Genomic DNA, 144,179 nt, shown 5'->3' on the forward strand with positions numbered 1-144,179 from the left:
AGATTCACCGAGAACCCGCTTATTGTTACAGTAAATTAAAAAAAAAAATCATTGTTACTTTAAATGTGTTTAAAAAATGAATATATTTTTACAGCAACTTGTTGATGAAACATAATATTACATTTAATTGACAAAAATTCACTGATTATTATGAACGACTCGCTAAACATTCACTGACCCTCAGTTCATTACAATCCGTCGGCGAGAAAAAAATCGATTTTATACATGATCGGCGAGGGGGGGGGAATCGATTTCATGATCGATTATAAAAAAATGCAGGGTTTGAAATAGCTGAATCGATTTTAGAGTGTAAAACAAAATTCAGGTTATTAATTAAGTGGCTTGAAGTGGTATAGTAATATTTTTTTTTCTTTGTGCAAAACTGTCCTGTCCTTCACAATAACAATCATATCACAAGCATGTAAACCTGTCCATACAATTATCCGAACCATATGCTAACGGCATTCCTATGAATGAGAAGCTGTTGTTAAAATTTCACCTTCGTCTCGAAGGTCGCGAGCGGTATTCTAAATGTAACGAGGCAGAACATTACAATGACTCGTATTGTTCATGTAAAAAAAACAAAATTTCATTGTTACGTGTGACATTTTGTTTTCCCCCGCCAGGGAACTGCTTTCTGTGTGAGCAAGTGAGTTTTTTAAGTTTACCAAACATCGTGACGTGGCTGTTCGAACAAGTATAGACTTTCATTGGTTACGCTATCGAATCTAAGGATCGGTCACACACTGTCATTTCTATCATTGGAGGGATTTATTTCCCTGTAAATCCATCTGGAAATCTCTAATATATATATTTAATATATTATATGTTAGTATTTTTATAATCATGTATAAAATTAAATATTAATATTGATTGTATGTGATATATTAAATTATATATTACAATACATATTAAATATATAAATTAATACATATTAAATAATATAAGTATACAATTTCTCAACTATCTAGTAACCAGTGGCGAGCCTAGACTTTTGGGACCCCAATATTTTCAAAATGGGCCTAACTTAAGGGAGTGGCGTCGCCGCCTACGCATTCTCCTCCTCTACCGGTTCCCCCACCACGTACCAATATATTCCCCTCATGCGATCGGAATTTTCGTAACGCTCTAAAAAAAATTGCCCCCCCCCCCCCTAGCAAAAAACTTAACCCCCCCCCCCCCCCTTCACATCCGCACGTTATTCGTGAGTATCGGCCAATTTTTGAAGTGAAAACTTCTATGGGAAGGTTTGGATGGGGAGTAAATTCATGTAAGTCGTTATCGACATGGTCACGTGACGTGTTAACGATAACACTTTATATGTTCCTATTAGTGTTCAAATTGTGTTTTAGTTCAATTTTTATTTTAAATCTTAAGTATACGATTACTGTGCAGTAAAAAGTGAGTATAAAATACATTAATATTCACATATAGATATATAGTTTGAATAACGAAGTAAACGGAGTCTTTGTAGCAATATAACCTAAAAATTTAAGAACATCATTATTTATTTTTGTAATACCTACAATTACTATGCGATGCGTATTTTATAGTAATTTAAGAGTTATTTTACTAACGTGATGAAACAAATTTTTTGTGTGATAATATTTTTCGTAAAGGTTTTCACTTCTGTCGGCAGTCCTCATGACTGCTTTGAATATTTTTTTTTTTTCGTGTCACGAGTGCACCAAAGACATAAACGCACGGAACTGCCAGAGATACCACACTCTGTTTTCGGGCGACGCCGCTTGACTCATGAGAGGTCCCACAACAGCTCCCCTAGCGGCGAAAACTGGTACTACAAGTACACGATGCGCAACGTTGAGATTCCTGTTATTTCTGTATTTTTTTTTTCTTATGGTAATGTTCACCTGTATGATGCCCACCTCAACTTCACGCAGAAATATTACGTAACTGTAAACTACGGAGTGCATATATTTAAGTTAAAAACCTAATTATATTTGTTATGACTAATTTCTTAAGCCCGCTGGAAATACTAAACAGCGAAAACTCTAGGGAAAAATTAAAAACTTTTTTCCTTGAAAACTTTTAAAACTGCTAAATTACTAATCAGTTTGGCGACATACAGTATAAAACAGTTTTAAAGTGATATTCTACAGTGTTTCAATATTTTGATTGCATGTTTTAACGGGTTTTTTTAGAAGTACAATGGATTGAGCTATCGTCTAGTCAACATCGAGGTGATTAGAGACAATCAGATGATAACGGAGCAATGACGGAATTAGAGAGAGAGAGAGAGAGAGAGAGAGAGATAGAGAGAGAGAGAGAGAAGTACGCTGATAAAACCGAACGGTTCAGGAAACAGCCAACCATGTTCCTCCGATTGCGATACATTTGGGACTCTTTCCCGTGCTATGAATCGAACCCAAAACTAATTGGAACAAAAAAAATAGATGTAAGAGACACATAAAAATTAAGTAAATCATTTTCACTAATTTAAAACACACATTACGAAACGTTATCCGTACTTCAATACTGATGGTAAAAATCGTTCGTGGAATAACGTCTGTACATTGACGTAATATTCTTAAACAAAAAAGCTATATGAAACGGCTACTTGCATTGTTAGCAAGTGAAATAAAGTGTTTTTTTAAAAAAATTATTTTTTCTTTGAAAACTTGGCGGACGTTTCTTTTCTGCACCTCCACCCTCCATTGCGTTGAACCGTCTCAAATTACCTCGCTGCATAGGTCTCACCGAAAGTTTAAAACAATTTGAAGTACAATTATAACTATATGTTGGTATTCTTGTAAAATTTACTTGCTTTCAAATATATATTATTAATATATTACAAAAAAATATAATTTTCAATTTTGAATAATCTTTCTTAAAATGTTAGTAATTATTCTTAATAGTTAAACTTCTGCTACAAATCGAAGTCAAAATTATTTAAAAACTTCATAAAAGTAAAAATTAAAAATTATTTGTTTAAATTAATGGTGTTTTGAAACATTATTGTAATATGGGAAAATCTGAATTTAGTAAAAATATAATTTTCGCAAGTATGGTTATTTAATAGACAGTAGCAGTTAGTAAATAAAGCTGAGTAAACGAATATAAATTCAATATTTACTATTACATTTTTTTTATAAAATCGGTCATAAATATGTTAAATTGCATTGAATTGTAATTTTTAAAATATTTACTGTAGTTAGAAACTAATTTCTACCGGAACTTGTGTACCGAAAATAATCATCTTAAATATACTAAAAATCTTCAATTTCGATGGGACCTGTATGTTTCTCAGACGATCTGGAATTAAATTTAGAATACGTTCTCGTTAAAAGAGGACCAAATTGTTTTAAAGTTCTGTATTTCATGTACTAATAATGCAAATGGCCGTTTACTGTATGTTTATTTTCGCAATGCCGTTCAGTGTACGAGCGAACGATTTTATCATTAGTAGTGAAGTATGGCTAAAGTTTCGTTAGATGTATAATAAATTAGTGAAAATTATTGAATTGAAAACATCTTTAGCAGCGTTGAGCGATTTTTGGTAGAGGCAAAACTTATGGGTTCGCATCACCGACATGCTAGTGACGTGTTGCGCCAGACTGGCGAATCGCAGCGGCCTGTGTACATGTACACGCATATATACACTAATACATTGAATATACTCGATTGTATCATGTGCGTGTTGGACTCTTTTTTGGATGGTTATAATCTTGTGAGTTCGCATCACCGACATGTTGTAGTAGCAGTAAGTGAAGTTAATTTGACCACGTGAATACATGACCTAGGTCTGACATCACTGGTAAGTCATTTTTACGTAATTTTTTTACATACCACTGACATCTGTTGCGACTAAAAAATGATGTAAGTATAAATTATATCATGCTGACATCGTACTGATATAATACCAAAATCATTTTCTTACGTACATTTGACGTAGAAATGATGTTATATTACACATTTAAAAACAAAGTGTTAAGTTTTTACTTTTGCTGACAGTCCGCATGACTGTTTTTTTTATATACGTTTGATTCCTCAGAATCTTTTTTTTGACAGTGAGTACGTAGTTCTATTTGCGGCGCCGGTGGCGAGTAAGTAGAAGTATATATCGTGACCAGGGCCAGTTTGCGATAAGCCGAGAGTCATTCGAGCTTGTAAATCGCTTTGGAGCTCTGAGGGGGGCGAAAGAACTGCTTTTTCTCAGCTCGCGAAGTTTAATTATCTCCTGCTAAATGGCGGTTTCGTAGGATGTTTGGCCGTTAAAGTGGGTGAGGGAGGGGGAAGGAGGAAGGTCAATCGTCACGTGACATGGAAGTGTGGTGATTTTCGTGATTGCTTTTGTTAATCACAGATTCGCGTATTCGATTTATGTAACCTCCTTGGAAATCTCCCAGCAAACCCAGTGTCGGTGTTCAATCGGTCGGGTCTCCGCCATCTTGGATTTCCTTTTTTCACGTGATAACGTCTTGTAAATCGATGAACTCCGGCTGCACGCACGAAAAATTGTCACGTTCCGTCTGAGCCGAGCGTGCAAGAACCAGCCAACCACCGTGCGAGAAAATCTTCTATAATATCAAACAGGTTAAGGCGGGCTTTTTAACTAATTGCTCGTGATTATATTTAACAAATTATTTAAATTCAATTTGCAAAAACTGTAAATAATATTTGAAAATTAAAAAGTATGCAATTCTTCATCAATGTTTTCTAATGACGTTATCACGTAAAATTATCATCCGTAAACTGACTTTACAGACAAACCCCCCCCCCCCCCTATATTTTTTTAAAATATTTCGTTACAACTGGCAATAAATCATCAAATACGCAAGGAACGTAACGACGCAACAACGCAAGACGCAACCAACACAAGAAGATTACAATCGTAAATAAAGTTCGTAAGAAGTGGCAACACGTCAGCAACGCTACAACTTGAAATCGTAAAACGGCAGGAAAATTTTTTTTCCCCGCCGGCCTTATGTTGTTATTAAACAATTTGATTTAAAATTTTTTTTTTCCTTTCACTATGCAAAAGTTTTAACAAGTAAAAGCTCCGTATATGATAATAAAATATACAACATCATAGCCTTCTATGCAAATAACGTCTGCGTTTCTAAAAGTATTTGGCACACTCTACTTTAAATATGGGAAGGCGTAAACGCAAGCCGAAAAGCAAGAAATTGAAAGTTGGGCGATGCTTGAATTGTAATTTTGCGTTGCGTGGTTTATGAACTAGTATTTTAAAACTTAGTAATTGAACGTTTTACGATTTGCTTTTCTTGCGGTGTTACGTTTCTTGTAGTATTACGTTGCTTGCGGCGTTACGTTTATTGCTGTATTACTTTTCTTGCGGTATTAGATTTATTGAGGTATTATGTTTCTTGTGTTATTGGGTTTCTTGCGTGGTTCATAAACCTAGCCTTAAACTTACTTCTCTCTCTCTCTCTCTCTCTCTCTCTCTCTCTTTCTCGACAGGGCAAATCACTTAGCTTGGTACACTTGGGCATAACTTGTTTTTGTATTGGCACCCAGCCGTCGCTGTAGAAAGGATGTCCACGGAGAGATGATACTGTAATGGTTCTCAATTGCCTTTCGAAATGTAAAGGGACAGCTAAAATACTTCAAGTCCCAAAAAATCCAGGAAGGAAATTTTTTGCAAGTGAATCAAGACTAGTGTGCAGGTCCCGTCAAAACTTCAATAACATTAATTCTAACATAAAAATATTAAGTTTTAAATTGCTGGTAATAATTGCTTCATAACCACGATGAATCTTATAAAAACTAATATTTAATGGCTTTCGACGACTGGCTAGCAAATTTTTATCAACAGCAAGATAAAGGCGTTAACAATTTTTTTTCCACTGGACTGCTATCCGTTTAGTTAACGTAACGATTTTAAAACAAATTACGGTATTCTTGTGAGAAGTATTTTTTTTTTTTTTTTTTTACTAAATAGAGGCTTTTCCAAATATACAAAAATGTATATAAACATAATTATTTGGAGAAAAAAAACTTTTGCATTAAGAAATCTCTAGAACTCTAAGTTTGGTTTTGTTTCAAGAATAATTTCGTAACTATGATTAATTGGATTAGTTATTTATTAAAGTATTAATTGAGAATTCTAAGAGCTATTAAAGTCAATACATTGTTTCTACCAGGGGTTTATAACGCAAATATTATCACCTTAAGCCTTCTAAAAGGCATAAAACGAATATTTGTTTTGTTTTTTTGTTTGTTTTTTTAATTATCTACTCGGTCTCAAACGCTATATTGATTTTTTCTTCATTTTATCATTACCTACTATTATTTAAGAGCTATTTCTGAAATTTAAAAACATTACCGTACTTTCATTATTTGTTGTTCTATCACCGATATTTGCCACATATATTCATTCAGTGTAATATATTGGGTGTAAAAGGTCGCTCAAGTGTTCCGTAATTATTGTAAACTAGCTAATGTCCGACATGCGTTTTCTATGCCTCTTCCAATTTTTTTTTTAATTTGTTTGGAGTAGGTACACACATACAAAGCATCTCTCTCCCTCATTTATATATATATATATATATATATATGTCCATCAATGAATTTCGCTATAAGTATTTCTCTACATATCCCTCTCAGTATATCTACCTCTCTATATATCTATATAACTCAGTATCACTCTATATCTCTCTATGTATCAATGTTTCTATATATAGTTCCCTATCTATATCTCTTTACATCTCTTTATATTTTTATATATATCTACATATATTTCTATCTCTTTATGTCTATATCTTCCTATATTTATCTTTACAAAACATAAGATGAACACACACACATTCATTGTTATATATATCTCACTCTTTTAACCTGTCACAGGTGGGAAATAGGTATATATAAACACACGCTTATACGAATGCAACGTTGTCAAAATTTCAAGGCAATCGGTAAAGAACTTTCGGAGAACTTTCACCTATTTTGTACGAACGAACAGTTAAATTTCTGTTTATGCATATTGTGCGACTCTTTACACCCAATATGTTACATTCAATAAATATCCGTTGAAAATATTGGTGATAGAAAATTAATTGCAAGGGAGGTGTCGTGCTAGGATTTCAGAAAGATCCCTTAAATGACGATAAAATAAAAATAAAAAAATCAACATGGCGGTTGAGTCGGAGATTTATTTTGAAGTTAGGTAGGTTTTAAAAAAATTACTTTTACTGTTTAAAGTTAGTAATTGTGGCAATCAGGTATTTTAATCGCACCATACGTAAGCAGGTGTTTCTTTCGGCCTTCATTGAGGAACAGCCTAACCTGCTGTAAGGAACATTTTAAACCTCCGTAAATACCCAATCGAATAAATTAATCTAATTGGATAAGGTGACGTGCTGAAAAGACATTCAAAAACACACTTTATCAAATTGAACCTGACTCTTTCTTAGAACATGAAAAGTAAAACAAGCTTGTAAAATCATAATTAAATATCGACCATAAGTATTTCACACCAAATATTTATGATCATAACAATATAATAATATAATTATTTTTTAAATATTTGTGTTCTTAATTCATATTGTATATGTTTGAACATTTAAAGACATAAAATACATTCTAATTTACAGCATACAAATATTGGTTTTATTAATTTATATGACCACCTATTAAAAAAAATTATCTAGAGTTTAAATTCAGTATGACCAAAAGTAAACACAAATTTACTATTTTAAATGGCTATTCACAAGCGCTTACCGGGTCAGTGTTTGGTAAACTTGAGAATCTTGTCGTACTAGTGTTAATTGGCTTGCTGTAATGGTGCGGAGTAAAACTGTATGTGCTATGTTGTATACTTCAGTGTAGATTTTGTAACATTGTAATAAAAGAAAGCTACAAAAAATGTCTTGTCTCGGTGCATTTGTGTCCCTGCCATGATTGATTTCCGGAGAATATTCCTTAACGAATATGTTTTTGAGTAGAAACGATAGCTCCATAGGTGCGGCTGGATTTCATGTAATAAGCGCGCTCACACACACACATACAACAATACACACAACAATACACACAACAATACACACACACAACAATACACACACAACAATACACACAATACACGCACAACAATACACACACAACAATACACACACAACAATACACACACAATACACACACAACAATACACACACAGCAATACACACACAACAATACACACACAACAATACACACACAACAATACACACACAACAATACACACGCAACAATACACACACAACAATACACACACACAACAATACACACACAACAACAATTCACACACGACAATTTACACACAATACAAACACAACAATATACACACAACAATATACACACGACAATATACACACGACAATATAGACACGACAATATAATACAACAATATACACAGGCAACAAAATACACACAACAATATACACACACAACAATACTCACAACAATAAGCTCACCTACACACATACACACAACTATAAGCTCACCTACACACACATACACACAACTATACGCTCACCTACATACACACCTACACACACCTATACACTCACCTACACACACCTACACTCACACACGCACGCACTTAACTGACTAAATAGCGTGAACATGACACAACATGAATTTAGCAACTATGTTATTGGCATACCAATGCTGGCTTATCATGTATGTCATAGAAAAAACTCAATGATGGACAACAGAGAAGAAAACGCACGCCAAAATCAGCTGATGTCGAATGTTAATTGCCTAGACAGCACCGAGAATTACGTGGAAGGAATTTATTCAGAAAAATGTCAGCGAGTCTTTCAATACTCGTCAGTGATGTATAAACATCTAACGTCGGTAAACGTGCAAATTCATGTGTTCTCATGTTGCTAATGTTGTAAATGAAGAAAAAAAGTGTATGGTTAGAATTGTTAACTAAAAAGTTTATATTACCCTTATTTATATGTTGGAAAAACTATGCTCTCAAATTGCTGGTAAAATGTCGCGGAATAATCATTTGGCAGTTAATATACTAGTTACTTACACTGCCAACAGATGTCGGATGCATCGCGAAATTTCATTGGCTGAAATTTACGGTAATATTTGACTTGAGAACCGACTTCGCACAGGTTATGTAAACAGTCGTTTTCATGGCTTTTTTTTTTTTAAATTACGAACCTAGTCTTACTTGCTCGTCTGTGATATAGTTGTTGTGTTGTCCAGAATATATATCCAGTTTCATATCTTTGAAACGTTTGTGTGTCGCTGTGTATAATGTGCTGTCCTGTATCATCGTTAAGTTCGTCCTTGCCAAAGACGTCAATGGTAAGTACCCGAGTTTTAACTTTTTTTTTTTTGTAGATTCTCTTTTACGTCAGCAAGTCAGGCCAATGTAGGAACGGGCAAAGTAGCAACCTGTTATTGTTTACTGGCACCGATCCCTATACCAGTAAGTAACTGCTCCCTGATGATGGCGACTGCCATGTTGACGGAAACGTCGGTGAATTATTCGCCAAGGACGCGGCTGCAACCCGGAAGCCAAGCTACTTCATAATTTAACAGTTTGCTATGTATTCCATTGACCATTTACGAGAGCAAGTAGAACCCCTGCAGACCTAGCATTAACAGGTATAGTCTCTGTGGGAATATTGCGTGCCATGTATCTCAGGCCCGTTCCACAAGGCACGGAAACGTTAGTAAGTAAAATAATAAAAAAAATCCAAAGAGATGTATCTCTCTATTATTAGAGTTAATTTGTTTAGAAAAAAAGTATGTATGAGAACATAAAACAATACGTAATAACATACATCATAAAAATAAACCAGAATGCAATGAGAGGATACTACATGTTAAACTTGAAAAAGGTTTAAACATTTTTAAAACGCATAAAAAAATGGTTGTCTGTAAAGTCGGTTTACGGACGATAGTGGAACGTGACAACGTCATAACAAAACATTGATGAAATCATTGCATACTTTTATGAATAAACTTGAATCTTTTTTATTGAATTATCACTATTTTGTATGGATACAAAGAAGGAGTGAAATGAAATCTACAATTTAAATGATAAATTTACTTTTATTTGCACTGAATTCAAATATGTTTATTACTTTAACGAAGAGATTATTTTAACTATAACTTTTATACATGTTTGCTATTTAACTTCTTCCAATCTGTGTTATTCTTTTAAGGATAGGACGATGATAGGAAAAGTAGGAAACGAATGGGAGTGTTTCAAGTTTAATGTGCCTCGGAAAAGTCAAATCGATGGTTGTTCCAATCGAGTGGAAGAGAGATGGATGCAGCGTAAGCGTACAATGAGCATAACGGGACACATCGTAACGGGACAATGTGCGTTACGGGACACTTTATCGTGCGTGCAGCCGGCGTTCATCGATTTATTAGACGTTGTCACGTCAAAAATGAATTTTTAATATTTCATGTGTATAAAATTATAATGTTTGTTATCTTAATTTTTTTCAATGAGTACTTTAAGCGCCTTACAACTAACTAGTATCTAAGTGTTAACGTTTCGGCAACGCCTCGTTGCAGCCATCTTCAATTGAAATTACAAGGCATAACCCAGGAGTCAAGAAGTACCTAGTTGATGAATGAAACATTTTGCTTTTTCTGAGTCGGGTCATTCCTTCTATTGCCGTCTTGTTTCTCATCGTTTCACAAAACAGCACGTACCTCCCTCTAGCACTTAAGGCCCCCTACTACCCGGGCACACACACGGTGCGCAGAGCTTCAGGAAAAACAACGCAATTTCAAAACTGCTCAAGATATTTGGATGGGGTCTGTTTACAAAAGGCATTTAAGAGTTCGCTGAGGGTCGAAAAGTGCTTTTGATTTCGGTTTAACTTTTTGAACTGTATTTTTAGAAGAATTAAAATGACTAAAACGCGTGTTTTCAAATTAATTTTTGGGCAGAAAACTTCCCGGTACAGATTCTTGAAAGCACATGAGGGACTTGCATTACACCCTTATCTTCATTTCTCCGCCATATGTTACGGTCACCGCTCAAATTTCACAGTTTTCCTGTGACGACGAGAAGACTACGCGACAGTTCAGAGCCTTGAACTTAGAGACTATACCGCGTTTGAAACACCAGCAGCATCGCACTTATCATCCCGCCTCACTAACACAGATACACCCCTGACGAGGTGGGCCCCTTGATTGCTTGAGTACCAAACATAGGTAGTAGGTACCTACATTGTAGGGTGTCTTATTGTGTTACATCACACCCTAACGTATGTATCACGAATTTTTGAACAACCTGTATATTTTACGTTCAGATATGCACAGAGGGTGAGCGATAATATAAGATTCAATGGTCGTCGTTTATCTATGTAAAAATGATATTTTCAAATATTTTTTCTTCGTTGATCTAGCAGTATTCAGGGCTGTTGCTAGGATTTAGTGAATGAGCTGTAAAATATTACCATTATATAATATTTATATTAATATATTTTATATGTAACTAGATTTTAAAATAAAGTTGATTGTCACACTCATTTCAGGAAAAAGTAAGCCGGAATTACAATAGTCCGTCGCCCCTGTCAGTCACGTGACCTGTAGCCAATAATATAGCTAGAATAATTCGACATTTGTTACGTTTCTGTGCAATGTGGAAGTAGCAGACCCGACATTCAAATGCCTGTGCCATTGCAGAAATGGCTTTACTGGAATTGCTACTCAGAATTTAACCCGATATTGAACTCTGTTACATCATCACCAGTGTGTAAAAATAGATCAACCAGGAGCTGATAACAGGGAAAGAGCTCGAGAGAAAAAATTAGGCTCAGAAAATTTCGTAATTTATTTTTACACATAATGGACACGTATGAAAACAAATTCCTGGTACTTTTTTTCCTGATGAACAAATTCGTTTCATGTCATTGGAAGACTGTTATAAAGTTTAACTTAATTGCAGCAAACATTTGCTCTCGCTGGATTTTTTTTTTTTTTTTTTACCGTTTTGTTAATGATGGTAATAAATGAAATGTTGTGTTTGTGTTTCATACATTATATTAAATTAATCTAAATATGAAATAAAATGAACGGGAAGAATCTTATATAATATGTAATTGCAGATTTTTTGTAAATGATAATAATTATAATAAATATACCAATGTTTAATGTGGTTTGAGTTTTTCCGAAAACGGAAAATAGGGATGTGCGATAAGTATTGATTTAGTGTGATTTACTGACAGTAGGTCGCACTGGCGTTCCAACCACTCTGCGCTCTCGTGACAGAGTCACGTACTTCAAATTCGTGAAGCCATTTTTAGATGTAATAAATACGCGTTGCACTAAGCGCGATAAGAATTTGCGGTAGTTTTTTCCGACTCGATCCGCTGGGAATTACGCGTTTTTTTTTCTTTTTCCGATGTACCCACGTCGCTTTTTTGTTCTCGAAACTCCGGACAGGAGAATTTCGCGCCATTAAATCGAAAATGGAAGAGGAACCAACATCGGAAACGGTCGTGATGACGGACATCACCGAACCCCTTACGAACGAATCCGAGGAACATGGGGGTCTCGCTTCGGAGACGCATTCTTCTGTTAACCCTGTCGCGGTACCGGTCGCCTCGGTGCCTGTTTCCCTGCCTGTTGGGTCCCTAATCGGCGTCACCTCGAGCGGTACCACCTTCAATGTCATTACTCCAGAGCAGCTGCAGGTACTGGCATTTGCAACTTGATAACGATCGATGTACGCTTTTATGTATCGCGTAGTTGTGTATTAACAAGTACCCCGCTGTGTTTACGTTGTGAAAAAGGGCTCAAATACAACCTCGACGTTGATACTTTTTTTTTTTTGGCCGTTTTAACCTCAAGATAAGCTATATGCGTCCACGGTGTGTGTGCTATCGAACATTTGTATGGCCGTTCTTCATACTTTAAACGTGCGGATGTCAATCACAATCGTTTGTTTTGGTGTGAAAATAGTATTTCAAGTGTGGGACTGTTATCACGTGGTGCTAATTTTTGCCGTCCAAACTATTCTAACTTCTTTGTCACTTCACTTGCTTTGCTAGGCCGAACTATAAAGATAGGGGATGTCTTATTTGCCTGTGAGAACTTGCCCAAGTTATCATCACGATTAAAATTAGGTTATGTGTGAACCCCTTCGTACCAAAGTGTACTCAAGAAACAGAGTTCAAAAGCAAACATAAGAAGTCTAATTTTCTAACTAAAGGCATACATTAAGTAACGGCTTTTTTTTTTTTTTTTTTTTAATTTTTCTAGATTTTTCTGTATTTTTTAAGTTGCATTGGGGCACCATATAATGTTTTCTGGAGCATGATTGAAAAAATCTTATATTACACACCCAACCATCTGTAGCATTTTATCCTGTGTGTTAAATAATTCATTAGCAATTAAAAAGGATGCTCAAGGAATAAAATGCTGCATGTCGACAGGTTTGTTTTCTATGCTTCCACTCTGTGCAACAGGAGTGGCTTGGATTTGTGAGAGAAAAACCAGTTTATATATATATATATATATATATATATATATATAAAAAATAAAGTTTTGTGTGATAATCAACAAACATTAGCATCAAAAATTAGGGAAACACATTTGCGAGTCATAATTCACCGCTCATACTTCAAGGTTGAATCATGAGTGACTGCTAGTATGGCTATAAGCTGATTCTATTAAATTATTTAGTTTTAAGGATTAACAAATTGTTATATTTTAATGGGTAGTGCCATATAAGTGGGCTTGCACTTAAAAAATTCTAAAAATGTAATTACTTTCTGTAGTTAGTGGTAACTATTCCATGAAGGGTATTGTGATACTTCAAGTAATTTACGATTTTAATTAAATATGTTTGGTAAGATACATCAAAAATAGTGCAGAATCATAAGGGTCATGCCATGGGAAATCACCCAATTTCAATTAATTTGGTTGCTGACTCATGTTAGAAAAAAATTTGAAATTTTGTCACAAAAAAAGTACATATTCCAACAGTTTAAACCTGAAGGTACTGATTTTTATTTACTACCATTTTGATTTTACAGACCAAAATGGCTACTGCCGTGTGTCAAAATTTACATTTCCACTTCAATTCAGGCAGGAGCATGTCATGTCACCATCTCGGATTTGCTTTAAAAAAATTACAGCAGTTACAACCAGTGGAGACAAGAAGTTTGCTAAAAGGATTTCGCCCCAAAATTTTTTTTACCCATGCCTTTTGAAGTTGGTTTAAAATCAAAAAAACACGTTTTTCAAATGAGCGGCATTTCAAAACTATTTAACGGATTCCATTGATTTTTTTTTAAATTATTTTGTAGCTATTATACTGAACTACAGAATGGCATAGTTCCAATTAGCCCCATGACAATATCTTTAAGGGGGGGAAACTCAAAAATAAAAAATATGTATATTTTAATATTTTTGGATTTTCAAAAACATTTTCTACATTAAATAATTAATTTTCATAAAAAGGAATTCTGGCAATATGTAGACCTATTATATTATTAGAAAAAAATGTTTTTAATTCTATGATACACAGAATTATTAACGTTTAACTTTAAATTTTGCAAAATTTGACAAAAGTGCCATTTATTTGTCCAACCTCGTCCTTTGTCTTCCTAAAAAACTTCACCAATCTTTTTTTTACTTTCTTCTGTCTGTGTAGTGTATGTGCAACAGTCCCCTGTTATACCGAACAGTCCCCTGCAAACATTTCCCAGAAAATGCTAATATCTGGGAAAGCAGCTATAAATTAAATGAGCTTTTTAATAATGATCATTAAACTGTTACAATTCTAGTCCGTGGTAGATTTTTTTTTTTTTAGGAAGAATATTAAAATGACCGGACAACTATGTACGGGCCGAAAACTTCGTTAGCTACAATCAGTTATATTGCAGCTCGCTGAACCTAACCAACTTATTTTACTCTGTATTGTAATAAATGTAGGTACTTAACAAACTGTTAAAAATGTGAACTACATCATAATGCCCCTTCACAGTATAGTTACTAGTGACTAAAAGTAATACCCTTTTGAGTTATTTAGAAACTTATATACATACCACATAGACCCTCTTATGTTATATAGCATTACCACAAAAAAGTGTTTTTTTATTATTATTCTTGAACATAGAGCCAATTTTTGAAAGAAAAAAAAAATCTAATTTGGTAAACGGTAGTTAGGTATGAGTAAGTACTAGGCCCTATTATTTATGCTTCAGATTATTATCTAAAATGGCACTGAAAACAAGAATGTATTGAAGTTTAAATTTATTACAGGTACTGTAAGATTTGACGGCAGTTTTAATGTTGGTCTATCAGTATTTAACTTACTAGTATTTTTTTTTTTTTTTTTTTTTTTTTTTTGGCTAAGCCACATGTCTTTCTTTGACTTAAAGTTTTTTTTAAGGTCCTGTCACACTGTCAAACTTTCGCTTCCAACACCTTCCCAGTGTGTGTGGTCAAATACTTTTAAGACGGTCATGAGGTCAACGAAAACTTCACTGGCGCAGCCGTGATTGTTCGACAAGTTCGATGATTTGAGTTTCCGTGGAATATTTTGCTTATAGGTCAAGTTGTGAAATATTTTTTGGACGATGGATGGAATACGCCAATCAGAATCATACCCCGTGAAGATGGAAGTGGTGTCCGATTCCGTCGTGATGGATCGTAAAATTGGCGAGGAACACGTGGGTGAATAAAGAAGTTATTTGAATGAAAATCGACATGCAGCGTTCCCGCCTGAGGCACGGTCCGCATGGATGGAGCAGGGCTGAACTCGCAGGAGCCGGCTGTCCTACCAGAGGGACAGACCTGTCGATCCTGCCAGGCTGGAGAATGCGTGAGGTGAGGTGAGATTGGAGTGTGTAGCAGCGACGGAATGAACTGGCGGGGGAGACTGGAGCACCCAGAGAAAACCCAGCAGGTTCACGGCAACGTCTTGTCACTTTCCCCCCCACTTGCGCAGAAATCCGATAAAATTGTCGGAAGCCGAATTCCATCCAATGTTAACCCCTCCGACTCTCTTTGTCGGATGTAGTTGGAGACAAAAATATATTTGGCAGTGTGGCAGGGTCTTTGGTAACTGCCAAGTTTTGCATATTCCAAACTGAATAAAATAAAACACCAATTTGCAAGAATTAATTCATTTTAACAATTTTAGAATAGTATAAATGTTGCTGACTAGACCTAACCTAACCTAACCTAACCTAACCCAACCCAACCCAACCCAACCAACCAACCAACCTTTCTCTTTACTAGTTATTAGACATGTAATACCTATCCTCTAGGGGAAAAAATAATAATTATGAAAATCTGCAAAAATATAACCGTTTTAACGATTTTACCGATTATTGATGTAATTTATCTAACCTAGCCAATGTTCAATTTAATTATGATCATCTAAGTTAGTGAAAACCTCCAAAAAAAAATACTTGTGAGAATTTAACTATTTCAACAATTTGTAAAATCAATTTCAAATGCACCTGTGCCTATCATGAGCTATCTCAGAAGCATTAAAAGATTAAATTAATTCTCAAATGTCTACAAAAGATCAATTTAACTGTATATGTTCTAATCATAGTAATTTAAACGTATCAAATTTAGCAACATGAATCAACTTAATAAAAGAATGAACTCCATCAAAATAACCATATACAGAAATATTTTAAACACTTCAAATATTTCACGGCAAAACACATATGGTAATAAAGACATAAGGATTTATGAGCATTATTTTATTGGCTTTGAATTTCTGAATAATTATTTATAACACTTTATGAACAATGGACCACAATTTATTCCTTGTTCCCACGAGACAAATGTCAGGACATGAATGTCATCTACCGTACACAGCATGGTGCTGATGGTATACACTATAAAACAAATTGCACTGAAAAATTCAAATTGTGTGCAGGTAATGAACTTAATTCCAATATCTCAATGCCTCTTAGGATTATCAGCTTAGTTAGTAGTACTCGTAAATACCGTTTTGGGAGTTGCATGTTCAAAAAAATAAGCTTTTTTCAACCATGACCACAGGTTTTTTTTTTTTTTTTTTTTTTAGGGAAAAAAATGTTACTTTTGTAAAAGTGTGTTTTCGTAGTAATGTATATTGTAGTTAATATGTTATCTTCCCTGTTGAAACCAATGAGTCAGGGGGGAAAGTGTTAGGTGGAACAGAGAAAATGGAAAAATTTAGGAATCTGTCTGAAGTAAAGATTTTTGGGAACCCTGCTTTTCTGCTACAGGTGATAAAAGTAGGCTAATCGGTTTGTGCAGCTGCAAGACCGCAAGTGTTAATATCGCGGGGGAGCAGAGATTTGCCCGTCGGTGACGAGCGAAGCGGGGGAGTTCCCTAGTTGTCATGCCCGCGTTCACGACCAAAGTGGAGGTAATGTCCGTAGATTGGCTTGTCTTTCTTTCTCCCCCTCCTTCGGGTGGTATCTCTTCTGAAAACAACTGTGCACGTTTTACACGTGGGACCTATCGGAAGTCTGGAAGTTCTTGTGATCGGCCGTTCGAACCTGGTGGCGAAACGCGGTCTCGCCTCGGTTAAACATTTATTTCTTTTTTTCTCCCGCACCCCTTTTCGCTACTATCACCTTCTCTTTGAACTTGTTTCACTCTCTCCCAGGAGGGTCAAGCACAGAGGGAAAATCGGGAAAACCTGGAAAACACAGGGAATTGTAAATGTCGTCAAAACTTGGGGGGGGGGGGGGGGGGGGGAAAGAAATCAACAGTCATGGGGACTGCAGACAGAAGTGAAAACTTAAAACTTTGCGATAACTGTGTTCTAGTTTTGAATTTTTTAAATTATAGTCTGAATAATTATTTCGCACGTTTATTTACATCAGATACTGTTGCAACATTAATGATATAATGATGATGTTAGTCTGACATCGTTATGATCTCCCTTAAGTGGAATTTACATACCGAAGACATAGTAATGAACCTCAGTTTTATTGATTAAACCAGGCATCAAATCCTAATAATATAAACAATATTTTAAAATTCCTAGCGATTCAGGTTCAAACCCACTTGGATCCTTTATTTATTTTATAAAATAAAATAATAATAAACTAAAAAAAAATACTTGATTATGATGATGATTGTTTGGTAAATCATAATTGTTATTAAATTATAAATATATAATAAAATATTCACTGTCACTCAAATACAAAAAAAAAAAGACATAAATCACAATACTCGGGATACGAACCTAGTACCTTACGCTCGCCTGTCTTATGCGCTATCCGCAATGCTTTGCAACAGATTTACTTCCAGGCATTATAGTAAGTTCATATAAGCTAGTTGTAAATCACACCTCTACAGATGACAATGCATTCTGTCTAATATTTAAGGGAGAAGGGATAAAAGGTCACTACCACATGTAAATTTATTATGAACACAGTTGGCAATTATATAAAAGTTGGACTCTTATCGGCTATATAATATGTGTATATATATATATATATATATATATATATATATATATATATATATATATATATATTTTCTTGTTTTACTTTTTGGAAGATTATTGTATACAATTACTTGTAAATTAAGAAATTTTGAAATTCTTGATTTCTATTTCATCGGGAGAGGGTTTCAGAAGATTTTATACTGATTTTCTCTGCTCTCTATACCTCGAGATCTGTAAATAGCAGTATGATGTCAGCATGATATTATTTATCCTTGCATCATTTTTTTAGTCACAACAGATGTCAGTGGTACGTCAAAATTACGTAAAAATTCATTACCTAGCTATGGCTTACCAGTGATGTCATACCTAGGTCATGTGTACCAGCAAAGTCCTGCATGTGCCACATTATCGGAAGTTTAAATATTAATGAAATGTCTAATTCCGCTCTAATAACACAATAGCAACAGTTTGTTCATTAATGTCTCTTGTGATACAGGAACAAACAATTATATACCAATCAAGATCGTATCACAAATTATACCCAGCTAAATACTCCACTAAAATTAAATTAATTAATAAATTTTTAGTCAAAATTGTAAAACAAGAGAGAATAAATAAATTTACTATTTAAAAAATCCTGTTTTGTGGGAAATCCCCGACTACTGCAAACACCCATTCTGTGGAGAATCCTTCTCTTGTGGGGGAATTTTTTTCCTGTGGTTAGGTCCCAGTCAGATGTGTAGATTTGCTGGACTTCAGTTCTTTGACGTTATAACTTTTCTGGTTCAACGTGAGTGGCAGAAAGCGGGATATTGTATAGATTTCATTTGAACATGCTGAGACTCAACTAATGTAATCAAAAAACCCATTCCAAACCAAATATAACCAGGTTGTTTGGTTTTTTTCTCCAATCTTGCTTCAAGATATTTACAGGGTGGCCACCAAAATGGGAAAAAGATCAGGGAAACTGTCGAGAATTCAAAAGGACCAGGGAAAAACCGGGAAATTGTCTGGAATTTAACTTTTTGGGAAAATGCTGCATGTGGAATCTGCAAAAAAAAATTTATATTAGATATTGCAGCATAAGAAAATAATGGGGCGAGGGGGCAGTGCACATGTACCTACAGTTTGGTGTTGGCAGAGACTGGAGTAAGGTGAGTGTTGCCTTAATACAAAGACAAAGAAATGTGAAACACATAATAATGTAAAACGTATGGGGAAAATATGTTTTTTGTAAACTGTCATCATATTTTATGTTATCACTTTTGTTTCATATTTAGTTACTATAAATTTCCTGTTTGTTTAAAGTTTTCCATTGTATTATCATAATTATCATATTTTACAAAAAAAAAAAAAAAAAAACTTCTTACTCTATTGCAAAACCTGGAAAATCTTGAAAAAACTGGAATTTTGCTTTGTATTTATTTGAAGTCCTTCAATGTAACTAAAATCCCTTTGCTGTATCATATAACATTCCAACTCAATATCCATGAAACTTTGCTACACCTTTTCTGTGCTAAATTACAGGGTCAAACAAAATGATTGATAAGTCCAAGTAGGATGAGGTAAATAAATATCTAAAATAGCTTTAAAAAAAATCATCAAACTCCGTACGAGAAACTGTACCGGTATTTATTTCAGACAGACTTTACACCTCTTGTTACGGACATCTATTAACATCACCTAAAGTTCCTGGGTAGCCGTGTCACTAATGTGTCACACTTAATGTGACAACGGTCGCATGTTCAATCCAACAGACTGCATGATGCAAATTTCTAAGCTCTGAGCTGGTACCTAAGTGGTTTCGAGCCTACTATACGTAATCTTAGAAGTCCCGTTGTCTTAACAGCTTACTTACCTAAATTATTCTGCTTCTGTTTATTATTTCATGCTGTTGCACATGATTTAAATTAAATTTGTAATATAACAATATTTAATTTTTTATAAAAGATTTTTTTCCAAAAAAATAAGTCCTTATTTAATGGTTTTTATGAACTTGATGACATATTTATATGTTAGTCCTAGTACATACAGAAAGCATTAAATCATGTGGTATAAAGTTTTGGATAAACTGTGTGTGTAGCCTTCGTTTTGAAACATTTTGTTTATTAAACCATAGAAATGTGAGTTAGAGTTTTGGGAAAACTTCATTTTTTTTTAGATTTAAATAACATTTTCTAAGTACAGTTTTAAGACGAATTCTACACTCGCAGTTGAGCTAAAACTTTGTACCACATGGTTTCGTGCTTTCAGTATGTGCTAGGACAGAAATAAAAATTTGTTATGAAGCTTATAAAAACCATTGAATAACAACTGGTTTGATAGGGAAAAAAAAGCCTTATAAACAATTTGATATTTCTATATTATGAATTTTTGAAAATCATATTCTTAGACAGAAAATTATAAAAGAAAAATAATTTATGATACTATCTTCTTGCCGTCTGCCCGGGCACACATACGGTGTGCAGAGCTTCAGGAAAAACAACGCGATTTCAAAACTTTTCAAGATATCCGAGTGGGGTCTGTTTACGAAAAGCATTCAAGAATTCGCCGAGGGCTGAAAAGTGCTTTGGATTTCGGTTTAAGTTTTTAAACTGTATTTTTAGAAGATTTAAGATGGCTGAAATGCATGTTTTCGGAGTAATTTTTAGCAATAAAACAACCTGTGCAGATTCCTGATAGCACTTGAAAGGGACTTGCATTACGCCTTTACCTTCATTTCTATGCCCTATAATGTTATATGGTCACGTTCAAATTTCGCAGTTGTCATATGATGAGAAGACTGCGCACCAGTTCAGAGCCCTGCTCTTAGAGGTGATACTGTGATAGAAACACCAGCGAACCTCACCCATACACATACACCCTGACCAGACAGGTCCCTTAACACAGTTTAAGGTTAGTTCATTCGCGTCAGTTCTTCTGCGAAAGTTCGGTTCGGGTTCTAAATATTTCATGACCTGGTGACGTTGCTAGTTTGAGAGGTTGTGTGTAGTGCATAATAGTCTTTTTTTGGGTTGGTTGTAGTTAAGGGTTAGTGTAGATACTGGGTTTTGTTGGTTGGTGGAATGCATTTCGAGGATGGGTTTAGTTGTGTAAACAGAGTGGTGACAGAGTTTGAAGTGTAACTTCCATTAGTGTGTTGCTTGGTGGCAATGAATAAACCTTACATTTGTGGTAGCACAGTCATTAAATTGCATGCTTTGACAGAGGATTCGTTATGGAATTTTAAATATCGTGCTTTTGTCTTGGTGATTATTTTATTTGAAGCAAACCTGTTCTTTTTAATCAAAGTAATAATATTACAATGGTTTTACTGTGTACTGAAATTTATTTAATGTGACAAAGACTTAATTTATACTCATCTTATGCACAACTTTTATGTATTTTATTTTGTGTCATATTGTAATAAGATAGACAAAATTTTTTCCATAATTTTTGTTTTAAATTTATTTTTGTTTATATTGCTGCGTAAATTGTTAAAGGAAATTCATTCGGAAACCAACCCTGCTAAATTATTGGCATGAACAGTAACGTGCAAATCTGAATTTCTTGTACCATTGAATATTGTAATGTATAGAAGTCGCTAGGAGATACAATTTACTCTGCCAGTTTTGGATTCAAAACTGAGGTAGTTGCAAGCTCTCCCAGCAGATATCACTCCTTTGGAAAATAAGGTAACTTGTGGTTCTAAGCTCCCACACTTGAACGCTATAGCATCACTTGTCTCAAGGTCTCGCGCTATATTCTCTCATTCTATTGGATATATATTTTTCTAATAGTGGAGGGCAGCTCATTGACAAGGATGGTTATTTATACAAGTGAAGCTTGTCAAAATGATGCATGAATATTTAAAACACCAAATATATTTTTTGAATAAAGAGCCAAAAATGAAAAGGTAAAAATTATATATTTTTTAAAATATTTAAACAATTCCTCAATAACAGCCAACATACAAAACATTATTCAATGGTACAAGATTTCCACTAGTGATATAATTCTCTATTTTTTATTTTTTATTTGTGCATTTTACATTACAACCAATCCAACCTCTCGTACAGAAAGTTTCCAATGGGGTGGGCTGAAATTTCAGATTCACTCTTGACTTAGCAAATGGCTCAGTAGTTGTCATTTTGCATAGGTAGCGCTGATTGTGTGGAAACAACAAAGCGGTACTCGCGTATGCGCTTATCTAAAAAAAAAAAAAAAAAAAACCTTTCGAGTTACTCTTCAATTGTGATTTCGAACTGAAACTTTACAGATACTATTACAATTTTTAACTGGGGTGTTATCTTATGGAAGTACTGTGTATTGTAGACAAATGTTTTGACAGTGTGACCAGGGTCCTCTGCTCTCATTGGCAGCTTCTGAACCCATGCCGTGATCTCGACGAGTTGATGTCGTGTGTTTGTGTGTGTGTTTCCGCAGCTGCAGGGCTCGACGCAGTTCAAGCCCGTCCTGTGCGTGGACAACAGCTTCATATGCGAGTCGCGTCAGGACAAAGACAACGACCCCCTGCGCACATGGGTGAGGGCGCAGGTGAGCGATTCTTCACTTCGCTCGACTGGAGTCGTTACCACAACGCCGAATGCCAAAATTGACCACAACACCGACAGCTAGAAAACTGCTGTGTACCACAACGCCGAAATAACAACTGAATGAATTTGTGTGTGTTTCTTAACTGTACCTTAACGCCGAAATACCACAATGAAACCTAACCTTACATAACCTAACGTAACCTAGCGTAATATAACCTAACCTAACTTAACCTAGCCTATCCTAGCCTAACCTAACCTAACCTTTGTGGCAGTCCTGCAATGACCAGGGTGTCTACTGACCCTGGAAAACCTGGAAATATCAGGGAATTTTGTAATCAGGGAAAAATCAGGGAATTTTTGTTTGGTAGGTTGTAGTTGGCAATACGTTTTTTGTTTATTGATCAGCTTGCATTGGCGTGGCATCATGTGTATCCCCTCCCATTTTTATTTTTGAATGGCAAATAACGAACAATTCCCACGTCCAAATTCTTTTATTTACCATCGGATTCGGAAGGCATCAAATCACGTGATACAAACTGGTTCAAGATGGTCTGTTATCCTGCTGACGTGACGTGCTGCAGCATGTGCTTCCCACGTTCAGATTATACCGACAGGTGCATTTCATTTTAAGTATCTATGGATGCCCTCAACGTAAACTGGACATTTTTGTTAGCATTGAAAATACATATCACAGACAATTTTGGTGAAGATTCACCATCTTTGCTAGAAATTGGTAGCTGTGGGCTTCATACGGTCCATGGTGCTTTCAAAACTGGAATTTCTGTTACACAATGAGACGTTTTTAGTTTTTTGAGGCACAGTTACTATTTGTTTAAGCACATATCTGCAAGGAGGGCAGATTACATTAGAATAACTGGATCAGAGCTTTTTCCCAAGAAATTTTGTGCAATCATATGGAATACTGCAGTTGCTGAGCGTGCCATGAAAACGTTACCCCACCTAAAGAAATTGGTTAGTGAAGTTTCTATTTCATCTCTCTCTTTCAGTGTAGTGAAATGTGCTCTTGAAGATAATCTTCTAAAAGTAAAATTGACATTCTTTCTTTTTTTGGCATCACAGCTGGAATTGTTTCTCACAATGTTCCAAAGTGTAGCACCCATGGCACCTTTTCTCTATGATTCACTGGTTTTATTAGCTTTGGCAGGACAATTTTGAAACCAGAAGTACTGAAGAGCTTAAGGGAGAAACGCAATGTATCTCCATTGGATGTAGATAACCAGGAAAATCTATTGACTGCTAACAATATCAAGTTGGGTTATGCAGTACGCCATGCCATCAGGAAAGAGAAAGTACCAGAAAAGTCTGTCCTGTTACAGAAAAATGATAGGACTTGTCTAAAGGTTATGGTAAAAAAACTTCAAGACAAAAGTCCCCTGAAGTACAATCTTACCAAGGGAATTTCCTGCTTATGTCCGTCTGTGGCTTTAAATTCGGGTGTGAGGAAACAGCGTGTGAAGTACAGTTTAGAATGTTGTCTTCAAAACAGGTGGCTATCAGGACAAGAAGCTGATAACATTGAGTGATCATATCAGTTGGTATGTTCCTTGCAAGATTCTGCAGCACTGTTCTCGTCTTTTTCTCGAGAATGCTGGCGCCTTGATCACTTGTGGATGCTCATTCTTAAGGCACATACAATAGCTGCCAAAACAGGCCTTCTAAAGTTTGTGAGGATGGTGTTGGTACTTTCCCATGGAAATGCATAATTGGAAAGAGGATTTTCAGTGAATTCTAATCAGCTGACTGAAAACTTGCAGGAAGAAATACTGATCGCACAAAGACAGATGTATGACTTTGTTCAACGTTCTGGAGGTATAGAGCAGTATGTAAGAAATGCTAGTTGTAGGCGTAAGGAAGCCCTGCAAACAAAACAAAAAGAAAAGGAAGCTACAGACAAGAAGGCAGAAAAAAGAAGAGTTGAAGAGGAGATCAAGGCATTGCAGTTGAAGAAGGCTCGAATGTTGGATTTGGCTCTTTCTGAAGTAAGTGCAATAGACGCAAAAGTTGAGTCACTGCGAAATTGATGGGAGCTTCCTTTTACTAATTTTTTTTTTGCAAAAGGAAGTGTGTGAAATATTTGTAGCAGCATCTTTTATTTGCCATCAATTGAGTCACTTTGGCCACGTTTGGAAGAAGGTAATTTTTTTACTAATTTAAGTAAGTTGAAATACTTTGAAACCCGTCAATGTAATATTATGCAATTTTTTTCAGTTTCTTGGAATGTCGTAATTGTGTTAAAGAAAACCTGGAAAAATTCAGTTTTAGACCTGGAAAACCTGGAAAAATCAGGGACTTTAATTTACTAGATCTGGTAGACACCCTGAATGACATTTTTCGGTGTTAGTGTATTTCGGCGTTGTGGTAATTGGGCGTTTAGGTACACAGCAGTTTTCTAGCTGTCGGTGTTGTGGTGAATTTGGCATTTCGGCGTTGTGGTATTTCGGTGTTGTGGTGAGTCCCCGCTCGACTGTACGTGTACAAATTCACAGCACTGCGAACAGGTCACTGCTGACCACTCGCCACCATACCACGTCAGTGATTTTGCCGGCATGTCTGTCGATATGGTTTTTTAACGCGAACATTGAGTTAGAAGATGTGAAAAGTAATCCGTTAAAAAAAAAAGTCTTTACTTCTGTACGTGCGCTAGAAGTTATACTTATTTTTGATTCAAGACACCCCGGACTTTTTTAAATTTACTGTAGAAAAAAATGAATTAAATAAAGACTCGGTATTCAATGATAATATAAAACAATTGTATGGAATTAATTGTTTAATAAGAAGTGTTCCAGTATTTTAAGGGCCTTTTATGGAAGCAGAGATTGTAATAGTTACTTAAGTAACTCCTTTAACTGCAACACATTTTCCTTTCTTTTACAAAGAAAATATTTTATTGTTCAGTTCCTGTTTTAGTATTTTATCTTTTTAATGAGTCGAGTGTAAGATAATGCTTCTCTTTCCAGACACGGCACTTCTAGATACCTCGTGCCTTTGTTCCGAACACCCCGTATCTTTTGTTTCCTACTCTCTACCCCTCCCCCCCTCCTCCCTCTTGTTGACACACAAGTTTTAAGTGCTTCCGTGCTTATAGAACTGTCTGTTGCTTCCAGCCTATATGTATATTTTTTCTCATCATGTTTATTTTTTTTTTCTTTCATTTTCTCGTCATTGCTGTCACTGAAGGGCTGTTTCTGTCAATTTGACACTATATCTCGCTTTCATTTGTTGTTCTGTTACAAATATTTTCAAGAGATATTCATTAAGTGTGATATAATTTTTGTTAAGTTGTGCAAGTTAAATACTTTCACAATCTGTTACTCCCATTATATAACAATAACAATTAGTAAATATGTTGGAAATTTTTTGGCAGAACAACAGATTCTAGAAATTTATAGTGTTAAATTTACAGAAACAGTGCTTAATTGTTAGTGGGCACAAGATTATATGTGGTGAATTGTGATAAAACAGAAATAACACAGAAAAGAAAGTCAATAAATACAAATTATTACACCATAAAGCACCAAATGCAACTAAAATCATGAAATTACTCAGCATTATTCATCAAAATGTAACTCGAATTATGAATACATAATTTTTGAATATATTAAATTTAATAACTGTAATTAACTTAGAAGTTTGTACCAAAGTGTATGGACTAAATAGATTGGAAAAAATTGTACTTCTTTTTATCTTGCAACTGATATTATGTAGCAAGACATATTTACTTAGGTTAATTTTTTTAAACACACAAATACTTGCAGATTTATTTTTATTGTTCGTAGTAGTTATTATATTGTGAAAATGCATCATGTTATCAGTCTGAATGACACTATTTTTTTTGGTGAGATATATTATGTAACATTTGATGTCATATTTGTTTAATGATATCCTATCTTTATGAATAAACAATAGAAACAACACAGATATATCTTGTTTTAAAAATGTATTTGGTCTAAATTATAACCATTATTATTGTCTCTAACTATTAGTAATGACAAGAAAATGAAACAAATGAACATGACATCTGAGACTCCACCTTATGGGCGATTTCTAGTCTTAAGTGAATGTGTGTTAGTGAGGCGGGATGATAAGCGCGACAATCACTGGTATTTATAGCGCGGTATCGCCTCTAAGCGCAAGGCTCTGAACTGGCACGCAGTATTCTCATCACAGGAAAACTGTTAAGTTTGAGCGGTGACCGTAACATATGGTGGAGAATTGAAGATTAAGGTGCAATGCAAGTCCCTTAAGAGGCCGTGTCAGTAAATGTTTATTTCCAATATTCTGCTCTAGAAGTTCTCTCTTTTAACAGTGAGATTTAGTGGCTTTTTCAACCGAAGGAACTGTAGCCGCAGCGCGTGATAAAGCTACTATACCCTTATCACAGGATTAGTGGGAAGGTTGACAGCTCGAGTTTACTCGACGAAAAATGTATCTGGTTCCTCGACAATCTGAGAGGATGACAATCTGACCGGCGGCTCACTAGGAAATTGCGGATGTAGGGATTCAGAATCAAGAAACCTCACTTATACAACTATGGTATGAGTCGAATCTAAAAATTTTAATACTTTAAACGTATCGGAATACAATTAATCTTCAAACATGTGGTAATTATTCTTTATCTGGATGTAATAGTCCGTGATAAATAATGTTAGTTGACATTAAAAAGTATACGAAATTCATCATGTAACATTTTAAAAGGATAATAACATAAATGCATATGCTTAGATATTGCATATGCATCACACACAATCTAAATACAATCTCACTTAAGTCAGACTACCTAATTTTTTACAATGCACCATCATACAGTTTAACAGAGGTAGGTGAACCTCTTATCGACGTTGTTTCAAAGAATTTAAATTTACAAATATTATACTATTTATCTTAATACGATATGTAGCCTACCTTTATGAATACGAACTTACAAAAAAATTATTGAATTTATCACATTACACTTTAACATTACACAAGACTAAAACACTAACAAAACTTAATTTTATACATTGCTGTAGCATATTAGAAGACGAAATAACTCACAAGACTAACATTAAGAGGGCTGCATTACAAATTTACTTTACAGAGAAGAAAATATCCTTTCAAGATATTTCATTACCTCATTCATTACATAATACTGCCGTTGATGTGATCGTAGATATAAAGTATTTAAAAAATATATTCCATTATGTTTATGTAAATATTTTGAAAACGTTATTGCTTAAAGATGCTCATTATTTAAATAATAACGAATCTTTTACTTTTATGTACTGAACAAACAAAATACTTATAAGTTAATAAGAATAAGCTTAGTTGAGTAACATCTTCAATTTGTATTGAATTCAATGTACATATCGAAAATGATGTACAATGAATGCAACAGATTGAATTCAATAAATATTTGATCTTGTGAAACGGCCATAATATTGATGTAGATTAGGGACCGGAAAAATTCGCGGTTTCGACGGCCTTCAGGATAGACTGCACATTCCCCTGTACACTCGGGCAAATAACGGCAGCAGTGGCGTAGCGTGGGTGGGGTGGAGGGGGCGGCCCGCCCCAGGCGGCAGCCCGCGGGGGCGGGTCGCCGGTGAAGCGGGTTGAGATCTGATCTATGATTCATTCATTACATGTGTCAGACACACTATAATGTTCCATTTTTATCTAGAATTTTGCGCACCAACTATTTTTTAATATTTATTTAAAAGAAAAACTGTGAAATCACTGACAGAGCTCTTTATAACGTTTGTTTGTTTACATACGAACAGCAACATCGCATCACACCGCGCCGCCCGGCGCGCGCGAGCCGAGTTGAGCGGCACTCCTTATTGTGTTAATTACTCATACAAAATCTTTTGTTTCACGCGTCGGCCCGTGTCGATGCCTCTCTTTCGCACTCATTGAATTTAGTACTACGCATTGTACAGTAAAGTTTGACCTTAACCCAGGGCAAACCAAACAACTTCCGCAAACCGGGACACAGTAAAACTCATATATTGCCCCGTACCGCGAGCGCAGGTAAACCCAAAAAAATATTAAAACCCAAACTAATAGCAGGCTTAAAAAATACTAATAAGGTTGCGAACAGTGAGAGGAGGCAGCAAGTTAAAAAGACACAAAATTTATATGACAACATTTTATATATATATATATATATATATATATATATATATATATATATATATATATATATATATATATATATATATATATATATATATATATATATATATATATATATATATATATATATATATATCATAAAATCGTTTCATCACAAATCGGTGCATCCATCATAAAATACATACCCTATTACTACTTATAAAAATAGCTATATAATAATACTAAAAAAATACTTTAACAATTCCCCCGAAAAATTATAATTTGATCATATACTTCGGAGCTCCGAAAATTAAATATAATTACCAAAAAGGCGTTAAAAATATATAAGAACATAACTCCGATAGACTATCAAACTTGACTATATTGTCGATTGAACAAGAATTGGCTGCTAATATTGATTTTGACAAAGTTATTTCTGACTTCGCTGCTCATAAGGCCCGTAGAATCCGCTTGTAAAACCGCTCATCCTATTTTAACTTCAATAAAAGGTACCTCATTGCATGTGAAATTTAATTTTAATTAAGCACCTATAGAATGGGGGCGGCAAAATGGGTTTCCCGCCCCAGGCGCCGAGATGGCACGCTACGCCACTGAACGGCAGTTCATTTGCTGCTGACTTGTTAGTCGTCTCAGCTTGTTTGTCTGTGATTCGATCCTTCTTTGGTTGGTGTTTTATAATTGGTTGAGATTCGTCCAGATGAACAGTAAGCCAATAGCAAAATCTTCTAAAAGGTATATGTATTTGACTTCTAGCCTATCGCCGAATGAATCCGCGAATTTTTCCGGTCTCTATTAATTATAGATGCTCACATGCATCGTGAGAGTCCGTATAAAGCCTATTACAATTCTATAAGTATACATTAAAATGCTTTTAAAATATACATGTGTAATATAATTAAAACTTGTTTAAGTAAGATCATCACAAAAAAAATGAAAATCCTTCAACAGTAAGTGATGTTTTATAAGATTTTAACAAAACACACTTACAATAAGAGAATACTAATCATACCACATAATTCAACACAAAATATACATTCCAGTAGGCGCTACGTAAAAACAACTTCTATTTTTATGCTGATAACTCTGCATTGTTTTATATATATCATTATTTCTAACTTTTAATATTCTCTACACATTAACTGAAATTACTTATTTACAGAGTCTTAGCTAATGTTGGTCTGTACCACATACAGTACGTACGATATCTCTACGCAAAACACATACAGTTCATTATTAGTAATATCAATTATATTTCATGAACATAATGAAATTAGTATAGGCCCTAGGTTGTTCACTGTTAATTGAGTACTTCTGAAGTATTTTCATTGTGAGTTAACATACATACCAAATGCCATTCTTCCAGTAAAGTTACAAAGAAGACAAGAAGATAATATAAATATGTATGTAGTACCATATTTTAAACCCCTATTAAATGAATAATAACTCAATCTCTATTCTGGACTATTAAGTAATAATTTTTATTAATGTTATTTATAACTTAAATAAAATGACAACTAACAAATTAGTAAAAAAATATAATTACGTGCGATATAGTGTGACATTTGTACTTGGACGGCAAACGAATATAATAAAATGTCTATGACAATGTTAACTTTACTCATTATTATGGAAAGAAACAAAATGGGCAGATAAGCATATTCTACGCTGACATTTAAAAATGCTCAATTTAAAATGAACATTCCAAGAAAATTTATTTTATATCACCACAAAAAATCAAACTGCGGCGTCATTTTCCCGATGACAAACAAAAAAGTTGTATGGTCGCGAATAATACATTCGTATGGCGTCACATCAGCGGAATATTCCCTTGGCATAAATGTGTGAATTCTGTGGCACTAATGGAGAAGTAAACCTTCGCTCGAACACAAAAACAAATGAACGAACAGCTTTTTTTTTTTTTTGATAAGATGTGTAATCGGAGACCCCTGGGGTGGTTGAAGAGTGTCAGGTCGGTCGCCAGACCAGATAGTAAAAGCTCAGGGGCTGAGGATAGAAAAGGCATATCTCCAAATTATTAAGTATAAATGTTGTCATGTAATAGTTAAAGACTTGATTACACCCAGGTTTATAAACCCATCATGATCATGAAGACACTGATCGGAAGGTAATGTGCAATACATTTCAATGGCGTTTTCAGTTTTTGCTAAATAATTATAAATATAAGCAAAATTTCAATGTATCTGGACAAATCAAAATATTGATAATATTATTTTCATCACAGAAATAATATATGATATGATAAATAAATTTGAAAAAAGCGGTTATGTTAAATGTATTGTATACTTTCAGTAGGCAAAATTTCCGGCCCCTACCTCTTATAGACTTTGAGAAAAACTGCCTTTTAAAATAACATTGATATAGATAGGAGCTCAAATTTGTGACACGGCCTCTTAAGTGCTTTCAGGAATCTGTACTGGTTGTTTTATGCCTAAAAATTACTTTGAAAAAATCACCTTTCAGCCATGATTTTCACTCTTCTAAAAACCGTTTTAAAACTTAATCCGAAATCAATAGTACTTTTCAGCCCTTGGCGAATTCTTAAATGCTTTTCGTTAAGTGTTACGCCTCTCCTTAGTGCGCTAATTACTATTAAGTAATTTCTTAGAGAAACTTCTAAGATACAAAAATTTGGAAACGTACTGGAAAGATAAACTTATAATAAAAAGATATGTCAATAATACTTCAGAGGGGCACTAAGGAGGGTGAACAATAATTTATTCCCGCTCCTATGGGCTTACAAATGACGGAGAGGATCGTAAGGCTTATAAATGAGAATTCGAGGTTTCGTTGGCGAGCTATTCGATTTATTCTGATTAAAAATTGATTTTATATTTTATTTTGACAGTGCTTTCATAATTTTTCTATGGTTTGCATATTACAAATGTAAGACGACATTATTAAAAAAAAGGTGAAAAACAATTGACTATCGACTCTGGCCTCAACAGGGTTACTTATGAAAGTTAACATATAATTACACAAAATTGTTTCGTTGCATTGGCTAGCACTTGAAATTATAAATTAACAGTTCTGAAATATGAAATAAAACAATAAAATAAATAAATTAAAATAACGTCTACAAACTGGCACGGGTGGTAGGTAGACTTGATATATGTTGGCGGTCAAGCATAGTGAGTCGCAGGCAACGAGAAGATAGAGATAGCAAAATGACGAAGGCGTTTCACCGACTGTTGTGAAACTGCTGAGCCAAAATCTTGATGTGGGATGTTCTAGGACGAACTGGGTTCCAGGGGTGCTCTTGAACCCGCACTGCAACAAAGGCCATTCGTAGAGACCGGAAAAATTTGCGGATTCATTCCACGATATGCTAGAATCCAAACAACAGTACCTTTATATTGCTTCTGTGATTGGCTTACAGTTTATCTGAAGGACTTGGAGCCAATGGAAAACCTTCAACCAAAAAAGTATCGAATCGAAAGTGTCGCAGTTGACAGGTGTCACGAGTCAGTAGCCAATGAGCAGATGGCATTTGCCTGAGTATGTAGGGGGTTGTGGAGTCTTATCAAAGAGGTCATCGAAAGCGCGAATTTTTTCGGTCTCTAGCCATTCGGTACGAATTACCTCAGATGCAGGCGTTAGGTAGGGTGGCGGAATGCGCCACCGGGATTGGTGGAAATGGGGTAAAAACATTAAAAAACTCACCACTGCGGGGAGAATTCAGCTGCCTGGCTGCCGCCTCCTAGTCCGACACGGTAGCACACGGTTAGCTTTGGAAACCATTATGGATACGAAGAAAGTTGGAAGAAGAAACAAAAAAATAAAATTTAACTTGCGACTACTTAGGGCAGACTAAAGGCTAAAAATAGTAAATCGGCACTTGAGGCCTCAACTGTAGTAGACTACATTCCAATTGATTGATCGGCGGTCTTCTAATTCTCGCGCAAGTCAGGAGAGTCGCGGACCGGAGACGTTCGCGGTTGGCTGCCCTAAGAAAAGTGACCTCAGGGCGCGGTTGGTTAGTGTTCCTTTTGTAGACTTAACCAGTTTTTGGATGTTTTGTTAATATTCCAAGATAATTATCCTGTATTCATGTTCTAACTTAGTGAACTCAGCGTCCTTAAATTTACGAAGGTAACGGTAAATTTTCTATGCGTTATTCGTAAATTTAAGGTGAAGATTTTTAAAAGCGTATATACGCCCATGGTACTTAATGCCTATACAATAACAATACGTATATAAATTTTATGACCAAGAAATCATACTTCTAGCATTAGGAGGGGATATTAACTTTAGTTTGATATCCCATTGAAATGGTATCTAGTCTGGTTTTTTTTTTTGACACGTCCTGTTAGAGCATATAAATCCCAAATGGTTAGCATTTGAAATTGGATATGTTAAATTGACGGAGGCCAAGTCTCCCTTGAAAGAGGTTGGGGGGGGGGGGGGGGGGGTTACCTTCGGTATTCGTCGGCGTTCGTCGCCATAGGCACCCGAAGTTGGCATCCTTGGCCAGCGCGCTCTGGACGGAGAAGTGGGGAACTCAACTCGCCCGGCGAGCGGTCAGGTGGAGGGTCGATTCAACTGGAACATTGTTCTTATGGGCGCGATAGTGCTGCCCTCAGCCGTCGATCCATCATATATTGCCAACCGGGGCAATTAGTGCATGCGAGACCAGAAACCAAAGTTTCTATAACTCGCTTAGTGCATTGTAAATTCAGTTGCACCCCACACTTTTGTAAAATCACTTGGATCAACGGGCGGGGGGTAGCGTGTCTTTGTGGGATAGGTTTGGCACACGGGCCTGTGTGTGCGCTGGTAGGTGGTGTGATGCTATAAAAAGTTACGTGTGCCTGTCATCGGCGGGGGATTGAAGCTCCCCACCAGTTAGATCGGCTAACTGGCGTGGTGTAATGTCATGTCATGTTGATGTGGCTGCCCTCAGGTGGACAGCCAGGATGGTAGGGAGGGGTTAGTGTCTCTCGCTTCCGCCAGATGGATCGCGGATACGTCTTTCGGCAGTCCGGCGCGTCTTGGTTCCTCCCGTCGCCGGCAGGGTGTGCGGACGAGAGAGTGAGAGCGGCTGTTGGTTTTGACCCCCGTGGACCAGAGAGGAGGAGGGGGAGGTTTTGACCGGTGACTGATACGGCCTGGGTTCTGGACGAGGGGGACTTGGCGAGTGCGGGGGAGATTCTGCAAGGTTCGTGAGAACCGAGGTGACGAAACACCGCGACTTGTCTGCCGCGCCGAGGATTCGACCAGGCTGGTTGTCCAAGCTTGCCGATTGCGAGACTTCGGGGGGAAGTCACCGGGGGCCGAATGTCTGCTCGCCCCTCGCAAGTCTGGTCACGAAACGGCTTCGTGTGACGAGACTTAGTACATGACAGCAAGCGGGGGTTATGGGACCGGGGTGCTTCAAGCAGCATTCCAAGTCGCAACCAAGCATTGGCGAAGCTGTGAACCGGACGGGGGGGGGGGGGGAACACGCTGAAAAAGAATTGGCCCGGCCGTACACTGGGCTGAATAAAATGGCAGGCAGCAAAGAATTCAAGTAATAAAAAATTTAAAAACTCAATTATTTTAAAATTAAAAAAAAAAAAAGGTGCCTATAATGCACATGATTGGCACAACAGGCCCCACTCGGTTATCTTGAGTAGTTTTAATTTACATTTTTCCCAAAGCTCTGCGCACACCATGTGTGTGTGTGCCCGGGCAGATATCACCCTTAAGTTTTGGTCTTGCATACAAAAAAAAAACTTCAAATAATAGTAACATGTCATATGAAGTCCTAAACTGGAGTATTCCCTGATTGATTGTGATTTAATGTTACAGTTTGCTGAAAATGTTAGTGGTACGTAGGAGTTGCCTTCGTGCAATTAATTATGTATCCAAACGAATTATGTGCCATCAAGTATTGGAACTTATGTACTTACAGTATTTCTGGGTGGTTGTTACAAAAAAATAAAGTAAATTAAAAATTGCAAATACTGATAGATAATAAAAATTGCAAATACTGATAGATAACCTTTGATATTTACAATGTCAGCTTTTATTCTTCATACCTATTTAAGCATGTTGTTATATAAATAAAATAAAATTTATTTTTTATTCTAGTAACTTGATAATGAATAAAAAACCATACTAATAGTTTTTTTTCCTTGTACGTTATTTTGTACACTTTGACACCTAGATTTGGATTTGAGGGGTGTATTGGAAGTACATTTTTAGGATTTGTACTCGAGAAAATTGGGATTTGACTCATCACTAAATATTTTCTTTGGTGGCTTGTTTGAATTAAGTCTAAAGCGCAGATTATATATGTGTGTGTATGTATGTGTATGTATGTGTGTGTATTTATATGTGTGCGTATGTATGTATGTATGTGTATTTATGTGTGCATATGTGTATGTATGTATATGTGTGTATGTGTATGTATGTGTGTGTATGTATATGTATGTGTGTATATGTATGTATTTTGACCCATCACTAAATATTTTCTTTGGTGGCTTGTTTGAATTAAGTCTAAAGCGCAGATTATATATGTGTGTGTGTGTATATGTATATTTAATTGTTTAATTGCTTAATTGCTTGTTTTCCAGGGTTCCCCGACGGTTAATGACCGGCAAGCCCCGATCCAGCACTATGTGTTGGGAGGACCAGTCGTGAGTAGCTTCTCTTCTAAGTTAACTTGAATGTGTGCATTTGTGCGTTTCAAAACTCACAAGTTGTCGCTGCAACAATTTAGCGTTATTATTCCCTGAAGTGATTGCTTTTTGGAAGTACGAGGTGCATTCCTAAAGTAATGAGAAAGTGATCTTGGTACCGTCCACTAAGCCTTGGGGCTGGTCCCATCAAGGGTGCATGGAAAGGGGGGGGGGGGAAGAGTCCGGTCATCCTTCAGTAGCTTTGTGACCTATAGTCAAGTGAGTTTCAGTTATTCGTGTGTGTGTGTGTGCGCGTTGTTTCGTGGCCGTCACGAGACAAGAAGCAGGCGTTCCCTCGGACAGATTCATGCAGTTAAAATACTTGCTCGTAAAAAATGTACCGACGCTCCCCTAGTCGTGCTGCAGTCTAGATCCGGCTCCCTGCAATTTTATTTTCCCCGAGCTGAAATTGTGTCTCAAAAAAATTATCGTTATTTAAAGAGTATTGGCGCAACACCCACAGGCACACACAAACACAAACACACACACACAGCAATCTGAAAACAGACTGACAACTGCCGGTTTGGTGCGCAGACTTGATCTCTTTCAGTAGCGTAGCCAGGATTTGTATGGGGAGGGTTAAGAAGCATGGCTCCCCCGTATTAAAGCGGGGGGGTGGGGGGGGAGTTTGTCCTCCCCCGGTATAATTTGGATTTTAAGGTGTAAAATAGTGCTATTTGAGCATTTTTTGGTACTTAACTTTAAATATTGTAATGGTAAAAATATTATTAATATTTTAATAAAAAAATTGTTTGATGAAGTAAGAAATTAATTAAAGATATTTTAATCAATCCAAGTGCCTTGTCCACGTCCCACTCAAAATCATAAATCATGCTCAAAGCTCGACAATACAAAAAAAAAAGGAATAAAAATTGTTGGGTTTCGGCAGAACTGGACTATTCCTGGAAACAATTAGCTTTAGCTTGAAGAGTTACCCGGTCACCACCTGCTTATAATTACCGCGCTGGTTAAACACAGTAGGTGTAATATATTTGAAAGCTTGGGACCCGTCACGGCGTCACAACCTTATAGCTTCTGCTCGTGACAGTGGTAGGGGAAGGGAAGGAGAGAATCGGTAGGGCTCACTTACTCTTCCCCTCCAGTGCAGTGGCCGGTGATAGCAGTAAGACACCCTGGCTTTTAGCTATCCTGCTTTCAGATAAGAAAAAAAATAATGGCTTGGTGGGGGGGGAGGGGTTTGAACCCCTAAACCCTCCCCCCCACCCCCCGGCAATGTCACTGCTCTCTTTGCCCCTCCTGCATCCATTGTCTCGCCAGGGGAGAGTATCAAATGAAAGTAACATTAGCGCACAATAAAAACTAAATTTTTTGCTTATGCTGTAAATTTTGAGTAACGAAAGAACCGGGAATTTTTTTTTTTTAAATTCCAGGTTTTTTTATTATATCAAAAGTACTGGTATTTCCCAGTTCTGAACTCTAGGAGGGACACACTACCCTCCCCTACTCCCATTTTAAGGTAAGACAGTAAGCTTTGGCTCTGTTATATTGCTTACATATTCTTATTGCTAACGTTATGAAAATAGGCAATATTTATGTGTTAAAAGTACATTTCCTAATGCAGATGGAATTGTGAGATTGAGCATGTTTTCCATGTGCTGAAAATTTCACTCCACTTATCAAATTTCCTTGCCTCCCTGCCTCCTCATCCTCTTCCATGTTAACCCTTTGAACTCCTTTGTGTAGCCAGGTCCACGCATGTTTAATTTTCCTATTCCGATCATCTGTGGAGTCTGGCTCCGATTTCTGCAATTACGGTGCGTAGGACAATGTCATGTGATTCATCAAGGGACTCGACGAACAATGTCACACGATTCATCAAGGGACTCGACGAACAATGTCACACGATTCATCAAGGGACCCGACGAACAATGTCACACGATTCATCAAGGGACCCGACAAACAATGTCACACGATTCATCAAGGGACTCGACGAACAATGTCACACGATTCATCAAGGGACTCGACGAACAATGTCACACGATTCATCAAGGGACTCGACGAACAATGTCACACGATTCATCAATGGACTCGACGAACAATGTCACACGATTCATCAAGGGACTCGACGAACAATGTCACACGATTCATCAAGGGACCCGACGAACAATGTCACACGATTCATCAAGGGACCCGACGAACAATGTCACACGATTCATCAAGGGACTCGACGAACAATGTCACACGATTCATCAAGGGACTCGACGAACAATGTCACACGATTCATCAAGGGACTCGACGAACAATGTCACACGATTCATCAAGGGACTCGACGAACAATGTCACACGATTCATCAAGGGACTCGACGAACAATGTCACACGATTCATCAAGGGACTCGACGAACAATGTCACACGATTCATCAAGGGACTCGACGAACAATGTCACACGATTCATCAAGGGACTCGACGAACAATGTCACACGATTCATCAAGGGACTCGACGAACAATGTCAAACGATTCATCAAGGGACTCGACGAACAATGTCAAACGATTCATCAAGGGACTCGACGAACAATGTCAAACGATTCATCAAGGGACTCGACGAACAATGTCACACGATTCATCAAGGGACTCGACGAACAATGTCACACGATTCATCAAGGGACTCGACGAACAATGTCACACGATTCATCAAGGGACTCGACGAACAATGTCACACGATTCATCAAGGGACTCGACGAACAATGTCAAACGATTCATCAAGGGACTCGACGAACAATGTCACACGATTCATCAAGGGACTCGACGAACAATGTCACACGATTCATCAAGGGACTCGACGAACAATGTCACACGATTCATCAAGGGACTCGACGAACAATGTCACACGATTCATCAAGGGACTCGACGAACAATGTCACACGATTCATCAAGGGACTCGACAAAGGTCCGAAAGGGGAACCTGTGGTCGGCACGCCTGGATGGGAGTGGGAGCTCGGAGTGTCGGATCTCGGGGGGGGGGGAGCATTGCTGCGTGCGACGCCGTTGTGAGTGAGTGCGTGTGTGTGTGTGCGTGCCCGCAGAACGGGGACCTCAAGGGCGCGCACATCGTGATCCAGAGCGAGGACGGGGCCCAGTCCTCCCAGGGGGCCTCCCCCGGGGTCCGCGAGCAGAACCACGGGTCGTGGACAGAGTTCGCCAACCTGGCAGTCCTGCCCGTCAGGTGCAAGGTAGGGCAGCGCACGGACGCCGTCTCGCGTTCAGCAGTCCGTCACCTTTGAATATATATATTTTTTATATTTTATTTATTTTATTTTTTTTTTATTTTATCAATTTGTTACATGCCTGCCAATGGCCTGAGGCCATGGGTGGTAGGCACGATAAACATAAAAAAATACATATACAAAACAAAAACATGATACAAAATGAATAACATTGAGGACAATACTATAATAACACATACACAAGACAATACAGCAAGCAACTAACAGATAAACCAAGAACAAGTTTCATAATTCTATAACAACAGTAATAATAATCCAGAACCTGATTATAAAAAAAAATTAATAACGGTAGCATCATTAACCTTAAACATATTCAAATTAAATTAAGATAAGAAAAATTGTTTTATATTTAAATTATTTTTTGATAGAGAGACATAGCATCCATGTTTATTAAAATTTGATATAATTCTGTATAATATATCATTTGATTTGCCTAAGGAGCATATACTGTATAGAAGTCGCCAGCCCAGGTTAAAATTTCTAATACGGTTTTGAGGTAGTCGGTTAATTCACCGCCGCAATCGCCACCATCTCTTAGGGCATCGACTTGTGGTGGTCCCTAGCGGACAAGTGTCGAACTCTTCAAACACCCCTTCCCCCTCCCGTTGAACGACCTTGAGCTGCGGTGAATGATTGGCGGGGGGTGCGCGGGGGAATGACAGCGGGTGTCAGTGCTGCGCTCTAACGTGTAAATAACAACTAAGACGATACAGGGCGTTACGGCAGCGCACTGCAGCGGTGAAGTTCCCAAGCTGCTCATCATACGCTCCTGAAAAACGTAGAGTAAATCCTATCCACTCGCGACTTCTATACAGTATATATATTCAAAGCCGTCGCCGCGCCAGAATAATCACTTGTTGTGTGATTAGAGCCCGTCTACAATAGTCCGAGCCTGTGCGTGGTCCGTGTCCTTATCTGAATGTGAGTGACGTCACATTGTCTCACCGAAAACTGCCCTGTCCACAATTGCGATGTCTGATGTCCGAATGTATTGATTTCTAAAGTTGTCACCAGAGCGCAGTAAATGTGCCAAACCAAATGTTTTTTTTTTTTTATTGTTTTGATGCTTTTTAGTTTGAGATTGAACTTATGAAAGTTATAAGTGACTTACAACACCTTCCATTTCCTCCAATAACAAAAATAAACACCACGTTTTCAAACGGGAACCGGAAATTCAAATATCGTGAGTGTTCTGTTCTTTTTCTGTGTCCGAAGTACACAGGTTGAGACAAAAAGTTCAAATTGACGAATGTCTTCGGACCGGGTAGGTTCGGACCTTCGCCCACTTGACGCATGACGTCAGAGGGTCACGTGGACCAATCAGCGACGAGTGTCCTTCGGACACAGTTTAGGACATTGCTATTGTAGACGGGCCATTACTCCCGAATAAATTTGTTACATCTTGAAAACCATGATGTTTGTACAGCGTCCAGTTCATTGTATCTGATTGCTACGTGGTTATGGAGGCGAATTTGGAGAAATAATTTATTGCGTGTAGTTTCTTTGGAAGATTTTCCTGAGTTTTGGACCAGGAAACGTCTGGTCCGTAGTTTAAAAAAAAAAAAAACGATCTCACGCATCAGGCAATTTCGTCTCAAACTTTGACAGTTCGCAAAAGTAGTACCAATGTGATACTTTTTTTCCTTTTATTTTTTTTGCTATTACTTTCTTTTATTTAAGGACTATTTCAGTAGCTCTCTGACAGTTTGTTTTCTGAACAATTTTTACCACAAGATATTCATTCAAATTAATTACAAGCTTAAAAATTTCATGCATATAACATTGTTATGAATACACATGTGTGATTTTTTTACTGCTATTAGATAACACTCAATAAATACAAAAATTGTGATCAAACATAAAATGGAAGAATAACAAATTAGGTATATCTTGATAAATTTGCAGAGATTGCCCTTACATAATAGTAGTAACGAGAAATTGAAATTATGATGGTGGTTTTGTTAAACTTTTCAAAATAAACTGAACAAATTAATAAATAGGGATAAGATTATATGGTGAATTGCGATAAAACCGAAATAACACTTAAAGCATGCCAAAACACATCATGACAGCAAAATGCAAGTTAATACACAATTTTGCACTGAAATTCAAGTTACAGAATTTTATTGCATAATCGTATTACATTTCATATTGAAATCAAGTTTTCTAAGTAAGCATTTGATTTTTATGTGAAGGAAAAAAAAAAGCATTTTTGTTAAGATCAAGTTATTTATAAAAATAAAACCGGTTCATGGAAAGTACATTTATTTAAAAAGTAGAGTATAAAAAACACACCAAACAATTTAAACGAATAAGTTGTGCAAAAAACATTTTTATAAAAAATAAATATAAAAAAGAAAACTATGACCCAAACGTGAGCTGGAACTAACACATATAACTATCGTCTTAGTAGACACTAACCGCAAAAGAGGCGGGCTATTAATTGAATTTTATCCAGCACTATAAAGAGCATGTGCGTTACATGCAATCGGCGAGCTATCAATATCAGACTACGAGCATGCACTCTATACTGCATCATCGTAACCAAACATAGATGATGCCAACTAGTGCAGGCTATATTTTTAAAAGAGATACACAGATGTGACGAGGATGAACGGATAAAGGTTATAACGTTTAGAAAATTTACGTATCAGACAACTTTGTATTTCTGTTTATTAAATAAGTAAGCAGTATAATATTCTAATGAAAATATTCAAATTTAAAATACATCGTTTTGTACGTAAAAAAAGAAGTTTATTTGCAACATATTGTATGAAAAAATAAGGTACATATATCATACCGAGAAAATGGCGGAACCAAAACATTTGACCATATTGGACGGGAAATCGTATTGTGCAAGTTTATCTTAAACGTGTATTGTAATTATTGTATTTTCCCTTTATAACTAACAAACTGCCTGACAGAAACATGAAAACTATGCTTTAACTTGTCATGTTTACTACCTACACAAAGCGCTCTGACTCTTACCATAATGCGAGGTATATGCAAAAAAAAATTTTCTTCCAAATTTTGACTCTCCAAAATAATAGTGCGAGGATTATGCGATAAAAGATAAAACACTGTAATCGAGGAGTTAGTTAGCATTTAACCTAAACTCAGTTCTAATCATAAAAGGGTAATCTTTTAAATTTTAAAATTAAAGAAATGTCTTTTCCAGACAATAAAATAAAAACAATAACACCGAATTCTTCTGTTTTAAAAAACAAATTTGGGCTAAAAAATAGAACCATAAAATCTTGTCTCTACTAGTATATGTAATTTCACATTCTCTAGCGATTTTGAGTATGTCTTTGTAAGTTACAGTCGTGATGAGCATGTCTTTGTAAGTCACAGTCGTGATGAGCATGTCTTTGTAAGTCACAGTCGTGATGAGCATGTCTTTGTAAGTCACAGTCGTGATGAGCATGACTTTGTAAGTCTCAGTCGTGATGAGCATGTCTTTGTAAGTCACAGTCGTGATTAGCATGTCTTTGTAAGTCACAGTCGTGATGAGCATGTCTTTGTAAGTCACAGTCGTGATGAGCATGTCTTTGTAAGTCACAGTCGTGATGAGCATGACTTTGTAAGTCACAGTCGTGATGAGCATGTCTTTGTAAGTCACAGTCGTGATGAGCATGTCTTTGTAAGTCACAGTCGTGATGAGCATGTCTTTGTAAGTCACAGTCGTGATGAGCATGTCTTTGTAAGTCACAGTCGTGATGAGCATGTCTTTGTAAGTCACAGTCGTGATGAGCATGTTTTTGTAAGTCACAGTCGTGATGAGCATGTCTTTGTAAGTCACAGTCGTGATGAGCATGTCTTTGTAAGTCACAGTCGTGATGAGCATGTCTTTGTGAGTCACAGTCGTGAGGAGCATGTCTTTGTGAGTCACAGTCGTGACGAGCATGTCTTTGTGAGTTACAGTCGTGACGAGCATGTCTTTGTGAGGTACAGTCGTGACGAGCATGTCTTTGTGAGGTACAGTCGTGTCGAGCATGTCTTTGTGAGGTACAGTCGTGACGAGCATGTTTTTGTAAGGTACAGTCGTGACGAGCATGTTTTTGTAAGGTACAGTCGTGACGAGCATGTCTTTGTAAGTTGCAGTCGTGACGGGCTGTGGTCTCGTGCTCTCGCCCGCACCGGTGCAATTGTGTGTTGTCACAGAACACGAACGCGGAGCTCCACAAGTGCCGTTTCGGCTCGGGCGGCCGGGGGCGCTGCATCAAGCTGGTGGACCACTGGTACACGCCCAGCGAGTTCGAGGCCCTGTGCGGCCGCGCCTCCAGCAAGGACTGGAAGAGGAGCATCAGGTGAGTCTGCCTCCGTCTGTGAAGTCTGTTTACGGACGATAACGTCACGAGAAAACATTGATGGAAAATTGCAAACTCTTTTTAATTTTCAAATCTTATTTACAGTTTTTTTTTTTTTTTTTTTTTTTTTGCAATTTTTATTTAAATAATTTGTTTGAATATAATCACGAACAATTAAGTTAAAAAGCCCGCCTTAACCTGTTCAATATTATAGAACATTTTCTCGCGGGGTGGTTGGCCCGGTTCTTGCACGCTCTTCTCAGGTGGAACATGACTAATTTTTTGTGCGTGCAGCCGGCGTTCCATCGATTTTATAAAGACTTTATCACGTCGAAAACCAGTGCCAATACATTTCTTCAACAGATCTGATAACCGTCACAAAAACCGATTCAATGCTTTTTTGTAAACAATCACAATGCAAGTCTCCAGAAATGTGATATTTGCAAGTATTAAGAGGCCGTGTCAGTAAATTTTTATTTCCAATATTCTGGTCTAGAAGTTCTCTCTTTTAACAGTGAGATTTAGTGGCTTATTCAACCGAAGTAACTGTAACCGCAGCGCGTGATAAAGCTACTATACCGCCAGATTACTCGACGAAAAATGTATCTGGTTCCTCGACAATCTGAGAGGATGACAATCTGACCGGCGGCTCACTAGGAAATTGCGGATGCAGGGATTCAGAATCAAGAAATCTCACATTTACAACTGTAGTATGAGTCGTATCTAAAAATTTTAATACTTTAAATGTATCGGAATACAATTAATCTTCAAACATGTGGTAATTATTCTTTATCTGGATGTAATATTCCGTGAAAAATAATGTTAGTTGACATTAAAAAGTATACGAAATTCATAGTGTAACGTTTTAAAAGGATAATAACATAAATTCTTATGCTTAGATATTGCATATGCATTACACACAATCTAAATACAATCTCACTTAAGTCAGACTACCTAATTTTTTACAATGCGCCATCATACAGTTTAACAGAGGTAGGAGAACCTCTTATCGATGTTGTTTCAAAGAATCTAAATTTACAAATATTACTATTTATCTTATTATGATATGTATCTTTATGAATAAGAATTTACAAAAAAAAATGAATTGATTACATTACACTTTAACATTACAAAAGACTAAAACACTAACAAAACTTAGTTTTATATATTGCTGTAGCATATTAGAAGACGAAATAACTCACTAGACTAACATTAAGAGGGCTGTATCACAAATTTACTTTACAGAGGAGAAAATATCTTTTAAAGATATTTCATTACCTCATTGATTACATAATACTGCCGTTGATGTGATCGTAGATATAAAGTATTGAAAAATTAGATTTCATTATGTTTATGTAAATATTTAGAAAACGTTATTGCTTATAGATGCTCATTATTTAAATAATAAAGAATCTTTTACTTTTATGTACTGGACAAACAAAATACTTATTAGTTAATAATCTTAGTTGAATAACATCTTCAATTTGTATTGAATTCAATGTACAAATTGAAAATCATGTACAATGAATGCAACTGATTGAATTCAATAAATATTTGATCTTGTGAAACGGCCATAATGGTGATGTAGATAATTATAGATACTCACATGCATTTTGAGAGTCCGTATAAAGCCTATTACAATTCTATAAGTATACATTAAAATGCTTTTAAAATAGACATGTGTAATATAATTAAAACTTGTTTAAATAAGATCATAACAAAAAAAATAAATGAAAATCCTTCAACAGTAAGTTATGTTTTATAAGATTTTAACAAAACACACATACCATAAGAGAATATTAATCATGCCACATAATTCAACACAAAATATTCATTCCAATAGGCGCTACGTAAAAATAACTTCTATTTTTATGCTGATAACTTTGCATTGTTTTATATATATCATTATTTCTAACTTTTAATATTCTCCACACATTAACTGAAATTAAGTATTTTCAGAGCCTTAGCAAATGTTGGTCTGTACCACATACAGTTCCTACGATATCTCTACTTGAAACACATACAGTTCATTATTAGTAATTTCAATTATATTTCCATGAACATAATGAAATTAGTATAGGGCCTAGGTTGTTCACTGTTGAGTACTTCTGAAGTATTTTCATTGTGAGTTAACATACATACCAAATGCCATTCTTCCAGTAAAGTTACAAAGAAGACAACAAGATAATATATGTATAATATATATAATATGTATGTAGTACCATATTTTAAACCCCTATTAAATGAATAATAACTCAATCTCTTTTCTGGACTATTAAGTAATAGTTTTTGATTACTGTTATTTGTAACTTAAATAAAATGACAACTAACAAATTAGTAAAATACATAATTACGTGCGATATAGTGTGACAGTTTTACTTGCACGGCAAATGAATATAATATAATGTCTTATGACAATGTTAACTTTACTCATTATTATGGAAAGAAACAAAATGGGCAGATAAGCATATTCTACGCTGACATTTAAAAATGCTCAATTCAAAATGAACATTTCTTCCCGATGACAAACAAAAAAGTTGTATGGTCGCGAATAATACATTCGTATGGCGTCACATCAGCGGAATATTCCCTTGGCATAAATGTGTGAAGTCTGTGACACAAAAACAAATGAACGAACAGCTTTTTTTTTATCGGATGTGCAATCGGAGACCCTTGGGGTGGTTGAAGAGTGTCAGGTCGGTCGCCAGACCAGATAGTAAAAGCTCAGGGGCTTAGGATAGAAAAGGCCTATCTCCAAATTATTAAGTATAAATGTTGTCATGAAATAGTTAAAGACTTGATTACAACCAGGTTTTTAAACCCATCATGATCATGAAGACACTGATCGTAAGGTAATGTACAATACATTTCAATGGCCTTTTCAGTTTTTGCTAAATAATTATAAATATAAGCAAAATTTCACTGTATCTGGACAAATCAAAATATTGATTATATTTTTTTCATCACAGAAATAATATATGATATGATAACTAAATTTGAAAAAAGCTGTTATGTTAAATGTATTGTATACTTTCAGTAGGCAAAATTTCTGGCCCCTACCTCTTATAGACTTTGAGAAAAACTGCCTTTTAAAATAACATTGATATAGATAGGAGCGCAAATTTGTGACACGGCCTCTTAAGTAGATACACGTATTTGTGTTTTTATTTTAGACCACAAAGTGGTCTTTTTTTTTTTTTTGCAAGTTCTTTGGAAATTTAAGTCAATTCTGACCCAAATTTTTACAACTTTTTTCCTTCGAAATATCAATAGAATCATGTTCATACAGCACTACAGCTTATCACTAGTATCAGCAGTATGAAGTAACGCACGCACAGAGAAATTATATTTTAGTATAAATTGCTATGATAACAATTTAAAAATGGCATAATTTGCTAAAGAATGTAAAATGTTGATTTTTTTTTAGGAGATTTTATTTGGTAGGAGGCAAACTTAACCATTTGAGAAGGAACTAAATACATAATTTTAAAGCTGTTAACAATGTTATTGAGTTACAAAATACATATCTTGTTACTGGAGGCTTAGTGTACAAGTAAAACCTCAAGCCCACCGCTCTCCATTTCCTAGGCCTCTGCAATAGATACATTAAAATTAAATATAAGTATAACTTGTAATTTATGTACATATCGCATGATCGTCGCACTTTTTATACTAAAATAAAGTTTGAAAAGAAGGGGTGTGAGTATGTGAAAGAATTTTTTTTTTGTTTGGTAAAGTTATTCATAAAAACAAAACCTATTCATGGAACGTATATTTATTTAAAATGTAGAGTATACAAAACCACGCTAAACAATTTTAATTAATAAGCCAAGCAACAAATATATTTTGTTCAACTTTAAATAGAAAAATAAAATCCATGACCGGAACGCAAGCCAGAAATAACGCTTCACCATCATTGTAGTACACACTTAACCATGAAAAAGTGTTGGCTATCAAATGTAGTTAACTCGGCACTAGAGATAGGGCGCGCATTGCATGCAATCGGCGAGCTATCGATGTTGATATTTGACGATATGCGTGAGCTCTATTTGGGAATCAATGTAAACCAAATATGAATGATGACAACTGGCGCTTGCTAAATTTTTACAAGCGGTACACAGCGGTGACAAAACAGCAGATAAAGGTTATAACGTTTGAAAAGTCTTTAAAAGAAACTTTACACATAAGAAAACTTTGTATTTATGTTATCCAAATGAATATTAGTTTTCAACTTTAAAATACATCCGCTTATACGGGCAAACTACCCACACAAAGCACTAAGAATCTTAACGGCAAGGCCAAAAACAAGTGGCGTTTATCCGAGAATTTTTTTTCCCAGCCAGGTTTGGTTTTTATAGACGACTCATTGGCTCAAACCAAATCTGCTTTAGACGAAGCTGACGACATTCACATAATAGATTCAGAATTTCCTTGCTTCGATTTGCAATACATTGAATGGATCGAGTTCCGAAATAATAATTTTTGTCTCCATATTTTGACTATATAAAGTAACGGTGCAATTATTGTGCGTGTGTGGTGATCATGCGATGAAACACAGTACACACACAATTCCAGTCTGGATGAACTGTATGTCCGGATGAGCGGGTTCCGAACTGGCGGGAATCTAGTGCAGGGTTGCCGTTTTTACGGACTTTATCCGTTTTCACAGATATTTTGGAGTTATGCCGGATTAACGGATAAGCACTTTGAATCACGGCTATTTTAATTGACGAACGTATGATCATAAATATTTACTTACTGCTCCCGCTCCACTTCATAGATAACATGTCATCAAGAGACACTTCACTTTGCTACATCGTTTCAGTTTTTCTAAGATGATGACAATTCATGCTCTACCTTTTATGTCTGGAAGCATTTTTTTTATCTCACTGATGAAATATACCATGCATCGTAATATCTATGACAGTTGTTGTAGACACTGTGTTCTGTTTCTCTCTTCTGCGCGATGGTGCGTTCGTGCATGTAACGGAACACGCCCAGTAATATTTGTGCGAAGTGATATCTGTGACTGTGTTTTTACAGTCTGTGTTGTTATGCCATGCAATCACGATTTCTATGATGGATTGACGGAGTGTTTACAGTTTGTTGTTAATTTTAAAGTAATTGTTACGTACAAAAAATTCGGCTTGCATCTTTATGGAGATTGTAATTGAAAGAAATGGAAATAAAATGCAAGGCATCTCCAGATCGAACGTTGTATAAACAACAATATAAACGTGAGTGGGAAGTAGAATTAAAGTGGCTGAAACCCGGTAAAACGGTCGCTGTTGTTTAGAAATGCCAATGTTGAATGCATTGTTGCACTGCCACAACCGGACCAAAAATTTTGGGGCTAGAATTCAAACCTACTGATGAGCTAAGAAAAAAAGCTAGGAACCTGAGGAAGTGAAGCAGTTGGAGTGTTCAGGCAAGAAATGCCTGCAAAATACGTCATAGTCTGTGTGTGTATATTTTTAAAGTGATTTTTGTGAGAAGCTCATACTGGTACTTAACTCTTTACATGTAAACTTATCAGTTTTTTTAATCTACATTCATTATTAGGCCTATGCAACTGGAATGAAGGAAAAGCTGATTTTTGAATAAATATGCTGGTTTTCTCCTGTGTCTTAGCTGTAAAAAAAAAGTTGGTGCGAATGAAAAACCTGTTTACAGAAATTTTTTTCTTACAGGATTTTTTATGGTCTAATACAGGATTTTATAACCATTGTTGGTGGCATCCCTGCTCTAGTGTGTGGAATGGTGTTGGTTGACGTGCTCGGTGCTCTGCCGGAAATTAGGGATTCAGGCACGTTTTATTTAAAATTTTGTAATAATAAATATTTTGGTAATTTTTTTTTTTTACTCATCTTATATTTTTACGATCAGGCCCTCAGCCTCTGTTCTCAGAGGCGAGCTAATTTTTTTTTCCCCCAGCCCAATGCTAGGTTAGCAGTCTGGCTGATATTTCTCCCGCCTTATAGGCACGTCGGAGGCCGGTACCTTAATTTCTCCGCATGACTAATTTTGCCTGCAGCGGCTCGTGGAGCAGTGCTGAGCCCTGGATAACTCTGTCACGAATCTGTATAAGGTGGGACGGTGTCGGTTGACGTGCGCTGTGCTCGGTGCCTCGCCCGCAGGTTCGGGGGCCGCAGCCTCCAGACGCTGATCGACGAGGGCATCCTCACCCCGCACGCCACCAGCTGCACCTGCGCCGCCTGCTGCGACGACGAGAGTGCCGTGAGTGTCGTCTGCCCGGGCTCGCCCCCCTTCGTTGAGGGGCAGAGGGCAGCGTCTTCGTGCTGTGTCGTTCCCTGGAAAAGTCATGGGAACTCCACGGTGATAGTATTTTGAGGGGGGGGGGGGGGGGGATCCTGCTTTAGTCTGCCATCACTCGAACGAGAGTGCCGTGAGTGTCGTCTGCCGGGCTCTCCCCCTTCGATTGGGCCGAGGGCAGCGTCTTGCTGTTCGAAAATAACTTGTGCTGTGGCGTTCGCCTCCGTCGTTTTAACGGCAGGCGGGGCGTCTGCACGTCTTGGCAAGTCGGGGAAGTTTACGAGAAATCCTTGAAAAGTCATGGGAACTCCACAGTGATAGTATTTCGAGGGGGGGTAAAATCTTGCTTTAGTCTGCCATCACTTGAACTGTAAAAAGCATTTTTTTTTCCCCTGATCGTTAACAAACTTTTATGTATAATTATTGCAGCTGACTTAACCTAATCAACCTTTTGCTTCGGTACTATTTGTCGAGTGTTTTCCCAGAAGCCACTCTGCAGTACCAATTCTTATCTTTCCCTATGGTTTTATTACATAAAGTGGGGGGAAAAAAATTTCTGTGGGAATCTTTAGTTCTCATTCTTAATATTTGAATTCAATATTCATATTCGAGAATGATTTTGTATTAGTATTTGTTTTTGATTGAATCTAAAAAAAAACTGATATTCGCTCAGCCTAGTTTTAGTGAACAGTCACATTCACTATAAAATGACGTTTGAAAGGTCCTGTTCGAACTAGGCCAGCAATGGTGATGGTGGATGCTGAATTGAATTTATTCATTTTGGAAAATTTCAAAATATGTTAATACTACAAAAAAATTATGGTTATTTAAAATTTTGCTTGTTGAAAGTCAGGGAAATAGCAGGGAATTTTTTTTACCCCAGGTTTGTGTGGTTACCTTAGTAGGGATGGACCATTGTAATCCTAAAATACAATCAAATCATTATTTGGTTTCTAAATTTGATATTTAAGGAAAAAATTGAAAGAAAAATAATTGAAGTTTAATCCAGAAATTCTGAAAGTAGCACCAGTTTAATGTGAAACTTAAATTTCTATGGTTTTGCTTGTTGTGTTGTTTTATTAGGTATGTTAAGAAATTAATTTTAGATTCAGATTTGACAAAAGTTGGATCTGACCTTCACTAATTAGATGTGCAGAATGGATGAAAATTCAAACAAAAAGGGTCTTATAACGTTATAAGCCATTCTTTTATGAATTCTATGACTATAAATACGGAAATTCTCTTGGAAATATTTCTTCAAACAGTGAAAGAACTGCTTCCAGTACATTACAAAAAAAAAGTACCGAAATCAGCATTTTATAGTAACCTGAATAAACAAATGTACGGTTGTTTCTTTACAACTGTGTACAATAAAGTTTTCAGTCCATATTTTTGTGTGTTATGTAAGAGATGAAGCAATCTGTGAAATTATTAAATGTTTTGTATTATATATCAGTATTTTTATATATTTTTTTGAAATCCATTTAGGTACAACTTAAGTGAGTGGGAAATGTCATTTTTTCCAGTCAGTAATAATCAAGAATTATATCGTAGGAGTGCACGGGTACTTGAAATTTTGAGTCGAGTTGAGGTTTAAGTACTTGAAAATTCTCGAAAAATTTGGTCTAAGAAAATAACACCACTAATGAAAAATCACTGATACAAACCTGGAATATAATACGTAGGATTATGTGCCTAGTAATTGTGAAGTTCGTACAACGCAGTTCATTAGGAAACGTGATTAGTTATAACGAACTGATAAAAAAGGTATTTGCTGCAATTTAAGTACTTCAGCATTTAAGTACTTCAGGCATTTGAAGACACCTAGGTTAATGGTCTTTTCAGACTGGTCCAGTTCGTTTGTTCACCCCGTACAAGCGGCGGAAGAGGAAAGAAACTTCTGCTTCGGACGGCGAAGGAACGTCGAATTCGAAAACCAGGTGTCTGGCGTCCAAAGAAGAGAGTTGTGGGGACGCGGAGGACAGCGAGGGTGAGTTGTTGGTCATCGTTGGAGTCCCGGATATTTCGCGGATTCCTCTGGCCTCAGGATAGAATTCAAAGTTATAGGCGTGCTCGACCCATGTTTTTTCTTTCCCATTGGTTGATTTCTTAGCGAGAACATTTTTTATCCTTGTTATTTGGCACTACCTGACACGCTCACTTCTCTCCTGGCTGGACATCGTTGGTTCACGGTCGTAGAGGGGCGTGTCCAGACAACTGCGTGCCAATCACGGACACAGTGCGACAGTGTGTAGGTTTGCATTCTAGCTTGCGACTAAATGAATGTGCGAAAATTCCGTGGCTCTAGTCATCGTGGACAGTGTTTTTTTTTTTTTTTTTTTTTTTAATGTATTTTTGTTTTGCGGCCTGGTCGGGGGCTATGGGAACGTGTCGAACACTTGGCAAATGAAAAAAAGGGGGGTGGGGCTCCTAATGGGTTTACCTCAGAGACAACAATAATGACACTGCTTGATCGGGAGGTGGGGCCTCCTGTGATTGGCCACGCACCGGGCCGTCTGGTCGGCCTCTCTGCCTCGTCTCTACTAGTACCTTGCAACATTACGAATTCATTTACGATGAGAAAAAACCATGAAATTAATGGAAGTAAAATAATTTTGGATGCTACCTCCTTAAGAAGTTTCTAGAGAGTAATATTTTAATGGTAAGGGAAGATTTTTTTTTATGTATCTTGAGGTCCAGTGCTAAATATTTTTAACTTATTATGCAATGGAATTTCTCGTGGTGAGGGGGGGGGGTTTCTTCTTTTCCCTGTACACTCAGTTTTTACTACTACTTTACATTTATTTACATTTTGTACTAGTTAGGTTTTCTGTTACAGTTTTTACATGTGTTTTTTTCATTCCTTTTAAGCTTGCACAGAGTGTCTACCTGCCACAAAAGTCAAGAAAGTCACAAAAAAAATATTCCTATACTGAAGGACAGGTCACAAAAGTGGCAAAAAAAAAATCCAGTCATAAATGGTAACTGAAAGAAACAAAACTTAAATTTTCAGCATCTTTTTGCTAGCCTGAATATTTTGTTTTTTTGAAGTGTCTCTTCAGTTTAAGTGCTCACATTAAATATTAATATTTGTAGACTATCCGCTTTAATCAAATGGAAACTATCTCTAAACATTAATATCTGCTAGTTATTGCAAACGATAGAATTTTCTATTACATAAAAAAAATATAGCCTGTTATATAAATAAGTTGTAAATTTTTTTTTGAAAGGTTTGTATAAAGTCTTGGAATCAGGTCACTGTTTAAATCTTAAGGTCAAGATTGTACAGTGAATTGCGATAAAGCGCAATACCACAGAAAAGAATTTCAATACAACATTCAACACGGGAATAAAATTTAACACACCATAAAGCACCAAAATACAACAAAAACACCATGAAATTAATCAGCCTATGTAATGAAATCTCGACTCAGATTTTAAAAAAATTTAACCTTTTAATATATGAAGTTCTAAATGTAATTTATTTAGCATGGTGTTAATACCAAAATGTTTATACTAAATAGATTTGGAAAATATTTTTGCTCTTTTTGATAATGCAAATTTTACATGAAGACATTAATACATTTTTTCAAATTCAAATATACTTGCTGATTTAGTTTTATTGATCCCAATAGTTAGACATGCTAATTACAAATTCTTAAATTGTAAAAGTGCATCATCAATCAGTCAAAATTACACAGTTTTGGTGAATTTATTGTCACTGAACAAGTGAGTATTCATATTTGTTGTAAGATTGTGCTGTCGTTACTAATGAGAGTTCATAGAATTGGAAACCGTAACTCCGAAATCTCTTGATAATGTTCGCTGTCTTCGCTGCCGTTGTCTGAAGTAGCTTGGCTTCTGGGTTTGTAGCCGCGTCCTTGGCGAATAATTCACAGTCGTTTTCGGTCGACATTTCAGTCGCCATCATCAGGGAGCAGTTATACTCTCTGGTTTTTAAAAACGAAATTGGCCTGATGATAAAACCATTATATTATTGTCTGTACAGTTGAAGGCAGACTACTTGACTGTATAGTTGAAGGCAGACTGCTTGACTGTGTAGTTGAAGGCAGACTGCTTGACTGTGTAGTTGAAGGCAGACTGCTGTACTGTGTAGTTGAAGGCAGACTGCTTTACTGTGTAGTTGAAGGCAGACTGCTTGACTGTGTAGTTGAAGGCAGACTGCTTGACTGTGTAGTTGAAGGCAGACTGCTTGACTGTGTAGTTGAAGGCAGACTGCTTGACTGTGTAGTTGAAGGCAGACTACTTGACTGTGTAGTTGAAGGCAGACTGCTTGACTGTGTAGTTGAAGGCAGACTACTTGACTATGTAGTTGAAGGCAGACTGCTTGACTGTGTAGTTGAAGGCAGACTGCTTGACTGTGTAGTTGAAGGCAGACTGCTTTACTGTTTAGTTGAAGGCAGACTGCTTGACTGTGTAGTTGAAGGCAGACTGCTTTACTGTTTAGTTGAAGGCAGACTGCTTGACTGTGTAGTTGAAGGCAGACTGCTTTACTGTGTAGTTGAAGGCAGACTGCTTGACTGTGTAGTTGAAGGCAGACTACTTGACTATGTAGTTGAAGGCAGACTGCTTGACTGTGTAGTTGAAGGCAGACTGCTTGACTGTGTAGTTGAAGGCAGACTGCTTGACTGTGTAGTTGAAGGCAGACTACTTGACTGTATAGTTGAAGGCAGACTGCTTTACTGTGTAGTTGAAGGCAGACTGCTTTACTGTGTAGTTGAAGGCAGACTGCTTTACTGTGTAGTTGAAGGCAGACTGCTTGACTGTGTAGTTGAAGGCAGACTGCTTGACTGTATAGTTGAAGGCAGACTGCTTTACTGTGTAGTTGAAGGCAGACTGCTTGACTGTGTAGTTGAAGGCAGACTACTTGACTGTGTAGTTGAAGGCAGACTGCTTGACTGTGTAGTTGAAGGCAGACTACTTGACTATGTAGTTGAAGGCAGACTGCTTGACTGTGTAGTTGAAGGCAGACTGCTTGACTGTGTAGTTGAAGGCAGACTGCTTTACTGTGTAGTTGAAGGCAGACTGCTTTACTGTGTAGTTGAAGGCAGACTGCTTGACTGTGTAGTTGAAGGCAGACTGCTTGACTGTGTAGTTGAAGGCAGACTGCTTGACTGTGTAGTTGAAGGCAGACTGCTTGACTGTGTAGTTGAAGGCAGACTGCCCGACCGTGTAGTCGAAGGCAGACTGCCCGACCGTGTAGTCGAAGACACCCTGCTATTCTCCATAGTTGACGACACCCTGCTATTCTCCATAGTTGACGACACCCTGCTATTCTCCATAGTTGACGACACCCTGCTATTCTCCATAGTTGACGACACCCTGCTATTCTCCATAGTTGACGACACCCTGCTATTCTCCATAGTTGACGACACCCTGCTATTCTCCATAGTTGACGACACCCTGCTATTCTCCATAGTTGACGACACCCTGCTATTCTCCATAGTTGACGACACCCTGCTATTCTCCATAGTTGACGACACCCTGCTATTCTCCATAGTTGACGACACCCTGCTATTCTCCATAGTTGACGACACCCTGCTATTCTCCATAGTTGACGACACCCTGCTATTCTCCATAGTTGACGACACCCTGCTATTCTCCATAGTTGACGACACCCTGCTATTCTCCATAGTTGACGACACCCTGCTATTCTCCATAGTTGACGACACCCTGCTATTCTCCATAGTTGACGACACCCTGCTATTCTCCATAGTTGAAGGCGGACTGCTAGACTGTATAGTCGAAGGCGGACTGCCGGACCTGGTCTCGCCAGTTGTCGGCAGTATGGAAGCGCACCGAGCCAGGGAGAGGTGTGTGCGTGCCCAGGCAACAGCATGGGGGAGGAGCAGTGGCAGAACGGGGAGAACTCGTGCGGGCAGGCGCGCCTCACGGAGGAGGGGATGGTGGTGGAGTGCTCGCCGCCCGCCCACGCCCCGGAGACCGTCCAGGTGGAGACTCTCCCACGAGGCCCCAGCGACTGCGCCCGCGCCTTCAAGAAGCTCGACGAGGTGAGTGCCTGCCACGGGTACTTCTGTGTCACCGTGTTTCATCGCTTAATCATCGCACATTTAATACTAATGTTAAGTTTAAAAATCAGGGGTGCGATTTGTATGCGAAAAATAAATAGTTTTTTTTTTTTTTTAGGTAAAGTTCATAAAAAAAACCTATCCATGAAAACTAAATTTATTTAATAAGTATAGTATACAAAAGCATGCCAAACACATAATCATTGCACGTTTTATACTATGATTAAATTTAAAAAATTAAGGGTGTGATTTTTATTTACAAAAAAAAAAGGGGCATTTTGTTTTTTAAGGTTAAGTTCATTAAAAAAAACCTGTCCATAAAAAGTAAGTTTATTTAAAAAGTTGATTATACAAAAGCATGCCAAACACATTTGAACGGCATGTACGAACTTCTTTTCCTGCAGAATAGAGTGTTCAACATCAAGCGGCACTGCAGGATTGTTCGTGTGTGAGAGGTAGGTCGGGAAAAATTTTTTCAATTCAGGGTCTGGAAAATTTGGTAAAGTTAGTGAATTTTTTTTTTGGTGTCCCAAGCTTGTAGCAACCATGTTTTCCTTCGAAATCTTAAATCAATTTTGACACGACGTTGCATTCGAATACGTGCACGTCACATCTGTGACAGGTAAAAAGATAGATAAAAATATAGATAGGTTAAAACATAGATTTTTAATACATTCATTGCTAAAGTATGACATATAGATATTAGAGAGAGGTACGGATATAGGTATTCAGAGGTGAGAGATAGAGGTATTTAAATGTAGATAGATGGATTGATAGGAACACCTGTATTTCGCGAATACATTTCGTGTCAAGGTATTTCACAAAATACTGTAGCTTTTCTCCTGTGGTTATTGGCTGAGGTCGGTAAGAGGTGTCGTCCCGCTCTTGACGGGGCCAATTAGAATGTGGTCTGTACTGCTGCACCCTCACAATTTGCCGTGACTCTTAGAAACAGCTACAGTGTTTTGTGAAATACCTTGATGTGAAATGAAGTCGCGAAATACAGGTGTCCCTATGGATTGAGAATTAGAGAGAGAGAGAGAGAGATGTTTTGTATATGTGTACCTACTACAAATAAATTATTTAAAAAAAAATCAATTGAGGGATTGCAATGCATGCGGGGAATGGAATACTGTCTGGGAACACTCGCAGACCCCTGGTGCCTGTAGCGGCTGTGTGCGGGCGTGCCGGCAGATGGCGGCCAAGATGTGCAAGCTGGCGTACCAGTTCCGGCGCTGCATCGAGGAGGCCCGGGAGCGGTGCCAACACGACAAGGAGCAGACGCTGCTGTCGGGGCACGTGGAGGAGGTCGCCTGCACCAGGTCCGTGTCTCTGAAGCCTCGCGTCTCGTGTCGAGCCTTGTAATCGTTGGAAGGCCTAAGGTCCGCTCAAGAAAATATATAGTTTCTTTTTGACGTGACAACGTCTAATAAATCGATGAACGCCGGCTGCACCAACGAAAGAAGTGTCCCGTTACGATGTGTCCCGTTACGCTCATTGTACGCTTGCGCCGCATCTATCCCAACAACCATAGAATTTGACTTTTTCGAGGCACATTAAACTTGAAACACTCCCATTCGTTTCCTACTTTTCCTTTCATTGTCTCCTATCCTCAACAGAATAACACAGATTGGAAGAAGTTAAATGGCAAACATATGTAAAAGTTGTAGTTAAAATAATCTCTGCGTTGAAGTAATAAACATATTTGAATTAATGAGTGCAAACGAAAGTAAATACAGTAGAATCTCGTTATAGCGAGCACGGTAATAGCGAGAACACGGCTATAACGAGGTATTTTTGAGGAATTTACGGCGTGATCGCTTGAAGCGCACTTTTGTTATTTGTCTGCTTTATCTCCACCCCTCTCGCTCGCCACTAGACATCTTGCCGTTGACGCCTGTCACATTCATCAGCCTTGCAGTCGCCACCTAAGTGCGTGGCTTTAAAAATAGAATCCCATCCTCTCTTTCTTTTATCAAACTTCCGTTAGGTTATCTGTGCCGTGTGTAGACAAAGTTTGAGATTGGAACAGAAACAACGTAAGAAAGTATTTTTTACAAATTAGAAATTTGTATGTTTTTGTTTTTATAATCGTGTATTTTCACGTTTTTTGTTGTTATCTTAAAAGAGATAATACTATTAAAAAGCCGCTTTAATGAGATTTAATTGTTTCTTGGTTAACAAAAACTATTAATTATCAAATATTGTTAATTATTTATATTCTATTTATTATTATTTACGCGACGTCATACTGTACGCGTACGCAATACGACTGGATTCGTTGCTGCAACATAACATAGCATGTTATGCGGTATCAGAAGTAACGAGTAACGTAAGGATAGTAACGAGTACTAATTGTTATAGTAACGAATACATACGGGTACACATTTTTTCGTTACTTTTACACCTCCAGTCGGCACTACCGTATTTATTTCCTAATCGCTAGGACAGTTTTCTTGTAACTTTTGTTTCGGTCAGTTGTTGGAGTATCTGTCCGGGAAAGGGGTGGTGATGGTTTGAGTTTAATCCCAAATTTATTTTCTAAAAAAGTTGACAGGTTTCTTTAAAAGAAAAAAGTATAGTTTTCCAGCGACTATTTTGTTTGAGGCATACGTGCGTTGCCGCAGTCGCACTCCTGCTTTTTTGTAAGGAATTAAATCGTCACGCTACACTAGCACCACCTGTTAGCAACATCCCGAACCAACATGGCCGCCAGCAGACAGCCCGCGTCGACAATAGATAGCAGGACAATGCTGCGTCGGCCGCGGGCTGAGATGCTATACGTACGTCGCGTGGTAGGGTATTCTGGTTATTTTGACGCAATCGGTGATTGCATCCGTACTTATGGGGTATCGTTTTAAAGAGAATTCACACATCTGCTCACAGAAATTAAGTTTTCGTTAATATAACCTGTTATTTTCCAATTATACAGGTTTAAACACAATTTTTATGCTATTTTCGGTTAATTTTTATTTTTTGGGGGCCAAAATTTGTCCAATTCTGTTATAGCGAGGACACGGTTATAGCGAGGATCAAACCCGGAACCGTGACACCTCGCTATAACGGGACTCTAGTGTATATCAATTAAATTGTAGATTTCATTTCACTCCTTCGTTTTATCCATACAAAATAGTGATAATTCAATAAAAATGATTCAATTTTATTCATAAAAGTATGCAATAATTTCATCAATGTTTTGTTATGACGTTGTCACGTTAAACTATCGTCCGTAAACCGACTTTACAGATAACCAATTTTTTTTTTTTTTTTTTTATAATTTAAATTTTCCTTGCATAAAGTTTTTTAATTAAAAAAAAATCAAAAAAGTGGCACTCAGTTTGCATTCGTGAATGCTCAATATTAGTAGTGCGCATGGTTATTTTACAATTTTTTTAGGGATGTGTGAATCCTTGATTTTCAGTTCGGTTCGAATCCAATTCGAATCCCTGGCAATATTTGAGATATGAATCCGATTCCGAACATTAAGCACATAATAATTTCAAAATAACAGATTAATTTAAAAATAATGTGTGTTCTCTTTTTTCTAACTGTAACTACTGGCAATTATTTATTACACTGAGATTGAAATGTTTTAAACTAGCAAAATTGTAATCTAAAGTGTAAATTAGCAAAGAAAGAAAACAAACAGTCTATAGCAAGATGCTAATTTTTTTCGGCCCGTAACTAAAATCAGTAAACGATGTAGACGTAATTTGAGACTGTTGTAGTATGTGGTATATTTGTTGTGCATTATCTTGTCATAGTATGTAGATGGTTGTTACAAGGAGCAGTTAATTGTGAGATGTGTAGCTTGTATACATGGAGGTGTACTCATCGAGTTGTGTTTTGGCAGGACTGTCTACGGAGATGGTCTCCCAGTCCATGTTGTGGACCCAATTGACTCCGTTGGACTGCAGCCTGCCTCTGATGGCTCAGAGACCAAAAAGGTACAAGTCCAAGTTGGGAAAAAAACCAGGTTGTTGTTGTTGTTGTTGTGTTTTTTTTTTTTTTTTTTTAAAGTTTAAACCAATTTTTTTTATTACGTTGGTTATTTTGGTTCTCAGCATGTTCAAATGAAAGCCATAAAAAATCCACCTTTTCTGCCACTCACGTTGAACTCATGTTGACCCACAGAGAAGGGTATTTCCCCGCGGGAGAAGGATTCTCCATAGAAAGGGGATTTACAGTACACCTATCCCTCACTTAGCACGTCTTCAGATTGCGCGAATTCATTTAGCGCAATGTTGATTTTACTGCCCCAGTCTTGAGTAGCACGTCTGTAAGTTTCAGTAGCAGTTGTTTTACTTGGTATGTACCTATTTTTATATAAATTTAATTGTTAATGATGATAAAGTTGAAATCCACTTTTTAAAATTATGAAATTTGCATGTTTATAACGCATTTAAATCTTGGCTCTGCCTATTTAGCGCAACTTTGACTGTGCTGCTGGTTTCGTTACTTCTCCTTGGTTTGTTCCGTGCGTGCTGTCGGGACATAAGTTTTTCTACTTCATTTTACTTAATTAAGTACGTTTGGGTGGAAATCATTTCATTTGTATTGTTTCGAGTGATTTGTTCTGATGTATGAGTTTTATGACTGTGCTGCTGGTTCTGTTACTTCTCCTTGGTTTGCTCCGTGCGTGCTGTCGAGACATAAGTTTTGTTTTTAATGACGATAAAGATGAAATCCACTATTTTTAATTTATGAAATTTGCATTTTTATAACAATGAAATCTTGATCTGCCTTTTTAGTGCTACTTTGACTGTGCTGCTGGTTTCGTTGCTTCTCCCTGGTTTGCTCCATGCGTGCTATCGGGACAGTGGGCGGGCGAGTGGAAATCCACTTTTCAAAATTATGAAATTTGCATTTTTATTACACAATGAAATCTTGGGCTCTGCCTATTTAGCGCAACTTTGACTGTGCTGCTGGTTTCGTTACTTCTCCTTGGTTTGCTCCGTGCGTGCTGTCGAGACATAAGTTTTGTTTTTAATGACGATAAAGATGAAATCCACTATTTTTAATTTATGAAATTTGCATTTTTATAACAATGAAATCTTGATCTGCCTTTTTAGTGCTACTTTGACTGTGCTGCTGGTTTCGTTGCTTCTCCCTGGTTTGCTCCATGCGTGCTATCGGGACAGTGGGCGGGCGAGTGGAAATCCACTTTTCAAAATTATGAAATTTGCATTTTTATTACACAATGAAATCTTGGGCTCTGCCTATTTAGCGCAACTTTGACTGTGCTGCTGGTTTCGTTACTTCTCCTTGGTTTGCTCCGTGCGTGCTGTCGAGACATAAGTTTTGTTTTTAATGACGATAAAGATGAAATCCACTATTTTTAATTTATGAAATTTGCATTTTTATAACAATGAAATCTTGATCTGCCTTTTTAGTGCTACTTTGACTGTGCTGCTGGTTTCGTTGCTTCTCCCTGGTTTGCTCCATGCGTGCTATCGGGACAGTGGGCGGGCGAGTGGAAATCCACTTTTCAAAATTATGAAATTTGCATTTTTATTACACAATGAAATCTTGGGCTCTGCCTATTTAGCGCAACTTTGACTGTGCTGCTGGTTTCGTTACTTCTCCTTGGTTTGCTCCGTGCGTGCTGTCGAGACATAAGTTTTGTTTTTAATGACGATAAAGATGAAATCCACTATTTTTAATTTATGAAATTTGCATTTTTATAACAATGAAATCTTGATCTGCCTTTTTAGTGCTACTTTGACTGTGCTGCTGGTTTCGTTGCTTCTCCCTGGTTTGCTCCATGCGTGCTATCGGGACAGTGGGCGGGCGAGTGGAAATCCACTTTTCAAAATTATGAAATTTGCATTTTTATTACACAATGAAATCTTGGGCTCTGCCTATTTAGCGCAACTTTGACTGTGCTGCTGGTTTCGTTACTTCTCCTTGGTTTGCTCCGTGCGTGCTGTCGAGACATAAGTTTTGTTTTGAAATTTAGATTTTTATCACGCAATAAAATCTTGGCTCTGCCTATTTAGTGCTACTCTGACTGTGCTGCTGGTTGTTACTTCTTGGCTTGCCTCCGAGCGTGCTGTCGGGACGGGCGCCCGTGTGTGCGTTGCAGTGCGCCAACTGCAACCGGGACGCGTTCGCGGAGTGCTCGCTGTGCCGCCGCATCCCCTACTGCTCCACCTTCTGCCAGCGCAAGGACTGGGAGGGCCACCAGGTGGAGTGCGTGCGGTCGGCCGCCGACGCCTCCGCCATCACCGCCTCGTCGGGCCAGATGCTGCTCATCGTGGAGAGCTCGGAGCAGGTGCTCCCACACGAGGGCTGATGCCGCCGCCCCCTTTGCGGTCCACCCCCCTTCTCGTCGCGAGGGACCCGCGGGTAGGCCCGCCCGTTGCAGGGACGGTGCGAGAGTTGGTGTTCCGCGTTCGTGAACGGTTTGGTATTCACGACCGGTGGCCCGACTTGACGGCACATCCGGACATTTCAAGATTGAATAATTTCTTTTTAAAATTTACGTTTCACCAGTAAATACGCCAAGTGGTACTAATCAATCCGAAGTATGCTTAACATTTGCAACGTAAACGAAGGTTAAGATTCATAGAGAGTTTTTGGATGTTTCTTTTTCCTGCAACATTTTACATAATATTTTTTTTTATATGTGACAAGTAATAGTATGTGATAATGATTTTAAAAATTTTGTTAACTGTTTTTTTTTTTTTGTGTAATCTGTTGGATCAATGAAATTAATTTCATACTTAAAATTTTTATTGTATTTGAAGCCAAGTATTTTTTTTTCGACACCTCTCTATTATTGTTCTATGTTTATTTCTCAATTTTTCTTAGACTCCTTTGAAATATGGAGAGAAAAAAGTTTCACTATATGTTTAAAATTATGTTTGAAGAATATTAATTTGGTATCTATGAATACCTAATGTGATATTAGAATCGAAATTCAATTTGAAGTAACTGTTCATCTGTTAAATTATTCAGTTGGGACCCAAGCAATTTTTGAAATAAAAAAAGTTGGTGAATAAAACTGTGTATGCAGGCCTACTTAAAAGCTTTTTGGGTGAAATGAGTCTGTGGTTAACTTTGTGCATACTACCTTGCACCTGTTGTGCACGCCTTTGTGGACGATTGTACCTGAAAATATATGTTGGGTTGGCGGTATTGAAAGGGTATGTGCACACGTCGTCCTCTTGTTTAGGCTTCCGGGTTGACGGTATAAGAATCTTGCACTGTTAGGCAAAAAAAAAGTGCCATCTTTGCTGGTGTAGGCTGTCGAACGCAACTTTCAACCCTAGGCCTCCCACGTAATTCTTTGCGAAGTGATCCGCGACGACAGGGTCTTCAGCATACTTTTTTCATTGCGACAAGAGTAATGAATGGCAGGAAGAAATTTCAAATTTTTCAGTAAATGCTTGTTTTTTTTTTCTTCTTTCTACGTGGCATTTTGAAAATGTTTGGTGCATGTCTGCTATGCGTAGACACAAGATTTTGTGTTTTTATTTTTAGTCCAGTTTCATTTTTCGAAGCAGAAGATTTTGGTGTTATTATTTTTATGTGTATAATAGCTGTTTTTAATACTTATTCCACCTAAGTAGTGATAAAATTTATATTCTGCATTTTTACGGAAAAAAAAAATTGTAATAAATTGGTCTAAAACAGATACATTCTGAACAATAAAAATTAATAAGTGAGCAGTGTGTGGTTTCTAAGTGATTCCATAAGAGATGAACAATGAAACAAATTAAATTAATTTGTCTATTCCGTGCATTTTGGTACAGATTTGTCCGGAAATAACAGTACTTGAATTTTAAACATTAAAAGATAACTTTTTTTTATGATTTGAATTAAGTTTTGGTTCAATTCTACTTAACTCCATGGTATAATGTGAATTTTGGTGCTACATGGTGTTAACTTGCATTTTGGTGTTATCTTAATTCACCATATAATTTTGTCTCTGACTAGCGTTCTAGAACTGAAATTTTACACTTCAGTAACCCACTGAAGCAGTTGAACAAAATATTCAATAATTCATTTCAATGATAAAACCAAACAATAAAGTTAAAAAAATGGTCGCTTTTGTTGTAAACATGGCATCGAAAACCCTGCGAAAACTCTTTACACTAATCTGTCTTGTTAATTTATTGTTTCTCCTTCCGCCTCTGCAATCAGGCACCCCATTCGTGTGTGTTGCGCTTTTCGTTACGCTCTAGTGAGTCGTCACCTGGACTCAACGCTACCGGCTGTAAAGAAGTTTGTTTTGAATAAATAAATAACAATTCTTTATAATAGCTTTCAGAACAATTAGAATACAAACTCCGGAAAACAATCCCGTACCACCGAGTGGTTTGCTTTTCATTTTTTCTCGAGGAAACCGGAATGAGACATTGTTTCTTGCTAATTACCATTAAAACAATTGTACATATGTACAAATTTGGTTACACGTTAGTCTTAACTAGTATAGTGTACAAAGAAGAAAATTATTTTTGCATTTAATTCTTTCTGGGAGACGAGAAGCTCTGATGTGACATGAGATTTTTGTTGTTTTAAACAATCCTTTTTGGCTGCTAAAACGACGATTTCTCGACAGTAAGGTTTTTGTCTGTTTGTTGTTTTTTTTGTGTGAATATGGTTCATACTGTCCTTTCAAAGTGCTTGAATTACCAAGATTGGAATGGATATGTTAAGTATTTGTGTTTTGTTTTGTATTGGTTGTACATCAGGAATGTAATATAATTGTTGTCAGTGTATCCTTTGTGGACTTTTTTTTTTTTTATGATTGAACTGTGGGGGTCAGCTGTGTAGAGAAAAAAAACCATACACTAGAAATTAATTTTGTTTGCATATTACTAGTGATGGTTCGAATCCCAATTTTCTTGAATCCAAATCTCGAAAAGTGCCTTGACTCAGAATCTAGGTCTCAAGGGTTAAATTAAAGCTTAAATAATGTTTTATGAAATATAAAATGTTAACTTACGTAAATTGCTTCGTCACAGTGATTATTGGTTGGTGAGGTTAGCTACATTTTAAATTGTTAATTCCTAATAATTTTTCAGTATTTTAAATGTAAGTAACGTAAACCAACCAACCCATTTCACAAAATCATTGTATTATATTTATATTTTATAATTAACTAGTTCTGGGCGAAGTTCGAAAATTTCGGGTTCAAAACCTCTTAAATTATATTCGAAAAACCGAACGTTCGTTAAAAAAAAATTACGTTTTTCTAACCCCCATTTCAGACCGTTCACAAAACAGCACAACAAAATTCCATTACTTGCAATATTCCGACTTTTATCGCATAATCGTCGCCTCAACAGTTTCAAGCGCAGACAAAATAATAAAAAAAAATTATTAATCGTCGCATAACTCTCATAGCATTTTTTCATAAAGGCGCGCTTTGTTTTTTTGTTTACTTTAGAGAATTTTGTATGCATTTCTCGTACTACGTAATATAAACTATTGTATAAATGCCAAAGGTATTGTATATTATACCTTTAACTATAGTGCATGTACGAGAAGTGTTGTAAAATCACCAAAAATTGCGTACCCCATACGTTAAACTAAAGCGCATGTACGAGAACTCTCGTATTTCGGCAAAACTAACGTGATCAAGTTAACACAAGACAAATGCGGTAGGAAATGATTACGTAAATTACGTATTTTAAATTACTGGAATGTATTTATTTTCTTTGGCCTTTTTGGTTATACCAGTCAGGTACTGACAATATTAATTTAATCTTGTTTATTAAAAGTACTGGTCCAGTAAATTTTACAGTACGGTACTAAGTTGACTAGCGTAGTTGCGGCAGCCATCATTATTTCTCGTGTTTTCTTTTTTCCGACGCTAACCACACTTCTTACGTTAAGTTTACAATATTATTGTTCTTGAGGTGATTTGCGATGAGCAGGCTTACGTCGTTTAAGTTTTCCAAATGGAGAAAAGATAATGACGGCCCAGATGACCCAGAACCACCCCAAAAATTGTCTAAAGTTTCTTCTGACGAGCAGCATTCTTCCAAGAAAACAGCAACTGCAGTCAGCAGGTTTTGTAATGTAGATAGGTAACTTAATACACATTCGACTTTTTTTTAATGTCCTATTAAAAAGTTTTACTTTTTAAAAATGTTAGGTTATGTCTACCACAAAAATTAAAAATGTTAGGTTATGTCTACCACAAAAATATGTTATGTGGCCTTATGCTGAATGTCATCTTTATAATAATATATTTTTTTTTAAAATGAAGGTTAGTGTACACTGAAAAAGAAAGGTAGTCTTTTTGAAATTTAGATGGAACTTCTTCATGAATTGAAAGTATATATATATATATATATATATATATATATATATATATATATATATATATATATATATATATATATATATATATATATATATATAAAGAAATTAAATGCGAAATGATTTTCTCTAAACTGTTTTCTTTCCTTCATTATTTATTGCATAAACTTTATTTATAAAATGTTTTGCAATGTTTTAATAAAGCTAAGCTATATATTGTTTTAATTTTACATACATATGGCTGGAGAACCTTTCTTTCTCACCATTCAGTTAGACCAAAATGCTGGTCGTCGGTTCATTTTAATTCAAAACAATTATTTCTGTATGAGGTTCGGTTCGGCTCGGTTAGAAATTTTTTTGCTATGGTTCGATTCGGTTCGGTTTGAAACCAGAGAACTGAGGTTCGCCCAGCTCTATAATTAACTTAAACATTCGATAAAATGGTAAACTACTTAGTATCACAATGCCTCCTTACAGAATGACTGAAAAACATGCTAGAACGTTAATAAAAATTTCAAAGTATTTTCCCCCACTTCAGAATCAATATTTTTTTTTATTATGTATAAACAGTTTAGGGTTTCAGAAACTATCTCAGAAAATATACTTAAGATCATTTCTGATAACTTTCATAAATTCAACCAAAAAACTAAAATAACTTAACTATTGAATTATTAATATCTGTGGTGGGTACTAAATAAAGCAATACACCACACACATTGCAACATGTTTGTCCTTCACGTACCACTAACATTTATTTCTTGGCGTAGTTCATAAAATATCTAGAATGTTACATGTGAGCAAATGAGAAAATAGTTTGTGTTTTACCCATGTTATTTTTCAGAAGTTTACTGGGAAACAAAGTTTTTCTCCACTTGAAAAATGAAACTTTGTGTCGCATCAAGTGATAAAATAAAAGTCAAGTAAAACTAGGAATAAATATAAAATGTGGAGAAGCTACTTCTGCGAACAAAGCCATCATTCATTTTGATTAAATTACGAAAGACATGAAGATAAAGTTGCATAACTTTGTGTCCTACGCACAGCACGAAGACCAATTTATCGCGTTTGTGGCATTCTTAAATAAAACCAATAGGTGCTTAAATGAAGAAAAAAAATACTACGTTTGAGGCATATCAAAATACTTGTTATTGAAATCTTTTTCATGTGTTTAACATCTATGACCTTCACATGACGTTTTCAGAAATGGCGTCAATGACTTCTCAGAAACAGCTGAGTTCTGCGCCAAACTGAGTATTTCCTCAAAATTGTTGATAAATTTCACGAAAAACTTTAAAAAGAACTGTATTTCATCATTTTTGGCAAATTTCACACTTCGCCATATTTTGGGATCCCTGAATGTTGGAACTATGCATCTATATAAGATCTTTAATTTTATTTAAGTGAAGGCCAACTTCAGACATGACACAAATGTTTACTAGTGTTAAATCGAAAAACATGGATTTTGATACTTGCAACTTCACTTCCTTGACTTTGATAATAATCAATAATCATCTGCCTTTGTTCTGTGTGTAAATTATACTTTACATCTGCTGTGAATGAGAACTGTAATTTTACCGATACGATAAAGCTAAGTTATTTGTACGTACTTAAATTCTTTCACAAACTAAATTACATGCCCAATTTGGAGAAAAAAGTGGAGGGGGGGGGGGGGGGGTTAAGGTTACATGTTAATGTTAAATCCATTATTGTGAATTATAATTTGTTCATTAAATTTTCAAATTTTTGTAATTGGCCTTCATTATTTTAAAGGTTGATTTATGCTTTTTCCATTGTCAAAATGTCTACAGGTTGCAAAAGAAATGTTTGACAGTCTCAGAAGACATGAAACTTCAATTTCCAGGAGAATTTTTCAAACTTGCGGTTTTGATTTTTCGATGTCTCAATAGTAGATACTGTCCACTTAAAATCAGATGAAACCATGTCTGAAAAATTTTCCGCATTTAAGCATTTAACACATTCGTGCGAATAGTAGATCCGTTTTGTATTGTGTTTGATTCTGCTTGTGTATAAAAAAATGAATCTGTGATATATAAAAAAAAAAAAGTGTAGGTAAAATATATATATATTTTTTAAGGTCTTGGAAAAGTCTTGAAATTGATTCACGTGGTTGGTGCTGCCAGCAGTAAAGGAAATAAGCACTTATTATTAAAAGATTGAGGGTATCTACAATGGAGGGTATGTGAACCTTTCGATTGTTCTCATGTTGGGTTGAGGGGGGGGGAGGGGGGGGGGGGAAATGACTCTGCACAGGTGCAATGCGCTTGCAGTACAGATATGCAGCGTGACGGGAAAAGCCTTAATTTCACAGACGAGAGAGCCACACCTGAAGTTCACACAATTTCACAGTATCTTTAATGTAGCTATCCTAACCAAATCAACCGTCCGCGATGTTTTAAAGTATTTATATAATGTGGCTAACCTAACCTAATTGAACCACTAGTATCCTTTTATCGACACCGCCGTACTTATTATTTACAATAAACAAACAAAAAAAAAATAACCGAAGATGCACGATCGGGCGTTTGGGCTCTTCTCGTCTGTGAAGAGAAGGCTTCCCGCGGCGTGACTTAGCACCACGCCATCGCTGCCGCCTGCTGGCCGGCCGTGCTACTCTGCGAGTAGCACCACCAGCCGTGCTACTCCGAGGAGCGCCGAAGACCGTGCTACTCCGAGTAGCGCCGCCGGCCGGAACGAGCGCTGCTACTCCCGGTCGTCACGTGACCTCCGCAGCTGGAGCGGAGTCTGCTCTGGAGGTAAGGCACGAAGAGCCACCGACACCCAGGGACGCAACTAGGGTCTCTGGCACCCGGGGCATGAATGGATTCATAAGTATATTTAGAGCAGTGGTTCCCAAACTTTTTCAGCTGGCGACCCACCTTTCCTCATAGGAAATACCTCCACGGTCCATCGGTCCATGGTGGACTAAAAAAGACCTTATTTGTATCGTATCCCTTCCTTATGTATATTTAATCTACTATCAAATTAATATATGCTTTTTTTTTAAGATACCGATTGATTATTGATAAACAATTTGTGTTCTGATTGGAAAATTGTTGACAAAATAAATGTAAGCACTTTGTAGCAAAACAGTTATTTCTTTAACAATAGATATGTAGTTCCACACAATTCGATTTGTTTCGATTTTTCTTATGTTTTCTGGTGGTTTATTCGATGGTTTCTGATAGTTTTAGGATAGAGTCGCGACCCACCTGTAACCCTTCCGTGACCCACCGTTTGGGAACCGCTGATTTAGAGTAAATTAGCTTGATCGCATCATCTAAGGATTGAACCGAGGACTAAAATATCAAATCAATCAATATATTAATAGGTTGTTTTGGTTTTTATGATTTTTGTAATTCTTTCAGAATTTTTATATTAATAATTACTGATTTTAAATATGGTTGGCCAAGATGGGTTCGACAAAATGGTGGATTCCACGACGGGGGGGGTCCGGGGGCCCTCCTACGGAAAAATGGTGCTATTTAAGTATTTTCCGTACCTACACGTAACAGTTTCTGTGCTACTGTACCTTCCATGCATGAACCCACTATGTCCATAAAGTAGTGCGTATGATCACTAGAATTGTTCATTAAATATGTTGAGACGTTACATTGTAAATCAGATTAGACATTCCTGGCGTGCAAGTTAAAAAACTTTTTACCAGTTACCAGTTGTAGTAGGAATTACAATGCAAGCGATTTCGGCGCCCCCACAGCTTTGCGTCCGGGGCGTATGCCCCGCTTACCCCCCCCCCCCCCCTACCCCCTAGTTGCGGCCCTGCATACACCTTCTACATTTTCACAGCTGTTGGTCTGTCTGGACTCGTCTTCAATTCATCTTAAGAGTCTAAAAGTTTCTTTCGTCAGACATATCCCACCTTAAAACTTTCAAAGCACACGTTTATCAATTCCTAGTACTTTGTACTCTAACTAGACTTTTTTTTCTTTTCCACATATGATACAAACTTATTAAATGTATTTACTATATAACAATTTTGTGGTTTTAGTGTTTGTGTAATTTTATTGTTGTTATTGTCTTTATTTTTTTATTTATGTCATCTTTTTATCCATTTATGGTAGAAGGGTTGTGTTGGATCTGTCTGTGTGCACATTCCTGGTTTTAGGATGGTTTGTGTGCATGTCGCAGTTTTATAAATAAATAAATTTAATATGTAAAATATCAATAAAATTTAGGTCATAGAGGATGAGACAAACATGCTTAAGTTTTTGTAAATTCACTTGATTATTGAAATCTAAATTCTTTTTTTACACTGGGCAAACATACAAAACAAGATTGGTTCAATTATGTGGGCAGTTTTTACATTGTACGTCTTGGCTGACCGTCATCTAATCAGCGAGTGGTATTTTAGTCTCGGTGAGCTTGTACGTAACTTTTTTTTTCATGTCGGAAAAGATGCTAATGTACTTACTTGCTCTCTTGACCCAGCAGTAAACAGTCTTTTGCCAGTACGTGTGAATAGTGTTAATATTTTAGTTTATGATTTTGTAAGTACTTTTCAAATATGTACATCAATTGTACTGGAGGCAAACCAGATAAAAGAAATAATGGGTAAACTAAGCACTGATTACTAAGCTTTCCAAGTACGTACAAGCAAATATTTGAAATCTCGATCCTGCTTGAAATAATGTTTTTCACAGTCTACCAACCTTAGTTTGCTGAAAATTATCAAAAAGTCATAAAATAAATCAAAATAGGTAATAACAGCTTATACATACTACAGTAATAAGTTTTTTGTGTTTGCAGGACTACTTTTATGCCAAAAACAGTATTGCTATTTCAATGTGCTATGCTTCATCGTACTGATTTGTCTTGCAAACTCTGTGGGCAGATTTTGATGATTTATTCTTGTCACATGTTTGTGCTTGAGGGATAACTGGTATAAATTTAATCCACATGTTTTAATGATAGTAATTTGGATTTTTTTAAATGCCATGTTACTTTTTAATGATTTTCTCACCAGATGTGTACTAAATTATATTTTCGACTTAATCATATTTAATTCAAGTGGTCATGGTTTGAACATTTAAGCAATTTTTTTTTAAAATTGTTAAACTGCAAAAGAGAGCTATCATGATAAGTTCATAGGAAAAGTCCTTGAGAAATAAAAAGTTGAAAGAAAAAAAAAATTAACCAACATTGCATGTGGGGCAGAGACTTAAGTTTAATGCAAAATGCAATTTCTTTTTTAAATAGTATTTTATGAAGGTATTTTTGGTATTATTCTGGCTTGTCTGGTATCTTTTTAGTATGGAAACTTTTAAAATTGTGTGAATTAATAATGGCTTGTGTGTAATTATGGTAACTTATATGATGAGGGTTGACATGTGAATGGGGTTTCAGAAACAAGAATACCCTGAGAGTCCGCTGGCTGTTGAATTCCCACGAGAAATACTAATGAAACATCGACCAATAAGGTAGGATGATTTAAACAAATAATAAGTTTGATTTCTGGCATTCGTCTTGCATTAAACTCATTATAAACTGTGGTTTGTTAAAGGGGCAGACATTGATTGGGTTTTACTTGATGTACCAATTTTTTTGTTTTACATGTGTTAACCATTTCGACTGTAAGAACGTTTATTTCGTAATTAACTTTTGTTAAACAGCTTATGTAAATGTAATTAATTAATTTCTTTACATAATTTCTTTTTTAACTCCCATGTTTTGAACTGAGTAAAGTTTGTGGTTTTTTTTTATATGATTGTAATATTGGAGCATCTTCATTGATGCATTTTTTAATGGTTATTTTATTATTCCTGGTCATAATACATTAGAATTTCTTACAATGCAGCCCTTACAACCCTTATTTTAGTAATTTTTGTCCTTTTATGAGTATTCATGGTGGGTTAGCTTAGGGTTTAGAGATAGGTATTGGAAGAAGAGAAGGGTATATAGATATATAGTGTTGTGTTTTAGATAAGGGTTGGTTAGGTCAGTGAGTTGAACAATACTTAAATTAATTGTGAAAGTATTTAAATTTTTGAGCAAAAATTACTGCTTAATTTTTATAATAATTTCTCCCCACCTTTAGGAGACCGTATATTAAATGTAGAGATAGACAAGTCTGTAAATTTTTGCAAATTCTGAGCATTAATATCATCTTGAGGGTTGGGTCGAGTCCACGTTTGATTATTCTTCAGTCTAGTAGTTGCAGAAATTGTTAAGAGCAATTTTATGTACCACGAGCATCATAATGAAGTCTGTACATGTCGTCTACATGATGAATATTTTGTAAATCTAATAGGTGTATTACAATTATCCTCGCTGAATACTGGAAAATTCAATATTTTTGAAGCTTGAATTTTTAAAAAAAAAATTGTGTGGTTTAGTGTATTAAAAATGAGAAAATACAGAAGTTAACATTTCTTCCCCTTTTAAATTATTTTACTCTCGCAATTTCCGTAAAAATAATTCTGAATGAGATTAAAAAAAATTATTTTATTTTTTAACAGGAAATTCTGATTTTAGTAGTTATACATTTTTTTTAATGAGTAGTGAGGTACATTAAATTTATTTTTAGAAAATTGTGAAAATTTAGAAACGAGATTATGTTGTGAAGTTTTTGTAAAATAATGGTATGTGATTTGGTGCTCTTTGCACGTGTCATATGTGTATCAAGTTTTAAGAAAAATACTGTCTTTTATAATGAACTCAAATTTTTAGTCTATTCAAGCTGCAGTTACTCGTTTGACACATATAGAGTTTTTGGATGTCATCTCATCTCTGTTACTTTGATGACGTCAGCAACATTTAAAATCCAAATTATTTTTTTTTGTTCAAATCACAAAGTTGCACATAGGGTCAGCAAACTGTGGTTATGTTCGTAAAGGTTGACTCCATGTGGGTAATTCTTGGACTTACCAGTTAGGTCGATCAAACCCTTGAGTGATGCATACAATAGCAAATACAGTAGAACCCTGTTATAATGTTTTTCAAGGGAGCACAAGAACTAAACATTATAAGCAGGAAAACGTTATAAGCAGGAAATCTCAATTTAGCACTTAACAAATTTCGAGCTTCGTACCAATGGACTCACCAAGCTATGTAAACAACATTAATGTTAAAACCAAAGATAGTATACTTGATACATGAATTTTCTGAAACAAGTCAACAATTTTTCAACTTCGTCTTGTTCCCTGGTTAAATTTTGTTTGTCTTTAAAGATACACTGCCACATTTTTTGTAAAATTGTCACACGATTCATGATGACAACATTAAGAGTGAGAACATCTACTCCTTCGCCACCTGAAAATGTTTAATTTTGGGATTCCTATGTATGAATGAAAAAAAAAAATTATTTGTAAGAAATAGAAAACCCTTTTAGTTATGCCCTCTCTCAATGGTTGGCAACTTAAATATCGTAGGACTATGTACGTGCATCTGAATACCCACTGGAATGGCAAGGAAGAGAAGAGTTGACTAAGGGTGCCAACTGACACGTAACTATGAACATTGTGTACCTTCAGTATATTGCATAAAATTGTATTTTAACAAAACTTCATGTATTGTATGGCAGTGATTGTAAACATAAACATACATAAAGGAAACTTTTTATCGTAAATGTTGGAATAATTTGGGTTTAAAACATTTTTTCCCCATTTATTGAATGTTAGAAAGCAAACATTATAAGCAGGAAATTACACTATTTATGAACGTTATATGCAGGAAATAAATACATTGTCCTTATGGGGGAAATATTGGGACTTTAAAAATATGACATTATAAGCAGGAAAACATTATATGCAGGAACATTATAACGGGGTTCTACTGTACATACATGGTTAATATCTGAATAGCATTGCATTTTGACGAGGATTGTTTCAGCATTTTTCAGTGATAAAGTAACGGGCCGTGACTTGGTTTGCCACGTTTTTTTGCCTTGCATGTCTGTTAAATATAGTTCAAGTTGTTGTTGGCCTCCCAACTTGCAAATATGAATCTTCCAAACACTGTTTGTGTAAATTTGCCAGCGCTTATAATATGATTTAAATTGATTGCGAATAGATGTTGAGGCACATTTGATTTGTAGCATGCTTATGTGGTTCCAAACTCTTATTTAATTGAGCATCTTAATACTTAATGTTTGCCATCCTATTGTATATTAAATTGAATCCACAGCAAGTTTACTGAATTACCAGAGACAATTAACATGCAGTGTAAAAACAAATAAAAAAAATTCTTTTTGTATCATTTTGTATGTATTTGCACTATAATAAAATTAATAGAATTTTTTGATAAATATTTCATGTATATTAAATTAGTGTTTGTTGTATTCATCATAATTTTCAACGGGCACTGTACAACTAACTATTGCTTTTTCTTCTTCTTCTTCCCGTTGTTGCAGAGCGGCCTTTGCATCGGAACGGCCAACCATCAGCCAACTGTGTCAAGCCCGTGTTCCAGAAAATGCAGTGTTCAGTGAAGAGAATATAATGTTTTTATGTGCAACTGACTGGTCCCAAGCAAGTTATGAGCTGTTCTTCGGTTGGTAGGACGACTAGTTGTTGAGTACTACTAGGGGCAAGATTATATGGTGAATAGTGATAAAAAACAAAATGCAATGAAATTAAAACAATACGTACTTGATACCACACAAATGAGGCTAAATGCTTACAGAGGAAAAAAAAAGGAACTTTCATCATTGCATGTGGGTTTTTTATTCATACTACATACCTATTAGTATTGTAATTAAAATCTGATAAAATGTAAAATTTAAATTGGACATTATCCATTGTTAATATGTGGGTTTTTAGCCCCTGTAACAAAGTTAACTTCTTTTTTTTTCTCCCATAAATGAAATGTTATATGTAATTTTATATATTAATGCACAATACTAGTGACATGTGTAAAACATTCAAAAAAATCAAAATGACAGAGACATAATTATAAATATGAAGCCATTATATCTTGCCCCTCTAGTACTAATGAAACAAAAGAATGTACCTGTGGATATGTGAAGTTTGTCCTTATGTATGCTGCTAAGTAGCAATGTCCAAGCCTATAACGGACTTAAATGTTGCATGTGACAAGCTGAAACATGTCAACTTCATTATTTCATGTTATTGTCATTCTTGTTGATTAATTGGGATCTTTTGCATTTATTGTGCTACAAATTTTCTAACCAGATACTCTGATAAAAAATTTTTTTCAAGCTGTAAAATGTCATGCTATTGAACCCTGTTACAAATCTTTCCAAGGGGGCACAAGGAAAAAAATATATATATAAGTAGGAAATAAGTACGTACATCTGATAAAACACTGGAATAGCACTGAACTCTTTTTTTTCCCCAAGCAAGGGTGCCAACACACGTAACTGAGAATTTTTTTTACTTTTGATTTATTGAATACGCCATGTTTGCCAGCACTTATTTGTAGCTCTAGTATTCTGGGAAGCCTACGATTCACGCCGAGTATTTGACATGCCCGAAGATTACCGAATACCTGACTTCGGGCGACTTAGGAATTCTTTTGTTTAGGTGAAAAAACAAATTTTTTTTTATTTTGCCTTGTGTTCATGAATGCCTAATTAATTAAAATGGTCGATTAGGTCAGGTCAGTTACATTATAAATACTTCAAACTGAGAGGACATTAAAAATAATATGAATTATTTTTAATGGATGTTTAGTTTTAAAGTATTTATAATGTAACTGACCTCACTAAACACACCGGGACAAAGGATGAACAGTAGGAACGTAATTTTTTTTCTTATTACTTGCGCAACAATATCCAAACAAACAAATCTTAAGTTAATTACATCGCATTTTAATTTGATGACATTGCAAGAAGAATGTAAAAGATAAGAATGTTCTTAGATTTACTCAAATATTAGTCTTGGTTTTAATGGCTTAATTTGTATTATTGTTATGAAACTTCCTACCTTTATTTGTTCATGTCCGGCATTTAAAACATAAGTTTTTTTTCACCTAAACAAAAGAATTCCGAAGACACCCGAAGGTTGTAAACAAAAATGTGTGTAAACGTATTAACATGTTACACTTGCCTGTAGCATAGTTAGATTTTAAAACTTTTTTATTTTTGAATTTGTTGTATACTGGAAAGTTATCAAGCAGGCAATGAACCATTCGGCTGCATATGTGAAACGTAATTTATACATTGTCCTCGTGGGGACTTCAATAATATCATAGAAGAAGGAAAAATAAGCAGGAATATTGTAACAGGGTTCTACTGTAATTATCACAAAGCTGTAAAAAATGATGTAAGTGTATACTGGTAAAGCAGTTTTGAAGGATATTAAGTTGGAACTCCTAACAAATTTTTACTTCAGGCTCAAAACATTCACATGTTAATTTTTTTTCTTATGAAAAAAAAATTTGTAAGTTTTGAGCTTGAAGTAAATATTTGTTAGGAGTGCCAACTAAATGACCATAGTAATTTATTAATGTTACGAAAGGTTTGCATCATGCTTGAGAAAATTGTAGTGTCAATGACTGTAAATAATGTAATTTGAATTCTGCTGGTGCAAATAAACTGTTATATATGTTGAACCTGTCAGATTTTTTATTACCATGTTTGTATTATATTTCAACGTTAAACTAGAAAACAATTTTTTTTATGTTGGACTTAGGGTGATAATTTAAGGCATTTTTTAGGGGAAATAGCACAAAATCTACTAAGTTCAGTAGTTTTGTTCCAATTGTTCACATATTTTTGTTCAATTTGAAGTTTTAACTGACATTAGTGCTGATTTAATTTTGTTAACTATCTTTTGTTGCCACGTTCCAATGTGCTAGTATGAATTATATTATGTAAAATACAGTTGATTCACAATTTCATGTTAAAGACATTCACATTAAGATGAAATAAATATATTCAAATATAAATATACTGTTGGTATATTTTAATCCTATTGAAGAGTTCCTTCATTTGATTCAAATTTTCCTTAAATTGCACAAAAATTCAATCAAAAATCCTTAAATTCACCTAAAAATATTGCCCTAAGTCCAACACCAAAATTTTTCATTCCTAGTTTTATACAATAGAATTCTCTTAACCAGGTTATAAATAAGACAAAACAAGTTTCCTGTTCAAAAAATTTATTTCTATATTTATCATACTACACAGTTATTTATTACACAGAGTTTGTTACAAGACTTAAAAAAAAAAATTCTGTGAACATGTTCATCAAAGAAGTACAATAGAACCATGATGTTACATTCTCATTTCATACATTTTCACGTGTCATTCGCCGATTAATTTTGGTCCTGCCGAAAGTATTATATTTACAAAGGTTTACTTTCCTATAACATACACTTATAAAATCATTAATTTCCCATTTCATACGTTTTTACGAAGCGGAAAAGTCCTAAAATTATTGATTTTTTTTTTGTTATATTCCTCCTGATAAACTACGTTTCAATGCTTTTATTTTGAAAAAAAAAAAAGTTCATTGTTTATCGCACCTTAGATATGGATAGTATCAGGAAGACTGTGCACTTCGCTAGTAACATCTATGTCCAGCACCAAGCGAGAATAGTGGCGAAAACTAGCAATGATTATGAAATTGGTGCACGCGCTTAAACAAGGCACGGATCTCGTATTTTGTGCATTCATTAATCTTTGAACTGAATATACCCGTTTGTTATTGTTTTCTTACGATCAGATTGTTTTGTATTTTACATTTCTCAAATTAACATTTTATTGAAAATTGTTTTGTTGCATAAAGTTGTTTGTAATAGTATACAAACAAGCAAAAATTTCTGATTTTCTTTTTACAATAGCCTAATTATTTTTATTTCTAATTTAGGCTTGGTGAATTCCAAAGGAGGATGAACTTAAGTGTGTGTAGTTCACTAGATACACATCTGCAAACCTCAACAACTGAATTTAACCACGTGACCATTTTCACAATATCACACATCTCTAATATTTACACCAAAATGTTAAAATGGTACAAAACTAAAATTTTAAACTTTCAGAAACATGGCTTTCATTCAGAATTACCAATGTTTAATCTAATCAGCACATGCACACACCATCAAAACTAGCAAATACTAGCCCTGTGCGAATATTAGAATTTTCGAATATCAAAACGAATAGTTTATTATTTGTATTCGATTCAATTTCAAATACTAACACTTCGAAAAAACGTATATTCAGTCATTTACGAAAAAGGCTGAACGGGATCACTGAAACCGGGAAACATATCGGGATCACGGATGTTTCTCTCGTGGCGGGGGCAAAAGTTCCGCGGGATTTTCGTAATGTTTTAGAGTTATGTATGTGGAGTTTCCACTACATCTGGTCACGTAAAGCCCATTAAACACAGTAATTCGGAGCGATAACTAACGTATTTTATGTAGAAGAATGTTGTCAGGTCGTTTAAAATAGATTTGAACTGTCAGCATACTGATAAAGATACATACGTGTCTGTAAAATCCAAACAACTGGGGTGTTATATGTGACAGTTTTCAGATTAGAGGATGAAACATGGTTTGTCGGCACTGTAATTTCGTTCCGAAAGAGACGGCGAAGAGAAAGAAAATTTTACAGACCATGTGGAAAACATCTGGCCTCATACTCACAGCAAAGACTCCAAAAGCCTAACATGCTACGTCAATGTTTTTCAATAGGATAATACACAGTAAACGACCGGATGCAGGCGGAACCCCCCCCCCCCCCAACCCAATTCATACCCATCCCACCCTTCCCAAAATCCTCGCTTAGTGACAGCTCAGGCAATTATTCTGTCCCGCGCATCAAAAAAAAATCTCTTGCCAAGAACTTACTTAAAAGCTTGCGATCACGTTACATGGTGTACCAAGATTGTGAAGTAAATGTGTTTTCTATGATGGTAGATCCACGGTTCAAAGATTCACTAATTGAGGATTAAAAAAAATATGGGTTGAAAATTTGTGCAGGGAGGTATATAAGCTGTGTAAGCTGAACACAGTAGCTGAAACTATAACTGAGACAAGTGAGGCTACAAGTGAAATGCCTATTAAGAAGTCATCTCTGTGGGCCTACGTGAAACCTTCAACAGCAGCTCAGCCTTTCAGTTTCTGGTCAGAGAAGGGGCGCACTTGTTTCCGAAACATAGCTGTGGTAGCAAGAAAGTACTTGCCTATATACCTGCCACACAAGTGTGCAGTTAGAGACTTTTCTCAACAGCTGGCAACATTGTGACGTGTAGAAGAGAGAGTCTACTACCCGAAAATGTAGAGCAGCTTGTGTTTCTCCACAAAAATTTAAATTAGCTAATATGTAGTGATGTGACAAGACTCTTTAATACGAACTAATTATAAAATTGGAGAACCTTAAAATTTTAGGTACTGTCAGTTTTTTGATCCTAAATACATTGTATCAGTAAATATGTATATGTTAAATTGTAATGTGATGTGATATAACATGTGTTATGGGATTTCAATTCTCATTCCAATTATTCGAACTCAGTATTCATTTTCGAGAATAATTTGGTATTTGAATTCTATTCAAACTAAAAAACTGATATTCGCACAGGCTTAGCAACACATGTAAGCATGTGTGTCATATTTCCACAGTTCCTTCAGGTGTAGAAAGCTGGCTGCCAAGAGTCAAAAAAGCTTAAGTGCTCATGAAAAAAAGTCGGAAAAATTTTTTCTTTTAATCTGGTACATAGTATTTTTTTTTTTTTTAAATGTTGGATGGCTAAAAACATTTCTCGGAGATGATTTCCAATATTTAAGTGGAGTCACCAACTGTTTCATATTTAACATGAGACTATAAACTGAAGAGAGGTCACAAAAAACATAATCCAAGTTAGCAAAAAAGGATTTTAACACAAAGAATCCTCAGTCCTGGGTGTCCAAAGGATATACAAAATAGTGTACTCCATGAAATATTTTTTTTTCATTTTTCTCCCCTCTTTCACATTATCCCCCTCCTCCACGAAAACAGTGGCTCAGCCCCCTTTCCCTCTTCCACAATTTTTATTCAATTCTCTGTTGTGATTGGCTGTTGGCCAAACCCCCCCTTGACCAATGACTCCTCCCCTTTTTTCCCTCTCCTCTCTCTCATGACCAATGGCTCCACCTCCCTCGACTAAAGCCCCCAGCCTCTCTTCTCTGGATGACAACACAGATAGAGCTGAAGTCTGCAGCGACAATTCCTTCAGTTTCCTTACTTCTCCGTGACTTCGCGAGACCTGTGAGCTGCGGTCCACGACTCCCTCGTCGCCGTGTGTCACCGAAAACTCCGCGCCGCAGGCACGGCACGGCACGGCAACAACACCGGCGCTGGGCTTCAGCAGCTCATCTCGGGAGGGGTCGCGCGCGGTCTACCATCCCTGTCAACATATCCATCAAAGTATGTACCACGAAGTTTAGTCGTAACAGGAAGAAACTTATTTAAAAAGGCACAACTCTATAGGTATAGGAGACACGTCAATGAATTATTACTTTTTCTGGAGAGCAATTTTTTTCCCATTTGCAATTTATTTCTTTGCTTGCCTTGAAGCTAGTCCGTGGAATGTTCAATTCCCGAGCAATATCTTGGGTTTTTAATTTTGATACGTCTCCTGAAATTTGAATTCCGTCTCCTGTCTTCTATTTGATGAAATTTACCACGTGGGTTTCCATATCAGAAAAAACTGCTCCTTTTTATGCAGCAAAACAAGAAGGGATGGAGAGAGGAAATAACAAACAATGTGGTACAGGAGACAGGGGTGTAGCCAGGGGGGGGGAGGTTTTAGGGGTTCAAACCCCCTCCCTTAGCACCAAATCTTTAATTAATTTCTTATTCGTCACTCAAAAACAAATTTCACATTAAAATTAATAAAAATTTTAACATTACAATATTTAAATTTAAGTACCGAAAACAGCTAAAATAGCACTATTTTACACCTTAAAATCCAAATTTTCCCGGGGGAGCTTTAATACAAGGGGGGCCATGCTTCTTAACACCCCCCATACATAAATCCTGGCTATGCCACTGACAGGAGAGAGAGAAAGGGTGGGAAATCACACAGCACGGGATCCACCGAGCGAGGCAGGGCTGGCATCTGGGACGCGTCGACACGGCGCTCCGACTGCACGGACACCGCGCGGCTCTAGTTCCAGCCGTTCACGGCGAGCTGGCAGGCGTTGCCCGAGATGTTTCGCACGGTACGAGCCCCGAGGCGAATTCCGCAGTCCCGCAAACGTCGTCTGGAACGTCACGGGCGACTGCAACACACCGTACTACGCTCATGTGAGCAACAAGGCCACAATTGGGTGTGTGGCCATTCCCTCACAGCTACAGGTACGATCTTATTTCACAATATCATTTTTAATAACACTGCTTATTTAAGGAGTTGGCAAAATATTAAAATCTAAAACACCACAAAAAAATTTCCTTTTTTTGTTTTAATTCACCAAAACAGCTTCATTTTTAATGCAATACAATCCGAATGTTAAACATAAAACATTATTCAGACCTGCCAAACCTAGAATATATAGCAAATGAGGTTTTTTTTCCATTTACTAAATTTCTAAGAAAAACTCATAGCATTAAAAAATTTCTGTGAATACAAAGACTAATAAAGTAACATAAGCATAGTTAAATTATGTACTGATTCAGGAAACATCATATATGAAACTTTTACAGTTGAATGATAAACCATAATAGTTAAATATTTTTATTTGTTATACCTTATATAATTTTTGACCCTCAATTTTAATTCAACAGATCAATTTGAGGAACTCTTTGGGATTCGAAACTGATAGTCAGATTCGTAAAAATTGAAAATTTACCCATTAAATAAAGCTAAATTAAAAAAAACCACATCCACATCAAACTTTATTGGTGTTTAAAACACAATACATATATTTTTCAGAAATAATATAAAATATTGTGACATCTGTTTAGCAATAACAGAACACAACCAAAGAATCGAAATGCAAGTGATCCTACCATGCATAGCACCCACAGAACAGTTAACATCTAACACTAGTTTTTAACGGCTTTCAACTGCGTCATTTAACATACAAATATATCAAAATTTAAAAAATAAAGAAAAATATATTTTATCTTTAACATTCACTATATAATTTTATTTTTTTCTTATTTCAGAGAAATAAATTTCACACATCTAAAATTGCATCTCTTACGTCCTACATTTTATAAAATGTATGTTAGTAAATCAAACTCAGTATTTCTCTCTTGTTAAGAAAATCTACCTCCATTACAAATGATATGTCCACAACCCAAAACGAATAAAATTGTCCAGTGAGAAGGCACACGGGAATATAAACTTCGACGGTGGCATTGACGTTGTGTTGAACGTCGGGCAAACTCTTTTGTTCCGTGCGTCCCGAGCTTCCGGTGATGCAGTTCTGGCCGTGCGCGGCGCGCCTAGAGCCTGGCCTTGGCTTGCTGGCGCAAACCTTCGCGCAGCCTGGCCCCGAAGTTGGCGTCCACTTGCGAGAACATGTTCACGGTGCGTTCCTGCAACATCACCGCGCTGGGCTCGGAAAAAATATTCTGGGTCACCGCACACACACGAGACGCATTTCCCCTGTTCAACCAAACATTTTCAATGTGTACACATAATTTGGTAGAAGTAATTACATGATTGGAACGGAAATGTGCAGTCTGCAACGGACGGCGTGAACCAAAATTCACAACCACAAGGGGAATCTTTTCCAGTACAGTAAACTCCTTATTATACGCGCATGCTACGAAAAAATACAGCACATACGTAAATCTATATTTCATTGCAAGTGAGCAAATTTCAACTCTACTGACGAGTGTGTTGTGCGCAGTATGCAGTGAAACGCCCACAGGCCTTCTCAGAACTCGCGCTGTATAGGCTGGCATGCGTTGCTATTTTTGTCTCTGTCTCCAGTCGTATGGTTGAGTACTTTTATATTTACATTACTGATATGTATTGTATGTTAATAATTCAGTAAAATACTAAAATTTAAGCATCATTTAAAAAATTTTTTACTGTTAATTGTAAATTTTACTGTACATATAAATTTTTAGATTTTTAAGTTGAAATTAATGTTTCCTTTTGTTTCCCATTTTTGGCTCTTTTGCGGATTATCCGCGATTTAGACTATCCGCGGTGGTCCTGCCACTTAATGTCGCGGATAATCGGGAGTATACTGTATTAAGATTAACCGTTAAGTGAATTGTAACAAGACAGGCAGCATTTTAATAAAAATTACTGTTCGAAAATTAGGTCCAAAGCCGGGGTCTGCTCATCAAATGATTCAATAGTCATCGTTAACTGCTCCGGCAATGTGCTCTAGCAGCAGGTGTGGAAACTACTTGTGATTCGCATCCTTAAATGTCGAAAACACAAACTGCATATATTCTATGTTAAATTTTGTTATTAACTTATTATAAGTGTATTTGCAACATGAGAACAGTCGTTACCGAGGTTAGATGTTACACATCTCTGGCAAGTACTCACTTGCTCACATTTTTCCTACTTGTTTTTAAAAAAAAAAAATGAGCATTACTGTTTAAAAATATCTGTGGTATCTAGTTGCATCGCTGATTAATATCTCCTCTAAAAAAAATCATTCTGGAAAAGAACTGACGGTAACGATATGAGCGAACTAAATATGCCAGCAGCGCAGTGTTGTGACATTGCAGCCAATGTAAAAAGCCGGAATCTGAACATAGAGGCTCGATTGGTTCCGAATTACAGAATATGCAGACACATAGAATGCCAGAACATAAGACCTTTCACTGCAGTTATCTTCGATCTTTGGTTAGATGTTATGGGTACGTTGTGGACTGCTCCAATTATTATGTTCTGCTCAAACCATAATGTAATTCGTGAAAGTTATAACTCCATACCTGGGAGTAGAGCTGTTACCGATTCACAAAATTTGGCCAACATGGCAAATGCAAATATGCCGATATTGTTGCAGATTCACAGATTCCGAACCAATGCAAGAGAAAACACATTTTGGTTAAAAAAATTGTATAAATTTACTAAATTACACAAAATAACACATTCCAAAAAAAGCATGCAAGGCAGATATTTTATTTTATAAATGGAACATAACATCTCCTTTCTTAACTCTTATTTTTAGCTTGTTTTCATTTGTTTGTTGTCAACCAGTTAGTTGCTTATTGAAAAACATGAATTTACTAATGGAGACTAAAAAATTAAAATAAGATTATTACTTTCTGAACATGCCTCGTACAAAGTAGCTAGTTAAAAATAGTTTTAAATAATACTGTGTTGAACATTTATCTTTCTTTAGTATTATCGTTAAAACTATACCTGACTACCAAAAATACGGCAATAGTGATGGTCAATGCTGGACATGCCGTATTAGAGATATCTCGCTAGGCCTGTGCGAAACATCGACAACACGAATCAATCGAAGCTCTTTTTAATATTCAATCTGACTGCCAGAAAATTTGCTATTAATTTTATTTAGAATCTTTGGTAGTGATGTGAAGCGTCCGATGTGAAGCTTCACATTTGTTGCAAAGCTTTGAAACATTGGAAGCATAAAATTTGCTCATAAAAAATATTTTTTTCTTTTTTTATTTGTTTGAATAAAGTAGATGATTTCTAAAAACTAAACGGTGGCACTCTTTTCATGGTTATTTCGCAATTTTCATTGAATGAAGTTACACACAAGGCCCAAGTGGTTAATCACTTAATCAGTACAAACACTACAAACGTGTAAAATTATTATTATTTTTCTTCTTCAATCCTGCATTTAATACAAAAAAAATAGTTTAATACAACTTTGCCAACAACAATACTGGCAGAAGTAGCTTGGCTTCTGGGTTAAAGCAGCGTCCTTGGCGAATAATTCACCGACGTTTCGGTCGACGTTGCAGTCGCCATCATCAGGGAGAAGTTACCTACTTACCTACCTACTGAGTAGGTAACTGCTCCCTGATGATGGCGACTGCAATGTTGACCGAAACTTCAGGTGAATTATTCGCCAAGGACACGGCTATACAACCCAGAAGCCAAGCTACAACTTCAGACAATGGCCGTGAAAGCCTGCGAACATTTATTAACGATACCGGCGATTCCGTTTCGACTTTGCGAATACTTACTACTGGCTCGCTGTAGGAAAGGTTTTGATGGAGATTAAAAAACTGACGAAAACCAGCTTCTACTGTTCAGCTTAGGTTCCCCCCCCCTTCCTTCTTTGCGACAGAGAGGGGAGTGACGGAAATTCTCTGTCGCCAGGAAGGGTGAGGGGGGAGGGAACCTAAACTGCGCCGTGGAAGCCAGTTTTCGTCAGTTTTTTTGATCTCCATCAAAACCTTTCCTACAGCGAGCTAGTAGTAAACCGTTCGCTCCGATATTCGCTCTGCGCCTAAGAGAAACTAGTGTCCGGCAGCTGGGGCCACACCTGGATGAAGTCGACGGCGTCCTTGAGGTGCCCCACGATGTTGGAGACCAGTCGCTCCCGCTCCTGCTCGCTCAGCGTCTTCTTCCAGAAGATGGTGGCCTGGCTGAAGTTGTCCTCGTCCCCGCTGTTGTACCTGCGAAAAAAAAAGGGTTCGACGCCGGTCAAAAAGTGCGAGTTTTAGACGCGCAGCCAGATTGTATTAGTCGTCAATGTTCTAGCACGCACATCAACATTCGAACCAACGCCACGATGATGCGTAACTGTCCCAATATCGCAGCACTGTCCCAAGGTCCAACGGGTGGTGCAAGAAGGCACCAAGTCGTACAATTAAAAAAGTACACAGCAACCCCTCAATAGTCAATAAATAAGAAAACTAAAAAAAAAAGTGACCAGTGTGACTACAAGTCACGAAAATAATCACTAATAATAAACGAAACTGAAGAAAAGGTCAAGGAAGTGAGTAAAACGGTATAACGGTGCTGTAAGTAAAGTTACTTTAACTTCCAGCAGTCTTTTACTAACCTACATTCGTTTTTTTTTTTAACACTTAACTTTAGTTTGCCGTCACACATTACATACAAATAGCTGAAAACAGTATACTTGAAATCCTTTTGGTAGTTATCTCTGAAAGTATTTTAGCATTGTTACACAAAAATCTGCACATTTTCGTGAATGGTTTAGATTTATTTCATATTACGTCGGATTTTTAATCATCTGTGTAAATAAAAAAAATGTAAAAGTTTGTTCGTTCAAAATCTTAGTTTTCCGAAAGTTCTTCAAAGACTGCTTTGAATTTTGACACAACGTTGCACTTGAATACACACATGTTTTTATATACCTATATCACATCTCTGACAGGTAAAAACATTGATTTTTGATATTTTCATTGTCAGAGAGTGATACTAACAGATATAGAGAGGTAGACGTATATGTGTGTATACACAGTGAAATCTCATAACATACTTGAAAAATCCCACCATTTAGGTACTTAATATTTAATAATGAAAGTGCCTTATACTGAACTGTTACTAAACGTAAAATATTTTGTTGGGACGTAAAAATTATATACTTTGAAGAGTGAAATCCTTTATAGTGAGGTAACTTTGCAATGAGATTTCACTGTAGAGATGAAGAGAAATGCAGAGATTTACGTAAAGCTAGATAGAGAGAGTTTTAAATGGCAAGAGATGGAGGGATACGTATATGAAAAAACACTGTTGGATGTGGTCCAAAATACAGCCTATCAAGTGTTCATTCCAGGTGTGTGATAAATGAATGAGTACAAGGCAAAAGCACAGCCGGGAATCAAAAGTGTACCTACTTCAAACAATAACAAGAATAAAATTGATTGAGGCATTGCATGGGCATGGGCATGAACATGGGCATGGGCATGGGCATGGACATGGACATGGGCTGGTTCCTAAGTGAATCTCATCAACTGATTGAGGCATTGCATGGGCATGGGCATGGGCTAGTTCCTAGTGAATCTCATCAGCTGATTGAGGCATTGCATGGGCATGGGCTAGTTCCTAGTGAATCTCGTCAACTGATTGAGGCATTGCATGGGCATGGGCATGGGCTAGTTCCTAGTGAATCTCGTCAACTGATTGAGGCATTGCATGGCAATGGGCATGGGCATGGGCTAGTTCCTAGTGAATCTCGTCAACTGATTGAGGCATTGCATGGGCATGGGCATGGGCATGGGCTAGTTCCTAGTGAATCTCATCAGCTGATTGAGGCATTGCATGGGCATGGGCATGGGCTAGTTCCTAGTGAATCTCGTCAACTGATTGAGGCATTGCATGGGCATGGGCATGGGCATGGGCTAGTTCCTAGTGAATCTCGTCAACTGATTGAGGCATTGCATGGCAATGGGCATGGGCATGGGCTAGTTCCTAGTGAATCTCGTCAACTGATTGAGGCATTGCATGGGCATGGGCATGGGCATGGGCTAGTTCCTAGTGAATTTCATCAACTGATTGAGGCATTGCATGGGCATGGGCATGGGCTAGTTCCTAGTGAATCTCATCGACTGATTGAGGCATTGCATGGGCATGGGCATGGGCATGGGCTAGTTCCTAGTGAATTTCATCAACTGATTGAGGCATTGCATGGGCATGGGCATGGGCTAGTTCCTAGTGAATCTCGTCAACTGATTGAGGCATTGCATGGCAATGGGCATGGGCATGGGCTAGTTCCTAGTGAATCTCGTCAACTGATTGAGGCATTGCATGGCAATGGGCATGGGCTAGTTCCTAGTGAATCTCGTCAACTGATTGAGGCATTGCATGGCAATGGGCATGGGCATGGGCTAGTTCCTAGTGAATCTCGTCAACTGATTGAGGCATGGGCATGGGCATGGGCTAGTTCCTAGTGAATCTCGTCGACTGATTGAGGCATTGCATGGGCTAGTTCCTAGTGAATCTCGTCGACTGATTGAGGCATTGCATGGGCATGGGCATGGGCATGGGCATGGGCAAGTTCCTAGTGAATCTCGTCGACTGATTGAGACATTGCATGGGCATGGGCTAGTTCCTAGTGAATCTCGTCGACTGATTGAGGCATTGCATGGGCATGGGCTAGTTCCTAGTGAATCTCGTCAACTGATTGAGGCATTGCATGGGCATGGGCATGGGCTAGTTCCTAGTGAATCTCGTCAACTGATTGAGGCATTGCTTGGCATGGGCATGGGCATGGGCTAGTTCCTAGTGAATCTCGTCAACTGATTGAGGCATGGGCATGGGCATGGGAATGGGCTAGTTCCTAGCGAATCTCGTCGGGGGTCGCCCACCTGGCCACGTCCCCGGAGACGGAGAACTTGGAGATGGCGGCGCTGGGGTCTTCCTTGGGCCCGCCGAAGCTGTTGGGGAAGTAGTTGGGGGCGCCCTCCTGGTTCTTGGTGAGGTTCATGGGCCCGTCCCGCTGGTAGTTGGCCACCCTGCTGCGGTACGGGCAGTTGACGGGGATGTGGCGGTAGTTGGCTCCCAGGCGGTGCAGGTGGGCGTCCGTGTACGAGAACAGGCGGCCCTGCAGGGGAGATGAGGGGGCTCAACGTCTCGTCCCGTCTCCGCGGAGACGACTCGCGCACCACCACGCCGATCAGTACAACACCAGCTTCTATTCTCTCCAGAATTAACCATATATCGTTTCATAAATTCGCAGCTAAATCTGCCATCTTACACGCACACAAATCAGTACTTACTTGCATGCACGCAAAAAAAACTGAAAACAAACGTGACAAAGTTCACGCCAAATACTAGATTCGATAATATAATTTACAATTTTACTGCTACACAGGAAAGTTAAAAAAAAAAAAAAAAAAAAATTCACACTTTTGTATACAACTTAATATTTAAAAAAACTTGTTTTATAAGCTCCAGGATTTTTATTAACCTGAGTTATTTTTAAAAAAAGATTTGACTTATTGCATGAGCTTCATGGGCTGACAATATTCATTGTACAATAATTCAGAATGTTTTTTTTTTTTTTTACTTTTCCGCTTAGCTTTCAATCTTGTTGTCAAATAAAAGTTTACAGGTTCATCCTCTACTAATTGGGGAAAGAGCCATTATGTCGCGCTGCAAGCGAGAAAACAACGCAGTATTCACGCGTGCGCTTATCTAAAACTTGTTTCGAGTGACTCTTTAATTTTTACTTTGAACCAACACTACAACGTTTACAGTTGACACTTATTTTTTTATGACTGGGATATTCTTTTGTGGACAAAATGACAAAATTTTGACATTATAACATCTTATAAATCGATGAACGCCGGCTGCACGCACGAAAAATTTGTCCCGTTCCGCCCGAGCCGAGCGTGCGAGAACCGGCCAACCGCAGTGCGAGAAAATCTTCTATAACATCAAACAGGTTAAGGCGGGCTTTTCAACCGATTGTCCGTGATTATATTCAAACAAATTATTCAAATTTAAATTTGCAAAAAACTGTAAATAATATTTGAAAATGGTTTTAGGGGTTCAAACACCCCCGCCCCTCCCCAAATCTTTAATTAATTTCTTATTCATCACTGAAAACAAATTTCATATTAAAATTTAAAAAAAAAAATTTAAAAAACCATTACAATATTTAAATTTTAAGAACCGAAAACTGCTAAAATAGCACACTATTTTACACCTTAAAATCCAAAATTTTCCCGGTAGTACCACCCCCGGACCCCGACCCCACGCTTTAGAACAGATGGGGGGGGGGGGGGGGGGGAGCATGCTACTTAACACTCCCCCCCCATACACAAATCCTGGCTACGCCACTTGTTTACAGGTACAACCCGTTTTTCTTCTAGTCTCCTAACAAGACCTGCAGGCAAAGCTCTGTCTCCCTCATCAGTTGTGCCAACGCTGTGCTCTTGTGAAGTCCAGCTTGTCTCCAGGCGTCGTCGTCACAGGCGTCGTCTCAACAAGTTTTACCTGGTCCATACTAAAACACCAACGCAAGTGCCGGGAAACTAAAGATTCTACACTGCCGATTGCATTCGAGGGGGGGACCATCAAGTTTTGGATTCATGTAGCTACGTGATTGTTTCAAAGTAATATAATAAGAGAGCAAGAGGAGACACACACGGGACGGGCGAGAGGGGCAGGCACAATCACCTGGAGCATCTTGTCCGGGCTGGGCTCGATGCCCGGGACGAGGTGGGCGGGGCTGAAGGCTATCTGCTCCACCTCCGCGAAGTAGTTGCTGGGGTTGCGATTCAGCACCATCTTCCCCACCGGGATCAGCGGGAACTCGCTGTGCGGCCACACCTGCAAGCAACGACACGCGCTTCCGTCACAACTTATTCGCGCCGAGTCCGCAATGAAACTTCCCTCGCTCCTCCCTGGCCAAAAAATTTTCGATATTTATCCGACCTAATGTTTATGAAGTGTGAAACAACTTTTACGTACATGTCGCTAATAAAAGAGATGCAAGGTCAAACAACATAAATTACAAATAAATGAATTTACCATGAAAAAAATATATATATATTTGTAATTTGAATTGAGTTGTCCAATTTCTGATCATATTCACGTTTTTTCAGTTGCATTTTTTGGTGCTGAATGGTGTATTAACTGACATTTCAGTGTCACGTGGTGCACCGGCATGCTTTACTACGGTGTAATTTCTGTTTTATCGCAACTCACCATATGCTTGTCCCTAATTTTTGGGTGTCTTTTTTTGTCCAAATTTGTTTTTAAAACAGAAGTTTTCTATGTTATTGTTTTCATTTCATTTTGATAATTACTGTTTTTTGCAATACTTTCTCCGTGAAAAATAGTGTATTTGTATGCTGCATTTTTAAGATAAAACAATTTGTAATAAATTCGTCAAACACATTCAGAACGGTAAAAACTAATTGGAAAGCATTAGTGGTTAGCACAAGATTCAAAAAGTGATGCATAATAAAAACAAATTAAATTAATTTTTTTACTATCTATGCACTTTGTGGTATGATTTTTGTCTATAAATAATGACATTCCTTGAATTTTAAACATAAGTTTTTTTTTGTGTGTTTTGAATTAAGTTTCGGTTACATTCTGCTTGATTCCATGATATTAATTGCATTTCCGTGCTACAAGGTGTATTTTAACTAACGTTTCTGTGTGTTGTGTGGTTTATTGAGATGTTTTCCTGCATTATTTCAGTTTTAATCGCAATTGACCGTGTAATCTTTTCCCCGGTTAGAGTTTGTGAAGAGATGCACGAAAAATCCAAAATTAACTGCAGAGTGAGAGAGAACAGTAGGGAAGGGGGAGGTTAGAGTTACCGGTGACAATTACGGTTATGATTCTGTACCCCGGAGTTAGGTATATACCATTACGTAACAAAATTATTACTCCACAGGATATCAACATTTCATTTGTTTCAAATTTTATTAATTTTAATTTTTTCGCCAGTAGTAGAATTGCTTTATGAAATTTTAACATATTATTCATAATCTTCTTTATTAGAAAAAAAATATGATAGTTTAAGTTTTTCATTAACAAAAATTTGTATGTTGTAACCTTTCTATTTAAAAATTGCATTCCGGACTTACTGGGGGGTTTATGGCTTACCTTGGTGAGGTCGAACGGGTTCCAGCGGTACTTCTCGGCCTGGTCGAAGGTCATCACCTGGACGTAGAAGGTCCACGAGGGGAACTTGCCGTCCGCGATGGCGTTGTACAGGTCGCGGATGCTGTAGTCGGGATCCGCGGCCGCCACGTCGTACGCCTTCTCCGCGAACAGGTTCTTGATGCCCTGGTCCGTCTGCAAGGGGGGAGAGGAAGGCACTCCGCTTCACCGCAATCAAGACGCCGATCCCAAACTGTTTCGACCGCGATTTAACCCCGATGCAGAGACGTACCGGTTCATCGCAAAATCTATTTTGTTCCAGTTCCAGTACTTATTTATCCATTTAAGTTTGTAACGTGGCCACCGACAGTTGGGGGACTTTAGACGTGGGCACGACACAAAGATACAGAGACCAGAGAAATCTCTGCAATCAGGTGAGTACCACTCTCAGGCACACAACATGTGCAGAGCGGCACCACCTAAAGGGACTACAACAGAACCGACACAAGACAAATACATAAGCACATAATGCACGGCGATTTATTCCGATGCTGATTTATTCAAATACTGATTCATCTCAATACAATCAAAAAATAATTTAAATATAAAACAATTTCTCTTATCTTAATTTAAATTTAATATGTTTTAAGATTAATGATGCTACCATATTTAATTTTTTTACAAACAGGTTCTTGATTACATTTATTGTTGTTATATAATTATGAAACTTGTTCTTGTTTATCCGTTAGTTGCCTGCTGTGTTGTCTTGTGTATGTGTTATTAAAGTATGTATTGTCCTCAATGTTATTCATTTTGTTTCATGTGTTTGTTTTGTCTATGTAATTTTTTATGTTTATTGTGCCTACCACCCATGGCCTTATGCCGTCGGTAGGCATGTAACAAATTAATAAATAAATACCAATTAATATTTATTCAAAATCATAATTTTTTGCATCAACCCAGTAAATACAAGCAAAAAAGGAGTTAAAATTTTAATTTTTTTCCAATACAAGTATCCAACACATACGAAGTAGTAACTCATCGAAATTCAACGCTAATTGCACACAATTACAGATTCAAAAACGTTATCTACCCTATTTTAAGTAAGATTAACCAGTTAATTTGTTGGTTAAGCCAATAGTTACAGCTATTCATTTGCAAAACAAAATCTTGTCAACACGTCGCTATTACGAAGTGTCAAAACAGGGTGAGTAATAGTCATTTACTCACTTGCAGAGTAATAGTCATTTACTCACTTGCAAAGTGTTTGAGTGATGTTGACAATTAGAATATTTCAATTATTCTCTTTTTTTTTAATTTTGCTCTCTGATAATTAACAATATTTTTACAACCAATAACAATCAGCAGTAACAAGCTAACAGTACTCGCTGGATGAATGGGAATGCCGAGCTGACTAATCGCTCGCTGAGCGAGCGAAACTTCCAGAGAAGCTAGTAAGCTCACCTGTAATAAATGCTTGTGTTTTATCTCACACATCACCTCTCTCTAAATCTCTCTCTAAATATCTATATCTAAATCACAGGCCCTCAGGACGGGTAAAAGACAGCTCACCTCACAAAAAATATATATATATTATAAAATGTATATATATATATATATAATAAAATGTATATATATAATAAAATGTATATATATATATATATAATAAAATGTATATATATATATATATATAATAAAATGTATATATATATAATAAAATGTATATATATATAATAAAATGTATATATATATAATAAAATGTATATATATAATAAAATGTATATATATAATAAAATATTTGTATATATAATAAAATGTTTGTATATATAATAAAATGTTTGTATATATAATAAAATGTTTGTATATATAATAAAATGTTTGTATATATAATAAAATGTTTGTATATATATAATAAAATGTTTGTATATATATAATAAAATGTTTGTATATATAATAAAATGTTTGTATATATAATAAAATGTTTGTATATATAATAAAATGTTTGTATATATAATAAAATGTTTGTATATATAATAAAATGTTTGTATATATAATAAAATGTTTGTATATATAATAAAATGTATATATATATAATAAAATGTTTGTATATATAATAAAATGTATATATATATAATAAAATGTTTGTATATATATAATAAAATGTTTGTATATATATAATAAAATGTTTGTATATATATAATAAAATGTTTGTATATATATAATAAAATGTTTGTATATATATAATAAAATGTTTGTATATATATAATAAAATGTTTGTATATATATAATAAAATGTTTGTATATATATAATAAAATGTTTGTATATATATAATAAAATGTTTGTATATATATAATAAAATGTTTGTATATATAATAAAATGTTTGTATATATATAATAAAATGTTTGTATATATATAATAAAATGTTTGTATATATAATAAAATGTTTGTATATATAATAAAATGTTTGTATATATAATAAAATGTTTGTATATATAATAAAATGTTTGTATATATAATATATTTAATAATGTGAATATAATAAAATATATATAAATCTCTCTACATATATCTCTAGAGAGAGAGAGAGCGGCTGTTGAAGAGGTGAAGTGAGCTGCCTTTCACCCGTCCTGAGGGCCTGGGAGTGCCCTGCGCACGAGGGGAGGAAGGGGGGATGCAGCTGCCGGTAGGGGGATCTCCGACAGCTTCGGTGGTCGTCGGGCCGGTTGCCCGTGGCAACGAGGGACGCGGACTCCCGTCGCCCTGGCAACTGGCACGCTCTCTCTCTCCCAGCCGACGTGCCCCACGCACATGTTTAGGAAGGGAGGGGCTGACGGCTTCACCGATTAGAGACACATGTGCCGCATTCTCGCACTCATCAACGATACCAGGACACGAACAGACGGCGGCAAGGCAGCGTTACCTTGTAGTGGAACTTGCAGTAGACGGGCTCGTTCTTCTCGTTGACCAGCTTGAACGTGTGGGAGCCGTAGCCGTTCATGTGGCGGTACCCGTCCGGGATGCCCCGGTCCGAGAACAGGAACATCACCTGGTGCGTGGACTCGGGTCGCAGCGAGATGAAGTCCCAGAACATGTCCGGGTCCTGCGGGGAGAAACACAGTCCCCCGCGCGTGAAACGAGCGATACTTCTGCCGCGCATCGACTCCATTAACACACGTCAGGTAGATTTAGAAGGAATAATACCTATTTCAGCCGTTAACATGGTGCGACGCCCGGAAAATTTTTTATGTAGTTTTTCGTTTTATGGTCCGTAGACCCCAAATCCATCATCACTAGAGTCCCGGAAATTTCGCGGATTCCTCTGGCCTCAGGATAGAATTCAAATTTATAGGTGTGCTCGACCCATGTTTACTTTCCCATTGGTTGGTTTCTTAGCGAGAACATTTTTATCCTTGTTATTTGGCACTACCTGATTCGCTTACTTCTCTCCTAGCTGGACATCGTTGGCTCACGGTCGTAGAGGGGCGTGTCCAGACAACTGCGGTCCAATTATAAACACAGTGCGACAGTGTGGAGGTTTGCATTCTAGCTTGCGACTAAATATATCCACGAAATTTCCGTGGCTCTAATCATCACCTTAAAAAGTTTATATATTTTATATATAGAATCACAATTTTGTGGGCACGATAATTGCTGTAATTTTTCACAAATCATTTCCTAACTTATACATAAAATCTAATAGTGGAAAATCTCGGTTGAACATGTTAGTGGGCATTTTCCGAATAAAGGGGTAGAAATGGGGAAGAGTTTTATTTTGAAAAACTGAAAAATTGTTGTAACTCCCTTAATGTGAAAAATATCACATACGTTTGAAAGTATTATAAAACGAAGAAATAATACCATAAACTTTTGTCTGAATAGGTTTTTGATATGACCAACCACAACTGCAAAGGGTTGAAAAAAACAAGGGTTGAAGGACAAAAAAAAAATCATAACTCCCTTCGTACGGACAACATCAAATTTGAACGAATTGTGTGTTAATCTCATAATTTTTATCTAAAACTTTTGGTTGAAACAATTTTTGATAATACAAACCATTACTGCAAGAAGTGAAAACAACAAGGGTAGAAAGAAATATCTCATTACATTTTTTGTAGATATACTATCAAATCCATTATAATTTAATGTAAAACACCTAAACTTTATCTAAATCCTTTAACTGAAACAATTTTTGATGAAACAAACTATTAGCGTAAAAACAGGGGTTGAAAATCAAAGAATTAAAACTTTCTTAGTACCAAATTAATCAGAATTTATTAATAACCATCTTAATATTACCTTAAATAGCTTAAACCTTTGTCCAACAAAAAAAATTTTTCATACGACAACACATTATTGCAAGGGATGAAAAATAGTGTTTGGAGGTCAAAAATAATTTCATAACTACATTAGCAGGCATAATATGAAATTCGTTAAACATTCAATGCTGGATGCATTAAGTTGAAAATATTTTTAATGTGTGTATGGAAAATGATAAAATGATATTTTTTTTTTAAATATTGGTGAACATATAGACATATAGGATGTTATGTAAGCTACAATAAGTTCTTAAAATTTTCCAAGAGTTTATAGAAGTTTACAAAATATTTTGTGAAGAAATAGGTGCTTCAAAATCTACCTGCGCCTGTAAGCTGTGCCGAAAGGGATTTTTTTTTTTTTTTTGTGGTGGAACATTGAATAATATAAATGTTGGATAAATGAAAACTCTACTGTACCTCAAAGACATGTACATAAATAAAACTAGATGAAACATGATGATCAAATGTAGAATTCTTTAGAATAATGCTGAGTAAGATAAATATACGCAAATTGTGTTTTAAATTACGTTACTAGATGAGCAGCTACGTAGAATATCCAATCATTTGATTTGCAGACAGAAATTTTTAAAAATATATATAATGAAAAGGAATTGATGAAAGTGAAAAAGACTTGAAAAAAAACCCAGGCTTTGGAATATTATTTTTAACAAGTAATTTTATTGAAATACTGTACATATTATTAAAATTCATAAAACAGTTAATACTATAAAGTTTCCCTTGGGCTTTGTAAAAACTTAGTTTGCCTCATCCACCACAGATGGCAGCACCGTGTTTGTTTACAAAATTACTCCCACCAAATGCCACACACTGAGAGCTACGATTTTACACATAAAAAAGTGACATACTGAAAGCGGGACTCACAATGATCCGTCTCATTAGTCCGTCAGCCATCCGTCAGTCAACAAGACCAGCTATTCACAATAATCCGCACGTCCGTCAAATACTTTTTTTTTTTTCACTTTAATGCTGCCAACAGGACAAAAATCTTAAATACTAGTGAAAAATTTATCTTGTATAGATACATTATATTGAAGATCATGAAATTTAAGCATATAATAAACAAATGAATTCAATTTTTTTTTGATCCGATATTTACTGAAATATTTTCAGTTGTTCAAAATATGTTCAAACGTATGATAACATTAAATGGAGGCAACTAAACAAATAAATACACTTAAAAACCTTGTAAGACAGTAGAGGTCGCGGACAATAGGTATTTTGGAGGTTATTTTGTCCATCCGTAAGTTGAAAGCTTGGTAAGGTTTTGACGGACGGACGGACGGACGGACGGACGGACGGACGGACAGATGGAATTTTCCGGGCCATCTGCAGGTCGCATGATCGACAGACGGTCAGGTGACAGATGGACGAGAAGGACAACTGCTAGTCGCAGAGTTGAAGGGCGACAGCTGACGGCGCACCTTGAGGTGCGTGGCGGGGTTCCTCTTCTGCGTGTGGATGAACACGGGGAACAGCAGCGGGTCCCGGATGAAGAAGATGGGCGTGTTGTTCCCCACCAGGTCCCAGGTGCCGTCCTCCGTGTAGAACTTCACGGCGAAACCTCTCGGGTCCCTGCGGACGTTCCAGACAGCACCGTCACCCAGTCACCGTCACGTGCTGACCACGGCAGACCGCGAGCCACTTGCTTGGACTTGCAAATATTGTGTGTAATTTAGTGTACAGAGTTTGAAACATTCGAATTTTGAACTTCCCGCGCTGCTGCTTGCCAGCAGCGCCAAGGTTTTCAAGTTGGCCGCCTGCAACGAAGCAACAGTTGTTGTTGTTGCTGAACCATCATGGCGGTAAGTTGTGCTACCGTGCACGCTTGCTGCCAATCGAGTTGTTTGCGAGCGCATCAGCATTAATTGTATCGTTTTTATCTGGATTTTACAGTCTTGTATGTCTCTAGACAAAACACCGCTCTTTGGAAACATAATCGGAGCTCAAGCACCGAGCCTTCGAGAGAAGCAGAGTGCCCGGGGGGAGAATTAATTCATGTACTTGGCGTGATAAATAAAACTACTTTAATTTTGCATGCAAATAATAATTAATAGAAATAAGATAGTAAAATGACTTGAGTGATATTAAATTATACGGTTATAAAGCATAAATCAAATAAAATTAAAAAAATGTACACAACTACTCAGTATTCAATATTAATATAAACACAAATATAAAATTAATTATTTATTTAATAACAATAATGTAAAAATTTATATTCTTTAATGCAAATACATTATACGTAAGGGAACATTACCTCACTTACATAACGCACCTGAAAATACACTTGGGAAAGTAATTTGACACAATGTATATCACTAATATTAACAATAAATATTTTTTTTTTTTAGATTGTATAGACCAGTATTCAATATAATTCACTAAAGTATAAGATTTAAAAGCATATTATCTGTATGTGGCCTTTTTTCATCCTTCATTTTTGTTTTATGCTGCGCGAGCATAGTAAAAATTAATTCTCATAATTTATTTTTATAATGCACTTACAAAAGTAAAACTTTTTAAAAAAATTCTCTAAACATATAAATGTTAGGCAATATTTTCATTTGTTTCATATTGTCATTTTTTTTTTTACATTATGTGCATTGCTTATTGATACACCCTCGAATTAAGGGGAACGGAAGGGAAGTGGAATTGTTCAACATTTAGCATGTGTTCATACATTCCTATATTGTACTGGAACTAACTAAAACCATGCCTTTGTAAGAAAAATTGATCTTGCTTGAAAAAAAAAAAAAATCGGAAACACAGATAAATTTTCACCAAATTGTAATAAGAGAGATAGGCATCTAAAAACCAGGAGATTACTAGGTTGGTATAAATGTTGACACGTACAGTAAAACTTTATCCGGCCCTCATTGATTTGGATCCCCGGATAATGCGGAACAGATTTGTATACATTTTATTGAAGTTCACATAAAAATTACAGTGGTATTCTACAGCTATGCACACAATAATGTAGCTGACCGGGCTTTATTCAAATGCCATAAGTGTTTTAAACAGAAGAAATTTGACAAATTCTTTGTTGAGAAATGATGAAAATGTTACTTTTCATATTTTTAATGACTTGTAACAATAGATCATGTACACTATGTAATTCTGTTACAAAATATAGTTTTTTTTTATCTTAGTAAACAGTACGTCTGATATTTAAGGATTTTCGACAGTCTAGATTGACTTCGGAACCAGTTAGTCAAAATAAATGAGTTGTAGCAGTACTTCAATAAAATTTATATATGAAAAGCACAATTACTTTTTTATTAAAAAAACATACACTAGTATCATAAATTTTAAAACTGTAACTGTTAAGAGACAATCTGGCACATCATATTGGATTTTTTTGTCATTACTTTTATTTGAGGGTGTTTCCTGTAAATTTACCACAATTTCATTGGTTTTTGGGTCACGAATATCCACACCAGGTATTTTCTAGACATCATTTCCGAGCTGTAGCCACGCACAAGCTAATAACTATAAGCAAATGCCTGGCTTGTTGCCGCTATTAGATAATATTTAGTAAACATCTACTGACAAATACCCAAGACTGAACACAAACTGCAAAAGAGAGCCATTGTGACAAATTAACAGGGGAAAAAAAAATCAAATAATATAAATGACCAAAAAAAAATTTAATAAGCCAATGTGGCGCAAAATACTAAGCCTTAAACATCGCGAAAGTGTTTTTAAACACACCTCTATCAAATTACCACAGGAAAATTAGGAAAAAGAAAATTAATTCTCTTTTATCTCCTTTAGAAAAAAAACTTACTTTCCCTACAAGCAAAGGTGCGACCTTCTTTCTAAGGTGTACATGTATTACCTTCTTTCTAAGGTGTACGTGTGTATTCACGTACTTGAGAATTACAGCAAATTACAATTGCCACCGTGCCTGGTCTCACGACTGCCGAGGGCGCGGGAATAATTGAAGGTGAGTTTCCATAGACACAGGAAATGAGTTGCACATACATCCATAGATGAATAATTCATCGGGGAACTTTCGCAACAGTGGAACTGCTGGCAATGAAACCTAGCCTAACAAACTAGAACCTTCACTGGTCACCAACTTCCAATCGAATTACATCACATTAACTGCCCAGCGATTGACTGACTACATTGAATTTAATTTTTACCAGCTTTTTTCTCTTTGGATTTCTGTAATTTCCTAGCAATGCAATAAAATTTATAGTTATTACCATAATATTTATAAGTACAATTTCTTATAAGATAAACAGTTAATTTGTCTCAGAAATTACATTTGCTTTTACAATAACTTCATATATTCAACCCCAAGAAACACAGTCATTTCCCATTAACATTGCAGAAAGTTGAAAAAAAATGTTTTTACTTCTCTTGGAGTTTATTTACACATACTTCCCGCATTTTATATATATATATATATATATAAATAAATAAAACAAAAATAATCAGTTTAAGGGCAGTAATAAAAAACACTTAAAAGGGTAAAAAAAAAATACTACTTTGGTGATAAGTAATAAAGCAAAAAAAAATATTTAATAGAAAAAAATTTTACAAACTAGAAATACTTTCTCAAAAACGTATTTTCATTAGTATTATTTTGTAAATATTATATTTAGGTAGTGTCATTATTATTTTAACTAAGCTGAAATAATAACTTCTTTTTTTTTAACTTTGTTGTTGAACATTTTTCTTTGCAATTCTTGCATGCCTTAAGTCTGTACTTCACCTGACAGTATCGGCTGAGCCGCTTTCCCCACCGACGGTCGAAAAGCGAACAGCAAGGGGAGTTCGCTTGCCGATCTCGGAGAAAATTTTAGCCTTGCAGTACTTGGTGATATCATGAGTCACCTCGAAATAACCAAATGCACCTGAAACAACAGAGCGTGATTAGTGAACAGTACAAAACTATGGTTCGAAAAAAATCTGTTAAGAACTAGACAAATAACAGTCACAATTTCTTGAAAAAAACCTTCCTCTGTATATTTGATTTAGACCTTGGTTGGTTTGGTTTCGGCAGGATTTTACGCTAGGAAAACTCCCTACACTCTGCCGTACTATAAACATACACATACACACATATGTATATGTGTATGTATATTCAATTTTGATCTACTTATAGAAACTTCTGTCATGACAGGGCATAAAATATATCCTCCCAAGCTTTTATGCCACTGGAATAAATGGCTTAATATTTCCTACAATGGTACTGACACGCTAATCTTTTTGACAGAAAAATAGGTATGAAAAAGTTGTGTGTTAGTTTACATAAATTTTAAAAATGCAATATGCCTTGTCTATCATGAACTACATACTTATTTTGTATAAATTGTTATGACAACTTCCATTTTTTTAATAATATTAATCAACTTGCAATGCCTTTTTTTTTGTTTTTCTAATCTTTGTTGATGTCACATTACTATATACATTATATTGTGATGGTGGTATTATTTCCTGATATTTGTGATTGTAATACCTGTTCTGGTATTTTAAGTGTAGATTATTTTGTGTTTGTCTTGATGGTATGGTGTGCCAGCTAGTGTCAGTTGGCAATCTGCAGGTAGTGTTTTCTAGTTCTCTCCTTGAACTTAGTGCCTAAATGGGATCGGTATTTGCATACTCGGAGCAGCGTACACCAACAAGCTCAGCACTGCCATGACCAATGAGCGCGTGCTGTTGTGTAAGCTGTCTCACGTGGGGCGGAGGAACCACACATAACTTAGAAAGCATAAAACTTAGAACATTCATAACTAAGAAACACGCAACTAGGAACTGTTATAACTCAGAAACCTGAAAAAATTCCACATATCTTAGAAGTGTCATAAGTTAGAACGATCTTAACTTAGAAATGCGCAACGCCGAACCACACAACTTAAAAACACACAACTTAAAACAGACATTAATTAGAAGATTCTATCTTGTGTTTATGATTCGCGTGTTCATAATTCGATTGTTTCCGAGCAGCGTGCTTCCGAGCAGTGTCCCATGGCAGGAGTGGAGTGGAGTGGGAGTGGGAGTGGGAGTGGGAGTGGGAGTGGGAGTGGGAGTGGGAGTGGGAGTGGGAGTGGGAGTGGGAGTGGGAGTGGGAGTGGGAGTGGGAGTGGGAGTGGGAGTGGGAGTGGGAGTGGGAGTGGGAGTGGAGGGGAGGGGAGTGGAGTGGAGTGGAGTGGAGTGGAGTGGAGTGGAGTGGAGTGGAGTGGAGAGGAGTGGAGGGGAGTGGAGTGGAGAGGAGAGGAGAGGAGGGGAGGGGAGGGGAGGGGAGTGGAGTGGAGTGGATTGGAGTGGAGGGGAGGGGAGGGGAGTGGAGTGGAGGGGAGTGGAGTGGAGGGGAGTGGAGTGGAGGGGAGTGGAGTGGAGTGGAGTGGAGTGGAGGGGAGGGGAGGGGAGGGGAGTGGAGGGGAGTGGAGGGGAGACGAGAGGGGGTATCACCTGCTCCCTTGGCGTGCACGACCCGCTCGGGGATGCGCTCGCGGTCGAAGTGCTGCAGCTCGTCCAGGAACACCTGGTCCTGCAGCAGCACCGGGCCCTTCGCCCCCGCCGTCAGCGTGGCGGCCCTGTTGTCCACCGGCGCGCCGTGCGACGTCTTGATCACGTCTCCTTCATCCTGCACCACACCACACACGTACATGCATGGTTAGAGCGCATAGGCTTCGGCCCTGAGACGCACTTAAGTCTTCCCTACCCAGACCTCTCCCGGACACTCTTAGCTTTAAGTAAGGGAAAAAATTTAACATATGTGCTCTTACAACAATTACATTACAAACAAAAATAACTGATGTAAATTTCAAAACTAAACAAAAAAAAAAAACTACCAACATATAGCTGTGGTCATTCACAGGCTTAGATTGCAGTAGGTACAGAGTAAAAGTCTCTGTTGCCAGATTGATTTTACTTGGCCAGTTTGGCTACCATTGTTGCCAAATTAAACTACCTGGCTTGTTAACATTAAAAATCTTATTTTGTATACCATCTATAATTATGATAAGTTAAGCTATTTGTTGATATTTTTAAGACCATGTATTAGAGTGTATCAACAGTATTCTCACAGTTGTAGTCATTCTGACCAAATATAATAATTCTTTGCCAAACACTTTTATGTCAAAGGAGAAATTATTTGTAGTACTCAAAGTCACTATTAATAACAAGGCATTCAATAACAGTATGTGCTATGTTCAATTGAGCTTAAGTTATTAAAAATAAATGCCATAAATGTTTTGACAAAAACAATTGAAATCAAGATGTATTTCAATTGAAACTCCTTAGAAATAAATAAATAAAATCAGATAATAGTTATTGATAAAATAAAATAGGACCAAAATTTTCATTCTATATTTTACTTTACAAATACAAAGTTCAAATACATTTTAAATAGTTTTTATTGCATTACAACAATGAGTAAAACGTTTTTGCTCTCTGGTGTATATCTGGCAACATAGCGCACCGAAACAAGGATAGGGCTAATGTCAGATATCGTGCATAGAAGAGCCGGTAAATGTCCATTTAAATGCACACTGCACTCTTAAGGATGAGAATCACACACACACACACATACATATACATATACATATATATATATATATATATATATATATACATATACATATATATATATATATATATATATATATATATATATATATATATATATATATATATATATATATAATGCCCCTTCGCAACATTGCAATTTAGAAGTCAAATTTGATGAATGTACTGAGAACATAACAGCATTTAAAACTAGCAGCCATTTTCCGCAACATATTTTATTTTAAAGTTAACCTAACTAACAACCTTGTTTTGTGTTGATCCTCCTTAATAGCTAAACACTTAAACTATTCTGGATAGCTTTACCTAACCTTTAACCAAAAACATTGTGGTGCCCACTAATAAGTTAACTACAAGCAAACCCTTCCCACAAACCAACACATATTCTAAGCCAGCATCAAAGCCCTAGAAGTAAAGACTGCAACAAATATGTCTAAGTTACACAATCGTTTACACAGAATTTAAGAACTTCTTGATTGTAAGGACTTTTCAGAAATTCCAGTTAACTTAAAAAAAAACAGTTTTAAATAAAAGTGTTCATGATTAACTCAATAAACGTTTTATCTTCCTACAAATCACCTATTGTACTATCAACTAGCATCTACTGTGATACCCTAATAACTAACAAAGCGCACGGAAATAACTACCTAACCCCAGAAAAGATTTTGCAAACATATTCAGCACAAGAAACTTTCCGAAAATGATTTAAGCCTTGCATTAAGGCTCATTCTCACATTTCGCGTTGGTTATTTAACTTTCTTATAATTGATATTGTTACGAGGATGCTAGATACGAGGCAGGCCAGTCGGCCAGGCGCAACGACCTGCAGGGATCCAAAGGAGGCCCCTCAATCTCTCTAACAGGCATCACCCGTCCCTCCCCCACCGCTACACGGAAACCTGTTTAGCAGCAGTGCCACACTCTCTCTCACTCTCTCTATATATATATCCCTATGTATCCCTATCTCTCCCTCTGCATCCCTATCTCTCCCTCTGCATCCCTATCTCTCCCTCTGCATCCCTATCTCTCCCTCTGCATCCCTATCTCTCCCTCTGCATCCCTATCACTCCCTCTGCATCCCTATCTCTCCCTCTACATCTCTCTCCCTCTGTATCTCTCTCCCTCTGTATCTCTCTCTCTCCCTCTGTATCTCTCTCTCTCCCTCTGTATCTCTCTCTCTCCCTCTGTATCTCTATCTCTCCCTCTGTATCTCTATCTCTCCCTCTGTATCTCTATCTCTCCCTCTGTATCTCTATCACTCGATCTCGCTATCTCTCTATATATCTCTATATATATCTCTCTCGTTCAAGAAGTTACCAGAGCTCCGTGCGCGTGAAGTGGCGTACCTAGGACGCCATTGTTCTTGTAGCTTCGAGTGTTTAACCGGAGATTCTTATGAATTCGACTCTTCTGAGGGCTAAGAGATCTTTCCTGAACCAAAAAAATCAACAACGCTTACAGATGATACTATTTAAATTTATAGCTGGGACATTCTCTTACGGACATACGTGTATTATGATCCCTTTCGTGACCTTCAACAGATTGAAAATAACGTTTTGTTAATATATAGACACTTCGGAAAAAAATCTTTCTAATTCCGACAAGTTAACACTAGTAAACATATTTTCCTTTGATGTTATTTTTTCGCTGTTTTACCTTTACCGACAGTACTTTATACATACATGATTATATTATTGTTAAATATTAACAGAAATATTCATTAACACTAAAATTTAATTTCATATAATTATTGTCTCCGACGATATTTATTTATTTATTGGAAAACAACTCGACAAAAAAAATTGTTCATTTTATTTGGAAAATAAATTTGGGGCCAGGGGGCCTCCGCTCCTCTGTTGCCCCGAGGCCTCCAGACCTCTAAATCCGGCCCTGGAACCAACAACGAATGCAAGATCTGGGTAATTTTACAGGAAAATCGCGTAATTAATAGAAATTAAAAAAATATATATATATATAGAATAACCAACTCAACACGTGAGCACGAGCCCTGATGTGTTATGTCACTTAGGGAAGAGAAGAAAAGGAATGGTGGCTTGACAAAACAAATGTGAGCGATCCTTCCATAACTCGTCAGAGATTTGAAACATATAACGTCGGTAACGAGCAAATTCACGTGTTCTAACGTTGCCAATACAATTATAATACAAAACTTGGACACACAAATTTAACGTAGAATTCTTTTAAAAAATTAATTTAAAAAATAATAAATAATGCCGAGCGTAATAAATATACGAAAATTGTGTTTTTTTTTTTTTTTAAACTACATTTCCGGACGCGAATCACACGTAGTTTCCGCACCCGCCGCTAGAATTCGCTGCCGGAACAGCAGCTACGTCGACAATTGAATCATTCGATAAAAGCGAAAATAGACTTGAAACATTTTTTTTACCTAAAACCCGACTTTAGACCTTATTTTCGACAAGGTATTTTATTAAAGCACCGCCCAGGTTGTTAAAATTCATTAAACATTTAATATTAAAATTTCACCTTTGGCTTTGTGAACTTTGGTTCGCGACATCCGCCACAGATGGCAGCACCGTGGTGGTTTGCGAAATCACTCGTCATATACCGAGAACTGAGATGTTACACATCAAAAAAAATATAAAGTTGTCAAGACGATAGGGTTAAAAAAGGAGAGGGGGGGGGGGTTGTCAGTAAAGTCTGATTACGGACGATAATTTTTACGTGATAACGTCATAAGAAAACATTGATGAAAAATTGCATACTTTTTAATTTTCAAATATTATTTACAGTTTTTGCAAAATTTAATTTAAATAATTTGTTTAAATATAATCACAAACGATTAGTTATAGAAATAAACTGAAATTAAATCAATGTCAATTAATTGTTAGTTTGAAATGACGAAATTGGACAAATAAATCAATTTTTTTTTTTTTTAATTTCTGTTTTTAAAAAGACCACCTTAACCTGTTTGATATTATAGAAGATTTTCTCGCACGGTGGTTGACCCGTTTCTTGCACGCTCGGCTCAGGCGAAACGTGACAATGAGTCATGCTTTTTCCGTGCGTGCAGCCGGAGTTTATCGATTTATGAGACGTTATCACGTCAAAACAATTCCTCCACCATGAACACACTGAAACAGTGACAGGCAGGAAGTTTCCACCGCGTCTTCTAGCGCCGAACTAAAAAGCACGCCACAACACAGATCACACAAACATTACGTCACCTTCGCGTAGTGGCAGTTCGCACATCCACAGAACTGTAGCATGGAAAATGGAGTAGTTGTGAGCACACTACTACCCTAAAGCACCAAGGAAACACGTGTCACTATTACACATGCTTCTGTCACTTGGGAACACTTTGAAACACAAACATTACTCCCAAACTCGAAAAACACACAGGAACATAATTTCAAACACAAACTGCAAAAAAATTGACAACGTGGGTGAAACAAAGTTTATTTCAATCAGTACAAAGTCACTCAACTTGTTCATAAAACCTCATGAAAACATTATTTTCATCATTGATATTTACGGGACATATAAACTCAGGTAAGAAATTAAGTTATCTTTATTAAGTGTTTTTTTTTTCGTTATTACTACACTCCATAAATGATTTTCAGTTATTTAAAAAAATATATATTTTTGGACGCATTCATCAGTTATTACGTTTAAATTTTAAAATAAATAAACTGCACATCAAATTTGTCTTCTCTTGACACACCACGATACTTTGGTTTAAACCAAACAATATTTAGCTTCTTGAATACTTACCGTCGTATATTATTGGGGGCAAAAATTTGTGGGGGAAAATTGAAACTAAACTGGCATGGAAGTGTATTTTATTCAGTTTTACAATTTCATGCGTTAGTGTTGCTGGTGTGTTCAGTGGCGTAGCCAGGATTTGTGTATGGGCGGGGGGGGGGGGGGGGGGTGTTTAAGAAGCATTGTTCCCCCCCCCCCCCCCCACTCACCACCCTTTTAAAACGGGGGAGTCCGGGGGTCCGCCCCCGAAAAAATTTGGATTTTAAGGTGTACAATAGTGTTATTTTAGCAGCTTTCGGTACTTAACTTTAAATATTGTAATGGTAAAAAAATATTTTTTAATAGAAAAATTGTTTGAGTGATGAAGTAAGAAATTAATTAAAGATATTTTTATCAATCCAAGTGCCTTGTTTACGTCCACTCAAAATCATAAATTATGCTCGAAGCTAGACAATAGATCTAGTACTTTTTTTCTTTCATATAATAATATTACAGTAACTCCAATATGTTTTATTAAGCGTAATTTTTTAAAAAAAACTATGAAATGTATGTGTGTGGTGTGATATTTCAGTTAGAGCATTGCAATTTCATTATAACTCCCTAAATTGTTAAAACCATAACAAATTATAATTTAGTACTTTTTTGACGTGACGTCTAATAAATCGACGAACGCCGCCTGCACGCACGAAATAGTGTCCCGTTACGCTCATTGTACGCTTGCGCCACATCTATACGTTAAACTATCGTCCGTAAACCGACTTTACAGACAACCAATTTTTTTTCAAATCTAGTACTTTTTTCTCGCCTAAGTTGGTAAGAAATATATTTTCCCTTGCGAACACCCTGGGCCTGTACACGCCGATTCGGCGGCGGTCCGGCTGACGCAACGTGGACGCCAGGCGTACACACGACAATCACATTAGCGCGTGTCGTTGGAAGCACACTTCCCTCTCGCCGTCGCTAACCAGAAAAACAAACTGGCGCGTGGCCGCCAAGTGCGTTACCAGTGAAACATCGCCCTTCAGCAATCACACTGAACGACGAGACTCAACAAACAAACAAAAAAAATTGGTTGTCTGTAAAGTCGGTTTACGGACTATAGTTTAACGTGACGTCATAACAAATCATTGATGAAACGATTGCATTCTTTTATGAATAAAATTGAATCATTTTTATTGAATTATCACCATTTTGTATGGATACAAAAAAGGAGTGAAATGAAATCTACAATTTAATTGATAAATTTACTTTTATTTGCACTCATAAATTCAAATATGTTTATTACTTTAACGAACAGATCATTTTAACTATAACTTTTATACATGTTTGCTATTTAACTTATTCCAATCTGTGTTATTCTGTTTAAGGATAGGACGATGATAGGAAAAGTAGGAAACGAATGGGAGTGTTTCAAGTTTAATGTGCCTCGAAAAAGTCAAATCGATGGTTGTTCCAATCGAGTGGAAGAGAGATAGATGCGGCGCAAGCGTACAAGCGTAACGGGACACTTTTTTCTGCGTGCAGCCGGCGTTCATCGATTTATTAGACGTTGTCACGTCAATAAACGTGAGCGAGTGTTTCAGTACTGGCCAGTGATGTGTACATCTAACCTCGGTAACGAGCAATTTCACGTGTTCTGTTCGCACTTATAATATGAAACACGGACACGAAATTTTAAAGTAGAATTCTTTAAAATAATGCCGAGCATGATAATATAATACGCACATTCCGTTTTCAACTGCATTTCTGAACGCGAATCACAAATAGTTTCTGCAACCCACCGCTAGAATTCGCTCCCCGGAGCAGGTACGTCGTCTACTGAATCATTTGATTTGCTGACCGAAATCTTAAAATACATAATGTAACGTCTCCGATAAAAGCGAGAAAGGCTTGAAAAAAATATACTAAACCCCGTCTTTGCACTTCATTTTTTTTACAAGGAATTCTGTTTTAAAAAAAAGTCCTCTTATAAAGTTTACCTTTGGCTTTGTGAACTACGGTTCGCGCCATCCGCCACAGGTAGCAGCACAACTGTTACGCATTTCCGTTTCACACTACTTGCATTTCATTCACGAAAATACTCGTATCAAATGTCGTATATCTGGAGCTAACGTGTTACACAACACACACAGTAAAGTACACAACACCACACTAAACACCATAATGTCTAGGAAATGTGCAGCTGAGAGACAACCTCAGTGTTTCTAGCGGCTGTATTCATCAGGAGTTCACGTCAACAGGACGACTGTGTCCGAGGAGTTTACAAACATACTCCTTTTTTAGTTGTGGTGTGCGATAACGAAGCTGTCTCAGAAGTAAATAATCGTTTAAAACTTGTTTGCAACTTAATTTGATAAAAACTAATTTTCTTTCATTAAAAAAACAACACAATAACTATTTGAAATACCTACACAAATTTTATAGATTGTAACTGATTCTTAAGTTGCTCGGATTTTCGCCTGAAGATGCCGACTGCAATGTATACCGAAACGTCGGTGAAATCTTCGTCTTCGACGCGACTAGGATTCAGAAGGAAAATCAACTTCAGCCTGCGAGCCTTACGACTGAAATGGGCTGAGACAGTGCACATGTGAAATAATGAGTTATTTCTGCTTTATTCATCACGTCTTTAACCATGGATACACGCGATGAACTAAGTGATGCAATTTGTTGCGCGGTATTGCAATACAGCACCCGGTCTCGATGAACCAACCCGTGGTATAGTGTATAGTGACAAGCGTGCCACAAAGAGGTTCTTCTGTGAAATAATAACTACCTATGTTCAGCTGTGAATGAATACAACTGTGACAATACTGTCAAAAGTAACTAATTTACAGTCTTAAAAAAAATCAACAAAAAATTGGTTGTCTGTAAAGTCTGTTTACGGACGATAGTTTACCGTGACGTCATAACAAAACATTGATGAAATTATTGCATACTTTATAACTAAAATTGAATCATTTTTATTTTAATAATAAAAGAATAAACACTTGAAATTATACTAGTAATCATATTTTTAAAATGCAAGAATAATTACCCTTTATTGCCGAAATTGTTGTTGTAATAAGCAATGAAAACCACATTAACTTTTAACTTCACTTTATAAACAGTCGAGTAGAAGAGACATGCGGTGCAAGCGTACAATGAGCGAAACGGGACACAACGTAACAAAATAGGCGTAACGGGAAACAGCGTAACGGAACAGTTTGCGTAACGGGACACTTTTTCGTGCATGCAGCCGGCGTTCATCGATTTATTAGACGTTGTCACGTCAAAATTTTTAAAATATAAATATTAGAATTTTTATAATTGAAGATGGTATACCAAATAGAAATTGTGACGTTAACAAGCTGGGTAATGTCAATTTGGAAACAGTACACTGCTATCTAAGCGTCAGACATATATTACACGTAAAACACGTCACCAATTTGCGCAGTCATGTCTGATGGCTGACTGCATATGTAAGAACGTTTCGTTAGGGACGGGGGGAGGGGGGATGACGAAATCAGTTTGATGGTTCGTAACCATACCGCTGGCTGATGCGTCAGCTCCGAGGTTACGTCAGCGCCAACTGACAGCAGTTCCAGAACACACGAAGGAAGAGGCGGCCCGAAGAGAAATGAAGGTTAACCATAACGAGGCTCGCCTCGTCAGGGGTGTATCTGTATTAGTGAGGTGGGATGATAAGCGCGACGCTCGCTGGTGCTTCCAGCGCGGTGTCTCCTCTGGACTGGCGCGCAGTCTTCTCGTCGTGCACATGAGCGGTGACCGTAACATTACATGGCAGGGAAATGAAGATAAAGGTGTAATGAAAGTCCAGTAAATGCTTTCAAGAATCTGTACCGGTAGTTTTACGCCTAGAAATTGCTCTGAAAACATGCGTTTTAGCCATTTTAACTCTTCTAAAAAAAAACTGTTTAAAAACTTAATCCGAAATCAAAAGTTATTTTCGGCCATCAGCAAATTCTTAAATGATTTTCGTAAGCAGACCCCACTCGGATGTCTTGAGTAGTTTTGAAATCGCGTGTGTTTTTCCTGAAGCTCTGCGCACCGTGTGTGTGCCAGGGTAGGCAGGGGCCTTAAGGGGAGTAGTCTTGGGCAGCGTTGCGCAACTTGAGCGAGAAAATAGACTGGCATTCGTGTACCTCGCAGCAAACGCAAGACGGCAACAATGCAGAACGCAACAAAACGCAGGAAAACCACGCTGTCCCTGGTTTAAAAGAACTGGCCAACTACTCAGTATTTACCCAGAACGCCAGTTTTCGAAGGGCGGGAGAAATTGAGGTGCGAAAAAAAAGGACGAAAAAAAAATTCCAGGGACGGGAAAAATATTTTTTTTTTAACGCTGAATAATACTAGGCCTTAAACCAAATACTTAAAAAAAAAATGGATTTAAAACTCGTTTGACAATATACAGTATACTATAACTCATGTTTTATTACGATAGTTATAACAGCCGTATAAAACTACAATAACCATTTATTAAATTTAAATGATAAAACCACAAACAGCTTATGTCTTTGAAAAAAAACTAACTATTTAATTGCATAATACGCTGTTTTAGAATGATCTTTATGGGGAACTGAAAAAAGATGAAAGGGGGGGGGGGGGGGCTAAAGATTATCTGCCTATAGCGCTAGCTGCCTGGAATTGGAGCTTGGTAGTTTATCAAAAATTCAAGTCTCGTAGACGTCACCAACCTTGCAAACTGAAATTGTACAGGAAATTTTCTCCGTCGAACTTCTATTCATAATTTAAGTTCCTCACGAAAACGTGTGAAATTCTTAACAATTAGTTGTACAAGTAACTTGGCTTCTGGGTTGTAGCTGTGCCCTTGGCAAATAATTCACCCAATTAATTATTCATTGTGAATTGTGACTTCAGACAAATGGCTGTGAAAGCCTGAGGAAAATTATTAGTAATACAACAGTTATTTATTTGCTTTCGCTACGCGATACTCAATAAATGAAACCGAGATGCGAGTTATTTATGTGTATATGTATATATATGTGTGTGCGTCCGTGTCTCTGTCTGTGTGTGCGTCCGTGTCTCTGTCTGTGTGTGCGTCCGTGTCTCTGTCTGTGTGTGCGTCCGTGTCTCTGTCTGTGTGCGCGTCCGTGCCTCTGTCTGTGTGCGCGTCCGTGCCTCTGTCTGTGTGTGTGTCCGTGCCTCTGTCTGTGTGTGTGTCCGTGCCTCTGTTTGTGTGTGTGTCCGTGCCTGTGTCTGTGTGTGTGTCTGTGTGTGTCTGTGTGTGTGTCTGTGTGTGTGTGTGTGTGTGTCTGTGTGTGTGTCTGTGTGTGTGTCTGTGTGTGTGTCTGTGTGTGTGTCTGTGTGTGTGTCTGTGTGTGTGTCTGTGTGTGTGTCTGTGTGTGTGTCTGTGTGTGTGTCTGTGTGTGTGTCTGTGTGTGTGTCTGTGTGTGTCTGTGTGTGTCTGTGTGTGTCCGTGTGTGTGCGCGCACGCGTGCATGTGTGTGTACCTTTAAAAGTTTCCGGAACAGTTCACTTCAAATACCCTGTTGTCAGCCTGAATGTCGAGAGCGGCCTTGGAGCTCTACACTGTACGCACAACGCGTTTAACTAGGCCATTTTGACACAGAATAGTTAGCCAACTGACTGAGGGGAAAGGGTGACCCCCCCCCCCACCTCCCGGCGACATCTACACTAATTAAATTAGAGCCAAGCAAAAGAGCCACCTTTAACCTTAAAATCGCACACTTCGCGCCCCGCCGTCGTTTCTGATGATTCGAACAAAGTGACTGGGGTCGCAATCTTGTATTGATTTCCCACATAGCGAGTTATGGGAACATAAATAGTTCCTGGTATCGCTGTCACACACTCCCGGCCGAGCATATGAAGAAACGGCGGCACTTCAAATATGGAAGGCTGAAACGCAAGCCGAAACGCAAGAAGTTGAAGGTTGGTCTATGTCTGCGTTGCGTTTTTTTCGTCTTGCGTAGTTAATAAACTGGTATTTAAAACACATATTTATGGAACCTTTTTGCGTCTTAAAGGTAAGTGATATCACACTGTACAATTCAGAACTTGACTGAAAAACTTTTTCAAGTGTATTTACATAAGTGAGGTTATGTTCTCGTATGTATAATTTATTTACATTAAAATTATTACAGTATTGCTTTATAAATAATTAAAATTAATACATTAGAATAAACACTCAGCAAATTTATTGATTTAAACTATTAATTTAAAATAATTTCGGTTATTTAATTAATTAAACAATAAATTTTATACACCTGTTCATATTGATATTGAAAACTTTGCCAACCGTATTTATATATCACTCCAGTTCTTTCATCATTTTGTTTCTATTAATTATTTGCATGCGAAATTTAATTTAGTTTTTTTTTTTAATCAAGCCAAGTTAAGTATTAACTTCTAAAGCGCGTACACACACACAGGCACCCATTTCTTTTTCATTGCTATGTTTTTTGACGTGACAACGTCTAATAAATCGATGAACGCCGGCTGCACACACGAAAAAGGATAACACATTGTCCCGTTACGCCCATTGTACGCTTGCGCCGCATATATCTCTCTTCCACTCGATTGGAACCACCATCGATTTGACTTTTTAGAGGCACATTAAACTTGAAACACTCCCATTCGTTTCCTACTTTTCCTACCATCGTCCTATCCTTAACAGAATAACACAGATTGGAAGAAGTTAAATAGCAAACGTGTATAAAAGTTATAGTTAAAATAATCTCTTCGTTAAAGTAATAAACCTATTTGAATTAATGAGTTACAAATAAAAGTAAATTTATCAATTAAATTGTAGATTTCATTTCACTACTTCTTTGTAACCATACATAATAGTGAATTCAATAAATATGAGTCAATTTTATTCATAAAAGTATGCAAACATTTCATCAATGTTTTGTCATGACGCTGTCACGTTAAACTATCGTCCGTAAACCGACTTTAACAACCAATTTTTTTTACAGTGTGGTGCCTGCAGCGAGAGAGGGGTACACCGTCAAAGCGCCGGAGAGACGCAGTCTCGCGCGAGATGGAATGCAGGCCACCAGGAACCTGTTCTCTTACGTAACGCAGTCTCAGCGTCGGCGGCGAAGGGCAACGCATCTCCCTCCCCCCCCCCCCCCCTCCCTTTCCAAGGTTACACGTGGACAGAGGGAATCCTTTTCACAGACGAGAGAGCCAAACGCCCGATCGTGCATCTTCGAGGTTATTTTCTTTTGTTCATTGTAAATAAATATGGCGGTGTTGATAAAATGATACTAATTGTCAATTAGGTTAGTTTCAGGGGCGCAACAAGTAAATATCCAAAAAAAAAAGGGGGGGGGGGGCGCAATATACCTTTTTATCAAGGTGGAAAAAGGTACTATTTAAACATTTTTATAATTAAAAATTGATTGCACAGCACTTTTTTTTGCCCCCGTTTGCCCCCACTTTAAGGTTTCAGAAGGGGGGGGGGGCAAAATACCCTTCCCCCCCCCCTTTTGTTGCACCCCTGGTTAGTTTAGCTACATTATGAATACTTTAAAACATTGTGGACGGTTGATTTGGTTAGGTTAGCTACATTAACGATACGGGAAAAAAAAAGCATGAACTTCGGGGAACTTCGGGTTTTGGCTCTCTCGTCTGTGAAATGAAGGCTTACCCGTGGACAGACGCCACCAACCACACGTGGGTAAATAGATTTACAACATTAATAACTGAAGCGCCCGGCGTTGCACCTTGGCCAAACACCGCGTAAGGAACACCACGACCGACTTTCTAACCTGTAGGACATGCTCTTTTTTTTTATTTTAACGTCCCATTGATTCCAAAATCTCGGTGCATCAAGGCTACGCCATCAGCAAAACCTTTTCAGTCTTCAGCTTCATTATGTGGGAAGGCAGGTGACTGAACGTACGGGTGACTGAACGTACGGGTGACTGAACGTACGGGTGACTGAACGTACGGGTGACTGAACGTACGGGTGACTGAACGTACGGGTGACTGAACGTACGGGTGACTGAACGTACGGGTGACTGAACGTACGGGTGACTGAACGTACGGGTGACTGAACGTACGGGTGACTGAACGTACGGGTGACTGAACGTACGGGTGACTGAACGTACGGGTGACTGAACGTACGGGTGACTGAACGTACGGGTGACTGAACGTACGGGTGACTGAACGTACGGGTGACTGAACGTACGGGTGACTGAACGTACGGGTGACTGAACGTACGGGTGACTGAACGTACGGGTGACTGAACGTACGGGTGACTGAACGTTCGGGTGACTGAACGTTCGGGTGACTGAACGTTCGGGTGAAGGACGTACGGGTGACGAACGTACGGGTGACTGAACGTACGGGTGACTGAACGTACGGGTGACGAACTTACGGGTGACAGAATGACGCGAAGGTTGATTTGAGAGTCCAACATTACACCATGTTTTGGACCCCTCAAATAATTTCATTGAACTAATTGAGGGGAAGGAGGGGGGGTTATCTACACGCTTCAAAAAGTTACTGCAAGTGTAAAACTGCGTGCCACCCCTCTCACCGAGTTCGCGAGGCCCCTGACCTAGATACACGCCCACTTGAGGCGAACCCAGACTTTCCCCCTTCACCCCCAAGGTCAGTGGCCCAGAAGGAAAGCCACGATGACTTTTATTTCAAAATTTCGGCACGACAATGCTAAAGCTAAGTAATTTGAGGGGGACTTTGTTAATTTCGGGTGTATGTGTGTTAGTGAGGATAGATTATATCGCACTTGTCAAAGTAATACAGCCACATGTCAAAAGTAGTAACTTTTCGGAGATCATTTTTAAAGTTTAAACAATGTTATTTAATATTTACCCTTATATAAGATAAAAGTTTCTTAAAGTACATTATATTTGGGTCAACTTTATGCTCACTATGCTTCTACTAAGCGCAAGGCCTTTTGGATTGGAGCGCAGTCTTCTCGTAGTGCATAGGACAAACTGTGACATTTGAACGATTACTATAACATTATTCAGCGGATAGCTGAAGATAGAGGTGTAATGCAAGTACCATATGTATGTACTGAGCGTTCCATTTCTAAAAATTAACTCTGAAAACACGCTCTTAGCCATTTTCACTCTTCCAAAAATACAGCGTAAAAACAAAAATATGTTAACAATAACTTGCTCATCCGTTCTCAGAGTATTCTGAAATCCTTTTCGTGAGCAGATGCCGCTCTGATAATTAAAACAGTTTCCAAATCACGTCGTTTCTTCTGAAGTTCTCTGTTTCAGACAAACGTTTTGGATGATAGATATTTATAAGATATTATAGAGTGCCTAATTGAGGCTTCTGCGAATACTGTTTATTTTATTCGAATCAAATTTGGTTTCGAATATCAAACTATTCACGAATACCGATTATTTTTCGAATAAAATTCTAACATTCGGTGCAACATTTTTCTCACACTTCACAGGAGTCCCCAAGTTCCTTTCAAGTTATAAAACTAACTTCTATAATTAGCCTTTACATAGCTTGGTTTTTGTTTTGCTGATTAATTGCTTACCAGAGAGACTTCAACTTTAGAACAGATACCAAATCCATAGACTAATATTCAACGTGTCTGAAAGTGGAAGGAAAACATGTAAAATATATGCACATGCATTGCTATTTGCATAAAATAAAACTATTATACATATGTTAAAATGCAATACACTGCACATTTTTAGATACATTAATGTACAGTGCATACATAAGAATGGCAAAATTAAGTTTAGGTAACAATTCTTATAAATCAAATTTTTGTAAATTATTTTTAATCTATGTGTTGTTACTATAAACAAAATATATCAGGTCAACTATTTTATATCAAATTATAGAATATATTCAGTAAGTAGGAAATATGCTCTATAACAATTACATTTACTTTTTAATTCTGATAAACTGTTCACTTTTGTTATCGTCTGCGATAAGTTGTAAAGTATAGGGTGTCCATAAAAGAATATACCAGTTTCAATGGTATATTATAACAGTTTAATTTAGAGTATTTACAACAAGTCATACATCAAATTGAAGGTAAACTAACTAGTTTTCCTTGCCCATGTTCAATATGTGCACTTTTAGTTATACGGCACACATCCAACCTAAAGTCCAATCTTTCCCACACTTTTGGTTAACAAGTCCTGGAGTGATGGAAGCAATAACCTCTCCAATTCTGTGTCTCAACTCTGGCAAATCATTAGGTAGCGGCTGAACGTAGATTAGATCTCTTATAAAGCCCCAAAGTAAAAAATTCGAATGACGTTACGTCAGGTGAAGGTGGAGGCAAGCGAAAAAGAGCTCTGTCTTTTCGACCATCGACGTATGTTTCTTTTTCTGATGGGGGATCACAACTAAACATTAAAAACGAAACTCACGTTGAACTGAAATTACATATTCACTCTTCGCCATGCGCTCATCTGAAACTTTTTGAGTTAAGCTGGACTCCCAATCATCCGTTTCATCCGTCCGTCAATCACGTGACCTGCAGCCAATCAGATGGCCCGAAAAATTCCATCCGTTCGTCCGTTAAAACCTTGCCAAGCATTAGCTTTTGACGGACCAACGGATGGTCCACCGCCTTGTTAAGTCGATCGTCTTCAATACGACTTTCCGAAAACAGTGTTCGATTTTTTTTTTAAATTTGCAATATATATATAGGAGGCTGTGTCGTATTGACCGATTATTATTTTCATAATAACGGTAAAGATTGCTTATGATAATGAGCTTTTCGGAAGAAATGCTGATAAATTACGTCCGGGAAAGGGAGCATTTGTATTATATATATATATATATATATATATATATATATATATATATATATATATATATATATATATAGCAAAGACTATCGGGATAAGCAACTGAGGGAAAAAGTCTGGATAGAAATAGCTTCTTTCTGTTTCCTTTGACGCAGTAATAAAAGACACATAATTTTATTTATTGCTGACATGACTAATGTTTTTTTTTAAGACAGCACCCGTTTAATCCACTTGTCAGAGCACGGTTCCCGCCTGTCAACTTATCACATCCACAAAAACAAAAGTTAATTATCCCAAGTAAATTATTTTCACCAAAAGTTTACCTACAATTGAGAAAGTATGTGGCGGAAAGTTTTAGCACTGATATTTTAGAATAGTGACGGACGGACGGATGAAACGGATGATTGGGAGTCCAGCTTTACTCTTTAATTGCGACCTTAAACCAAAACTCTACACAAGTTCGCAGTTACTACTAATATTATGTATAACTGGGACATCATTTTATAGACCTAACTGTATTATAAGAGTGTAACCACGGTCAGAAAGTAGTTTTGCTCTAGACTGGGAAAGTTAAAGACGACAGCAAGGTCGAAATACAATACGTGCAGCCTGTCAGCGAAGCCGAAGGAAGGTCTTCTTAGGTTGGCATAACACAATTGGCGGACGTGACAGCGATTTGCAACGCAAATGGTGCACGCGTATTAACAGTCCAGTTAACAAACAGTCACGTAGAAGCTTCGACCGAGCTATCCAAGCATACTAAGTTTCTTACCCAACTCCTGTTCGAGTAATGCAATCAATATCTCGTACGTGTTTTTATTACTAGTATTATTATAATCACATGAAATAACCCTAAAGGCCCTTGAATACGCATGTTTACAGTTCAGGAGCAAAGTGCCAGGTCTTTTTTATTAAATAAATTGTTTTACAGATGTCTATCACAACAAAGAAATACTGTTTTTTTAAACACCGAACATAGCAACTATTTCTAACATCTTACAGAAACAATGAATTCCCCAAACATTTGCACTGATCATTGTAATGATTGCTTAAGAGATCTGGACACGTTTTAAAAATAAAATAAAAAAATCGAAGAAAGAAGTTTTGAATTCTTATATTTTAGAGCATTTAAGTTACTCTTTTGTGTATATATATATTATTTTTAATTAATAAATTTAAATTAATTTTAAAATGATGCTAATATTCTTATTGTTTCCTTTGTTTTGGTAATTGAAGTATTATTCATGTGTTTATACTTACCATAGCTAATATTTGTGTTGTCCTATGTTCATTGTTACTATACTTTATGTAATATTGGCTAAGTGCTTGCCTATTAAAGGTTATGACTATTGGCAGGCACTCAAATTATAAATAAATTAGTTGAAACAAATGCAAAAACCAAACAAGTAAAATACACCAGATAAATTATTCATTTTTATTACTTACGAAAAGGTGGTTTGAATCACTACACTATCTGCATTAAGATTTAAATATTTCAAAACATTAAATTGGTTTTGAATCCATTCCTGCACAAATAAAATTGTAAAGCAAATTCATATGAGGATACCGAAAATAAAGTTAAAAATATTACGCATCACACTAGCCTAAAAACAGTTGAACCCAGCCAAGATGGCGTTTTAAGTCCTACATATTCCCCTTTAATTCACCGCCTATTACTACTTCCTCTTCAAAACAAAAATAGGCGGATTCTTATTGTGACAGATGGCATCAAATCAAGGAAAGTAAATCCACAACCTAAAGTCTCATTGGAAAAACTACGCTAAACCTGGCTGTTTACTTAAATATCTTTATTTGTTGATGAAATTTACGATTGAATGTGAAAAATAACATATTTAGGTTTGTGACAGTTTGACGTTTATAAACGCGTGTTCACAAGTCACCAGACCAAGACAACGATGAGTGATACTGAAAGTGATAAACGCGTGTTTGTATAGCCACTAGGCCGAAACAATCATGAGCGATACTGCGAAGTGATACTGAACATTACAAACGCGTGTTCGCAAGTGACTAGGCCGAGACAATGATGGGATTTGTCATCCGGCGGAGTGATACTGAACGTACACTCATATCAAAAAATAATAAAAAAAAAAGAATAAGTGAGTGGTCGCCCGCGCGTCATAAGTGAAACTTCACAGATAAGAGGGATAAGAAATTTTTAAGGTACTCTTATTATTTGAAACACGCGTTATCATGAGCTGAAAGTAGACTTTTACTAGTGTTTGTCCGTGTTCTCGATGGAATCTAAGAATTAATTAACAGGTTTATCAAAGTTAAAATGTGATGCATAATCCTATCGAAAATGTTTATGCATATTGTCAGTCCTAATTCTAACACCGGATCAAACCTCACCTGTTGAGTTTTTTTTTTGACGTGACTACGTCTAATAAATCGATGAACGCCGGCTGCAAGCACGAAAAGGGATGACTCATTGATCCGTTACGCACATTGTCGCGTTACGCGCTGTCCCGTTACACTCATTGTACGCTTGCGCCGCATCTATCTCTTTTCCACTCGATTGGAACAACCATCGATTTCACTTTTTCGATGCACATTAAACTTGAAACACTCCCATTCGTTTCCTACTTTTCCGATCATCGTCCTATCCTCAACAGAATAACACAGATTGGAAGAAGTTAAATAGCAAACACGTATAAAAGTTATAGTTAAAATAATCTGTTCGTTAAAATAATAAACATTTTTGAATTCATGAGTGCAAATAAAAGTAAATTTATTCAATTAAATCGTAGATTTCATTTCACTCCTCCTTTGTATTCATACGAAATAAGTGATAATTCAATAAAAAATGATTCAATTTTATTCATAAAAGTATGCAATCATTTCATCAATGTTTTGTTACCACGTTGTCACGTCAAACTATCGTCCGTAAACCGACTTTACAGACAAGCAATTTTTTTTTTTTTCGAGTAACATCTGAGCTCTCCGTTTACGGCATTTGGTATTAGTAATTTCGTGAATGGAACGGAAATGTGTAACCACGGTGCTGCCATCTGTGGCGGATGGCGCGAAACCGAAAGTTCACAAAGCCAAAGGGAAAACCTTATACCAGGCCTACTAACCGTTTTATGAATTTTTAACAAGATGGGCAGTATTTTAATTAAAAAAATTCCTTGTTGAAAATAAGGTCCAAAGCTGTTTATTTGCAACATGAAAACACGTGAATCTGTGAGTTAAGACTCGCTCACACACACACACATTATATATATATATATATCGTCTGTCATTTGTTAGAAGGGGCCATCTTACATTTTTGTTGAAAATGAGTTAACTGCAGAAATACATGTTTTCTTTCATCCTTCATGGTCTGTAAGAAGGGGATAACTGTATCTCTAATAGTTTTTAAGATATGACAGGGGCTAACCATAAATAATTAAAATACAGTGATGCATTACAGTGTGCTCATTTTGTTTTTCTGCTCTCCTGAAAAGTTTATGTTTTGTAGGTTAGCCCCTTCTTACAAATGACAGACGATATATAAACGCACTATTCAGCAATATTCGTTACGTACTTTTCCAAACATTAAATACGTTACCTAGTGTCGTTACCCTGTGATTCTGATATTATTTCTACCAGTTGTAAAAAAAAGTTTCACTTGAAAAAATCTTGGGAGGAAAAATACACAAAGTGGCGTTTTTTTTTACGTCACACTGCAGCCTTTCGTAAACAAAATAATAATAATAATAATAAAACTCGCTCAAAAATACTTGACACGCCAGCATTGCATCAAAAAGCACAACGTGCATGACACAGCAAGTTAATGGTTTAGCGACATAGGACGATCCTTTGTCTCGCCGTTTATTTAGAATTCACTGGCCTAGCATACATTACCCTGACTATCCGCTGATTTTTTTTTTTCAAGAATGTATAATTCCCTGGCAAGTCCACGTGTTTCCCTGGTTTCAATAAAAATGGAACAGAAAATATTAATATGAAACTACAGATAATGTAAATTATGTAAATAAACATGAAAATAACAGTATCGCTACACATAATATGTGTATATAATGCAAGTGATTTTATAGCACAACGTACAAACTGTAGGGAAAAAGGGGGTTGTCTGTAAAGTCTGTTTACGGACGATAATTTTACGTGATAACGTCATAAGAAAACATTGACGAAAAATTGCATACATTTAATTTTCAAATATTGTTTACAGTTTTTGCAAATTTAATTTAAATAATTTGTTTAAAAATAATCACGAACGATTAGTTAAAAAGCCTACCTTAACCTGTTTGATATTATAGAAGATTTATTCTCGCACGGTGGTTGGCCGGTTCTTGCACGCTCGGCTCAGGTGGAACATGACAATGAGTCGTGCTTTTTCGTGCGTGCAGCCGGCGTTCATCGATTTATAAGACGTTATCACGTCAAAAAAGGGCGTAAGCAGGCAGGAATGCGTTTTTATTTCCTAACCTAACTAATAGCTAAGTGTATTTGGGAGGGGTCTTGGTAGGGAAGACTAAGTGCGTCTCAGGCCGAAGCCTATACGCTCTAAGCATGCAGGTTATGAACCATGCAGGAGAGGAAGCATGCATCATGTGCTAGGAGGGGATTGGCCAGCCACGGCAACGTTTTAGCCATGACTAACTCCCCTGACTGACTATTCTAGGTTAAAAATAGATAAGTTGGGCCCCGGTAAAACCTGCATAGACACAGGGAAAACCCTGGGCACTGACATGCGGGATGCAAAATTTCATGCATTAATTACAAGCAGGTTGGTTACAGGAAACAGAAGGATGGTTCCGGAAGAAGAGTTGGACAGAGTAGAAAGACTACTATGCAGATGGGCGGGAGGCAGGAATGCGAGTTACACGGGCGTGTGACTGTGGGTCAGTGAAAAAAACAGGTTCGCCGCGACCAAGGCTGCAAGAGGGATAAACAAGAGCTCTGTTTACGTAAACACGTCGCGCGGGGCATGCTTGGAAGTCGCACCGAGGCAGGGCGTGTCTGTATCGGCGAGGGCGGGACGATAAGTGCGACGCTCGCTGGTGCTTCCAGCGCGGTGTCGCCCCTAAGCGCATGGCTCTGAAAACCGGACAACTGTGAGACTTGAGCGGTGACCGTAACATTACACGGCGGGGAAATTAAGACAAAGGAGTAATGAAATTATATTTGAAAGATTTATGCAATGGGACTGCATGACTTGATGTAAGCTTTTGGACATACGCCATTGCTAAGCACTTTTTCTATAAAATAAAACTAAAAAAAATACCCAAAAGACAAAACACAAATTAAGCAAAAAAACTGCTGTTGTCAACAGGATATAAACACCACATGATATTCCATAACAGGAATATGGTCAACAAAAAAAGAAAAAACAAAGAAAAATGGACTAAGAGAACGAAAAAAAAAAATTGAAGTCCCTTGAGTGCTTTCTAGAATCTGTACCGGTTGTTTCACGCCTAAATATAACACGCGTTTCAGCCATTTTAAGTCTTCTGAAAATGCAAATTTAAAAATCTTGATCGGACATCAACAGTACTTTTTCGGCCCTCGGCGAACTCAATTTTAACTGCTTTTCGTAAGCAGAACCGCACTCAGGTGTGTTGAGCAGTTTTTAAATCGCGTTGTTTTTCCCTGAAGTCTGCTGGGTGCGCCAAGGTAGGCGCAGTCACAAGGTCGATTACGGGCTCAAGATTATTCCGACCTTACGGCCGGCATTATCAAGTTCCCCTCCCACATATGCGCACTAATAGGGTAAGGTGGGGGAGTGACATTCCAGACCTTATTATTTAAAACAGAACTGTTAGGGATCGCTCCCTGTTTGATCGGGAGAGTGTTGGCTTCGGCAATGACCAGCGGCTGGGGCCACCAACCCAGCATAGTCGGGGCGACTGAAATGCTGCCCCTTGGAAGGGCAGCCCTTCCGGATTTTTCTGGAAATGGTTTGTTTGTACAGCGACTGGAAGGGCAGCCCATCAAATTTCTGAAAACACGTTTCTTTAAGTGTTTAAAAATTCCTGAAAACTTGCCCCTTGGAAAGGCTGCCCTTCAAGTCGCTTTACAAACTAACCGCTGTCAGAAAAATCCTGAAGAGCTGCCCTTCCAAGATGCAACAATTCAGCTCCCCCGCATAGTCACCGCCTCAGCCCCGTACCTCACTCAGCTGACCAGACAGTTGGCTGTGTCCTGAGCCCTGAGACTATCAGCAACTGCTGGTGCCTACATCACACTGGGACCCTTCAAGACACCCGGTAGAGGTCCTATCCAAACCTCTGCCAGCTGTACAGGCTAGCACCGGAGCTGTGTCGTCGCTCACCACGTCGACTCCGCATCGGGCTAGGGAACCCTTTGAAGCCTGCTCCAAGCGATAGGGTACGGTCTCAGCGGCAGGCGTGTGGTCGACCCTTGTAGACATCTTCCCCCGGAAGCCTAAGATGTCCATCAAGTTCTGTCCCTGCCCGAACACGCCCGAATATTCACCTACGGCCAACCTCGGGATCTGCTTTATTTCTGCGCAGGGAAAAATGAATTCAAAATATCAAAAGTGGTCGGTTAGGTTAGCTACATTAAAACACTAACTAACGGTTAGTTAGGTTAGTATGGCTACGTTAAAATAAACAGAGAAATATAAATATATGTATAAATGAACCCGAGGTTGGCCGAAGGTGAATATTCGGGCGTGTTCGGGCAGGGACAGAACTTGATGGACATCTTAAGGCTTCCCATCTTCCCCCGGGAACCAGGTCAAGCGGGACTCCTCGCCTAATTAATTATTCATACCCCGGCTTTATCATCAAGTGACCGGTCGAACAGCCGAGCGTGACGCAGCACGTTCTAGAGAGTTCGATAGCGCTGCCGTGCCGTGTGCCGACCACGCAACCAGATCCACATCGCTGCGGTATCGATCAGTCGACCGCGGGTTCGAGGTCGATTTTTTTTCTTCTTTTCCTTTTCCAAAGCAGCCATCGTGCAAAGTCGCGTGCACGGAAGTATTTCATTTCTGATCTCTCATGCAAAAAAAAAAAAAGGGGGGGGGGGGGGGGGGGTTTGTCTGTAAAGTCGGTTTACGAACGATATTTTTACGTGATAAACGTCATAAGAAAAAACATTGATGAAAAATTGCATACTTTTTTTTTTAATTTTCAAATATTATTTACAGTATTTGCAAATGTAATTTAAATAATTTGTTTAAATATAATCAAGAACAATGTTAAAAAAAACACCTTAACCTGTTTGATATTATAGAAGATTTTTTTCGCACGGTGGTCGGCCGGTTCTTGCACATTCGGCTCAGGCGGAAAGTGACAATGAGTCATGCTTTTTCGTGCGTGCAGCCGGCGTTCATCGCTTTATAAGACGTTATCGCGTCAAAAAAAAACATTTTTAAACCAACATTTTTTTTCTTTTCAACAACGTGGCCTGAAACAATTATCTTTTATTTACTTTATCTTTTGAACAAACCTACAGAATTTATAACAAAAACCTTTTTATGTGACAACCAAAAAAAAAAAATATTGCATCAGTTTTCCGGAAATGACTTATACATCAAACCAAAATTCTAAACTCTAAATGTAATTAAATTTGGAAAGAACCTAAACGCTGTTCAAAAGTAAGTACTATATTACAAACTAAAAAAACAATTAGCTAAAAGTTAATATTCCACAGTATAGAAGTTGCTTGAATGATTTTAACTAAATCATTGTTTAAAAAAACTCTCTCTTTAGCAATTCCTTTTTTTTTTCTGGGTTTGTGTGTTCACGGAATCAAGTTTCCCGACCATAAAGCATGTCACGTCCTTCACATTTTGCGATAGAGTCGGCTACGCTTAAATATATCACCAGCAGCGTCTGCACACAAAAAACTGATCAAACAAAACGAGATAAAAAAAAGTTTTAAAGGTTCAAAATATTGTAAAAGACCTAATACAGTATCATAAACAATAATTAAAGGCTCAGTATGTCATGCTGTTTTTTTTTCTGGTTATTACTGTTATGTAAAGGCTTTTTCTCTGTGAACACATACCGGTGGTTTTTATTGTATCTTGTGTTCTGTCTCGAATATTATCAAGGAATATATACTAAATATTTTCTAATAGGGATAAGAAAATTCACGGAAGTAATCATAACTACGATTACTCGCGTGTTCTTTTAAGGTGGCCGTCTGGCCGTCTGTCGCTAAGGGCGATACCGGGTTGCGCATCCACACACATATTCGCCTCTACGCGTTAGCGGGAGGATTTACTAGCACACATTAGGCGACACACGATCAAAGCTGGAAAAATCCGCGTGATTACGAACACAACATTTTTTTGCTAAACTCGCACCATTGATGGACATTCCGACGATTATGTACCGTAATCTTTGAGTACGAACACAAATTTCTGATGGTATTTATCTGAGAAGCCTAAGATGTACATCAAGTTCTGTCCCTGCCCGAACACGCCCGAATATTCACCTTCGCCCAACCTCGGGATTTGTTTTATTTTTGCGCAGGAAAAATAAATTCAAATATTAAAAGTGGTCGGTTAGGTTAGCTACATTAAAACACTTTAAAACAGTATGGACGGTTAGTTAGGTTAGTATAACTACATTAAAATAAACAGAGAAATATAAATATATATAAATAAACCCGAGGTTGGCCGAAGGTGAATATTCGGGCGTGATCGGGCAGGGACAGAACTTGATGTACATCTTGGGCTTCCCTATTTATCGCAACGAAGCTACGTTATATAAACACCACGTGTGAACCAGTTAATGGTGTGAAACGAATTAGAGGTTAGCGATTCAATTAAAATATAATAAGCATTTTGAAAAAGGCTTAACAGTTACTTAACAAGTTAGACCTAATGAGGAGGAAATAAAATAACCAAATCGGCTTGTCAAACCCGAGCCTTAACAGAATCTCACAATACATTTTGCACTCTGGAACTAAACACAGCACACACATACGCTGAGTTCGATACCACCGCAGAGATAACAAAAGCAGGCGCCAGCATTCGACCCTCTCTTATCAGCGCGTTGATCAAAACAAAGTCAAGAGCAGTGTGTTTTCAGATAAGCTCTTCCGAAGGTCAAGGCTCGACCCCAAAGGGGGGTGGACATCACAGGTCACAGCGACACAGAATACCCAGTAGCTATACGCTGAATCCACCCTCGGAACAATAAATAAAACCGTTAACTTACATGCCACTGCAATGTTACAAAAGGGTAAAACAGGTCCGGAAAAGGACAGCCCAAATTAACTAACTACGAGTTCATTTATCAACTACAATAACTTCACAATTTCCTAAATAAAAAAATAACAACCATCTGAATGACTGTCAACAAACTAATACTCCCCCAATCTTTGATTTTTTTTCCAACGTTATTCATCCCAATGATTGGCATGTCGAGGCATAAATCATCTCTCCCAGGCCTCCTTTCTTTACCTTTGTTCAACTACACATTTACTCCCAGGGTCTTTCTATAAGCGCCGCGAGGAAATAAATTTATTATTTCAAACGGGCGACCAAAGCCAAAGCTGAGTTCTACGCCATGTCAAACAAAAAAAAAAGTTGTCTGTAAAGTCGATTTACGGACGATACATTAACGTGAGAAAGTCATAACATAACATTGAATCATTTTTATTGAATTATCACTATTTTGTATGGATACAAAGAAGGAGTGAAATTAAATCTACAATTCAATTGATAAATTTCTTTTATTTGCACTCATTAATTCAAATATGTTTATTACTTTAACGAACAGATTATTTTAACTATAACTTTTATACATGTTTGCTATTTAACTTCTTCCAATCTGTGTTATTCTGTTAAGGATAGGACGATGATAGGAAAAGTAGGAAACGAATGGGAGTGTTTCAAGTTTAATGTGCCTCGAGAAAGTCAAATCGATGGTTGTTACAATCGAGTGGAAGAGGGATAGATGCAGCGCAAGCGTACAATGAGCGTAACGGGACACAGCGTAACGGGACTGTGTGTTAACGGGACACTTTTTCGTGCGTGCAGCCGGCGTTCATCGATTTACTAGACCACGTCAAAAAGCACAAAAGATTTATTGCAAGCAGTGTCCAAATATTTGAAATTACAAGATGGCGAGGCCTAATATTCCTTAATGAATCCGTTATTCACTCTCATAACTGGAGCTCGGCTCGACTGTGGCCCTTATCTACAGGTGAATTTCTTACCCCGCACCCCCTGTCACGACACATCGCGCCGCGAAACCGTCCCAGATTCTAAGATCTTCGCACACGGAGACCGTCTCTCGTCGGCCGCTATCGCTCGCCAAAGGGAACTCACTCGCAGTCTTCACTTCACTCCTCTCGCAGGTAGGTCCCCTTCCCCCCGTTTTTTTTATAACTTCTCGTTTCGCCCCTTTAAGAAGTGTCTCGTCTTCAAAAGTCCTCCGACTTGGCACTCAAAGAAGCTACAAGAACAATGGCGTCCTAGTTACGTCACTTAGCGCGACGGTGCTCTGCCTGGAGACCTGCAGAACCTTCCAGAGGAGACAAAGAGGAGTCGCCCCTTGGACTCTTAAGCTGGGTTTACGATTGATTTCCTTAAGAATTATAACTTAACATCGAGCACACGATTAAGTCAAAACTACATTTACCAGTTTATGATTGACATAGAAGTCGTTAATTCTAACCAATCACAGCACAAAACACATGGTCGGCCATTGTTCGAAACGGAGAAGCAGGTTTGAAATAGGTTATTGACAAATGGGATATCTATTTTTCGAAATGGATGATTATTACAAATGACAAATATACGAATTCTAACCCAAAATACTGCCTCGCTCGGCCCAATAATAAGACATAAACATCCGGTTGAAAGGTTCCGGTTTGTTGTGATTGGTCGCTTCCCTTAAGTTTAACGAAAAATATAAAATATAACCATTTCTGTTAAGTCTTAAGTCATCATATGGTTCGCACACGACCCGTCAAAATTCACACACGACAATAATAAACCATTCCACTAGTTTACATAGAGTCATATGGTAAGTACACGACTAAGTCTTATGTCTTAATTCTTAATTTTCAATCGTAAACCCACCTTTAGGGGGGGGGGGGGGAGGCCGCTAATGGGATTCTCGTGTAGCGGTAGGGGAGGGTACTGGTGGTACTCGTGTCTCGCACATTCAAAAAACCAGACTGCGCGTTCAGGTTGGTCGGACATCAACTCTGGCATGCTTGTAAACACTATGTTACTTATGTTTTGACATGAAGAATTTCATTTTACTCTGTTAGACTTGACATCAAAGTATGACAAATATTCGTGTGTAACATTTTAGCTCTCAGTATACGACCTTTGGGAGGAGTAATTTCCCGAATGAAATGGAAGTTGCGTGTTTTTTCAGGGTGTCTCGGGGAGAGGGGGGGGGGAGGAAGGGGGTACCACCACAAACGACCGGAAAACCTGTCGAGGATGTGGTCGAGTCGGAGAATCCTTAACCATTCACTGAGCCCCGATACACTGAAAACATTTATTTTTCTTCGTAAAAAATGTAACTGAAAGAATCATGTGAAATTACAGAGATTTGTAAATTCTTACATTCACACAAAAGCAACTCTATCGCTTCAATAATTAAAATAAAAATGTTCGCAGTAATACTAGGTTCGGATTCTTGACAGTGCTGTTATGCTTTATTACCTTTTGCGTGGTTTACAAAATTTATAAAATAAAATTTATAAAACCTAATCATAATGTAAAATTATGAGAAAATTTTCGTAAGCGTGACAAGAAATACTGCATGTATTTATTTCAAACACGCCAAAAAAACATTGCAATGTGTTGGTACAACTTTACAAAATAAGTTTTGAAGTATTATCATTTCTTAGCGACTGGTCTCCAAAGAAATATTTTTTTTATTACTAAAAAAATATATTTTCTATATCCCTCTCCCTCCCCTAAAACACAAATTCGCTGCTCGTTGTTATAATAAATATATTATAATAAGAGTGAAATACCACATTTTTTCGAGCTTTCATACTTTTAGGCACGATTTTGAAGTATTATTTTAAATATCCATGAACTAATTAACTTTTAATTTTATTTGCAATCACCTACACGTACAAACCATCCTTTTCTGGAGCGAAGAAAATAAGGAACAAAACTTGGCGATAGTTCTAACCTACCATTACAATTTTACAGCTGGATACAATAATAACAAACATGTGAGGAAGTGATTTGTAACATCGAGCCTTGGTTACGAGCAATTTTTTTTTTAATGTTGCAAATAACTTGTAATACAAAATTCGGACACGAAATTTAACGTAGAAATCTTTCAAATAATGCCGAGCGTGATAAATATACTCTTTTTTTTCACCTACATTTCTGGACGCGAATCTCACGTAGTTTCCCCAACCGCCGCTAGAATTCGCTGCCGGAGCAGCTACGTCGACTCTCGAATCATTCGATTTGAAGAACGAAAATTTTAAAAATTCATATAGTGAAACGTCTCCGATAAAGTATGAAGAAAATAAATTGTAAAAAAAAAAAATACTAAACCCCTGCTTTGGACCTGATTTTCGACAAGGAATTAAATTATAATACCGCCCATTTGATAGAATTCATTTAACATTTAACACTATGAAGTTTCCCTTTATTCTTGTGGCAAGCACCGTGGTTACACATTTCTGTGACAGGCGACTTCCGTTCCATTCCAAAGAAATATCGTAAACCGAGAGCTAAGATGTGTCACATCGGGGGAAAAAAAGGGGTGTTGTCGGTTTACGGACGATAATTTTAAGTGATAACGTCATAAGAAAACACTGATGAAAAATTGCATACTTTTTTAATTTTCAAATATTATCTACAGTTTTTGCAAATTTAATTTAAATAATTTGTTTAAATATAATCACGAACAATTAGTTAAAAAAAGACCGCCTTAACCTGTTCGATATTATTATAGAAGATTCTCTCGCACGGTGGTTGGCCAGTTGTTGCACGCTTCAGCTCAGGCGGAACGTGACAATTTTTTCGTGCGTGCAGACGGCGTTCATCGAATTATAAGACGTTATCACGTCAAAAAAAATTAAAATTCGATGATGCACGAACGTGGATTATTCGGAAGTCTGATACGGGGGTCTGTGAATAATAGGTCCGACTCCCCGGCAAGGGTAGAGAGGTCTATGACGAGAGGAAAGCTATCGCTCCAGTAACCACATCCTCACAAGGTCTGCGTCCAGGGTCTGTGACGAGTCCCGGAAGGTTACTACAGGTCAATGTCCTTGCCCACGGTTGATGCTTTCTCTCTCTCTCTCTCTCTCTTCCCCACTCCTTTTCCAGTTCAAAACCTTTATCAACACACGCATGAGCCGCGCCTAGAAGCCTCGCCAGCAGGGTGCCCACAGTTAGTACTTTCGTACTAGATCTAGTACTTTCATAAGTGTTTTTAGTGGTCTAGTACATTTACGCTCAGATCTAGTACTTTTTTTTCTTTAATATAATATTACAGTAACTCCAATATGTTTTATTATTAAGCGTGATTATTTTTTAAAAAACTATGGAATGTTTGTGCGTGTGGTGTGATAATATTTAAGTAAGAGCATTGCAATGCCATAACTTCCTAAATTGTTAAAACCATAACAAATTATAATTTAGTATTTTTGTTTTTTCAAATCTAGTACTTTTTTTCTCGCCTAAGTTGGTACGAAATATATTTTTCCCCTTGTGGACACCCTGCTCCCCAGCAAACTCTAACCAAAGGCCTTCGTCTACCAGGGCACACACACGGTGCGCAGAGCTTCAGGAAAAACAACGCGATTTCAAAACTACTCGAGATATCCCACTGGGGGTCTGCTTACGAAAAGCATTTACATTTAAACAGTTCACCGAGGGCCGCAAAAGAACATTTGATGTGTAAGAGGACGTCCATTAAATACGCGAGTCCTTTAGAAAGGGGGGAGGGGGGGGGGATAGTGCCGAATACCACCCTATCTCACTTGCGGAGATGGTTGGGGGGAGGGGGGAATGTGTTCTAGCAAATATCAAGTAATTTTCCTTTTTTTCCCAGCAAGAAAGTGTAAAACTGCAAGAAAAACTGGGTTAAAATTAAGTAAAAACATGTTTCTCCGCTAAAAACGACTAAATCCTGCACAATTTACATTTACCGCGGTTAATGCGAACGCCACAAAGTCACTCTTGAGACTACACACGAGTCCCTCGTGGACTGAATTAGAAAAGAATATTCTTTTTACGCATTTCAGTAGTTCCTACTTAAGTATTTTATTGTTCAATTTTCTCACTGTGATTCTGGACTACGCTGTGTCTTAAACACTAGTCTTAACTAGTCTTGAATATATAGTTTTTTTTTTTTAATAAATCCAACGCAATCAAGCACAAATTTAATGTATTTACAGTAAAAAAAAATACGCATTTTGAAAAATCTCACGCGGGATCAGGGGGTTCAACTCTGATAGCGTTCATTACCTTGGATTCAAATCCCTCAGGCATTGTCCTGCATATCCTGCCTTCTACATTCCTCCATCGATTTATTCCATAAACATGAATATTTTCATAATCACTTAATTAACTTTTCCGCTGACTTGACACTTTAAAGCACAACAGTGAGAGAAAAAAAAACTTCGTAATAAGGCAAACGCAGGAGTACAGCACAAAATTCCGCTCGAAGACAGATAGTTTTTTTTTGACGTGATGACGTCTTATAAATCGATGAACGCCGGCTGCAAGCACGAAAAAGCATGACTCATTGTCACGTTCCGCCTGAGCCGAGCATGCAAGCGAGAGCGCGGAACAAGCGATAGAGAGGCACGATCGGCTTGTGACGCATCTATCTCTCTTCCACTCACGTTACCGCGTAAAATTATCGTCCGTAAACCGACTTTACAGACAACACCCCCCCCCCCCTTTTTTTTTGTTTATCTGCGCATGCGCGAATTCAGCGACGTTTTAGAAAAAAAAAAACAGCCCAGAACCAAACACCTGTAGACGTCGTAAAGCCTTCATTTCACAGACGAGAGAGCCACACCCGAAGTTCATGCGCGCTTTTTTTTTCCGTTCTATCTCATTGTATAAACCGGTGTGGCAATAAATTTTGCGGTCGATTAGGATAGGTTAGCTACATTATAAATACTTTAAAACATTGTGGATGGTTGGTTATATTAGGTAAGTATAGCTACATTAAAAATACGTACCGTAAAATCATTTTATGGCTGATTAGCAAATAACTTTTTAATATGTAGCTATCCAGGGCTAGGAAACGGTTTACATGATTTCACAGTATCTTTAATGTAGCCATCCTAAACCAAATCAACCGTCCACGATGTTTTTAAGTATTATTATAACGTAGCTAATCTAACCTAATTGACCATTAGTTATCATGAGTTACAATGAACAAAAAAAAAAAAACCCGAAGATGCACGATCGGGCGTTTGGCTCTCTCGTCTGTGAAAAGAAGGCTTTCCGCAGACGTCGACAAAACAGCGAACGCAGCCCGGTTGAGACCTGTGACACCCGAGATGAAGCTAGCGGGGACGCACCACAACGCCGAACGTACGATAACGCCGAATACCATAACGCCGAATGCCAAATTGACTACAACGCCGACAGTTAAAAAAACTGCTGTGTAACACAACGCCGAATTACCACAACGCCGAAAAATGTCATTGCAGGACTGCCATAAAGGTTAGGTTAGGTTAGGTTGTGGTATTTCGGCGTTCAGATACATTTAAGAAACACATACAAATTAATTGAGTTGTTTTTCATTTTGCTCCTGCCCCCCCCCCCCCCCCCCTTTTTTTTTTCCACGCAGCAAAATTTTTCGGCGTTACTGTATTTCGGCGTTGTGGCACACAGCAGTTTTCTAGCTGTCGTCCTTGCGGTCAATTTGGCATTCGGCTTTATTGTTACGTTCGGCGTTGTGGTAACGACCCCCAGCTAGCTGGCTGTTTTTCACTCGCGTAGCGAACATCGCGGGACACAGACAGCACAAGCTCCCTGTGCGTGGACGCAGCTTCAAAAAACTGCACAGACTAAGTCGCCAGGGTGTCCACAAAGAAAAAAATATTTCGTACCAACTTAGGCGAGAAAAAAGTACTAGATTTGAAGAAAGAAAAAAGTACTAAATTATTATTTGTTATGGTTTTAACAATTTAGGAAGTTATTATGACATTACAATGCTCTAACTTAAATATATCACACCACACACATACATTCCATAGATTTTAAAAATAATTACGCTTAATAATAAAACATATTGGAGTTACTGTAATAATATTATATTAAAGAAAAAAGTACTAGATCTGAGCGTAAATGTACTAGACCACTAAAAAACTTATGAAAGTACTAGATCTGGTACGAAAGTACTAACTGTGGACATCCTGCAGTCGCCTGTGTGCTGCGGTGGCTTCTGGCGATAAAAGTCAAGCAAAGGTTAACTTCAGCGAAATGAGCTCGTTTACGCTCCGCCCAAAAAAAAGGGGGGAGGGGAGGGGGCGTTTGTCTGTAAAGTCGGTTTACGGACGATAATTTTACGTGATAACGTCATAAGAAAACATCGATGAATAATTGCATACTTTTTTTAATTTTCACAATATTATTTACAGTTTTTGCAAAATTTAATTTAAATAACTTGTTTGAATATAATCACGAACAGTTAGTTATAGAAATAAACTGAAATCAAAATCAATGTGTCAATAAATTGTTAATTTGAAATGACTAAATTGGACAAATAAGTCAATTTTTCTTTTAAAATGCTGCTTTGAAAAAGCCCGCCTTAACCTGTTTGATATTATTATAGAAGATTTTCTCGCACGGTGGTTGGCCGGTTCTTGCACGCTCGGCTCAGGCGGAACGTGACAATGAGTCATGCTTTTTTTTCGTGCGTGCAGCCGGCGTTCATCGATTTATAAGACGTTATCACGTTAAAAAAAAAAAATCGCCTCGCCGAAGTTTTCGGCGGACGAGGCTAAATTTCACCTTTTTTTGGCCACACCTTCCACGCCTGGCGAAAATCCAAACGAGTTTCTTCGGGACTATTTCAGTCACGTTATTTCGTCAGCTTAAGTTTTAGGCGCCAGAAAGATTTTTTTTTGTAAAAATAATTGTTAGATAACACGTTTACGTGGGCCAATCAGCGAGCAGTGTCCGTCCGTCGGACGCAATACGGGACATTGGGATTGAAGACAGGGGCATTTCAAGGTCGAAATCGACCCGAGTGGCAGTGTCATGCATTCACGACGCCATGCGCGGTGTTGCGCAAGAAGGAATGCAACTCGTGTGGGGAGTCAGAAGGGGCGCAGCTACAGAGGGGGGGGAGGGGGGGGGGGGGCTAGTAGCTCGCCAAGGCCACTCCTAGGCTATGACGCCTTTGCATCCCGCATTTATGTGCCCAGGGTTTTCCCTCTGTCTATGGAGGTTTTACCTGGGCCCAACTTATCTAGTTTTAGTCTAGAATTAAGAGTGAGGAGAGTTAGTCATGGCGAAAACGTCTGCCATGGCTGGCCAATCCCCTCCTAGCACATGATGCACGTGACCTTCTCAGCATGGTTAAAAACCCGCATGTTTAGAGCGTATAGGGCTTGCCCTGAGACGCACTTAGAGTCTTCCCTACCTAGACCCCTCCCTTACACACATAGTTTTAACTTAGGTTAGGAAAAAAAACGACTAGGGACATGTCGATGGGTCGAAAAGATATCTCCAGAAGCAAACTATTATTTAATGCGCAACTATTCAAATCCCAAAATTTGTATTTATACACAAAATAATCTATACGTACGTAAGGCATTACTTTTTAAGTTTCTTATGGATTCTATTAACATTAGATTTGTGATTTTTCGTCCTGTCAGGGTAAACCCAAGCTTTTTTTTTTTTTTTTTTTTAAATTTCTAAGCTCAACCAGGGCCCAGGGATGTTTAATCTCCCACCCCCCCCCCCCTCTTCCTCCTCCCGGCACCTTAACCCTGTAGCAGGGCCTGGTTTCCGAAAAAACTTCCTAAAATAATATATAACTGCGTGAAGTAGCGCAACTAGAACGCCACTGTTCTGGGAGCTTAGGGTTGTCAAGTCGACCATGACGAGAAAACTCAAAGGCCCAATACCATTCCAGGAGAAGTATATGTGTGCAGGGGCGCAACAACAGATGGCGGAGGGGGGGGCAAGGGTATTTTGCGCCCCCCCCCCCCCCTCAGAAACCATGAAGTGGGGGCAAACGGGGGCAAAGAAAGTGCTGTTTAATCAATTTTTAGATAATAAAACTGCATTTTCCACCTTTAAATACAAATTTTCCCGGGGGAGGACCCCCGGACCACCCGCTTCAATAGGGGGGGGGGGATCGATTATTCTTCATAAAAAGGTATATTGCCCCCCCCTTTTGGAAATTTAGTAGTTACGCCCCTGTGTGTGTGTATAAGCTAGGACAGCATAAGAAAGTAACACAAACATTAAACGCGGGAACCTAATATAATAAGTAGAGATTAAAAATTAACATGCCCCCGAGGCAGTGGAGTGAAGATGGCGAATGATCCTTTGGTGAGCGAATCTGGATTGTGTTGTGTGCGCGGCGGACCAGCGAGTGGTGCAGGGCAGTGTGTAGGGACAGAAGTGCGAGGTAAGAGACGATCAGCAGGTAGAGCCACTGTCGAGACGAGCTTCAGTGGGGGAGATTAAACTGTTGACTAAACAAAAAGTTATTAACCTGTTCTATTCTAATTAACAGTTAAAATATTTGTTAGTAGATTTTAAAAAAAAAATGTAGTTAATTAACTAACCTATCCTTTTCGAACCTGTTTTCCTACTCGTAACAATACTTTTGTTGAAGAGGTTTTTCGAGATTAAAAGGCATTTCAGAGGCACACTGAAGGGATATTGTTTTTTTTTTACTTGGCAACCCTGCAGTTCAGTTTCACCTACCCGTGACCAACAATGTTCGTGTAGGGTATAATTATTATTCATTGAATTTATAATGAAGAAAAGTTGTTTTCAAACCTTGCATCTACTCGCCCCTTCTGTTTGTTGTTTACGAGTAAACTTGTTGAACCGGTATATTAACGATAATTGAGGACTACTTTCTACTGCCTCCGTGCTAAGTTACGCCCAGGGCTGTTTTTGTTTTTGTTTCAAGAATGTTAAGTAGCTTATAGAATATGTACGACGCACGTTTTCGTTTTTTTTTTTAATTTCCATCGCTTGGTGATGGTGTAGAGATAGAGGCCTATTGTTCTTGTTCGTAAACAGTTTACCACCACGACTACAAAAAGAAGACTTCAGTAGCCCTTTAAAACAAAAGGGACCATTGTCACCGGTTTACCCATTATTCTCCTCCAATGGCCCTGTTACGCTGTCAAATCTTCGTCCCCAACTATTTGACAACGAAGTTTTAAGAATTTTAAAAATGGGTGCGTGTACTTACGTACGCGCGTGAGAAGTTATACTTCTTTGGCATCGTTAAAAAATAGTTTTTAATTGCATGGAATAAATTCTCCATGGTAGCGTTATTCTCCATGGTAGCGTTAAAAGTTTAACGCAACCTTGTTGGAAGTCGCATTAGAAGTATAACTTCAATATTACACGTAATACGGCTTTCAAGTTTTTTTCATCAAATAAATTTAGATTAACTTTTTTTTTTAACTTCTAATGCGACTTCCAACAAGGTTGCGTTAAACGTTTAACGCTACCTTTGAGAATAACGCTACCATGGAGAATTATTTGCATGTAATTAAAAACTATTTTTTAACGATGCCAAAGAAGTATAACTTCTCACGCGCGTACCTAAGTACACGCACCTTTTTTTTTTGCTCGCTCAACTTTTCCATTTTCAAATCTATGCTAATTACTTTACATTAAACATTCATGTTAAATATTTATTGTAATTCTACCCTTGAGGCCCTATTAAATCCTCAGGCATTATAAAGATTAGTTCAAAAAAAAAAAAACCATGCCATTTAAATTTTCACATTGGCTGATTTCGTCAAACATTCAACATTTTTTTCAAAAAACAAATCCAACATAGGCTAATCAACTCACCCATGTCTACAAACCTTGAGAAAACAAAATTACTACATGAACATTACCACCATCATCGTGTCATCCATCGTACGGACATTATAGAAGAATTTCGTTTGAAATGTTGGCCGCATCCGTTATTAGTGTGTGTGTTTTTGACGTGACAACGTCTAATAAATCGATGAACGCCGGCTGCACGCACGAAAAACTATCCAGTTACGCACATTGTCACGTTACGCTGTGTCCCGTTACGCTCATTGTACGCTTGCGCCGCATCTATCTCTCTTCCACTCGATTGGAACAACCATCCATTTGACTTTTTCGAGGCACATTAAACTTGAAACACACCCATTCGTTTCCTACTCTTCCTATCATCGTCCTATCCTTAACAGAATAACACAGATTGGAAGAAGTGAAATAGCAAACGTTTATAAAAGTTATAGTTAAAATAATCTCTTCGTTAAAGTAATAAACATATTTGAATTAATGTAAATTTATCAATTAAATTGTAGATTTCATTTCACCCCTTCTTTGTATCCAAACAAAATAGTGATAATTCAATAAAAATGATTCAATTTTATTCATAAAAGTATGCAATCATTTCATCAATGTTTTGTTATGACGTCACGTTAAACTATCGTCCGTAAACCGACTTTACAGACAATCTATTTTTTTGTTATTGGCTGATAATTCGCATCTGTTTAAAACGTAGGAGCTAACAAGATTATTAGGTGTCCATTCTGGGTTCAGCTATACGTATACCTTTAAAAACAATACCGTAAATGCCAAACTACGTACAGCCTAAACATATGGAAATAGAGATTTTAAATTTGAAGGAAATATTCCTTAATACCCTAAGGGTGCACTAAGAAATAATTGTACGAAAACCAGCTCCCAAGTGGGGTGTCAAGAGCGTTCAAGATCAAAACTTCCTTTTTTTTTCCCAATACTATTGTTAGTGTTTTATTCTAATTCTTTACGCTAATGCCGAGCGTAATAAATACACACACGCAAATGTGTTTTCAACTGCATTTCTGGACGCGAATCACACGTAGTTTCCGCACCCGCCGCTAGAATTCGCTGCCGGAGCAGCCACGTCGACTATCGAGTCATTCGATTAGTAGAGGGAAATTTTAAACTGTATAATGAAACGGCTTCGAGAAAACGAAAAAGAGACTTGGAAAAAAAAAGATAAAAACCTTGGTTTGGACCTAATTTTCAACAAGGAAGTATTAAAATACACTGTCATTTCTGTTAAAATTTATTAGACGGTAAATACTATAAAGTTTCCCTTTGTCTTTTGTGAACTTTCGTTCGCGCAATCCGCCACAGATGGCAGCACCGTGGTTGTTACACATTTCCGTTCCTTGGGTTCCGTCGCATTCACGACTTTACTCCCCACACAAATGCCGTATGCCGAGAGCTAAGTTGTTACACAAAAACACAAAAAAAAATTGGTTGTCTGTAAAGTCGGTTTACGGACGATAGTTTAACGTGACAACGTCATAACAAAACATTGATGAAATGATTGCATACTTTATGAATAAAAATTTAATCATTTTTATTTTAATAATAAAAGAATAAATACTAGAAATTATACTAGTAATCAGATTTTTAAAATGCAAGAATAATTAACCTTTATTTCCGAAATTGTTTTTGTAATAAGCAATTAAAACCACATTAACTTTTCACTTCACTTTATAAACAGTCGAGTGGAAGAGAGAGATGCGGCGCAAGCGTACAATGAGCGTAACAGGACACAACGTAACGTAACAATGTGTGTAACGGGACACTTTTTCGTGCGTGCAGCCGGCGTTCATCGATTTATTAGACGTTGTCACGTCAAAAACACAAATGGCATTACAGCCACATCATGAGGGGTTGGGGGGAAGCAATACGGAACTCCGTGGGGTGTTTGGGAACAGCGTTTTGCTAGTCATGAAGCAACACATCTGTGTAAAATTTATTGTCGTGGAGCTGTCGAACAGGTGAAGTACAGAGTACCTCAAGACCACAAGGACCACAAGCCATAACCAACAATGTTACAAACAACATTCGCTACAGTCGGCCCATCCCAAGGTGAAATATTCCCCGCTGCAAACTTGACGACATAACCAGGAGAATAAAAGTTAATTGTGTGCGACCGCGGGGAAATAATTTCCACCATAGAAATGTGACGTCACACCCACGTCCAGACACACACACACAAAGAAAAAGTACGTAGAGTGCACGCAAACTTCTTGCTTATTAGGTATAGATACAGATAAATTATTTACATTTTCAAATCACACTATTCACATAACGAATGATACTTATAAAGTTAATTGCAGAAATCTATAACTCTTTCTTCCGCACGAATGAATAAATAAATTGTAGATACTTTAAACAGAATAAAATAAATATGTTAGCTTCAATCGTTAGCAGTTACGGTAACTGAGGAGTAGACAAACATAAGCGGTTTTACGAGAATTCCGTAGCATCACTGCTGCGTAATTTTTTACCTCTCCCCTGCCGTCTCCCCATCCGGCCGTTACAACTAGCATACAGCATGCTCCGCTACGTACATATTTCCCCCTCCCTTGCCATCTTCCCATTCGACCGCTAGCGCATGCGTTGGAGTGGCGTCGCCGCTGACGCACTCTCCTCCTCTACCGGTTCCCCCACCACGCACCTGACTATTCCCCTCGTGCGATTGGAATTTTTCTAACGCTTGAGAATTGTAGCCCCCTCAGAAAAGAATTTTCATTTAAAAAAAAATTGGTTGTCTGTAAAGTCGGTTTACGGACGATAGTTTAACGTGACGTAATAACAAACCTTTGATGAAATGATTGCATACTTTTATGAATAAAATTGAATCATTTTTATTGAATTATCACTATTTTGTATGGATACAAAGAAGGAGTGAAATTAAATCTACAATTTAATTGATAAATTTACTTTGATTTGCACTCATTAATTCAAATATGTTTATTACTTTAACGATGAGATTATTTTAACTATAACTTTTATACGTGTTTGCTATTTAACTTCTTGCAATCTGTGTTATTCTGTTAAGGATAGGACGATGATAGGAAAAGTAGGAAACGAATGGGAGTGTTTCAAGTTTGACGTGCCTCGAAAAAGTCAAATCGATGGTTGTTCCAATCGAGTGGAAGAGAGATATATGCCGCGCAAGCGTACAATGAGCGTAACGGGACATTGTGCGTAACGGGACACTTTTTCGTGCGTGCAGCCGGCGTTCATCGATTTATTAGACGTCACGTCAAAAGAAGTGAGCTAGTATTTTAGTACTCTCCAGAGATGTGCAACATCTAATCTCGGTAACGAGCAAATTCCTGTGTTCTCAAGTTGTAAATACACTTGCGACACGAAACTCGGGACACGAAATCTACCATAGAATTCTTCAAAATAACGGCGAGCGTGATGGATAAACGAATATTGTGTTTTCCGCACCCGCCGCTAGAATTCGCTGCCGGAGCCTCAGCTACGTCGACTATCGACTCTTTCGATTTGCAGAGTGAAAAGTTAAACCATGTAATTAAACAGCTCCGATGAGAGCGCAAAAAGAATTGAAAAAAAATTCTAAACCTCAGCTCTGAAGCTGAACAAGACGAGTTGCGAGCCAATCGCAGAATCATCATTTGAGTTGTAACTATTTGAATATTTTAACTTATCATGAAATGGATCTACGAATTTTTTTTCCAGACTCTACGACTGGTGGTCCTTATCGGTGATGTAAGCTCAGTCCGCAATTAACTCAATGAATAAAAAGTACACCAGTGATTCACCTTAATCGAACTACGTCAAGTCAGTATATTTCGAGATGCCTAAGATGTACATCAAGCTCTGTCCCTGCCCGAACACGCCCGAATATTCACCTTCGGCTAACCTCGGGATTTGTTTTATTTTTGCGCAGGAAAAATGAATTCAAATATTAAAAGTGGTCGGTTAGGTTAGGTACATTGAAACACTTTAAAACACTATGGACGGTTAGTTGGGTTAGTATAGCTACATTAAAATAAACAGAGAAATATAAATATATATATAAATGAACCCGAGGTTGGCCGAAGGTGAATATTCGGGCGTGTTCGGGCAGGGAAAGAGCTTGATGGACGTCTTAGGCTTCCCGTATACTTCTTCCAATCATAACAACAAGTACTCAGGGGGTTGTGGACTATTTTAGTGTAATACATTATCGCAAGAAATCATTATCTCTACCCCCCCCCCCCCCCAACCCACACGATAATTCCAGGTGCTCAGTTCGAACCCAACAGTCCAAACTGCCAGCCTTCCTCACATTACGATTATAGTCTTGTTAATTGCTGTTGCTGTGGATGTATCATTCCATCGTAAAACTTTTAAGAAACTTCTGATGTTGCAATTTCAGCAGTTGCACTTTTGGCTAGAAAAAACGAGAAAAATAAAAGCAAAGTAACCAAAGTGTGTGTAAAAAAATGGGGGGGGGGGGGGGTGTTTGTAAAGTCAGTTTACGGAAGTATAATTTTACGTGATAACGTCGTAAAAAAACATTAATGAAAAATTGCATACTTTTTTATATTATTTACAGTTTTTGCAAATTTAATTTAAATAATTTGTTTAAACATAATCACGAACAATTAGTTAAAAAGCCCGCCTTAACCTGTTTGATATATTATTATAGAAGATTTTCTCGCACGGTGGTTGGCCGGTTCTTGCACGCTTCGGCTCAGGCGGAACGTGACATTTTTTTCGTGGCGTGCAGCCGGCGTTCATCGATTTATAAGACGTTATCACGTAAAAGATAAAATGTCTGCCACGACACTGAGCTGATGTGGACTGACAGTTTTGGACTGGCGAGTCGCCTGTTCCCACACACGGCAGCTCGGACTGAGTGAGTATGCAAAATCGGACCAAGAGGGTAGAAATATGGAAGGTTTATTTTTTTTTTTTTGTAAAAACTGCAGAACTACTGAAACACCCTTAATATAAAAAAAAATGTTTGATCCTTTTGGAATTATTATACCTCATGTGTCCAACCGTCCTGTCACACACGACAGTTTTGAGTGCCTTCGAGCCATCAGTTACGTCAGCCCAACCGTCCTTACTCAGTTCTGACTGTCCAAGTTCCGACTGATAAGTCAGAACTGTGTATGGGCTGACGTAACTGATGGCTCGAAGGCACTCAAAACTGTCGTGTGTGACAGGACGGTTGGACACATGAGGTATAATAATTCCAAAAGGATCAAACATTTTTTTTTTTATATTAAGGGTGTTTCAGTAGTTCTGCAGTTTTTACAAAAAAAAAAAAATAAACCTTCCATATTTCTACCCTCTTGGTCCGATTTTGCATACTCACTCAGTCCGAGCTGCCGTGTGTGGGAACAGGCGACTCGCCAGTCCAAAACTGTCAGTCCACATCAGCTCAGTGTCGTGGCAGACATTTTATCTTTTACGTGATAACGTCTTATAAATCGTCAGTTCTCGTGGCCATCAGTATATATGTACCTCGGAGGCATACGACACTATGTCCACTTTTTGGCAAAATGCACCGTTTGATGTTCTTTCTATTGGCATACAACACTAAGATTTACATCATGTCAAAAATTCACACATTTTTGGTAGAAAATAGTTCAGTATATAAGTGAGGCACTATACAAAAATTAAAAATTCTTCAAACTGCTCTACGATTTTATATATGTATATATAACCTTTGTTTTGACGATGGTTTTTGCAGTGTAAAGGCCACGAAACGAAAAAACTAGGTACAGTATCGGAAATCGCACCATGGTAACGATTGCAATGGGAAATTTTCCTTCCGAATGTAGCCATGAATCACGAATTTTGGCCGGCGGCCACACCGCAAAACCACACACGAGGTGTGGAAAGAATGTCGAAGAAAACACGCCACATGTATGACGACGCAATATTCTCGTAGGTCAATCATTTTTCCCCCTCTCCACTGCGGTGACTGTTGCGTAAACGCGAACTGAAGGTTCCCCCCCCCCCCCTTTTCTAAGAAACGCAACACGAAGTTGTTTGTCGCAGACCTAATTTTCCCTCCCTCGCCCGATGAAGTTTGTTACGTAACGACTGTGCGTTCCTGTTACGGCCAGGAACAGGATCATTTCCACGGAGTTTCCAACGCTCTTACTTCAACAAAATTTTCCTTGAGATTTCCCCATTTTACCTGTCTCGTTGGTCTATCTGGCCCCACAGATCCGGAACTGCTAATGATGTTCATGTGTCACTAGGGAAGCCTTCATTTCACAGACGAGAGAGCCAAAACCTTAAGTACCCAGAAGTTTTTTTTTCTTCCGTATCTTTAATGTAGCCAGGGGCGTAGCCAGGGGAGGGGGGGTTGGGGGTTCAACCCCCCCCCCCCCCCTTTAGCACAAAATCTTTAATTAATTTCTTATTCATCACTCAAACAAATTTCATATTAAAATAAATAAAAATTTTACCATTAGAATATTAAAATTTAAGTACCGAAAACTGCTAAAATAGCACTATTTTACACCTTAAAATCCAAAATTTCCCGGGGGAGGACCCCCGGACCCCACACTTTAATACCGCGGGGAGGGGGGCCCATACTTCTTAACACCCCCC

General features: G+C 37.3%; 2 protein-coding genes across 11 annotated transcripts in view; one reads left to right on the forward strand and one right to left on the reverse strand.

Annotated features, from left to right (window-relative positions):
• The first annotated feature begins 12,223 nt into the window (after window positions 1-12,223).
• LOC134541156 (deformed epidermal autoregulatory factor 1) lies at window positions 12,224-76,412 on the forward strand. Of its 8 annotated transcripts, none has more exons than XR_010076561.1 (14): window positions 12,247-12,641; window positions 22,787-22,897; window positions 35,607-35,669; window positions 38,756-38,902; window positions 43,121-43,266; window positions 49,404-49,503; window positions 51,385-51,529; window positions 55,390-55,571; window positions 56,784-56,911; window positions 59,443-59,536; window positions 61,675-61,937; window positions 68,431-68,638; window positions 71,247-71,320; window positions 74,251-76,412. XR_010076561.1 is itself a non-coding variant. In XM_063384380.1 (12 exons), exons 2-12 carry the CDS (start codon window positions 17,303-17,305, stop codon window positions 61,882-61,884), a joined length of 1,353 nt encoding a protein of 450 aa, XP_063240450.1. In that variant the 5' UTR covers window positions 12,551-12,641; window positions 17,218-17,302; the 3' UTR covers window positions 61,885-64,315. The 8 variants fall into 8 exon arrangements, 6 of the variants coding, with proteins under 6 accessions (XP_063240444.1, XP_063240445.1, XP_063240450.1 ...); XR_010076562.1 differs by having other exon boundaries at window positions 68,436-68,638; XM_063384380.1 differs by lacking the exons at window positions 68,431-68,638; window positions 71,247-71,320; window positions 74,251-76,412 and adding an exon at window positions 17,218-17,329 and having other exon boundaries at window positions 12,551-12,641; window positions 61,675-64,315.
• A 5,253-nt stretch (window positions 76,413-81,665) lies between these two features.
• Window positions 81,666-144,179, reverse strand: part of LOC134541155 (catalase) — a 67,342-nt gene continuing 4,828 nt past the window's right edge. Inside the window, exons 2-11 of one of the 3 annotated variants that reach the window (XM_063384370.1) lie at window positions 106,358-106,432; window positions 102,033-102,207; window positions 100,333-100,474; window positions 97,031-97,181; window positions 94,193-94,372; window positions 91,274-91,465; window positions 89,831-89,983; window positions 88,015-88,250; window positions 85,224-85,356; window positions 81,666-82,326 (exon numbers count right to left, since the gene is read on the reverse strand). In XM_063384370.1, the coding sequence (XP_063240440.1) occupies window positions 82,234-82,326; window positions 85,224-85,356; window positions 88,015-88,250; window positions 89,831-89,983; window positions 91,274-91,465; window positions 94,193-94,372; window positions 97,031-97,181; window positions 100,333-100,474; window positions 102,033-102,207; window positions 106,358-106,432 (1,530 nt within the window). In that variant the 3' untranslated portion in view covers window positions 81,666-82,233. Of the gene's footprint in view, window positions 82,327-85,223; window positions 85,357-88,014; window positions 88,251-89,830; window positions 89,984-91,273; window positions 91,466-94,192; window positions 94,373-97,030; window positions 97,182-100,332; window positions 100,475-102,032; window positions 102,208-106,357; window positions 106,433-140,095; window positions 140,186-144,179 lie in introns of those variants that run through there. The other 2 variants (XM_063384371.1, XM_063384372.1) reach the window with 2 other exon arrangements.

Source organism: Bacillus rossius, chromosome 18 (assembly GCF_032445375.1).
Source record: "Bacillus rossius redtenbacheri isolate Brsri chromosome 18, Brsri_v3, whole genome shotgun sequence".
In the NCBI taxonomy this organism is placed as follows: Eukaryota; Metazoa; Arthropoda; class Insecta; order Phasmatodea; family Bacillidae; genus Bacillus; species Bacillus rossius.

What these genes read in the sequence shown, in the direction of transcription:
- LOC134541156 (XM_063384374.1), top strand. Translation starts at nt 12,417, where the DNA reads ATGGAAGAGGAACCAACATCGGAAACGGTCGTGATGACGGACATCACC. An exon ending in GGACGCGGAGGACAGCGAGG is followed by an intron (nt 51,530 to 55,389) that starts GTGAGTTGTTGG and finishes GTGCGTGCCCAG; the next exon opens with GCAACAGCATGGGGGAGGAG. An exon ending in ATGGCTCAGAGACCAAAAAG is followed by an intron (nt 59,537 to 61,674) that starts GTACAAGTCCAA and finishes TGTGCGTTGCAG; the next exon opens with TGCGCCAACTGCAACCGGGA.